General features: G+C 37.7%; 1 protein-coding gene and 1 long non-coding RNA gene across 4 annotated transcripts; one reads left to right on the top strand and one right to left on the bottom strand.

Annotated features, from left to right (window-relative positions):
- Positions 1 to 31,389: 31,389 nt before the first annotated feature.
- On the bottom strand, positions 31,390 to 72,073 carry LOC126930090 (uncharacterized). Its single transcript, XR_007717442.1, has 3 exons — positions 71,568 to 72,073; positions 45,095 to 45,258; positions 31,390 to 41,285 (listed from the first exon to the last, which is right to left on the bottom strand). It is a non-coding gene; the product is annotated as an uncharacterized LOC126930090 (long non-coding RNA).
- Positions 72,074 to 82,152: 10,079 nt separating this feature from the next.
- Positions 82,153 to 137,177, top strand: LMNTD1 (lamin tail domain containing 1). 3 transcript variants are annotated; one of them, XM_050746740.1, is made up of 9 exons: positions 82,153 to 82,245; positions 83,453 to 83,572; positions 84,649 to 84,878; positions 87,611 to 87,791; positions 101,151 to 101,337; positions 101,884 to 102,003; positions 108,024 to 108,241; positions 108,824 to 108,996; positions 128,366 to 128,714. In XM_050746740.1, the coding sequence occupies exons 2-9, from the start codon at positions 83,523 to 83,525 to the stop codon at positions 128,509 to 128,511; spliced, it is 1,305 nt and encodes a 434-aa protein (XP_050602697.1). In that variant the 5' UTR covers positions 82,153 to 82,245; positions 83,453 to 83,522; the 3' UTR covers positions 128,512 to 128,714. The 3 variants fall into 3 exon arrangements, with proteins under 3 accessions (XP_050602697.1, XP_050602696.1, XP_050602698.1); XM_050746739.1 differs by lacking the exon at positions 82,153 to 82,245 and adding an exon at positions 83,120 to 83,373; XM_050746741.1 differs by lacking the exons at positions 82,153 to 82,245; positions 101,884 to 102,003; positions 128,366 to 128,714 and adding exons at positions 83,121 to 83,373; positions 129,071 to 129,133; positions 136,550 to 137,177.
- The last annotated feature ends 7,002 nt before the right edge of the window (positions 137,178 to 144,179 follow it).

The following is a 144,179-nucleotide window of genomic DNA, read 5'->3' as shown; positions in this document are numbered from 1 at the left end:
AACTGAGAAGCAGTACTTTATTTTCTAATGGGTGATGTGGGCTGTTCATATAAATCCATACCATCAGGCTGTCTAGCTGTGGCTGGTGAGCTCTTTTTTCTACTTTAACAGCCAAGGTCATTGGTGTAGTCTTTATATTAATCCTTTAGCTTTAGCTTTGCTCTATATCACAGTTATGGAATGGGTACCTTTTCCTAGTTATCTGTTTCATAAATGAGCATTTCTGAAAATAAAGGAAACCTGTGAAAATCAGGAGAGTTTGATAGCTTTGTAGGCAATATTTGGATTAAGACTGATGGCAAACTTTAAGGATTATTTTAACTCAAAGATTTATGATTCTATGAGTTGACTACTTCTGAAAAGAACACTTATGTTTGAGAACAGTTCATCTTGCATCCCTATTGACAGTACAATGGCTGTGCCTTTTTCATATGTGAAAGGTGTTTTCAGTACATGTTGAAGATAAGAACAGTCAATGAGTATTGCTGGAGGTCCAATCCAAGTATAAGCCAAGTTTATGCCAAAGATAGGTTGGGCTCTGAGGCACACAGTCCCAGGAGGAAAGGATGATTAATACCTCTGTGCACACATCATACTCAAGGGATGATGAATTCTGAGCACCCAAGTCAGAACCAGGGAAGCTGGATTCTGCCATCAAGAGCAGGCCATGGAAGTCAGGTCCAAAGTTGGCTAGACCCTGGAATGCAGATGGGAGAGAGGAAGGAGGCAGGTGATATAAGAGGGTCTGCCACCATATCTGTAAGCAGGAAGGCATGTCCAGGGGTGTCTTTTTAGCATCTGTTGGCCATGGGTGTGGCACACAGGCAAGAGTGTGGGATGGTAGCAGATATCCAAAGTTATTGAAGAATGAAGCATTTCACTTGGGTGGACTTTCTAAATCCCAGAACAAAATTCTTTTAAATCCATACATTCAGCATTTTCAGGGATGCCTTTTGAGTGGATTTTTTTTTTTGAGACAGAGTCTCACTCTATCACCCAGGCTGGAGTGCAGTGGCACAATCTTGGCTCACTGCAATCTCCATCTCCTGGGTTCAAGCGATTCTCTCACCTCAGCCTCTGGAGTAGCTAGGATTACAGGTGCATGCCACCATGCCCAGCTAATTTTTGTATTTTCATAGTAGCGACAGGGTTTTACCATGTTGGCCAGGCTGGTCTCGAACTCCTGACCTCAAGTGATCCAACCACCTTGGCTTCCCAAAGTGCTGGGATTATAGGCGTGAGCCACCGAGCCCAACCCATCTCCTTTTTAAGCAGAGTTTATGAGTTTAATGTAAACTTTACTAGATGACCAGCCCTGACTGTGCTTTAAAATAGTAACACCTTCAGGTTTATTGAGCTCTGACAGGCTTCTTGCCCATACAGGAAATGATAGAGTTTTCTCAAACTGCCACATTAAAAAAAAATTCTTGTGTTATTTGTGTGTCTAATTTTTTTCCTCTGGCAGGCAGACAGCATTTCTTATTACATCTAACTCTTCTCAGTGTGCCCATCTCTATTAGAGCTTTTCACCTTCCCCCTTGTCTGCCAGCTTATTTCTGATTTATCTGTTTGGGGCTAGAAAAACAGATGTTTGGCTTGTTAAGATGTGATGTAAAATAAGAGAGGCCATCCTGGCAAAATGTCTTATGAATTCAGCACAGAAACTTTAGTGTGTGGACATTGGGCTTCAAACATCTATTTTACCTACTAAGGACCCTTTTGGCGCCTTTGTGTTTTGTTTTGTTTTGTTTTGTTTTCATAGTTGTGCTTCAGAGGGATCATCTCTGAATACGTGAGGTCAGAGTGTAATCTTAAATGTTGTTGGACACTATACATTTGCTGTCACATCTTTTGTAGGACTGTGACTGGCACAGAGTAAAGGCTTACTAAATATTCATTGTACAAATAATATAATGATGAATGAGGCAGAGTGTGCAGTTTCTGCTCTACTAAATTCAGCTACATACACAGTTTAGTAGAAGGCAGAAAATACGTAAGTGTTAAGGACAATGTGGATAAAAGTCAATGATGTTGATATTATTTTGCAGGGGGGTTCACAAACTCAAGGTCAAGGGCAACAGTGGCCAGTACAACTTTTCATTTTATGTTGGTGCCTGTGGGTCATGCACGAACTCTCCAGTTCACAGGCTGCACCGCTGCTTTGTTGTTTTATGCTTGGCTAAATCATACGGTGAAGTTAGCTGTTTGCTGTACCCTGAGGGTGTTTGGATTTTCAGGTCCCTGAGGGGTTAACAGAATCATTATTGAGTGTTTTATCATACAAGGCAATACCAGATGATGAGAAGCATATTCGAAACCCAAACTCCCGACTCCCCTCCAATCCCAAGCTTGTTCCTCTGCAGCCTTCCCCGGAGATGCCCCGTTCTCATGCCCAAAACCTTGGGGCTGTTCCCCTCTTTCTTTCATATCCATCATTTGCTCCATTAGCAAATCATACCATTTTTGAAAGGTATAGAATTTAAGTATTTCTCATTATCCCCATTGCTACTATCTTGATCCAACCCACTTGCCTGTGGCTCAGAATACTGCAGTAACTTTGATTGTTCTAACAGCAGCCAGGGCGATCCTCTTCCTATGCAGGCAATCACATCAGTTTTCCGTCCAGAACCCTCTGTTCCCATCTCATTCAGCATAAAAGTGCAAGTCCTCTCCATGGCCCACTTCTCTTCCCTGTCTCTGCTGACCATATTTATTAGTCTGTCGCCTGCCTCAAGAGTGTAATCTTCTTGACAGAGAGACTTTGATTATTCATTTTTATATCTCAAATGTGTAGAATAAGGCCGTGTTTTAGGGGCTTAATCAACATTTGTTTAAGGTACAAACAAATGAATAACTGAGAGGAAAAATAGGGACACAGAATTATTCATTTAAGAAACATGAGGAGGTGTTGGTCAAACGATACAAACTTTCAGATATAATAGAAACATGTTTTAGGGATCTAAGGCACAGCATGAATGGTGATGAATGCGTTTATTAATGTGATTGCGGTAATTATTGCACAATGTAAACATATATTATCATGCTATATACCTTGAATATATATAACCCTTATTTGTTAATCAAATATTTAAAATAAAATTTGTTTTAAAAGCTACATGGCTGGGTGCAGCGACTCACATCTGTAATCCCAGCACATTGGAAGGCTAAGGTGTAAGGATCGCTTGAGCCCAGGGGTTCATCGTTACAGTGAGCCATGATCACACCACTGCACTCCAGCCTGGGCGACAGAGCGAGACCCTGTTCTCTCTTTCTCTCTAAATAAAAAAAGTTACCCCCGCCAATGTATTAACATGTTAATAGATGTGGTTATTAGTTGACGTGTGTTAACTCTAAGCCAGGCACTGTTCCAGGCCCTTGGAATACTCCAGTGACCAAATCAGAAGAAACCCCCTTTTGTGAAGGTCAACAGGCAATGAATAGAGATGAAGACAGCAGATAAGGACAGTAGTTAGGAGCCCAATGTCTGATGTCAGTTCACCTGGGTTTGAATCTCTTTCCTGCCACTTACCAGACTATGTTCAACAAAGTTACTGAAGCCTTGGTTGCTTTGGTTTCTCTCCATCTGTAAAGTTGGGCTAACATACCTATTGCGAGGTGTTGGTGGGGATTATGATAGAACAATGGTAGAGCTCATAATAAAGCACTTGACATGTGGCAAGAATTCATAGATAGTGACATTAATAGAGTAAATGAAAATATGGAAGCTAAACAGTAGTGGCTATAGAGTGGAGTACAATCCACAGGAGGCTTTAGGAGAGAAGCAAGGACCCAATGCCTGAAGTTGCAGTGCTCAGTTTAGCACTTTCGAATTCAACCTAAGGAAAGAAAATCAGTTCATAGAAAAGAAAACTGGCCTTGCTCTGTGAGAAACTCATGTATATCTGGATCACAGATACATGGAAGAGTCACATAACAGCAGCAGAGTTTTTGATGTGGCAAGAAAAGCTAGAAAATGTACTTCCATCTTGTTGAAGAAAAGAAGCATTTATATTGAAAAGGTATAATTTACCACCTTTCTCATCCTTCAGAGAAACAACAAAAGAGAAAATAGAAATTTATTTTATCATTTTAAAATTATAAAAATTATATATTTAAAATACTTGTATTTTAAAAGTATATTTTATAATTTTGTAAGTTATAAAATTTGTTTTGCTAACTGTAAAAATTGGAAGTGAGAACAGAAATAAATGGAATTAGAAAATTTTGGAGTTCCATTAACATTAAAAAAGGACTTTTTTTAGTTGAAATGCACTTTGAAAAGATTGCATGGGGAATCACGATAGGCGTTGTTATTCCATCTAAAATGCAGTCACTTGTGGGAAAATATAGTTTCCTCTGGAAGAGCAGCTCTGTTGTAACTTAAACTGTGACAGTAGCTAGTCCCTTTTTGCTCTTTTACTGTAGTACACCCGAATTTAAAGCAGAGTTAAAAGAGAGTCTAAATTATGGAATAACATGGTCACATATGTATATATTGTGCATCTGAATATTTATAAAGCTAAGGCTTTTGGAGATACTAAGTTCAAAGGATTCCCTTGAAGGCCTGGACACAAACTCTGAGTTATTAAAGCCAGAATTTACATGTAGGATAAAAGTCTTACAACGAATGTTTCAAAAAAGGAGGAATTGGCAAATCTGTGATCAGTCTTGGTGAGAATTCTTTTGCATTAGTTATGCCCAAGACAGTTTGACCATCCATTTTGCCAAAACTAGTCCATCCCTGGGGGATGAGCAGGGAAGGGAGAGGCAGAGATGGCTGTGGGGGCTCCAGCCCCACCTGCCGTCCTGCCCACGGAGCACTGGGAATTGGCTTTGGGAAAATGGCAGAATAAGCACCTGCATCTTAGATCATTCTTTCCTGGATCACAGCCTGCCTACCATCAGCCAAGCTGCCCTGAGGAACAATCTGGAGATGGAAATATTCTCTTAAACTTCACAGAGCAAATGCAGACGAGAAAAGAGGGCCCAGGCCTCTCTCAACTGTCTTGTGAACTGATTACAAAAGGTAAATTTAGAAGTTTGTTTATGGTACATTTGACATGCACTGGAAAGAAGTGAAAAGGGCTACAATGTGTTTTAACTTTGTTGTATGTTTTGCATATGGAACTCTTACATTTTAAGTCAAATTGATAATCTTTTCCTTTAGGTTTTGCTTTTTGTGTTTTATTTGGAGTGGAAAGTTGGAAAACTAGTTAGCTATATATATATATATATATATATATATATATATATATATATAGTTGAAAAGCATGTATCCCTTACCCAGCAATTCTACTTCTACAGATATAGTCTAGAGAAACTCCTGTACAAGTACACAGGCAAACACATACAAAGATGCTCTTTGCAGTATTTTTTTAATAGTAAAGAAATTGAAAATGAACTAAATGTCACTGAATGGGGAAATGAGTAAATAAATTGAAGCAAATTATAGAATGCTTTTACAATGGCATGGCAAAGACTGTCAACCCATCACCAAACCTGTTTCCTATTTTGGGGTAAATTGTTTCACATTGATTAAGTCAGTTGATGAATTTCACTCATTCAGTGAAATTTAATGAATGGTTATTAGGTTTTAAGTACTGAGCCATGTACAATGGATAAGGCAAGAAGCTCATAGCCTAGCCATCTTCGTACTTTACTAGCCAAAATATGATGTTGAAGCTTATTAAGGCTTACCATTAATTAGATCATTTTAGCAGCTGGTTTGGTCTTAGAGTCAATTATTAAATTTTCAATATTCAAATTGATGTTAAATTATTTTACCAAGTATAGAGCAGATTCTTGTTTTCTGTTCAACGTTGGCTTCTCCGATTCCTACGTTCCCTTTCCTTTCCAGGCCTAGGTGTGCTAATGCCAGCCCCTCCCACAGTCTCATCACAAGGAGAAAGGAGAGTTATAAAGTCACTCCCACTAAGGTCTTTGTAGAGTCTTAACATGTTGCTCCAACCTAAAGAGCAATCTACATTTTAAGGAGAAAATTCTTAACCCAAAGCAATGGTATTGCAAGTATCACTAAGGGTACTGCAAGTATCAAATTCTTCTATCTGCCCCTTAAAATGCTTTTCTTTCACCTGAGTGAGTAGTTCTCACTTGCAGCTGCACAGTAGAATCACCTGGGGAATGATTCTAAGAAGACTGATGCCTGCACTCCAATCAAGAGCAATTAAATCAGAATTCCCAAGGGTATAGCCTGGCACTTGGAACTTTCCAAAAGCTCCCCTAGTGACTCTAATGGGCAGGCTTGGCTGAGATCAATTAAAATGTCCGTTGTAAGTAAAACCCCACACTTATCTGACACACACACAGCCACAGAGAGACAAATAGGAAGTTATAAAAGAAGTTTTTAAATTTTGGGGATAATAGAAAAAGTAGAGATTGGGGAAATAATTGAGAGAGGAGGCTCTGGGGTCAGATGAGTTGAGTTTGTGACAGCGCTGCACACACTGGCTGTGTGAGCTTGTACATCAACCCCTTTCCTGTACAATGGGGACAACAACGACACCTACCTCTCACAGGACCCTTATGAATATTAAATACGTAGAACAGGGCATCTTCATTACTGTTGTATCCTTCAAGTACTGCTTCTAATTTCACCTGCTCTGTCAAATCTCTTTTGCCTCACGCAAGAGGAATAAACCACTCCTTTCTCTGGCCTCACACACCTTCAATCAAGATTAATATTATTTACCTATGTATCACGTGGCATTGCAATTGGTAGAGTATCTTGTCTATCTTCCCATCATGATCATTTTCTGTTAAGCATGGTGAACTTTTGAAAGAAGATCATTTTATTATGTTAAGGAAATATCTATCAATTCTTACTGTTTTGAATGTTTTTCTTTGTCACCCCTTCCCCATTTTCACTTTCTAGAAAAGTAGAAACTGTCAGATGGGCTCTTATGCAAGCTCCTACCACCTCTACCTGCCACTTGCCTCTGTGTCAGTGTACCCTTCCTTCACTCTGTTACTGTGGATAAGTTGCCCATTCTCCTGCTAAAGGCCAACCCCTCCACTTGTCCAAGAGATCACATCCCCCTCTTGTCTACAGCAGGTATCTGCCTTACGGGTTTGACTGATGTCAGTGAAGTGTCTGGTTTTGGCAGCACCTCGGAACCAAGAGGCAGATAGTACCCAAGACTGCATAGGAACACTGGATCTCTGTAAAATTCACCTGTTACCTAGGCACTACCCACTAAAGTGAATACACAGAAATTCTGGGCCTATCAGGGCCTCAACATAAAGTTAACATTAACATTAAATACTATAGCTAATTAAAGTCAGTATTAGCAGTTGGGAAAGAGCAAGGCTGACTCAGAGCTTGTGAGTCTTACTAGCCATGTAAGTTGTTGAAAAAGTTATTTTACCTCTCTGAGCCTCCGTTTCCTCCTTTGTGAAATAAATTAGTCCTTATTTTAAACCAGCTATATTGAGTTACATAATGTAAATTATATTGAGGTATAATTTACACACAGTATACTTCATCCTTTTTAGTGTACAGTTCTGAGTTCTGATAATCCCATGTTCATGTAACTATCACTAGATTCAAGATATAGAACATTCCTGTCACTCCAAAGAATCACCTTGTGCCCCTTTGTAGTCAACTACAAGTCAACTTCACTGCCAGTTCCTGGGAAGCAGAAATCTGTTTTCTGTCCCTATAGTTTTGCTTTAGGGAAATCATAACATATGTGGCCTATTTGGAAATAATTATAGACTCATATGCAATTTAAGAAATAACTCAGAGAGATCCCCCTACACCGTTTACTCACTTTTCCCCAATGGTAACATCTCACAAAACGGCAGTACAATATCACAACCAGGTTACAAATATTGATCTGGTCAAGGAATAGAACATTTCCATCACCACCAGGATCCACTTCCCTTCTACTCTGCCCCCTCCTTAACCTCTGACAAACTTGAATCTTGTCTTCATTTCCATAATTTTGTCATTTCAAGAATGTTACGTAAGTGTAATCATACAGTATGTAACCTTTAGGGATTGGCTTTTTTTTACTCAACATAATTCTTTGGAGATTCATCCAGGTTGTTGTATGTGTCAATAGTTCATTCTTTTTTATTGTTGAGTTGTTGTAAAATAAGTTATTGCAAGGATTAAATGATACAGAGCTTAGCACAATGTCTGCGTAAATATTGACTATTTTTATTGATTCATCAAAGTTGTTTAAATATTTTTCTTAGAGACTCTTCCCCTACCACCCTGTCTAAAAATAGTCGGCTATGTTACCCTCTTTCTCTTATCCTGCTTTATTGATTTACTTCATAGGCCTTCTCACTATCTCACATTTTTGTGTGTGTGTGTGTGTGTGTGTGTGTGTGTGTGTGTGTGTGGGGTAAGGCGTAGTCTGTCTCCCCTACTAGAAGTAGACTTCATGAGGACAGGAACTTAATTGGTTCACCACTGGGTCTGGAATGGTGCCTGCTACTTGGTAGGCATTTAATAAATGTGTGTTGAATATATATGAGTGAATAATGATCTTCCATATATAACTTTAGGCAGAATCATGCTAAAATCACTGAAATAAAGAATAATTTACCTTTTAAAAATCTACCTTAGTTAACTCCAGTTTTAACAACTCCCACTGTTAATATTTTCTTATGACAACTCAATTTCTAACATTAATAATTTATGACACTAGGCCGGGCGCCATGGCTCACACCTCTAGTCCCAGCACTTTAGGAGGCCAAGGCAGGCAGATTGCTTGAACTCACGAGTTTGAGACCAGCCTGGGCAACATGTTGAAACCCCATCTCTACCAAAAATAGAAAAATTAGCTGGGTGTGGTGGCACACACCTGAGTCTCAGCTACTGAGAAGGCTGAGGCAGGAGGATCGCTTGAGTCTGGAAGGCGAAGGTTGCAGTGAGCCCAGATCATGGCACTGTACTGCAGCCTGGGCGACAAGAATAAAGAGTGACACCATGTCTCAAAAAAAAAAAAAAAAAAAAGTATATGGTTTTACTATATGGCTCTCTTCTGAATGTTGTCCAGAATCTTCGCATCCTTCTCTGGCTTGGAGTTCAGAACTGGAAAGGTGCTTCCAATTACTGCAAAGGGAACGGAATTATCTCACGCACTCTATTCTGCTTCTCCTATTTCTATATCCAGGAATTGTGCTCACGCGTTTTACTGCACCGTGTTGCTGACTCATGGTCAGCGTGTGACCCACAGTGACCTCATCTTCTGCATTCACCCATCTCCATCTCTTATCTGGTGAGCAAGAAGCTTGTTCTGCTACCCAAGTTTCTCCCTTTTAGCTGAGCCTCATTTTCTTTGGCCACTATTATGGGCTGGATTGTGCCCCCCCTGTACTTATCGGTTGACGTCCTTTCCCCCAGTACCTCAGAATGTTATGGTGATGCAGATAGGGTCTCAACAAAGGTAATTAATTAAAAACGAGGTCATTAGATTGGGCCCTAATCCAATATGACTAATGACCTTATAAGAAGAGGCGATTAGAACCCAGCCATCAACAGAGGGAAGATAGTATGAAAACAGGGAGAAGATGCCCATCCTTAAGCCAAGAAGAGCCTTAGAAGAAACAAACCAAACCTAACAATACCTTGGTCTTGGACTTGCAGCTTCCAGAAGTATGGGAAAATAAATTTCTGTTGTTTAAGTCACCCAGTCTGTGATACTTTGTTGTGGCAGCCTTAGCAAACCAATATAGCCACTTTCTCTATTTGCCAAGCATACTTTCAAGTCTGATTCTGTCTCCCAAGGTGCTAGACTCTACAATCTGCCAAGTCTATTCTACTGTAGTTAACCTCTGTTAACAGAAGAGGAACACTGTTCTCTTCTGGGTTTCTAAAAATTACCTTTAGGAGGAAAACACCCCAAAAGGAATGGGCACAAAGTCTATTGCAAGTGACAGTATCGTGGAGGGTAGATTAAACTCTAATCTTGAACTCAGTTCATGGATGACCACTCTGCAGGATGTGTGGAGAAGCAACTTCTCCAGATGTGCTGAGCTGGAGGTCAGCATTTAAGGTGTCACCCAGAGGCCTGGTAATTGAGGATTTGGGATGTAGGGAGCTCATCAAGGGAAAGTGTCTGTGCTCAGTACCAAGCACTGAGCTATAGAAATCCCCAGGGCTGGTGGAGGCAAGAGCAAGAGAAGTTGGAAATGGAGCAGAAGAGGCAATTGATGAGGCCAGAAGAGAACTAGAAAAGCTTCCTACGAAGCTTAACAAGAAATAGACAGAAAAAAGAGGACATCCCTCACCCCCTCTTCAATCAATCTCCCTATTCCCACTGGCCACTGATGACTTGCCTCGATCAACCCAATGGACACTTTTTTTTAGACTCTGTCTTTTTTTTTTTTTTAACCCACCAGCAACAATTTACATTAATAGTCATTCTCCTTCATTTTGGAAACCACTCTCTTCCTTTGTCCATGATACTCCTCTCTGCTTTTCCCCTTGTCCTTCTGTCTCCTCTCCCAATATTTCCCCCCATCTTCTCCCTTTGTTGCCCCTCAGCTGCCAGCTCTATTTAGGAATCTGCTTGAATCCCATTTCTAAAGGAGCCCCTTTAGACTCCATGCCCTCCTCCCACATCATCCATCTCTTTCGTAGGTGGGGTCCTGTGAAAAAAGTGAAAGTATTTCCAGATACTTTCTCTCTTTCCAATGTTTACTTTTCCTATGACCTGTTGACAGCAAGATTCTATTGATATTAAATATTTTTTCTAATAAGCTAATTTAATTTATGCATGTATTCAATCATCTGCTCATTCCCTTAACAAATATGCATAAGGTTTTATGTGCCAGACACTATTCAGAGCACTGCACTACAATGTTAATTATCAAATGAGGCTCATTTACATTTTGCCAGAAGCCTTCAATTCCTAGGTCCAAAGAAGTAAGTCATGATCATAGAGTTAACATTTTTGTTGTAGTTTACATAACGCTTTTTTGTAATTTATGCCATATAATGCTCATAACAACTGCAAGAAGTAGATTGGACAGGTATCATTTTAACCTCAGAAAACAAGGCCCAGTGATTCCCACTAAAAGATCTAGCTAAAAAAATGGTAGAGTCAAAACACACAGGTCTTTTGGCTCCTAAGCTAACCTTGATTTCGTTTCTACCCGTCACGTGTCAGAACCAGTAGTAAGAGTGCTTTAACGTCTAGAAGGAGAACAGGACTTGTGTGGTGTATTGGCTTTCTGTTGCTGCTATAACAAATTACCACCAACTTCATGCCTTAAAACAACACACATTTATTCTCTTAAAGGTTTTGGATATCAGAAGTCCAAAATGAGTGTCTCACTGTGTTGAAATCAAGGTGTCTTCAGGGCTGCACTTCCTCCAGAGCTTCCAGGGGACAATCCCTTTCACTGCATCCTCCCATCTTCTGGAAGCTGTCCTCATTCCATGGTTCATGACATCGCTCTTTCTTCTGCTGCTGCCATCATCCCATTGCCTTCCTCCTCTTCTAGCAGATCTCCTTCTGTCTGCCTATAAGAACACTTGAGACTGCCTCACAGGACCCACTCAGAGAATGCAGGATAATCACCTTACCTCAAGATCCTTAATCTACTCACATCTGAAAGTCACTTTTGCCATATAAAGTAACTTTCACAGGTTCCAGAAATTAAGACCTAGATGTCTTTGGGGCCATTATTCAACCTACCACATATGGTAGCCTTTAAACTCTAGACATGGGGGACATTAAAAAAATACATATATATATATACACACACACACACACACACACACACACACACACACACATATACACATATGAAGTCATTCCACCTCTAGACTCCTTTTTCTGTTTCCCTGCATTTAGATCAGTTCATCAGAGCTTCATTCATTCAGCCAAAAGACATCATGGAGATTCAGGCACCATGCTAGGTACTGGGCATACAACAAGCAGATAACAGTGGTGAAAGTAAAAATAAGATCTGATTAGAGTTTACGTTACCTGAGTGACTCAGCAAAGGTTTCCTAGACATAAAATTGCTTGACCTAAGCCTTGAATAGCAGTAGGAGTTTGTTAGGTAGATATCAAAAGAAAGAATTCTAGAAAAAGGGACAGAGATGGTCCAAAGCCTAGAAGTGTGAAATCCACAGTGAATTCCATCCAGGCTGTGAGCAGCGGTTCAGTGTTGTTGACAGTGTAGGGTGTGTGTGTGTGTGTGTGTGTGTGTGTGTGGGACCTTAGAGACTTCAGACAGAACTGGTTAGTTGTAGGAAATGATATACTTTTTTCAGGCTGTTCATTCATTTGTTTTAACAAGAAACATTTGAGTTACTCTAAAAATTTTTAATTTTGCTATCTCTCCATCTAAAGCCACAGTATTTTTCTTATTTCTTTAGTTGGCAGTGAAAAGAAAAGTGCTCTACCTCACTGAACACACACAAAAACCTTTGAATAGATAGAATTATGTTAAAGGCTAAGATGGAAAAACAAGCTTAATAAGCACTCTATCTCTGGATGGAAAATTTTTTTCTGTTTCATGAAGAAAATACTCCAATGGATAGAAGTTTACCCTTAAATTCCACCACACAGAATAAAGAAAAAGCAATCAAAGAGGATGTGTTAGGGATCAGAACTGGCGAGCAAAGGAAATCCAAATGTATAAAGAACCATTTAAATCAGACTGGCATAAAATGAGGTCCATTCTAATCTAACTTTTGAATGCATTGTTATTGCTTCCTAAGGAAATGGGATCAGCCTTATTTTCCAAGACCACTTGACTGGAAAAATAAAATCAAATAAATATTTTAGTAGTACTCATGGCTATGAGTGTGTGTGTGTGCGTGCATGCATGTGTGTGTATGTGTGTGTGTGTGTATGTATGTGTATGAGTAAGAGACAGGAGAGAAAAAGAGAGAAAGGGAGTCAATCCTTTACTTCTCAATCATATTTTGGAAGCATTCTCATGTTTTTGTTCTTTAAGGCAATATACTATAAATGTTCTGAAATGGAATACTGGAACACTGGAGTTAAACCATTATACCTGAGTAAAATGATGAGTGGGATTAAACTCAACCATCTGAATTCAGCTACATAGTCAAGGATTCCAGTGTGGACAAACTTCCTTCATCCTAGTCCCTCCTCATCACTGTATTCCTTATAGCCTGTGCTTGGGTGTCCCCATCCTAAACAAAACAATCCCTCCTAAAACCATCAAAACACCAAAAGCTTCCTTTGATCCTGTTAATCCTCTTCTTGCCTTGATTAGTAATGTTTTTAAAAATTATCTTTGTGATCTCCTTGCCCTCATGATCTAATCATATCATAACACCTAAACATGTGATTTCTGTCTCCAATACGCTACTAAAATTGCCCTTTAATAACATTTCTTCTTAATCAGCAAATGCGATAGCTTTGCTGCAATTTTTGTCCTCTTTGACTTCTCTGGTATTTGAGGTTAAACCTTTGTCCTTCCCTTGACGTCCTGCCCTGCTTTATACTGGTTCCCTTTGTTCTCTTCACTTTCCTTCTCTGCTTCTTTGACTCCTGTATGCCCCTAGAAATAGGTGTTACACAAGGGGTCTCTGCTCTCCTTAAAGACGTTACTTGAGAATCTCTCAACTCCACAGTTGTGACTGTTAAAGACAAGTGGCTTCCCAATTTTCCTTCAGTCTGAGCCTCTACTGTCCTCTCAAATTTCTTATGCCTAAACCAAACCCAACACCTTCTTCTGAAGCTAGCTGAGCCTTGAGACTTCCTTATATCTAATCAATGAGACCACTATTCTCCCAGTCCAAATTAATAACCTTGGAAGTTTCTGTCATTTCTTCTTAACCTCCAATTAGTGAGATGCCAAGCTCCATGGTGTCTCCTTTACCCCTTGGGTCCCCTCGACTTCAATCTATATGATAACCACTTCAATTCAGCCTCTCATTGCCTTTCTCCTGGACCACAATCCTAGTTTCCTAATCATCCCCTCATCTTCATTCTTCTCTTTCTTCAATCCATCCTTAACCCACTGCCAGCTATAAAAAGCATTCATAGCCTTGTGTTGTCCAATAAATTAAATCTAGATGAGGGTGTGGGGTCTGTTCCAAGATAGCTGAATAGGAATAGCTCTGGTCTGCAGCTCTCAGCGTGATCGATGCAGAAGACAGGTGATTTCTGCATTTCCAACTGAGGCACCTGGTTCATCTCACTGGGACTGGTCAGAAAGTGGGTACAGCCCACAGAGGGCAAGCTGAAGCAGGATGGGGCATCGCCTCACCCAGGAAGCTCAAGAGGTCAGGGGATTTCCCTTTTCTAGCCAAGGAAAGCATGACAGACTGGACCAGGAAAATCAGGACAATGCCACCTAGACATTGCACTTTTCCAACAGTCATAACAAACAGCACACCAGGAGATTATATAGCATGCCTGGCTCAGCAGGTCCCATGCCCACAGAGCCCTGCTCACTGCTAGTCCAAGATTGAACTGTGAGGCAGCAAGCCTGGCTGGGGAAGGGGCATCTGCCACTCCTGAGGCTTGAGTAGGTAAACAAAGTGGCCAGGAAGCTCGAACTGGGTGGGGCTCACTGCAGCTCAACTAGGCCTGCCTGCCTCTGTAGACTCCACCTCTGGGGGCAGGGCATAACTGAACAAAAGGCAGCAGAAACTTCTGCAGACTTAAACGTCCCTGTCTGACAGCTCTGAAGAGAGCAGTGGTTCTCCCAGTATGGTGTTTGAGCTCTGAGAACAGACAGACTGCCTTCTCAAGTGGGACTCTGATGCCAGTGTAGCCTAACTTGGAGACACCTCCCAGTAGAGGCTGACTGACACCTCATACAGCCGGGTGCCCCTCTGAGACGAAGCTTCCAGGGGAATGATCAGGCAGCAATATTTGCTGTTCTGCAATATTTGCTGTTCTGCAGCCTCCGGTGGTGATACCCAGGCAAACAGGGTCTGGAGTGGACCTCCAGCAGACCCCAACAGACTTGCAGCCAAGGGACCTGACTGTTAGAAGGAAAACTAACAGAAAGGAATAGCATCAACATCAACAAAAAGGACATCTACACCAAAATCCCATCTGTAGGTCACCAATATCAAAGAACAAAGGTAGATAAAACCACAAAGATGAAGAGAAACCAGAGCAGAAAAGCTGAAAATTCTGAAAGCCAGAGTGCCTCTTCTCCTCCAAAGGATTGCAGCTCCTCACCAGCAATGGAACAAAGCTGGATGGAGAATGACTTTGACGAGTTGACAGAAGTAGGCTTCAGAAGGCAGGTATTAACAAACTTCTCCTCGCTAAAGGAGGATGTTCGAACCCATTGCAAAGAAGTTAAAACCTTGAAAAAAGATTGGATGAATGACTAACTAGAATAAACAGTGTAGAGAAGAAATTAAATGACCCAATGGAGCTGAAAACCATGGCACGAGAACTACATGATGCATGCACAAGCTTCATTAGCCAATTCGATCAAGTGGAAGAAAGGGTATCAGTGATTGAAGATCAAATGAATGAAATGAAGCAAGAAGAGAAGTTTAGAGAAAAAAGACTGAGAAGAAATGAACAAAGCCTCCAAGAAATATGGGACTATGTGAAAAGAACAAATCTATGTTTGATTGGTGTACCTGAAAGTGACACGGAGAATGGAACCAAGCTGGAAAACACTCTTCAGGATATTATCCAGGAGAACTTCCTCAACGTAACAGAGCAGGGCATCATTCAAATTCATGAAATACAGAAAACACAACAAAGATACTCCTCAAGAAGAGCAACCCAAGACATGTAATTGTCAGATTCACCAAGGTTGAAATGAAGGAAAAAATGCTAAGGGCAGCCAGAGAAAGGTCGGGTTACACACAAAGGGAAGCCCATCAGACTAACAGTGGATCTCTTGGCAGAAACCCTACAAGCCAGAAGAGAGTGGGGGCCAATATTCAACATTCTTAGAGAAAAGGATTTTCAAGCCAGAATTTCATATCCAGCCAAACTAAGTTTCATAAGTGAAGGAGAAATAAAATCCTTTACAGAAAAGCAAATGCTGGGAGATTTGGTCACCACCAGGCCTGCCCTACAAGAGATCCTGAAAGAAGCACTAAACATGGAAAGGAACAACCAGTACCAGTCACTGCAAAAGCATGCCAAATTGTAAAGACTATCAATGCTATGAAGAAACTGCATCAACTAATGAGCAAAATAACCAGCTAACATCATAATGACAGGATCAAATTCACACATAACAATATTAACCTTAAATGTAAATGGGCTAAATGCCCCACTTAAAAGACAGACTGGCAAATTGGATAAAGAGTCAACACCCATCAGTTTGCTGTATTCAGGAGACCCATCTCACATGCAGAGACACATATAGGCTCAAAATAAAGGGATGGAGGAAGATCTACCAAGCAAATGGAAAGCCAAAAAAAGCAGCGGTTGCAATCCTAGTCTCTGATAAAACAGACTTTAAACCAACAGAGATCAAAAAAGACAAAGAAGGGCATTACATAATGGTTAAGGGATCAATTCAACAACAAGAGCTAACTATCCTAAATATATATGCACCCAATACAGGAGCACGCAGATTCATAAAGCAAGTCCTGAGAGACCCACAAAGAGACTTAGACTCCCACACAATAGTAATGGGAGACTTTAACACCTCACTGTCAATATTAGATCAACGAGACAGACGGTTAACAAGGATATCCAGGAATTGAACTCAGCTCTGCACCAAGCAGACCTAATAGACATCTACGGAACTTTCCACCCCAAATCAACAGAATATACATTCTTCTCAGCACCACATCAAACTTATTCCAAAACTGACCACATAGTTGGAAGTAAAGCACTCCTCAGCAAATGTAAAAGGACAGAAATCACAACAAACTGTCTGTCAGACCACAGTGCAATCAAATTAGAACTCAGAATTAAGAAACTCACTCAAAACCGCACAACTACATGGAAACTGAACAACCTGCTCCTGAATGACTACTGGGTAAATAATGAAATGAAGGCAGAAATAAAGATATTCTTTGAAACCAATGAGAACAAAGACACAACATACCAGAATCTCTGTGACACATTTAAAGCAGTGTGTAGAGGGAAATTTATAGCACTAAATGCCCACAGGAGAAAGCAGGAAAGATCTAAACTTGACACCCTAACATCACAATTAAAAGAACTAGAGGAGCCAGAGCAAACACATTCAAAAGCTAGCAGAAGGCAAGAAATAACTAAGATCAGAGCAGAACTGCAGGAGATAGAGACACACAAAAAAACCTTCCAAAAATCAATGAATCTAGGAGCTGGTTTTTGAAACAATCAACAAAGGTTATAGACTGCTAGCAAGATTAATAAAGAAGAAAAGAGAGAAGACTCAAATAGATGTAATAAAAATGATAAAGGGGATATCACCACCGACCCCACAGAAATACAAACTACCATCAGAGAATACTATAAACACCTCTATGCAAATAAACTAGAAAATCTAGAAGAAATGGATAAATTCCTGAACACATAGACCCTCCCAAGACTAAACCAGGAAGAAGTGGAATATCTGAATAGACCAATAACAGGCTCTGAAATTGAGGCAATAATTAATAGCCTACCAACCAAAAAGTCCAGGACCAGATGGATTCACAGCCGAATTCTACCAGAGGTACAAAGAGGAGCTGGTACCATTCCTTCTGAAATTATTCCAATCAACAGAAAAAGAGGGAATCCTCCCAAACTCATTTTATGAGGCGAGCATCATCCTGATACCAAAGCCTGGCAGCGATACGCAAAAAAAGAGAATTTTAGACCAATATCCCTGATGAACATCGATGGGAAAATCCTCTATAAAATACTGGCAAACCGAATCCAGCAGCACATCAAAAAGCATATCCACCAAGAGCAAGTTGCCTTCATCCCTGGAATACAAGGCTGGTTCAACATATGCAAATCAATAAACATAATCCATCACATAAACAGAACCAAAGCAAAAAACATATGATTATCTCAATAGATGAAAAAAGGGCCTTTGACAAAATTCAACAGCCCTTCATGCTAAAAACTCTCAATAAACTAGGTATTGATGGAACATATATCAAAATAATAAGAGCTATTTATAACAAACCCACAGCCAGTATCATACTGAATGGGCAAAAACTGGAAGATTTCCTTTTGAAAACTGGCACAAGACAGGGATGCCCTATCTCACCACTGCTATTCAACATAGTGTTGGAAGTTTGGGCCAGGGCAATCAGGCAAGAGAAAGAAATAAAGGGTATTCAATTAGGAGAAGAGGAAGTCAAATTGTCCCTGTGTGCAGATGACATGATTGTATATTTAGAAAACCCAATCATCTCAGCCCAAAAACTCCTTAAGCTGATAAAGAATTTCAGCAAAGTCTCAGGATAAAAAATCAATGTGCAAAAATCACCAGCATTCTTATACACCAATAACAGACAGACAGCCAAATCATGAGTGAACTCCCATTCACAATTGCTACAAAGAGAATGAAATACCTAGAAATCCAACTTACAAGGGTTGTGAAGGGCCTCTTCAAGGAGAACTACAAACCACTGCTTAATGAATTAAAAGAGGAAGAATCAATTTAGTGAAAATGGCCATAGTGCCCAAAGTAATTTATAGATTCAATGCCATCCCCATCAAGCTACCAATGACTTTGTTCACAGAATTGGAAAAAATGACTTTAAAGTTCATATGGAACCAAAAAAGAGCCTGCATTGCCAAGACAGTCCTAAGCAAAAAGAACAAAGCTGGAGGCATTATGCTACCGGACTTCAAACTATACTACAAGGCTACAGTAACCAAAACAGCATGGTACTGGTACCAAAACAGAGCTATAGACCAATGAAACAGAACAGGGGCCTCAGAAATAACACCACACATCTACAACCATCTGATCTTTGACAAACCTGACAAAAACAAATGGGGAAAGGATTCCCTATTTAATAACTGGTGCTGGGAAAAATGGCTACCCATATGTAGAAAGGTAAAACTGGATCCCTTCATTACACCTTACACAAAAATTAATTCAAGATGGATTAAAGACTTAAATGTTAGCCCTAAAACCATAAAAACCCTAGAAGAACAGCGAGGGAATACCATTCAGGACATAGGCATGGGCAAGGACTTCATGACTAAAACACCAAAAGCAATGGCAACAAAAGCCAAAATTGCCCAAGATGGCTGAATAGGAACAGCTCCAGCCTCCAGCTCCCAGCGTGAGTGACACAGAAGATGGGTGATTTCTGCATTTTCAACTGAGATACCCGGTTCATCTCACCGGGGCATGTCAGACAGTTGGCGCTAGTCTGTGGCTGCAGCCCGACCAGTGAGAGCTGAAGCAGGATGAGGCATTGCCTCACCTGGGAAGCACAAGGGGGAAGGGAATTCCTTTTCCTAGCCAAAGGAAATCGAGACACACAACCCCTGGAAAGTTGGGTAACTCCCACCCTAATACTGCACTTTACCAAGGGTCTTAGCAAACAGCACACTAGGAGACTATATCCCACACCTGGCCCAGAGGGTCCCATGCCCAGGGAGCCTCCCTCATTGCTAACACAGCAGTCTGAGATCTAACTGCAAAGCGGCAGTGAGGCTTGGGGAGGGGCGCCCGCCATTGCTGAGGCTTAAATAGGCAAACAAAGCCCCCGGAGAGCTCGAATTGGGTGGAGCCCACTACAGTTCAAGGAGGCCTGACTGCCTCTGTAGACTCCTGCTCTGGGGACAGGGCCTAGCTAAACAAAAAGCAGCAGAAGCCTCGGCAGAGGTAAATACCCCTGTCTGACAGCTTTGAAGAGAGCAGTGGATCTCCCAGCATGGAGGTTGAGATCTGAGAACGGACAGACTGCCTGCTCAAGTGGGTCCCTGACCCCTGAGTAGCCTAACTGGGAGACATCACCCACTAGGTGCAGACTGACACCTCACATCTCACATGGCGGGATACACCCCTGAGACGAAGCTTCCAGAGCAAGAATCAGACAGCAACACTTGCTGTTCAGCAATATTCTATCTTCTGCAGCCTTCGCTGCTGATACCCAGGAAAACAGGGTCTGGAGTGGACCTCAGGCAAACTCCAAAAGACCTGCAGCTGAGGGTCCTGACTGTTAGAAGGAAAACTAACAAATAGAAAGGACATCCACATCAAAACCCCATCAGTACATCACCATCATCAAAGACCAAAGGCAGATAAAACCACAAAGATGGGGAAAAAGCAGGGCAGAAAAGCTGGAAATTCAATAAATCAGAGCACATCTGCCCCTCCAAAGGAATGCAGTTCATCGCCAGCAATGGAACAAAGTTGAACGGAGAATGACTTTGATGAGTTGAGAGAAGAAGGCTTCAGTTGATCAAACTTCTCAGACCTAAAGGAGGAACTACATAACCAGCGTAAAGAAACTGAAAACCTTGAAAAAAGAATGGATGAATGGATAACTAGAATAATCAACACAGAGAAGACCTTAAAAGAACTCATAGAGATGAAAACCATAACGTGAGAACTACGTGACAAATGCACAAGCTTCAGTAACTGACTCAATCAACTGGAAGAAAGAGTATCAGCGATTGAAGATCGAATGAATGAAATGAAGTGAGAAGAGAAGTGTAGAGAAAAAAGAGAAAAAAGAAATGAACAAAGCCTCCAAGAAATATGGGATTATGTGAAAAGACCAAATCTACGTCTGATTGGTGTGCCTGAAAGTGATGGAGAAAATGGAACCAAGTTGGAAAATACTCTGCAGGATATCATCCAGGAGAACTTCCCCAACCTAGTAAGGCAGGCCAACATTCAAATTCAGGAAATACAGAGAACACAACAAAGATACTCCTCGAGAAGAGCAATTCCAAGACACATAATTGTCAGATTCACCAAAGTGGAAATGAAGGAAAAAATGTTAAGGGCAGCCAGAGAGAAAGGTCGGGTTACACACAAAGGGAAGCCCATCAGACTAACAGCAGATCTCTCGGCAGAAACTCTACAAGCCAGAAGACAGTGGGGGCCAATATTCAACATTCTTAAAGAAAAGAATTTTCAACCCAGAATTTCATATCCAGCCAAACTAAGTTTCATAAGTGAAAGAGAAATAAAATCCTTTACAGCCAAGCAAATGCTTAGAGATTTTGTCACCACTAGGCCTGCCCTACAAGAGATCCTGAAGGAAGCACTAAACATGGAAAGGAACAACACATACCAGCCACTGCAAAAACATGTCAAAATGTAAAGTCCATTGATGCTAGGAATAAACTGCATCAACTAGCAAGCAAAATAACCAGCTAATATCATAATGACAGGATCAGGTTCACACATAACAATATTAAACTTAAATGTAAATGGACTAAATGGTCCAATTAAAAGACACAGATGGGCAAATTGGATAAAGAGTCAAGACCCATCAGTTTGCTATATTCAGGAGACCCATTTCACATGCAGAGGCACATATAGGCTCAAAATAAAGCGATGGAGGAAGATCTACCAAGAAAATGGAAAACAAAAAAAAGCAGGGGTTGCAGTCTTAGTCTCTGATAAAACAGACTTTAAACCAACAAAGATCAAAAGAGACAAAGAAGGCCATTACATAATGGTAAAGCGATCAATTCATCAGGAAGAGCTAACTATCCTAAATATATATGCACCCAATACAGGAGCACCCAGATTCATAAAGCAACTCCTTAGAGACTTACAAAGAGACTTAGACTCCCATACAATAGTAATAGAGACTTTAACACCCGTCTGTCAACATTAAACAGATCAACGAGACAGAAAGTTAACAAGGATATCCAGGAATTGAACTCATCTCTGCACCAAGCAGACCTAATAGACATCTACAGAACTCTGCATCCCAGATCAATAGAATATACATTCTTCACAGTACCACATCACACTTACTCCAAAATTGACCACATAGTTGGATGTAAAGCACTCCTCAGCAAATGTAAAAGAACAGAAATTATAACAAACTGTCTCTCAGACCACAGTGAAATCAAACTAGAATTCAGGACTAAGAACTCAATAAAAACCACTCAACTACATGGAACAACCTGCTCCTGAATGACTACTGGGTACATAACGAAATGAAGGCAGAAATAAAGATGTTCTTTGAAACCAATAAAAACAAAGATACAACATACCAGAATCTCTGGGACACATTTAAAGCAGTGTGTAGAGGGAAATTTATAGCACTAAATGCCCACAGGAGAAAGCAAGAAGATCTAAAATTGACACCCTAACATCACAATTAAAAGAACTAGAGGAGCAAGAGCAAACACATTCAAAAGCTAGCAGAAGGCAAAAAATAACTAAGATCAGAGCAGAACTGAAGGAGATAGAGACACAAAAACTCTCCAAAAAATCAATGAATCCAGAGGCTGGTTTTTGGAAAAGATCAACAAAATTGATACACCACTAGCAAGATTAATAAAGAAGAAAAGAGAGAAGAATCAAATAGATGCAATAAAAAATGATAAAGGGGATATCACCACCGACCCCACAGACATACAAACCACCATCAGAGAATACTATAAACACCTCTATGCAAATAAACTAGAAAACCTAGAAGAAATGGGTAATTTCCTGGACACTTACACTCTCCCAAGACTAAACCAGGAAGAAGTTGAATACCTGAATACACCAATAGCAGGCTCTGAAATTGAGGCAATAATTAATAGCCTACCAACGAAAAAAAGTCCAGGACCAGAGGGATTCACAGCCGAATTTTACCAGAGGTACAAGGAGGAATTGGTACCATTCCTTCTGAAACTATTCCAATCAATAGAAAAAGAGGGAATCCTCCCTAACTCATTTTATGGGGCCAACATCATCCTGATACCAAAGCCTGACAGAGATACAACAAAAAAAGAGAATTTTAGACCAATATCCCTGATGAACATCGATGCAAAAATCCTCAATAAAATACTGGCAAACCGAATCCAGCAGCACATCAAAAAGCTTATCCACCATGATCAAGTGGGCTTCATCCCTGGGATACAAGGCTGGTTCAACATACGCAAATCAATGAATGTAATCCAGCATATAAACAGAACCAAAGACAAAAACCACATGATTATCTCAATAGAGGCAGAAAAGGCCTTTGACAAAATTCAACAGCCCTTCATGCTAAAAACTTTCAATAAATTCGGTATTGATGGAATGTATCTCAAAATAATAAGAGTTATTTATGGCAAATCCACAGCCAATATCATACTGAATGGGCAAAAACTGGAAGTATTCCCTTTGGAAAACTGGCACAAGACAAGGATGCCCTCTCTCGCCACTGCTATTCAACATAGTGTTGGAAGTTCTGGCTAGGGCAATCAAGCAAGAGAAAGAAATAAAGGGTATTCAGTTAGGAAAAGAGGAAGTCAAATTGTCACTGTTTGCAGATGACATGATTGTATATTTAGAAAACCCCATTGTCTCAGCCCAAAATCTCCTTAAGCTGATAAACAACTTCAGCAAAGTCTCAGGATACAAAATCAATGTGCAAAAATCACAAGCATTCTTATACACCAGTAACAGACAAACAGAGAGCCAAATCATGAATGAACTCCCATTCACAATAGCTTCAAAGAGAATAAAATACCTAGGAATCCAACTTACAAGGATGTAAAGGACCTCTTCAAGGAGAACTACAAACCACTGCTCAGTGAAATAAAAGAGGACACAAACAAATGGAAGAACATACCATGCTCATGGATAGGAAGAATCAATATTGTGAAAATGGCCATACTGCCCAAGGTAATTTACAGATTCAATGCCATCCCCATCAAGCTACCAATGAGTTTCTTCACAGAATTGGAAAAAACTGCTTTAAAGTTCATGTGGAACCAAAAAGGAGCCCAAAACAATCCTAAGCTAAAAGAACAAAGCTGGAGGCATCACGCTACCTGACTTCAAACTGTACTACAAGGCTACAGTAACCAAAACAGCATGGTACTGGTACCAAAACAGAGATATAGACCAATGGAACAGAACAGAACCCTCAGAAATAATACCACACATCTACAGCCATCTGATCTTTGACAAACCTGACAAAAACAAGAACTGGGGAAAGGATTCCCTATTTAATAGCTAGTGCTGGGAAAATTGGCTAGCCATAAGTAGAAAGCTGAAACTGGATCCTTTCCTTACTCCTTATATGAAAATTAATTCAAGATGGATTAGAGACTTAAATGTTAGACCTAAATCCATAAAAACCCTAGAAGAAAACCTAGGTAACACCATTCAGGACATAGGCATGGGCAAGGACTTCATGTCTAAAACACCAAAAGCAAAGGCAACAAAAGCCAAAATTGACAAATGGGATCTCATTAAACTAAAGAGCTTCTGCACAGCAAGAGAAATTACTGTCAGAATGAACAGGCAACCTACAGAATGGGAGAAGGTTTTTGCCATCTACTCATCTGACAAAGGGCTAATATCCAGAACCTATAAAGAACTCAATCAAATTTACAAGAAAAAAGCAAACAACCCCATCAAAAAGTGGGCAAAGGATATGAACAGACATTTCTCAAAAGAAGACATTCATACAGCCAACAGACATACGAAAAAATGCTCATCATCACTCGCCATCAGAGAAATGCAAATCAAAACCACAATGAGATACCATCTCACACCAGTTAAAATGGCAATCATTAAAAAGTCAGGAAACAACAGGTGCTGGAGAGGGTGTGGAGAAATAGGAACACTTTTACACTGTTGGTGGGACTGTAAACTAGTTCAATCATTGTGGAAAACAGTGTGACAATTCCTCAAGGATCTAGAACTAGAAATACCATTTGACCCAGCCATCCCATTACTAGGGATATACCCAAAGGATTATGTCATGCTGCTATAAAGACACATGCACATATATATTTATTGTGGCACTATTCACAATAGCAAATACTTGGAATCAACCCAAATGTCCATCAATGACAGACTGGATTAAGAGAATGTGGCACATATACACCATGGAATACTATGCAGCCATTAAAAGGATGATTTCGTGTCCTTTGTAGGGACATGGATGCAGCTGGAAACCATCATTCTCAGCAAACTATCACAAGAACAGAAAACCAAACACCGCATGTTCTCACTCATAGGTGGGAATTGAACAATGAGATCACTTGGACACAGGAAGGGGATCATCACACACTGGGTCCTATTGTGGGGAGTGGGGGGAAGGGACGGCATTAGGAGATATACCTAATGTAAATGCCAAGTTAATGGGTGCAGCACACCAACATGGCACATGTATACATATGTAACAAACCTGCACGTTGTGCACATGTACCCTAGAACTGAAAGTATGAAAAAAAAAAAAAAAAAGCCAAAATTGACAAATGGAATCTAATTAAACTAAAGAGCTTCTGCACAGCAAAAAAAACTACCATCAGAGTGAACTGGCAACCTACAGGATAGGAGAAAATTTTTACAATCTACCCATCTGACAAAGGGCTAATATCCAGAATCTTAAAGTACTTAAACAAATTTACAAGAAAAAATCAACCCCATCAAAAAGTGGGCAAAGGATATGAACAGACAGTTCTCAAAAGAAGACATTTATGCATCCAACAGACACATGAAAAAATTATCATCATCACTTGCCATCAGAGAAATGCAAATCAAAACCACAATGAGATACCATCTCACACCAGTTAGAATGGCGATCATTAAAAAGTCAGGAAACAACAGGTGCTGGAGAGGGTGTGGAGAAATAGGAATGCTTATACACTATTGGTGGGAGTGTAAAGTAGTTCAACCATTGTGGAAGACAGTGTGGCGATTCCTCAAGGATCTAGTACTAGAAATACCATTTGACCCAGTGATCCCATTACTGGGTATATACCCAAAGGATTATAAATCCTGCTACTATAAAGACACATGCATACGTATGTTTCTTGTGGCAGTATTCATAACAGCAAAGACTTGGAACCAACCCAAACGTCCATCAGTGATAGACTGGATTAAGAAAATATGGCACATATACACCATGGAATACTATGCAGCCATAAAAAAGGATGCGTTCATGTCCTTTGTAGTGACATGGATGAAACTGGAAACCATCCTTCTGAGCAAACTATCACAAGGACAGAAAACCAAACACTGCATCTTCTCACTTATAGGTGAGAATTGAACAGTGAGAGATACAGGGCAGGGAACATTACACACTGGGGCCTGTCATTGGGGTGGGGGGATGGGAGAGGGATAGCATTAGGAGAAATACCTAATATAAATGACGAGTTAATGGTTGCAGCAAACCAACACAGCACATGTATACATATATAACAAACCTGCATGTTGTGCACATGTACCCTAGAACTTAAAGTATAATTTTAAAAAAGGCAAAAAAAAAAAAAAAAAAAATCTAGATGAAGGTGGCCATAAACTTTGTCAGTTATACTACAATATCTAGAATAAAAAAGGTAGTAGACTGATCCACTGCACTTAATGTCACAGGACTGTGTCCAATGGAGGTATTTCCCTTAAAGAGGTATGTAAGAAACACTGAGTTTAATTAGAGTACAGTGATGAGAATGGGAAAGATCCATGATCATGTTATGTATAATGAGTGGTTAAATAAACAGAGACATTCTGCCCATAGGAACCATGGTTTTAAAAATGTTTAAAGCTGACTTCAATACTTGAGTAATTGTCCTTTGGAAGAGGACCTCTTTTGTCCCATGCAGCCGTAAGTGGTAGAATTTAAACAAAGAAGTGAAAGTTGTAAGAAAAAGGATTTTAAGTCAATATAATGCAAAAATAGAACTAAACAAAGTTGGGACAGGTACTCTCAAGAGGTAGCAGATTCTCTGTCACTAGAGGTGGCCATTTAAACTAGATGACTTTGTGGGAGTGTGATAGGGTTGATTCACAAATATGATTCTTTTCAGTCATGAAGTTCTTTTTGTTTGTTTGCTTGTTTGTTTGCATAGCTCTTTATTAGCCTGGCATGTAAGACTGATCCACTTGTCCAGCTTTCCCTCCCAATATTCGTATGTGTCCCTGGTATTTCTCGTATCTACAATTTCCCTGACTTGAAGTTTCCCGTTTTAAAATTTCATGCCATTTTTCAGCGGTCAAATCGTATGTCACTTTTTGAGAAAAATTTCCCTTCTCCCCACTTCAGATACCACCACAAATAGATAGGTTCCATTCCAAAACTGCAGACTTCATTTATGCATTTTAAGTCCCTTATTATTCTACCCTATGTTATTTGTGTATATTTATTATCTTACATACTAGCATGTCAGCTTCATGAGGATAGGAATTGTCTCTGTATTGTTAGATCCCCTATAAGACCTAGTATAACAGAATTTCTTTATTTTTTTCAACAAATCTTTTTCTTTAGAATGAAAATACTATACTAACCTCTTAGAGACCTTCCAACTTAAAAAAAGGTGTATTAATCTGGTCCTAGAACTTATTTCATAATTAATAATACAAAATACCTCCTCGTCCCCATATTGACTATGTGTACAAACAGTCAGATATACCAGTGTCAAACTGGTTCTGTAAGAAAGTGTTTAAAACCAGACTTCAAAAGGTAGATAACTCCCATGCTGATTGGTAGTAGGATTGCGCCTGTGAATAGCCACTGTACTCTGGCCTGGGCAACATAGTAAGATCCCATCTTATAAAAAGGGTAGATAACTATTTTTCAAACGCTTTTGCAACATTCCTATTGAGATACTCAGCACACATGTTCCTGATAGAATTTTGAATATTAAAGGAATTGTACATCTGGTTATATTCTTATGAAATTAACTGACACTAAATCAAGTGCTCCACAAAGTTGAAGATAGTATAATTAAGAACATCATCAATGAAGTAAGCAATGAACCCTGGCAAACTTTCACAAGGGGAACATCTTATTGTGATGTATCAGAAATTTTTACCACTCACCTCTACCATTTCTTCCTGAACTTTATAGTCTTACAGAACATTTCCATTGCTGCAGGTTTCTGTTTGGCAAATTGCTGCCAGTGCTCCAGATGTTTTTCAGTATGAATTTATAGAAACGTGCATTGTACAAAATTCAAAGGAAGGGCTGTTAGAATAGGTTAGATAAAACAAGAAGAAAACCAGAGCAACTGACATTGAAAAATAAGCATGAATTATTCATTTGTTTTAGCTGATTGTTTTTTTTTTCTCTCTCTCTCCTCTTCCCATCTGCCTTTAGTTCTCCACTGACTGAAATTAGCAGGGACTAAAAGTCGTATCACAAGTTGACATGCTTAACTGTAGCCTCCAGAAAAATCCAAATGTATTGGAGTCTAACGGCAGTTACATCAGATCAGAAGTAAGAGTTTTCACTCTTGGTGTTTCTTGAGAAGTAAACTTCTGGATCTTTTGACTGCCCGCAATTAAAAGCCCTTTAGAAAAATTCCCAGAGAAAGCTCTTTCATGTGGGTCTGAGGCAGTTGTGGACTTGCCAAGAAAAGGAAGTCCTATGACTTCCTGACCATGTCAGCACTTGGGGATTTAACAAAAAATCAATTATTTCCCACTAGGTACATTTTGGGCTTTCTGCTACTTTGCCCTTTTCTCATGTCCCCTTCCCTCTCCACCTAAACAGAAGAAAGTCAATACAATGTGATTGAAGAACAGTCAGCAGGAAGGTTGAGATTTTTTTTTCCTTTCTTTCTTTTTTCTTTGGGTGCATGCCCCCTAAAGAAATAAAAGAAAGAAAAGAAAAATTTAAGATTAACAAATTGCAACCAGAGTTATGCTGCCTAATTACAGGTCTGATTTCATGCTTTTCTGAGAGATTTATGAAGAGGCTAAAAGATATTAAATTATAGCCCAGTCAGTACCCCTTCTTTCTGGTACCATTAATTAATTAAGAAAAATTTCTAAATATTAAAAAAGCATGGCTAGACATAATCACATTTTCTGGCATTATAACCTAAAACATGGTTTATAACATTATAAAGTAGGCATTAAGACTTTTTGGTAGAAAAGTTATAATTAACAATAATTTATTGTACATTTCAAATAGCTAGAAGGAAATATTTGTAATATTTCCAACACAAAGAAATGATAAATGTTTAAGGTAATGGATTTACCAACTACCCTGATATAATCATTACACATACAGGTATCAAAATACTAAATGTACCTCCAAAATATGTACAACTATTATATATTGATTAAAAAGTAAATAAATAAATTAAATAAGTCAAAGAAAAGGATTAACTTATTTTGCAGCAATTGTGAAGCATAAGGTGATGGTTGCGTATTGATTTTCTTTCTTTATAAACTTGTATCTTGTGTTCCAAAAGCTTTGTTTTAGAATGGAATCTTCTCTGGGATTAAAAAAAAATTTTATTTTAATTTTTGTGGGTACATGGTAGGTACATATATTTGTGGGGTACATGAGATGATTTGATACAGGCATGCAATGCTTAAAAAACACATGTAAAATGGGGTATCCATCCCCATCGCCTCAAGCATTTATCCTCTGAGTTACAAACAATCCAAATATACTCTTTAAATTATTTTAAAATGTATAATGAAATTATTATTGACTATAGTCAACCTGTTGTGCCATCAAATATTAGGTCTTATTCATTCTTTCTAACTACCTTTTTGTTCACCCATTAACCATCCCTACCTCCCACAACCCCCACCATCCCACTACCCTTCCCAGCCTCTGGTAACTCTACTCTCTAACTTCTAAGATCAACTGTTTTGATTTTTAGATCTCACAAATAAGTGAGAACATGCAATATTTGTCTTTCTATGCTTGGCTTATTTCACTTAGCATAATGATCTCCAGTTCCATCCATGTTGTTGCAAATGACAGGATCTCATTCCTTTTATGGCTGAATAGTACTCTACTATGTATAGTACCACATTTTCTTTGTCCATTCATCTGTTTTTTTTTTTTTTTTTTTTTTTCTTTTTTTTTTTTGAGACGGAGTCTTGCTGTGTCGCCCAGGCTGGAGTGCAGTGGCGCAATCTCGGCTCACTGCAAGCTCCGCCTCCCGGGTTCACGCCATTCTCCTGCCTCAGCCTCCTGAGTAGCTGGGACCACAGGCGCCCGCCACTGCGCCCGGCTAATTTTTTCTATTTTTAGTAGAGACGGGGTTTCACCATGGTCTCGATCTCCTGACCTTGTGATCCGCCCGCCTCGGCCTCCCAAAGTGCTGGGATTACAGGCGTGAGCCACTGCGCCCGGCCCCATTCATCTGTTGATGGATACTTAGGTTGCTTCCAAATTTTGGCTATTGTGAACAGTGCTCCAACTTACATGGGAGTGCAGATATCTCTTTGATATACTGATTTCCTTTCTTTTGGGCATATACTCAGCAGTGGGATTGCTGGATCATATGGTAGCTCTATTTTTATTTTCTTGAGGAATAGCCAAACTGTTGTCCATAGTGGCTGTACTAATCTACATTCCCACCAAAAGTATACCAGGGTTCCCTTTTCTTCACATTCTCACCAGCATTTCTTATTGCCTGTCTTTTGGATAAAAGCCATTTTAACTGAGGTGAGAAGGTATTTCATTGTAGTTTTGGTTTGCATTTCTCTGATGATCAATGATGTTGAGCGTTTTTTCATATGCCTGTTTGCCATTTGTAGGTCTTCTTTTGAGGAATGTCTATTCAAATCTTTTGCCCATTTTTGATCAGATTATTAGACTTTTTCCTATAGAGTTGTTTGAGCTCCTTATATATTCTGGTTATTCATCTCTTGTCAGATGGACAGTTTGCAAATATTCTCTCCCATTCTGTGAGCCATCTCTTCACTTAGTTGATTGTTTCCTTTGCTGTGCAGAAGCTTTTTAACCTGATGTGATCGTATTTGTCCACTTCTGCTTTTGTTGACTGTGCTTCTGGGATATTACTCAAGAAATTTTTGCCCAGACCAATGTCCTGGAGAGTTTCCTCAATGTTTTCTTGTAGTAGTTTCATATTTTAAGATTATAGATTTAAGTCTAATTCATTTTGATTGTGCTTTTGTATATGGTGAGAGATAGGGATATAGTTTCATTATTCTGCATAGGAATATCCAGTTTTCCCAGCACAATTTATTGAAGAGACTGTCTTTTCCCCAGTGTATGTTCTTGGCACCTTTTTCAAAAATGAGTTCACTGTAGGTATGTGGATTTGTTTTTCAATTCTCTATCCTATTCCATTCATCTATGTGTCTGTTTTTATGTCAGTACCATCCTGTTTTGGTTACTATAGCTCTGTAGTATAATTTGAAGTCAGGTTACATGATTCCTCCAGTTTTGTTCTTTTTACTTTGCATAGTTTTGGCTATTCAGGGTCTTTTGTGGTTCCATATAAATTTTAGGGTTGTTTTTTCTATTTTTGTGTAGAATGTCATTGGTATTTTGATAGGGATTACACTGAATCCATAAATGGCTTTGGGTAGCATGGACATTTTAACTATATTTATTCTCCCAATCCATGAACATGGAATATGTTTCCACTTTTTGGTGTCCACTTCTATTTCTTTCATCAGTGTTTCATAGTTTTTGTTATAGCACTCTTTCACTTCTTCAGTTAATGTCTAGGTATTTAATTTTGATTTCTGGCTATTATAAACAGGATTTTTTAAAATTTCTTTTTCAGATTATTCACTGTTGGCATATGAAAATATTACTGATTTTTGTATGTTAATTTTGTATCCTACAACTTTATTGAATTTATTTAGCAGTTCTGATAGTTTTTTGGTGGCGTCTTTAGATTTTTCCAAATTTAAGATTATATCATCTGCAAACCAGGATAATTTGACTTCTTCCTTTCAAATTTGGATACCCTTCATTTCTTTCTCTTATCTGATTGCTCTAGTTAGGACTTCTTCCAGTACTACGTTAAATAACAGTGGTAAAATACTTGTTGTGTTCCAGATCTTAGAGGAAAGGCTTTTTTATTTTCCCCATTCAGAATGATAGCAGCTGTGGGTCTGTCGTATTTGGCTTTTATTATGTTTAGGTATGTCCCTTCTATACTCAGCTTTTTTAGGGTTTTTATCATGAGGGGATGTTGAATTTTATCAAATGTTTCCTGAGCATCATTGAAATGATCTTTTTTTTTTCCTTTCATTCTATTGATGTGATGTATCACATTGATTGATATGAAAATGTTGAACCATCCTTGTATCCTAGGGATAAATCCCACTTGGTCATGATGAGAGATCTTTTAAATGTGTTGTTGAAGTTGGTTTGCTGACATTTTGTTGAGGACTTTTGCATCAATATTTGTCAGAGATATTGGCCTGTAGTTTTCATTTTTTAATGTGTCTTTGCCTAGCGAAGACACAGTAGTAATTAATAATACTGGCCTCGTAGAATGAGTTTGGAAGTTTTCCCTCCTCCATTTTTCAGAATAGTTTGAGTAGGATTGGTATTAGTTCTTTAAGTTTTTGATAGAATTCATCAATGAAGCTGTTGGGTTCTGAGCTTTTCTTTACTGGGAGACATTTTTTTTTTAATGGCTTCAACCTTATTACTTGTTATTGATCTATTCAAGTTTTGGATTTCTTTCTGGCTCAATCCTGGAAGGTTACATATGTCCAGTAACTTGTCCATTTCTTCTAGATATTTCAATTTATTGGTATATAGTTGCTCATAGTAACTACTAATGATTTTTTTTTGTTTCTGCAGTATCAATGTTAATGTTTCCTTTTTCATCTCTGACTTAATTTATTTGGATCTTCTCTTTTTTTCTTAGTCTGGCTAAAGGCCTGTCAATTTTGTTTAACTTTTCAAAAAAACAACTTTTTGATTTATTAATTTTTTGTATTGTTTTCTTTTCAATTTCATTTGTTTCTGCTCTGATCTTTATTATTTCTTTTCTTGTACTAATTTTGGGTTTGGTTTGCTCTTACTTTTCTAGTTCTTTAAGATGCATCATTGGACTGGTTATTTGAAAATTTTCTTCTTTTTTTGATGTAGGCACTTATAGCTAAAAAAAATTCCCTCTTAGTGCTATATTCCATAGGTTTTTGTATATGTGTTTCTATTATTTGTTTCAAGAAATTTTTCAATTTTCTTTTTAATTTCTTCATTGACCCACTGGTCATTCAGGAGCATATTGCTTAATTTCTATGTTGTATTAGTCTGTTCTCATGCTGCTAATAAAGACATACCCGACACTGGATAATTTATAAAGGAAACATGTTTAATGGCCTCACATTTCCACATGGTTGGGGAGGCCTCACAATCATAGCAGAAGACAAAGGAATGGCAAAGGTTGTCTTACATGGTGGCAGGCAAGAGAGCATGTGTAGGGGAACTCCCTTTATAAAACCATCAGATCTCCTGAGATTTATTCATTATCACAAGAACAGTATGAGAAAAACCCACCTCCATGATTCAATTACTTCCCACCCAGTTCCTCCCACGACACGTGGGGATTATTACAATTCAAGGTGAGACTTGGGTGGGGACACACAGCCAAACCATATCACATGTATTTGTATAATTTCCAAAATTTCTCTTATCATTAATTTATAGTTTTATTCCATTGTGATCATAGAAGATGCTAGACATTGTTTCAATTTTTTTTGAAAGTTTTAAGATTTGTCTTGTGACTTAACATATGATCTATCCATGAGAATGATCCATATGCTGAAAAAAAGAATGTGTATTCTGCAGCCATTGGGTGAAAAGTTCTGTAAATATTTATTAGATCCTTTTGGTCTACAGTGTATATCAAGTCTGATATTTATTTGTCAATTTTATGTCTGGAAGTTCTGTCCAATGTTGAAAGTGGGGTGAAGTCTCCAGCTATTATTGTATTGGAGTCTCTCTCTCTATCTGTAATAACATTTGCTTTGTATATGTGGGTGCTTCAGTTTTGAGAGAATATATATTTTAAATTGTTATAAACTCTTGCTGAATTGATCACTTTATATAGTGACCTTCTTTGTCTCCTCTTATAGATTTTGTCATGAAATCTATTTTGTCTGATATAAATATAGCTCTGCCTGCTCTTCTCTTGGTTTCCATTGGCATGGAATGTCTTTTTCCATCCCTTCATTTTTAGTCTATGTGTGTTTTTATACGTGAAGTGTGTTTCAGCCACTCTGTGTCTTTTGATTGGAGAGTTTAGTCCATTTACATTCAATATTATTATTTATAACTAAGAACTGACTTCTGCCATTTTATGTGTTTTTTGGGTTTTTTTGTGGTCTTTTCGTGCTTTCTTTCCTTTCTGTCTTCCTTTTAATGAAGATTATTTTCTCTGGTGATATGATTTAGTTTCTTGCTTTTTATTTTTTGTGTATCCATTATCTGTGTTTTGAGATTATCATGAGGCTTGCACATGCTATCTTATAACCTATTATTTTAAGCTGATAACAACTTAACGCTGTTGTATAAACAACCTAACAAGTAAAAAGAAAACTAATAAAGACTCTGTGCCTTAACTATGTCCCCAATTTTTTCACATTTTGTTTTCTATTTACATTTATTGTACTGTCTATGTTTTGAAAAGTTGTAGTTATTATTTTGAATTGCTCCGTCCTTTAGTCCTTCTGTGTAAGAGTAGCTTAAACACCACTGTTACAGTGTTAAAATGTTCTGTGTTTTTCTGTATATTTGCTATTACCAATGAGTTTTGTATCTTCAGATGATTTCTTTTTGATCATCAAAATCCTTTCTTTCTATTGAAGTACTCCCTTTAGCATTTCTTGCAGGACAGATCTGGTGTTGAAATCCCTCAGCTTTTGATTGTCTGGAACAGCCTTTATTTCTCCTTCATGTTTGAGGAATATTTTTACTGGATATACTATTCTACTGTAAATGTGGCATAAAGGAATGCTGGATTTTGTTGAATGCTTTTACTGGGTCTATTGAGATGATCATGTATTTTTTTGTTTTTAATTATGTTTATGTGGTGTATCGTATTTACTGACTTGCAAATGTTAAACCATCCCTGTATCCCTGCTATGAAACCCCACTTGATTATGGTGGATTATCTTTTTGATATGTTGTTGGATTCGGTTAGCTAGTATTTTGTTAAGGATTTTGCATCTATATTTGTCAGGGATATTGGTCTGTAGTTTTATTTTTTGGTTATGTCCTTTCCTGGTTCTGTTATTAGGGTGATACTGCTTCATAGAATGATTTAGGGAGGATTCCCTCTTTTTCCATCTTGTGGAAGTGTCAATAGGATTGGTACCAATTCTTATTTGAATGTCTGGTAGAATTATGCTGGTCCAGGACCTTTTTTTGTGGGTAATTTTTAAATTACCATTTCAATCTCACGCTTGTTACTTGTCTGTTCAGGGTATCTAATTCTTCCAGATTGAAGCTAGGAGGGTTTTATCTGTCCAGAAAATTATCCATCTCCTCTAGGTTTTCTAGGTTTATGCATGTAAAGATATTCATAGTAACCTTGAATGATCTTTTGTATTTCTGTGGTGTCAGTTGTAATATCTCCCATTTCCTTTCTAATTGAGCTTATTTGGATTTTCTCTCTTCTTTTCTTGGTTAATCTTGCTAATGTTCTATCAATTTTTATTTTTCTTTTCAAAGAACCAGCTTTCTGTTTCATTTGTCTTTTGTATGTTTTTGTTGCTGTTGTTGTTTCAGTTTCATTTAGTTCTGCTCTGATCTGGGTTATTTCCTTTCTTCTGCTGGGTTTGGGTTTGGCTTGTTCTTGTTTCTGTAGTTCCTTGAGATGTGACCTTGGATTATCTGTGCTCTTTCAAACCTTTTGATGTAAGCATTTAGGGCTACGAACTTTCCTCTTAGCACTGCCTTTGCTGTGTCCCAGAGATTTTGATAGGTTGTGTCACAATTGTCATTCAGTTCAAATAATTTTTTAATTTCCATCTTTATTTCATTTTTGACCCAATGATCATTAAGGAACAGATTATTTAATTTCCATGTATTTGCATGGTTTTGAAGGTTCCATTTGGAGCTGATTTCCAGTTGTATTCCACTGTGGTCTGAGAGAGTGCTTGACACAATTTTAATTTTTTAAAATTTATTGAGGCTCATTTTGTGGCTTATCATATAGTCTATCTTGGAGAAAGTTTCATGTGCTTTTGGATAGAATGTATTTTCTGTGGTTGTTGGGTCAAATATTCTCTATACATCTGTTAAGTTCATTTTTTTCAGGGTGTAGTTTAAATCCATGGTTTTTTGTTGACTTTCTGTTTTGATGAGCTGTCTAGTACTGTCAGTGGAGTAGTGAATTCCCCCACTATTATTGTGTCACCGTCTATCTCATTTCCTAGGTCTCTTAGTAATTGTTTTATAAATTTGGGAGCTCCAGTTTTAGATGCATATATTTATTTAGGATTGTGATATTTTCCTGTTGGACAAGGCCTTTTATCATTATACAATGTCCCTGTTTGTCTTTTTTAACTGCTGCTGCTTTAAAGTTTGTTTTGTCTGATATAAGAATAGTACACCTGCTAGCTTTTGGTGCCCATTTGCATGGAATGCCTTTTTCTACCATTTTACCTTAAGTTTATGTACCTCCTTATGTGTTAGGTGAGTCTCTTGAAGGCAGCAGATAGTTGTTTGGTGAATTTTTATCCATTCTGCAATTATGAGTCTTTTAAGTGGAGCATTTAGGCCATTTACATTCAATGTTAGTATTGAGATGTGAGGTGCCATTCTATTCACCATGCTATTTGTTGTCTGTATGCCTTGTTTTTTTTTTTATTATTGTATTTTTGTTTTATAGGTCCTGCGACATTTATGCTTTAAAGATGTTCTGTTTGGACGTGTTTCCAAGATTTGTTTCAAGATTTAGAGCTTTTTTTAATCAGTTCTTGTAGTGTTGGTGTGGTAGTGGCAAATTCTGTCAACATTTGGTTGTCTGAAAAAGACTATGTTTCCTTCATATATGATCCTTAGTTTCACTGGATACAAAATTCTTGGCTGATAATTGTTTTGTTTGAGGAGGCTGAAGATAGGGCCCCAATCCCTTCTAGCTCATAGGGTTTCTGCTGAGAAATCTAATGTTAATTGGATAGGTTGTCCTTTATAGGATACCTGGTGCTTTTGCCTCACAGTTCTTAAGATTCTTCCCTTTATCTTAACTTTAGATAACTTGATGACAATGTGCGTAGGCAATTATCTTTTTGCAGTGAATTTCCCAGGTGTTCTTTGAGCTTCTTGTATTTGGATGTTTAGGTCCTAGCAAGGCTGAGGACGTTTTCCTTGATTATTCCCCAAGTATGTTTTCCAAACTTTTAGATTTCTCTTCTTCCTCAGGAACGCAAATTATTGTTAGGTTTGGTCGTTTAACATAATCCCAGACTTCTTGGAGGGTTTGTTCATATTTTCTTATTCTTTTTTCTTTGTCTTTGTTAGATTGGGTTAATTTAAAGACTTTGTCTTTGAGCTCTGAAGTTCTCTCTTTGGCTGTTCAATTCTATTTTAGAGACTTTCCAGAGCATTTTGCATTTCTATAAGTGTTGTCCATTGTTTCCTGACGTTTTGATTGTTTTTTGTTTATGCTATTTATTTCATCAAATATTTCTCCCTTCACTTCTTGTATCTTTCTTTTTTTTCCTTAGATTGGACTTTGCCTTTCTCTGGTGCCTCCCTGATTAACTTAATAACTAACCCGAATTCTTTTCCAGGTAAATCAGGAATTTCTTCTTGGTTTGGATCCATTGCTGGTGAGCTAGAGTAATTTTTAGGTGGTGTTAAACAACCTCATTTTGTCATATTACCAGAGTTGGTTTTCTGGTTCCTTCTCATTTGGGTAGGCTGTGTCTTTGCGAAGGTCTAGGGCTCAAGACTGTTCAGATTCTTTTGTCCCATGGGATGGTCCCTTGATGTAGTACTCTCCCCCTTTTCTTAGGGATGTGGCTTCCTGAGAGCTGATCTGTAGTGATTGTTATCTCTCTTCTGGATCTAGCCACCTAGCAAATCTACAAGGCTCCAGGCTGGTACTGGGAGTTGTCTGCACAAAGTCCTGTGATGTAAACCATCTGTGGATCTCTCAGCCATGGATGCCAGCACCTGTTCTGGTGGAGGTGGCAGGAGAGGAAAATGTACTCTGTGAGGGTCCATGGCTTTGGTTGCTTAATGTACTATTTTTCTGCTGGTTGGCCTCATGCCAGGATTGGAGCTTTCAGTAGAGCATTAGCTATAGTAGTATGGCGGTAGGTGGGGCCCTAGAACTCCCAGGAGTATATGCCCTTTGTCTTCAGTTACCAGGGTGGGTAGGGAAGGACCATTAGGTGGGGGCAGGGTGAGGCGTGTCTGAGCTCAGACTCTCCTTGGGTGGGTCTTGCTGCAGCTGCTGTGGGGGGTGGGGGTGAGATTCTCAGGTTAATGGAGTTATGTTCCTAGGAGGATTATAACTGCCTTTACTGTGTCATGCAGGTTGTCATGGAAGTGGGAGAAAGCTGGCAGTAACAGGCCTCACTAAGCTCCCATGCAACCCAAAGGGCTGGTCTCACTCCCACTGTGGCCCCACCCCTACAATGGCACCAAGTCTGTTTTCAGGCAGTGGGCGAGCAGGGCTGAGAACTTGCCCCAGGCTACCCACTTTGCAGCTGCAAAACCAAGTAGGATGTTTGTTCTTCCCAGGCCTGTGGAGTCTGCACACTGGATTCATATCCTTCCCTGAGTTCTGGCCAGGAGACTTCTCAATCAGTTCAAACTGTTACAAAGTTCAGCTAGAGGTCTCCTTCTCCCTGTGGCCTTTTTCCAGTGCCTCTGACTGCCCTCCACAAGGACCCCTGTGAGGCAGGGCAGAAATGGTTGCCAGGGTACCCAGTGAGTCCACAGGGCTTTTCCCACTGCTTCCTCTACCCTTGTATTTTGCTTGGCTCTCTAAATTGATTCAACTTAAGGTAAGGTCAGAATTTTCTGCCATAATCTATACCTTCAGGTTTCCTAGTGGGAGTGTGTGTTCCAGGGTAAATGATCTCCCTTTGCCACTTCCACAGTTTGGGCACTCACAGTATTTGGGGTGTGTCCCGAGTCCTGCAGGAGCAATCTGCTTCCTTCAGAGGGTCTGTGGGCTCTCTTGGCTTTCCTAATGTATGTCTGCAGTCATTCTGGAGCAATAGTTCACGATGCGAGCCTCCACATGCTGCTCTGTCCATTCAAGTGGGAGCTGCAGTCTAGTTCTGTCTCCTGTCCACCATGATCCTCTCCTTCTGATATCATGTTTTTCTGGATGATGTTGATCCTTGCAGATATTCTTCAGTGTCTGGGCACTGAAGACTTAGGTGTTCTTTGTAATCTTCTCACTCTAGGCTTGTTTGTACCTGTCCTTCTTGGGAAGGCTTTCTAGATATTTAAGAGAACTTAGGTGTTATAACCTAAGCTGTATCTGCTTTAGGAGACACCACAAGCTCAATAGTTCTGAGGTTCTTGCAGACTCATAGAGGTACTACTTTAATGGCCTTGGACAAGATCTGGAAGAATTATCTGGATTACCAAGCAGATTATTGTTCTCTTCCCTCACTTTCTCCCAAATAAATAGAGTTTCTCTCTCTCTCTCTCTCTCTCTCTCTCTCTCTCTCTCTCTGTTCTGAGCCATTAGGAGCTGGGGGTGATATGACAGAAGCACCCCTGTGGCCACTATCACTAGGAGTGTGCTGGGTCACACCTGAAGCCAGTACACAGCTGGGTCTTGCCTAAGGCTTGCTGTAACCACTCCCTGGCTATGCCCTATATTTGCTAAAGGCCCCAGAGCTTTATAAAAGCAGGTGGTAAGTCCAGCCAGGCCTGTGTCCTTCCCTTCATGGTGACAAGTTTCCCCAGGCCCTGGGCATGTCCAGAGGTGCCATCCAGGAGCCAGGGACTAGAATAAAAAATCTTAGAAGTCTATCCAGTGTTTTGTTGTATTGTTCTGCAGCTGAGCTGGCACTCAAACCACAAGACACAGTCCTTCCGCCTCTTCCACCCCCTTTCCAAAGGCAGAGGAGCCTCACCCTGTGGCCACCACCACCACAGGCCCACATGGAGTACTGCTGTTAAAGCCCAAGGGCTCTTCAGCCACCTTGTGGTGAATGCTGCCTTCCAGTGCAGTGCTAGTGGTGCTAGACACAGGGGTGCTTATGTCATACCACCCCCAGTTCCACGTGGCTCAGGACAGAGTGAGACACTCCATTCATTTGGGAAAAAGGAAGGGAAGAAAACAAGAATCTTTGCCTGGTAACCCCCTCTGGCCTAGGGCAGGTCCAGAAATGCCATCCAAGAGCCACGTCCTGAAATCTGGGACCCCAAGAGCCTGCTTGGTGCTCTACCCTGTTGTGACTGAGCTCTTACCTGGAGTACAAGACAAAGTCTCCTTTGCTCTCTTCCCTTCACTTTTCTCAAGTAGAAGGGGTCTCACTCTGTAGCCATTACAGCATGTGCTAAGTCTTACTGTAGCCAGCCAGTGTTAGAGTCTTACTCAAGGACCTCAACATAGTACCTGGGTATTGCTGCTGATTATTCAGGGCCCAAGGGCTCTTCAGTTAGCAAATGATGAATTTTTCCAGGGTTAGGTTCTTCCCTTCAATACAGCAGATTCTCTTCCGGTCCAGGGTCCTCCCTTTCCTAGAGCTAAGTCCCGGAAAGGGGGCCTCACAACTCTGACTGGTGCTCTATCCTGCTGTGGGCTGAGTTGCCTATCACAGCTCTATCCTGCTGTGACTGACATTCAAGATGCCAAAGTCTTCCATACTCTTCCCTCTCCTCTCCTCAAGCTGAGGCAAGGGGTCTCTTTTTAAGCCACAAGCTATGCAGCCTGGGGCTAAGGAAGGGGTGATGCCAACACTTCCTTAGACACCTGGCTGGTGTCTCAGTAGGTCACATGACCCCCTAGTCCACTGGCTCTGGGCCCAGTCTAGCACTAGGACTCACCTAGGAGTTGCAGTCTCTGTGGCCTAGACTGTCTTTCAAGTGTATTAAGGGCCTCAGAGTACTTTAGCCTGCAGTGGCAAGGTTTTTGGGAACTCAAGTTCGGACTGCTGAGATGGGAAATTCCTCTCTGGCTAGGGCTGCTTTAAATGCTCTCTCCATGGGTGGGCACCAATAGAGTTGGTCCTTTTTTTTCTGTTGTAATAAGGCAACACTGAATTCAATGCCTCACAAATGCTGTGATCTGCTTCTCTCACGCACGCTGAAACACTCTCCTCACCACACTGCTGCTGCCAGGAAGTGGGGGATGGTTGGTGTCGGTGATGAAAGACTGTTTTTCCTAGCTTTTCAGTGCCTCTTTCAGCAATATCAACTTAGAAGCAAGCACTGTGTGTACTCACCTGATTTTTGGTTCTTTCAGGTGCTTCTTTTGTGTATAGCATGTAGATAGTTGTTAAACTGGTGTCTTTGTAGGGGGCATGATTGGTGGAGACTTCTCTTCCACTGTCTTGCTCTGCCCCTTCTCTGAGATTGTAATTCCCACAAATGTGCCAACTCCCTGTACCTAGTAAACGGGGTGAGACAGGTGGTGGCTACTTCAAGCTCAGCCTTGGTGGATAATTCTTTTTCTGCAAATGCAGATACTCACAGAGTAACTGGTTCTAAGAGATCTACACAATGAATAATTAAGTTGCACCATCTACACTCTCTTCAGCCTACTTTGTAGACAAGAAAGCATTTTTATAGTTATTCTGTGGAGAATATTTGTACAATGAAGATTTTAAATCTTATCATCCCTTCCTGGAAATTTGGCTGGTCTGGAGCATCAAAACAATAATCAAATTCCTAATTTTTAATGTAAAAAATATAAGATGAAATAGATAACATATTGAGAAAAGTATATGTAAAGTATGTGTAATTTTAAAACAAGTAAAATGAGCAAACTCATACCTACCACACAGCTTAAGAAACAAAACAAATACAGAATTAACTACGTCTTGAAGTTACCTGTGTCTCCCTCCATCCCCAATCCCAGCCCCTATAAAAGGCAATCTCAGCCATTATCCTGAATTTTCTATTTATCAATTCCTTGCTTTCCTTTGCAGTTTTACCCTGTTGTGTGTATCCCTAACGTGCATATATATGTGTGCATATAATTTTGTAAGTTTTTAATTTTATGTAAAACATAATATTTTTTCCCAATGACTTTTCTTTAACATGTGTATGAGATTCATTCATGTAGGTGTGTGCAACTCTAATTAAGTTATTTCTGATTGTTATATACATAGACATTCTTTCTCCTATTGATGAACATTTGGGTTGTTTCCAGAACTTTGCTATAATAAATGATGTTGCTATGAACATCATTGTACATGTACCTTGGACAGTAATGGCTGGGTTATGGGTATCTATGTCTCCAGCTCTGTTAGATAATCCCTAGTTGTTTTCTAATTTGGCTTCTAGCAACGTAAGAGTTTCTGTTCCTCTACAGCCTTACTAAGATTTGATGTCATCTTATTGTGACTTTTAAAACATATTTTATGAGTATTAAATAGTACCCCATTGTGATTTTAATTTGAATTTCCCTGGCTACTAATAATGTTGAGCATGTTTCCTACATTTAATGCACATTGAGTTCTGATTTTTTTCCTATTTTCTTCTGAGTATTTGACTTTTACTTATTGATATATAGGCATTCCTCCCTTTTTAATTGTGAAATAATGTACAAAAATACATAAAACATCTATGTACAGTTTAATAAACAATTTAAAGGAAATATCTGTGTAAGGACAACCTAAGACAAGAAATAAATATTTCCAGGACCTTGGAAACCCCACATGTTTTGCTAATTCAGTCCCATCTTTTGCTCTAGAAGGAATCATTACCTTGATTTTTTTTTTGACAATCGCTTTTTTGATAGTTTTACTATGTATACATCCCTGAACAATATAGTTTAATGCGGTCCATTTTGAACTATATATTATTTTTATACTTTTGGTTTTTACTTCTTTACATCAATATTATACTTGTGAAACTTAGCATGATTTCATAACTCATCTTAAAGTGTCCAGAATTTGTGGTCCGTCTTATTTTAGCCCTACAGCTCAGCTTGGCCTATAACTCAGATTTACATGGGATTATCTGAGTTGAAATTTAAATAAACTTAAAACAAACTAATACTCATCTAATTCCACTTATGTCTTCCATTTTACTCCAATTTACAAATCTCTCCATGTTAATTCCAGATGAGTTGGGAGATTTGATTAAATTTCTAGTGAGTTGCTATGGTAGCAGATCTATTTTTGTTTTATTGCTACCTTATTCCTGAACATTTTCCATTTAGTATAATCAGTAATTAACTTTTATATACCCACACTTCACATTTACTATCTCTGAGCCATGGCCAGTTCTTTTATTTTCTTTTTTCCTTAATACCAGTAGCCTAACTATGTACCTTAGAAGAACTTCCGGTTCTTAGTATGAAACAACTAGATAAGTTATAAGTAAACAAATTTGCTGCCCAAGACCATGGTGCTTGGTAAATATTAATAATTAGAGCCCAAGGACATTGCCAATTATGTATAAGTGAGTTAATTTTTTAAAAAAATTTACTGATATTCACCTAGCTTTCTTGTTTCTGATCTTTCCTAAAATACCCTCTGAATTTAATTCATATTACTTCAGTTCAACAAACAATTATTGAGGGCCTAGGCAATATGCCCTCCCTTAACCATTAAAAAGGAAGAAAGAAGAAAAAAAATAGTGATTTCTTCTTCAATGGATTCATAGTCGATATAGTTGGATGCCCTCTCCAAATCTCTTGTTGGGATGTAATCCCCAGTGTTGAAGGTGGGGCCCGTTGGGAGGTGACTGGATCATGGGGGGCAGATTTCTCACGAGTGGTTTAGCACCATCCCGTTGGTGCTGTCCTCACAAGAGTGAGTGAGTTATCATGAGATCTGGTTGTTTAAAAATGTGTGGCACCCTCCCACCTCTCTCTTGCTCCTGCTCTCGCCATATGATATGCCTGCTCCTGCTTCCCTTTCTGCTGTGAGCAAAAGCTCCCTGAGGCCTCCCTGGAAGCTGAGCAGATATTGGCACCATGCTTCTTGCACAGCTTGCAGAACAGTGAGTCAATTAGACGTCTTTTCCTTACAAATTACCCAGCCTCCAGTATTTCTTTATAGTAATAATAGAACGAACTGACACAGAAAATAGTCCAGGAAGAAGACATATGTATAGACAACATAGGGTACAAGGGCAATAATAGAAGCAAGAACAGGTGAAAATCACATAGAGGCGAGAGAAATTCACTCTATTAGAGTTCTGTGTGTTAAGAAATGACATCACAGAAGAAGGAGCCATCCAAGATGGTTTTAAAAGATTGAATAGAAACTTTCCAGCCAAGAGAAACAGGATGGGCAAAAGCCAGCGCTTACAGTGGGTTAAGGGAACTACATGTGGTTCAATGCTGCTGGAGCTTTAATCACAAGGGGAAGCCTGAAGAGAGAGGAAGCCACAGGGAAGTCTTAAGTCAGGTCACAAAGGGCACGCTATGTGGTTTGTCAAGGAATTTGTGTTTTAGGAATATAACCTTCAAGATGTTGTGGAATTTAGATCACTAGCTGTACAGTCAGTGTTAGGATTGGCTTGACTGACAGTAACTCACTGCTTAAAAAAGCTAGTCCAGAGATCCAGTTCACCGTCATATGGGAGACTCAGTCCCTTCCTATATTGTTGCTTGCCATGTCAGTCCCAATCTAATGTCTAGGAGGGCAGTATCCACAGTCCATGCAGCAAGCTTAAGCAGGGACAGAGCAAAAGAGGGCAAAGCGTGCCTGCCAATGGTCTTTCCGAGAAGATCTTCAGAAAGTGCCGCATGACTTTTCAACCTACCTCCCATTGGCCAGCACTTAGTCACATGGTCACACCCAAAGGCAAGGTAAACTGGGAGGAGAAAAAATGAAAGTGGAGGACAACTGGCACTTTTTGCTACTAAGAACTAAGACATTGGAAGCAAGGGAGACCAATAAAAAGACTACTGCAATATTTCAGTGGGAGATAACAAGGGCTGCATGAAGGCAGCGTTGGTGAGAATGGAAAGGGAAGCAGGACCTGAGAGCTGTTTAGGCAGCAGAGTGGTTCAGAGTTGGTGATCTAGTGGATGGGGTGATGGCTTTCGGTTTTTGGCTTGAGTAGCTGAGCAGGTAGAGGTATCACCATGGGGAATTTTCATCATAAAACAAATGGAAGAGAAAAAAATATTAAAACAAGAAAAAAAATCAAAATAGTACTTTTACGGTATAAAGTCTACTGCCTTTGACACTACCCTTCCCCTAGTGCTTTACCTCCAAAGGTTTAGATAATCCTTACCAGCAGAAAGGGAGACACCAACATCCAAATGACATAGAACACTGGGCCTTTTCCTTCTCCTCAAGACAGTGAGATGGGAAAACTGAATTCCAGACTTAATTGTCACCAACGGCACCAATGACTGAGGGCAAGTGAGTTCATCCTCTGTGACTTAGTTTCTTCATCTGTAAAATATGAAAGTTGAACTAGCTAATGTTTGTGATCTCATTCAGTTATAGAATTCTTGGATTCACTAATCATACAAATCACCCATGCTAATCAACATCACAAAAAAATGAACCTTGTGTCACCCCAGCCATGCATAACTCACCAATGAAAAAAAGATAATTGAGGCAATAACTTAAAGGTCAGGTAAAACACAGTTTCCTAATTAGACATCACATCTTTTCAGTTGGCTGTTGGAAACCTAGTTTACTGTGGTCTGTTGGTATTAAACTTTGGCAAATTTACAAAGTTTTTTATTAAAGTGAAGAGGGTTTTGCCAATTGCATTTCAAAATTAACTTTAAAAGGTTTTACCTGGGGGGGAAAAGGATTACTTTTCCTATTATGTGCATAAGCCTACATGTGGTTGCTGAAAATATCTCCCTTGAGTTAAGAAGTTTTTTTCCTTTTGGTTGGTCAAGTACATAATGTTCCACCTACTACAAAGGATTAAAATGACCTGTTTCATCACAGAGTAAGGTAATCGCAGCGGCATGTGATTTTTGGCACAAAGAACACTTTGTAATTGCTAATTTCCTACATCTAAATTCAGCTGAAGGTTGCAGCCCAAGTCCATAGTATTTCACAAGTCTTAACAAGCAGAACCCAAGGATGCTGCCAGGTTTTTTAGACTGCCAATGAAACTGGAAGAGCAGAGAGTTTGCTGAGGGTGAGTCTTTATGAAAAAATGTTCAAATTCAAGACCCTGAATGTCTTACAGACACATGAAAGAGTCCATGGGACACAACTGTCAGACTCAGGTGTTTATTTTAGCCCCAGGCTCTCTTCTCATCTCCTCTGTGCTTTCTGCCAACTGGCAGCGGTCCTCAAGGTCAGACCCTTTATTAAAAAATCAGCAACTTAAATAAAAACCAGTAATGCTTTCAGCAAGTATCATCCGTTTTACTTGAGAGGTGTTTCAACTAGTATTTCTTTTGAGACAAAGAAAGTTCGAAAATATGATATAAATAAAATATTTTAGAACTCATCTCTAGGGCCAAATTTGTGTTTTTCAGCCAAAGAAAAATACTCCTTACTGAATAAGTATTAGACCTCAGTCTATGATGAAAATATACATTTTCCAGGTGGCCAAAAGAAAACAAATGCAAATAATACCATCATGATATAATCGACTTTGAAGCTACGATTTTATGTTCCTTAAGTCTCCAAATAAGTTTTAACCCTGTTGTATTTTAAAGGGAATCATTCTTTGCAGATGTCAAACCAGTTGTTAAAATGCGTTTCTTTACTATTTGGTAAAGCATTACATGTAGTCACGTTTGCAAGATGGGAAACTTGGAGTTCTGCAGTTCCGGACTAGAGCTGGTAACCTGGATTCTGCATACCTGATTAGGTCTATAAAATGTCCTCAAGCATATAAAATCTGTGCATTAGAAGTCAATTCTTGAAAGTCAAAACATCATACGGGACTTTTGCTGACCAAAAACCAAAGGTGTGTGTAGGAGCTGATGTGCCACAGCTTGAAGAGAACAGGTTCAGTGGTTACACTGAGCAGTGCTCAAGGCCAAGCTTGTCCCTTCTTAGTAAAACAACCTTGGGTCAACCAGTTAGCCTACCTCACAGTTAATTTTTGATTGTTTCAATTGTACTTTAAGTGAGAAAAATCGTAAATATATTGTATACATCATATATATTAATCACATATATTATTGATATATATAAATTGGCAGCTCAATTCCTCACGTTGCTCAGGTCTAAATCCCTGGAGTCATCTTGTCTTCTCTTTTCCTCTTACACTTCATATCTAAGCTGCCGGAAAATTCTGCCAGACTTGCTTTCAGACTATATCCAGAGTCCGAACACATCCCATCACTTCCATCAACACATTCTGGAGGCTGGTGCCATAGGCTCTCCCTGGATGATGGAAGCAGTCTCATCTTCTCTGGTCTCTCTGCTTCTTATTCTCTTAATTTCAACACAGAAGCCAAAGTAGTCCTTTAAAGACACAAGCCAGATCGTGACACTCGTTGACTCAAGGATCCTTGGCTTGTGATTTTCTTTCTCTCTCAGAGGAAAGTCAAAGTCCTCCCCCTGTACTGATAAGACCCTGAGGCTCTGGCCTCTCCATCGCTTCTGACTCATCTCTTATCACTACCTAAGCATGTCCCCATCACTCCCTTTGCTCCCTCTCCCAGCCTTGCTAGGCTCTTTGCCAGGTCCTATCTTAATAGATACTATAAAAATGATTATGTAAGTCAAATATAAATGATTTTTCATATAACTCTGCTTATAGAATATTGACAGTCTTATTTAAATACAAAATTTAGGTTGTCATATTTTTTAAAAAAATTTTCCAGATGTATGGTTTCATGAGAAGCCATCTGCAACTTCCAGAAACTTATTCAGAGCCCATGAAGTTTTAATGTTTCTGCACTTTGAGGTCTCCTATTGCATATTCCACTTTTCTCATGATCTAAGTGTTTTGTTTGGTTCTTTATAGGCTTCTGAGCAAGATCACCATTTGGAGACAGACTTATCTAAAGTGAGTTATAACTTTGTATGCAATTTACTGATTAGCAGGTATGAAAAATAACAGCTGATTTAATTTAATTATTACATCATAGGATGATAAGCTTGGAAGTCAGCTTTTCATAATATCCCCTGTCACGACTGTCCTCTGTTGACACAGATATATAGGCAGGGTTATTTGTGGCTGTAGAATATGTGAAGCAGACAGTACTTGGAAGTGAAGGGAAGAAACCACACCAAGATCTTGCCTGGAATTCTTCTTGTGTTCACTCTGGCATCCTAGTTAGATCTTGAAAATTCATATGGAGTTACCGTATAATCTTCCTCTTCCTCAGTGAAGAAACATTTCAGACCTGTTGGCTGTGGGGCCGATGAGACCAGGTTTTGTCCCTCCACATGGATGAGGATAAGATAGAAGTGGAGGAATAAAGGAAGTCAGGTGTAAATAAAAGTAAATATAGCCAAGTCCTGCATAATGATCTTTCGATCAATGACGGACTTCAAATATGACAGTGGTCCCATAACATTATATTACATTCTGACTGTAGTCTTTCTATGTTTAGATACACAAATACTTAGATCGTGTTACAGTTGCCTGCAGTATTCAGCACAGTAACATGCTATACAGGTTTGTAGCCTGGGGCAATAGCCTATCCTATATAGACTGGCTGTGTGGTAGGCCATCCCATCTAGGTTTGCATAAGTACACTCTGTGGTGTTTGCACAACCAAAATCACCCAATGATGCATCTCTCAGAACTAGAACATACACCCATCATTAACACCCATTTCATTAATTTAACTCTTCAAAAACACATTTTTGTCAGTTTTAGTGAATTTTATTTAATCCTCACTTGAAACATAATTTAAATTCTGTGATTTGGGGGTGCTCAACTTCTTGTCTCAGAATCACTTTTCCTAATCCTAATAGGTTCAAAGTTATCAGCAAAAGAGATGCCTTCATTGAAAATGAATCCAGATGTTTTAAACACAGATGCTTTGGAGATAAAATAACAGTAGCTCCTGTTTGACAAAGCACTGCCCAGGGCCTTTAGTTTATCCATAGTACATAACCCTGGCCATGTGACCATTTCTCAGCAGCACAGTCAGCACTGACTCATAATAACAGACATGCAGTCCATTGTGATGTCTTATGTACACTGCTACAGGATGCTTCCAGGAAATATATGCCTTATCTGCCTTTTCTTCCTCTCTTTTGATTGGAGAGATTGCTGTTCAGAATAGAAAGCTTCTCTACTAACTTACATTAGTTCCAAGTAGGCTAAAAAGCTTACTGTTCATGGGGGATTATATGCCATGTCCTTAAACACATGGTCTTACTTGTTTTCATAACAACCCGGTAAGGGAAGTATCCATTTCTCCGTTTTGAAAAAGAAGAAATAGATCTCAGAGAGGTTAAATAGCTTACCAAAGTCTCATAGGTTTAAGAGATTGCTCTCGATTCAATTTCAGGTTTGTCTGATTTCAAAGTCCAGGCTTTTCCCACCCAGGTTCAAAGAAGAAAAGTCATGAAATTACCCAAACTAGAGGTTACTATATCTGACCTCTGAACTTACCAAATCCATAGTGTAGCTTCGATCATTAAACAGGTTGATGATAATTTTGGTACAGATCAGGCAAATTTCATAATTATTTAGATAAAAGTAATTCTGTTTTAGAAAGAATGACTATAAAGACTGATTGTCTACATTTTGTTCATTTTATAAAATATATAAGGGGCACAACTATATGAGGATATTATACCAGTCCCTGGAAATAGGATGAATAAAGCACAGCCCTTGCCCTTAATCTCATGCCATCATGGTAAAGATAGATTTGAAATAATGCCAGCAATCGGGGTGTTATTCATACTATTTCATACTTGTGCTGAACAAGTACCCACTAATCAGAATGGAGACTGGCTATATACAGCTAGTATGGATGGCCACAGTGCAAATGATTGCATATCAGCTTTGCCTTAAGAATGTAATCAGTACCAAAATAGAGATACATGAAAACATTGACGGAAAGGTGGATGGAAGCAGGGGCCACTGGGGGTCGTGAAAAACTACAAAATAGAGATGATGCCTGATCTGAACCTAGACAGATAAGTGGGAGTTTTCCACTGGACAAAAGAGGACATGGCATTCTAGGCAGAGGACACAACTAAATCAAACAAAGCCTGGGTGGCATAGGGAAGTGACTAGTAGCCTGCTGTGGTTAGATCACAGGGCTTGCTGAAAATAGTGGCAGATGATAATGAAATTTATCTTAGGCCCGATCATGAAGGGTCTTAGCAAATCTAATAAGTTTTTACTTTCTTCTCTGGGTATCAGAGAACCCAAACAATTACATCTATGCTTGAGATAATTTGGGGGGTACTATACAGAATGCACTGGCAGGGGAACACCAATCAGAGGCTCCTTGGGTAGTTCAGGAAAGATGCGATTGGAGTCTATACCGGTATTGTTGAAAAGAGAAGGGGATGGATGCAAGAGGCATTTGATAATATGCAATGGTTGGTTGAGTATATTGAGAGAGGGAAAGGAAGAATCCAGAATGAGTCCAAAGCTCCCGGTTTGAGCAATTCAGTTGAGATAGTGCAGGCAGATGGAGATAACATCTCCAGGATGTTTGGAAAGTGAGCAGGATAATAAGCTTGGTTTGGGGCATAGTGTGTCATACAGAACACCTAGACAGAGAAGTCAGAGCCAATTCGTAATATTATAGATGACTGATAGCACATACCCTGTTTAATTAAATTAGTCGATGCCTTGTATAGTCATCTTTTGGTATCCATGGGGGATTGGTTCCAGGATCTTCTGCAGATGCCAGAATCCTTAAATGCTAAAGTCCCTGATATAAAATGGTGTAATATTTGCATATAGCCTACACATACCACCTGTATACTTTAAAATATCTCTAGATTATTGTAACACCTAATGCAATGTAAATGCTATATATATAGCTGTTATACTGTGTTGTTTAGGGAATAATAGTAAGAAAAAAGTCTGTACATGTTCAGTACAGATGCAACCATTCATTTAAAAAATATGTATATTTTTGATCTGCTGTTGGGTGAATCCACAGATGCAAAATGCACAGAAATAGAGGACTGACTGTGTATATTTATACTTACTTGACAGATAACTCATAGCCTAAAAGGAGAAACTTGAAAACTAACATATGTAATTACTCCTCCTTTAGGAGAAGTTAGGTTGAAAATAACATGTATTAGGTTAGTGCTTTGTCTGAGCAAACTGCTATCTTTTTCCACCATGTTTTCACTTGTCTAAGAACAGAATCAGGATGCTGAACAGATCTTCCTAAATTAGATCAGCTTTATTTGGTTAGATGGTTTGGGTCAATTTATAGATTGCACATCATATTTTATAAATATCAACATGTATTTTAAAACTTAATTTGGCTTATTTGGATTTTATTGTACTGTTAAGGCCAAAGTTAGATTTTGACTGCTTTTATAGGTGAGTTTTACAGGCTGCACATAAAAATTCAATGCTGACTCGGCAAATGGCAACTGTGGGAATTGCCAAGTTTTGGTTCATAGTCTGAATCTGCACTAGTCTACACAGTGGTAGTGAATCTCCTTATCAAGGAGCAGTATAGTATTAAATAAATCCCTTATTTACAAAGTTTTGTATTAAACTAATTCACATACATATGTCATACATTGTGTGACTGTATCCCAAATCACATTGAAATCATATTTTATTTTTATTTGATTACTTGCTCCTACAAGGATCCCAGGAAAAAAAGCTACAGAGTTCAGTAATTTGTTTTTGGCACATTTTCACCTACTGGTGCCACTATTTTTCCAACCTACAGCCCTTAAACTAGATCTACTTACCCAGTAACCCTCACTGCAGTATTTCATCCACGTACACAGATCACCTTTGCTCCTCCTCCCTGGGTGTCATTTAAATTCATATTTAGGGTAAATGCTACATTTTAGGGATTTCAGTTTATTCACATTAGTGTAAACATGATTGGACAATCTTCCTAAAGTGTGTGTGTGTGTGTGTGCGCGCATGCACATGTGCACCCCTTAACACAGAATGTCTTCTTAGATGAATGAGCTGCTTCCTGTTGTCTTCTGCAAAATGGGAGAAAGGAGGACAAATAAGCACATGGACAACTAGGCAGGTGAACAAGGGAAGAAGACTGTCCATGGAGTGAAGTCAAGGTGCTAGTAGGTAGGAGGATTCAGTCCAGTGGAATTAGAGAAACCCATTCTCACCACCTGCTACCAACCCCATGTATGCTCCCACCATGGGCATGATAGGACAGGGCAGTGGGACCAGCCCAGACCCTGATACCTCACATGCTCAGAATCTATTTACTGAACTTAGAAAATAGGGATGGGCAATATCATACTGAATGGGCAAAAACTGGAAGCATTCTCTTTGAAAACTGTCACAAGACAGGGATGCCCTCTCTCACCACTCCTATTCAACATAGTGTTGGAAGTTCTGGCCAGGACAATCAAGCAGGAGAAAGAAATAAAGGATATTCAATTAGGAAAAGAGGAAGTCAAATTGTCCCTGTTTGCAGATGACATGATTGTATATTTAGAAAATCCCATTGTCTCAGCCCAAAATCTCCTTAAGCTGATAAGCAACTTCAGCAAAGTCTCAGGATACAAAACCAATGTGCAAAAATCACAAGCTCTCCTATATACCAATAACAGACAAATAGCCAAATCATGAGTGAACTCCCATTCACAACTGCTTCAAAAAGAATAAAATACCTAGGAATACAACTTACCAGGGATGTGAAGGACCTCTTCAAGGAGAACTACAAACCACTGCTCAATGAAATAAAAGAGGACAAAAACAAATGGAAGAATATTCCATGCTCATGGATAGGAAGAACCAATATCGTGAAAATGGCCATACGGCCCAAGGTAATTTATAGATTCAATGCCATCTCCATTAAGCTACCAATAACTTTCTTCACAGATTGGAAAAAACGACTTTAAAGTTCATGTGGAACCAAAAAAGAGCCCGCATTGCCAAGACAATCCCAAGCAAAAAGAACAAAGCTGGAGGCATCACGCTACCTGACTTCAAACTATACTACAAGGCTACAGTAACCAAAACAGCATGGTACCGGTACCAAAACAGAGATATAGACCAATGGAACAGAACAGAGCCCTCAGAAACAATACCAGACATCTAAAATCATCTGACCTTTGACAAACCTGACAAAAACAAGAAATGGGGAAAGGATTCCCTATTTAATAAATGGTGCTGGGAAAACTGGTTAGCCATATGTAGAAAGCTGAAACTGGATCCCTTCCTTATACCTTATACAAAAATTAATTCAAGATGCATTAAAGACTTAAATGTTAGACCTAAAACCATAAAAACTCTAGAAGAAAACCTAGGCAATACCATTCAGGACATAGGCATGGGCAAGGACTTCATGACTAAAACACCAAAAGCAATGGCAACAAAAGCCAAAATTGACAAATGGGATCCAATTAAACTAGAGTTTCTGCACAGCAAAAGAAACTACCATCAGAGTGAACAGGCAACCTACAGAATGGGAGAAAAGTTTTACAATCTACCCATCTGACAAAGGGCTAATATCCAGAATCTACAAAGAACTTAAACACATTTATAAGAAAAATCAAACAACCCCATCAAAAAGTGGGCAAAGGATATGAACAGACATTTTTCAAAAGAAGACATTTATGCATCCAACAGACACATGAAAAAATGCTCATCATCACTTGCCATCAGAGAAATGCAAATCAAAACCACAATGAGATACCATCTCACACCAGTTAGAATGGCAATCATTAAAAAATCAGGAAACAACAGGTGCTGGAGAGGATGTGGAGAAATAGGAACACTGGTACACTGTTGGTGGGACTGTAAACTAGTTTAACCATTGTGGAAGACAGTGTGGTGATTCCTCAAGGATCTAGAACTAGAAATACCATTTGACCCAGCCATCCCATTACTGGGTATATACCCAAAGGATTATAAATTGTGCTGCTATAAAGACACATGTACACATATGTTTATTGTGGCAATATTCACAATAGCAAAGACTTGGAATCAACCCAGATGTCCATCAATGATAGACTGGATTAAGAAAATGTGATATATATACACCATGGAAAACTATGCAGCCATAAAAAAGGATGAGTTCATGTCCTTTGTAGGGACATGGGTGAAACTGGAAACCATCATTCTCAGAAAACTATTGCAAGGGCAGAAAACCAAACACCACATGTTCTCACTCATAAGTGGGAATTGAACAATGAGAACACTTGGACACAGAGTGGGGAACATCACACACCGGGCCTGTTGTGGGATGGGGGGAGGGGGGAGGTATAGCATTAGGAGATATACCTAATGTAAATGATGAGTTAATGGCTGCAGCACACTAACATGGCACATGTATACATATGTAACAAACCTGCACATTGTGCACATGTACCCTAGAACTGAAAGTATAATAATTAAAAAAAAAATAGGGCTGGGGTTCTTGCCTCACTGGTTGCTGGAAGAGAGTCAATCGGCCTGGTCAAAATGTCAAAGAAGCAGAGGTTTGTTTCTATTTTGTATCTTTCCCATTGAGCTATTTGCAGACCTTTTTTGTCCTTCCTTAATGGAAGCAACATATAGCATTAATTCTAAGATGACGTTTTTTCACAATTTAGCACCACTGACATTGGAATGCATGATACAATCAATGGCATTTTATGGCATTGCTGTTGCCCTGGATTGAATTTCTTATGGAAGCATTTATTTCCAACAGTTAACTAGGGACACTATCAGTTGGAGACCGCTTCAAATTAAATTCTCTTCTAGAGGTTTTTCATCATACTGATAGTGTGTATTCAGACCTCATGCTTATGTGACTAATGGCTTGGGGTTCAAAATCTCAGAGGAGATTTTTATTTTCTCCCTCCTCCCAATGCAAAGGTTGAGAAATACAAATCCCTTGGGGCACAGGGGCATCCCAGCTTCGTGCCAGACTTTCCTATTTGACTCCCTATTTGGGGGCTTTTTTCTTGGTCATTGATAGAATAATGATGGTGCATCTTATAGTCAAAAGAATGGAAGAAATTCAATATAAGAAGTGAAGAAGTTCACCAGGGACAAAAAGCCTTGCCAGTTTGTTACTTTTGAGCAGCGGCAATGCCTTCTTCAGGTCTTTGCCTGTTTTTAGAGCCTGCCAACACCTCTCAAAAAGCCAGGTAATCACCCTCCAGATGAATGATTCACTATGTAATTTGTAAGTATAATGGGATTTGTTAATTTGTAATTTCATCAAGATGTAATTTGTGAGTAAAGATTGTACCAAAGCTATAATTACCACTGTGGTGATATTGTTCCTTCTTTTTGCAAATACTTACAAGGTGTCTATTCTGTGCACTGGAGAAGGAACAAGGATGCTCAATAAATGATCTGTGACCGCAGGGAGCTTAGGACCCTTATGTAATTATGATTACATAAGGCATACACAAAAACAACAGTAATGAAATATAGAAAGTGATGACGCCGGGGGATGGAATAGCAAGTGTGCCCCATGGATATTCAGGAGAGAGGAATTATTTCTGGTTTGGGGAGAATCAGAAAACATTTTATGAAAGAGATGAGTGATAATCATATTAACATTAATAACAATAATTATATTTCAAGTGCCTTACTCACATTATTTAATCCTTCATGACATAGGTATTCATTTCATTTTACAGGTTTAGAAAACCGGCTTTGAAAACTGAATACATAGAAACAGTGTGGGAAAAATGTTGTTATCCATGAGAACAGTTAGAATAAAGGCCTGGATGGGGGAGGGCAAGGAGCACTGGCAGACACCACACAGATTAATTTGGTTAGAGGATGAGCTGGGTCAAGGCAAGTAACAAGAGAGAGAAAAATGAATATTTTGTTTGAGCTAGGTAATGGAGGAACAGATGGGAGTTGTCATGGAGATGGAATAAAATAAGGTGGCAAAGGGTTTGTTCCAGAGATGCAAAGAAGAAAGTTTGTCAAAGATAAGGAAGTGATTTAGAGATTGGGTGTCTGGGAAAAAGTGGTATGAGGAGAAGAACTAGTAAACACAAGAGAATATGGAACATTGAGTTCTTTCCCAAAGAGCTGAATTATAAATGTCCTGATACTGACGGTGCTAGTTGAGAAAAGGCTTGAGGGGAGAGCCAAGCAAGGTCTGAGTAATAACCAACAGTGGTAGGTTTATAAAAGTTCTGAACATCAAGGATAGAGTCTCCAGGGCGAGGCAAACTTTTAGGCAGGTCCCATGATGTTCTGAAAATGATCCTCATAGCATGAGACATGGAGACTCATGTGGTAGGTGAAGATTAACTCATCAGGGAAGATTTTCAGGGCCTGAAGAAAAAAGTAAAACTTCAAAAGCAAGCCACAAGGAAAAGGATTGATTTAGGCTAAGAAGTCAGTTTTATCCTCCCCATTACAAGTTGCCAATTTTCTAGGTAACAAGGATACTCCCAACTCTACTCCTAGTGAACTGGCAAAAAACATAATAGGCATCATGGACCTGGGCAAAAGGACCAGCTAAACCCCCTTCTGGGCATGATTTTGCAGTTTTTTCATCTTTCCCTGACATGTTATGTTATTAGTCAACTTAGGGCTCTGTGCGTTTCAGAGTGCTCAGACCTTAAGCAGGGGGAATTTAAAAGACTGCATTATTTCTAGATCCTCTTTGTTCATAGGGAAAGTAGCTGACATCTCCTGCCAGCCTGAATTCTCATTAATTCTAGGACTGGGCTGGGCTCTGCTACCTCTAGTGAGGTACCTAATAACTAGAGACAGCTGAGAAGGGTTGGAAAAATCTGGAACTTGCAGTAGGCAATTGGAATTGCCAGGCTAGAGCTTAGGAGCAATGTACAATCAGAGATTTTAGAGTCAAAAAGAGGTAATGGTTGAAGATAAGAAAAGGAGTGAAGTTACTGAAATAGGAAAGGAAAACAAACAGAGAAAAGGCCAAGGACTGGCCAGATGGATTCTCTGAATTTGGAGGAAGACAGGAGGTCGGGGAGTTGGACGAGAATTTAGAGGAGAAAAACAAGAAAGAGTGATATACACAAACAGAGGAGAAAGTGCAAACAGAAGAGGGATCAATCATGTCAGTGCTGCAGAAAGGAGACTGAGGATTAAAGCCATTAGATGGATCTACTAGGAGGACACTGTGACCCTGAGAGCAGGCGTGACTTATCTGCAAGGGAAGAAAGCATAGCACAATGGGAAATGCGAGTGAGCAGTAAGGAAATAAAGCAGTATACCTGTTTTTTTCCTAAAGTTATCTGGCAGCAGGAAGGAAGGGAGGGAGGAAGGGAGGAAATATGCTAGTACAGTAGCTCTGGGGGCTTTTTGCTTTTTGTTTTGATTTTCAGGTCTTTGTTCTAAGTCTGCAACCTCTAATTTTCCGTTGTCTTACTGCCTCTACTTCATGTCACATGGTGTTATTGTTAGTACTCTCAACTCTCTCCTTTTTTCATTCCTTCCCCTCCTCCCCAGTGTAACCCTGCAGGTTTCAATGTTGTGAGTTTGGACTGTTTGCTGACTGGTATTATCTGTATATGGTCTTCATTTGGCTAGTGACACTATGAAAATGATGGATTTCTGTACACACATAGGTTTCCCCCAACAGGATTTTAATTTATGTTGATGCTTTGGAAATAATATAAAAAACATTCTTGTATGCTATCAAATCATTTAAATCATCTTACAAATAGATACAACTTAGCCATTTGCATCAAATAAAATTAAATCACAATACGCTGAATATAATGGAAGGGGAAATACTTTTTCATTTTAGCGCTAAAGGACCTTTCCCATAATGTTCAAATGATTAAAGTTAATAAGATGGATGATTAAATAATAGATATAAATTTTTGAGTACCTAATTTATGTCATATTCTTATAACAATGCTCTTTTTATCTGCATTTTACAGAAGAAGTGATTGAAACCTAGGAAGTTATTTTACATAAGTTCTCATAGCAAATCAATGGAGGATCCCTAACTTGTATTCAAAGGTATCTGGCTCCAAAACCTAGAGGAGGAACCTCTGGTCTCCATTCATGCCACCTCCAGCTTTCCTACCTTTATAGAAATCTGCTTGGTTGAACTGGGTGTGGTGGCTCATGTCTGTAATCCCAGCACTTTGGGAGGCTGAGGCAGGTGGATCAACTTGAGGACAGGAGTTCGAGACCAGCCTGGCTAACACAGTGAAACCCCTTCTCTACTAAAAATACAAAAAATTAGCTGGGTGTGGTGGTGGTCACCTGTAATCCCAACTACTTGGGAGGCTGAGGCACAAGAATTGCTTGCACCTGGGAGGCAGAGATTGCAGTAAGCTGTGATTGCACCACTGCACTCCAGCCTGAGCAACAGAGCAAGACTCTGTCTCTAAATAAATGAATATTTTTTGAAAAGGCTGGGCTTGGTGGCTCATGCCTGTAATCCCAGCACTTTGGGAGGCCAAGGAGGGTGGATCACGAGGTCAGGAGACTGAGACCATCCTGGCTAACACGGTGAAATCCTATCTTTACTAAAAATATAAAACATTAGCCGGATGTGGTGGCGGGTGCCTGTAGTCTCAGCTAGTCAGGAGGCTGAGGCAGGAGAATGGCGTGAACCTGGGAGGCAGAGCTTGCAGTGAGCCGAGATCGCACCACTGCACTCCAGCCTGGGTGACAGAGCGAGACTCCATCTCAAAAAGAAAAAAAAAAAAAAAAACAAATAAATAAATAAATAAATAAATAAATAAATAAATAAAAATATTTTTTGAGAAAAGAAATCCCCATGGTGACTGAAGCTAAAAATCATTCAGATCTTTTATTTTTCAGGAATGTCATTTACCTTAATTTCCTAAATAACTAAATTTATTTTTCATTTGCTGAGGTAATTTGTTTCCTATCCTAAGGGGCCAATTTTAAAACTGGTCTACTCAGAACTAGTTATAGAATTTACAGGACCCCTTGTTAAAAGCTATTAAGGATTTTAAGGCAGCAGCAACAGATCATTAAACCAAGCATGGGGCTCTGCTGAGCACTGAGCCACCCATGACTGCACAGGTCGCAGGCCCGTAAAGCGGGCCCTGGGTATACTTTTAAACATGATTTGTTAAGGCTGCTCAGCATTTACTCCATCCTATCTATTCCTAATAACAGCAGAATGAATTTTACTCCTACTGAACTAATGAAGAGGACCTTTCCCTAATATGGAAATGATTGCTTGTAGTATTAATGCACTGCAGAGTCTTTTAAAGAGATTGTCTCTAGAGTCACCAGCCGAAGAATGGAATGGGCTAGCAAAAGTTTCTTTTAGTATCCTATAATTCATCTAATTATTGATCCACTAGGAACAAATACATGGTTACATAATGCATACTGGGAATGCATTCAACTCCTAGGCCTGGTGTTCAAGGCTCTCCACAGTCTGGTCTTCCCTGTCTCTGTGGTTGTAGTTGGCACTCCCCACCCATGCCATCTCTTGCCTCAGCCAATTAGTTCATCTTTGCTGTATCTGCTTATACTTTCTGTCCCTGCATTTTGATGCATACCAGAAAAGTACATACAACACTGCCTAGCCACTGCATACACTTAGTATGTGTATTTGTTGATTGAATTCATGCATAAAGAAATAAATCAACAAATGCATTCCTTCCTGTTCTCTACCTTTCAAAATTCTGTGCAATCTTTGAGGCCCATTCATATGTCACCTCTTCTATGATGTCTTCCTAACTACAACAGTCAAAGTAATTGCTTCCCTGAGTTATTTGAGCTTTTGAAAAAACTATTCCTTTGCTTCTTATCACATTCTGTCATGCACTATATTTATTTTTTTATTCACTGATACTATAGTTTCATCTAAATAATAAATTCCAGAAGACCAAGGAACATGCCTGAAACATGTTTATATATTATAGAGTATCTGTTCAATTGCCTTATAAATGATGGTGCTCAGTATTTTGCAGGGAATGGTATAACATAATGATTGAGAATGCAGCCTCTGAAGTCAGACAAAACTGAACTCTGGTCTTGATTCTGCCACTTTATAGCTGTGTGGCTTTGGGCAATTATCTGACTCCTAAAGGCATCAATTGCCTCATTTGTGAAAGGCAGACAATAATACATCATATATTAGGCTGTTCTTGCATTGCTATAAATAAATATCAGAGACTGGGTAATTTATTAATAAAAGAGGTTGAATTGGTTCGCGGTTTTGCAGGCTGCACAGAAAGCATGGTACCAGTATCTGCTTCTGGTGAGGGCCTCAGGTAACTTACAATCGTGGTGGAAGGCAAAGCAGGAGCAGGCATCTCACATGGCGAGAGTGGGAGCAAGAAAGCAAGGGAAGGTGTGCTATACACTTTTAAACAACCAGATATCATGTGAACTAACTGAATGAGAACTTATCACCAAGGAGATGGTGCTAAACCAATCATGAGCGATCTGTCCTTGTGATCCAGTCACCTTCTACCAGGCCCCACGTCTAGCACTAGGGCGGGGACAAATATCCAAACCATATCATTCTGCCCGTGAACTCCCAAATTTCATGTCCATCTCACATTGCAAAACACAATAATTTCTTCCCAACAGTCCCCCAAAGTCTTAACTCATTCCAACAAGTTTAAAGTCCTAAGTCTTATCTGAGACTTGTCTCCTTTGACCTATGAGCCTACAAAATTGAAACAAGTTATTTACTTTCCAGATACAATGGTGGTACAGGCATTGGGTAAACATTCCCATTCCCAAAGGGAAAAGTTGGCCAAAAGAAAGTGCCAATAGCCCCATGCAAGTCTGAAACCCAGCAGGGCAGTCATTAAGCTTTAAAGCTCCAAAATAATCTCCTTTGACTCCATGTCCTCCATCCAGGGCACAAGGGCACACGGTATAAAGGGTGGACTCCCTGGGCAACGCTGCCTCCATGGCTTTGCAGGGTGCAGCCCCTGCAGCTGCCTTCATGGGTTGGAGTTGAGTGCTTGTGGTTTTTCTAGGCACAGAGTGCAAGCTGCAAGTAGCTCTACCATTCTGGGGTCTAGAGGGCATCAGCCCCCTTCCCACAGCTCCACTAGGCAGTGCTTCAATGGGAACGCTGTGTCAGGGCTCCAACCTCACATTTCCCTTGGTGTTGCCCTAATAGAGGTTATTGTGGAAGCTCCTCCCATGTGGCAGGCTTCTAACTGAGTTAGGGGTTAGGCAGAAGTCTAGGAAGCTTTCTGATACATCCTCTGAAATCTAGGTGGAAGTTGCCAAGCCTCCTTTACTTTTGGATTCTGTGCACCTGCAGGCTTAACATCATATGGAAGCTGCCAAGGCATATAGTTTGTGCCCTCTGGAGCAGTGGTCCAAGCTGTATCTGGGGCACTTTGAGCCATGGCTGAAGCTGAAGCTGCAGAAATGAGGGGAGCAGCATCCCCAGGTGATGGAGGGCTTTAGCATTCCAAGCCTGGCCCATTAAACCAGTCTTTCCTCTAGGTCTCTGGGCCTGTGATAGGAAGTGCTGCCTCATAGGTCTCTGAAATGCCTTCCAGGCCTTTTCCCTATTGTTTTCACTGTCAGGACCTGGCTATCTTTTAGTCATACAAATCTCTTTAGCAAGTTGTTGTTCTGCAGTCCATCTTGTATTCTTCCCCTGAAAATGGGCTTTTCTTTTCTGCCACATGGCTAGGCTGTGAATTTTCCAAACTTCTAGGCTCTGCTTCTTATTAAAATATATGTTCCAATTTTAAGTCATTTCTTTGCTCTCACATCTGAAAGTAGGATGTTAGAAGCAGCCAGGCAACATATTGACTGTTTTGCTACTTAGAAATTTCTTCCAATAGATACTCTAAGTCATCACTCTTAAGTTCAAACTTCCACGGATCCCTAGGGCATGGACATCATGCAGTCAAGTTCGTTGCTAAGGCATAACAAAGGTGACCTTTGCTCCTGATAAGTCCCTCATTTCCGTCTGAGACCTTCTCAGCCTGGACTTTACTGTCCATATCACTATCAGCATTTTGGTTACAACCATTTAAGTGGTCTCTAAGAAGTTACAAACTTTCCTTCATCTTTCTGTCTTCTGAGCCCTCCAAACCCCTTTAACCTCTGCCCATTACCCAGTTCCACAGTTGCTTCTACATTTTCAGGTATCTTTATAGAAACACCCCACTTCTCAGTACCCATTTTCTGTATTAGACCACTCTTATATTGCTATAAAGAAATACTTAAGACTGGGTAGTTTATAAATAAAAGAGGTTTAAATTGGCTCACAATTCTGCAGCCTGTACAGGAAGCATGGTGCTGGCATCTGCTTCTGGTGAGGGCTTCAGGGAACATACAATCATAGTGGAAGGTGATACAGAGTCAGCATGTCACATAGTGAGAGTGGAAGCAAGATGGCAAGGGAGAAGGTGCCACACTCTTTTAAACTACTGGATCTCATGTGAACTAACTAAGCAAGAACTAACTTATCGCCAAGGGGATGCTGCTAAACCATTCATGAGGGACAAATCCCCATGATCCCATCACCTCCCACTAGGCCCCTCCTCCAGCACTGGGGATTACAATTCAACACATTTGGAGGGGACAAATATCCAAGCCATGTCACATCATTATAAGGATAAAATGAGATAATATATGTAGAGTATTTAACCCATATAGCAATCACAGTAAATAATAGCCACATAGTAGTGGTGGTAATAGTATTTATTCACCATTGAGTATGGTTGACTCTGAATTGTAGAAGCATTTACTCAGAAAACTAAGGAGAAACAAAAGTAAACAGTACAACAATAAACACTATGAATAATAGAACAGCTGAAGAAAATTACAAAAAAATAAACATGTCTAAGTTGTCTATCTTCTACTTAGACTACTCCATATCTGACCAAGGGCTCTTAGAGTTCAGATTCCTAACAATGCATGAATTTTCTTACTCCATCTCAGATGTCTGGTCTTTCACATCTTTCTCACACACGTGGTCTCAAACAACACAGTGTCATTTCAGACACTATGTTACCCACCCTGGTGCTCTCTTTTCTGTGCCTAGTGAAAGTTAGAGGTGCTCTGCACTTACGAAAGACATAACTCAAACCTCAGGGCCTTAGTATCCTTAGAATTCTCCCAATTTCTTCCTTTCTCTGATTTGCACGTAGGGGAGATGTTTCTATTTACCAACCTAAATTTGTTTACACCTCAAATTGCCAAGAGAATAATTAAAACAGCTTCATTTAGTAAATAGCATCATGGAATTCTCAAGAATAATTAAAGTCCGCCTTTGGTGAACTGTACCCTTCATTGACACCCATTGCTATCATCAAACAATAATAGGATTGTTCTTCAACAGTGAGCAACCCTAACAGCAAATCCTACTTCAAATTTGTTATATGCGTAGTCACCAGGGAGGAAGAAAAGACAGGGTTGAGGCCTCTCCCTTGCCTGTGTTTTCACACTGGCCTTGGTTGGGCTCAACATAGTCTTATATTTGTGCCTAAAGCCATTGATAGAGCTCATGCTGGCAGGAATGTAAGCTGGTACAACCACTATGGAAAACAGTGTGGAGATTTCTTAAAGAACTAAAAGTAGAACTAGTATTTGATCTAGCAATCCCACTACTGGGTATCTACCCAGAGGAAAAGAAGTCGTTATACAAACAAGATACTTGCACATGCGCATTTATAGCAGTGCAATTGGCAGTTGCAAAAATGTGGAGCCAACCCAAATGGCCATCAATCAACAAGTGGATAAAGAAACCGTGAAATATATATATACACACACACACACATATGTATATATGTATACACACATGTATATTATTTTATATGTAATATACATATGAGTATATGATTATATGCATAATCATATATATGTGTGTGTGTGTATATATATATATATAAAATGTATGATGGAATACTAGTCAGCCATAAAAAGGAATGAATTAATACTAACGGCATTCACAGTGACCTGGATGAGATTAGAGACTATTATTCTAAGTGAAGTAACTCAGGAATGGAAAAACCAAACATCATATATTCTCACTCATAAGTGGGAGCTAAGCTATGAGGATGCAAAGGCATAAGAATGACACAATGGACTTTGAGGACTCAGGGGAAAAGGGTGGAAAGAGGGTGAGGGATAAAAGACTACAAACTGGGTTCAGTGTATACTGTTCAGATGATGCGTGCACTAAAAATTCACAAATAACCACTAAAGAACTTATAGAACTAAACATCATCTGTTCCCCAATAACCTATGGAAAAAATCCTTAAAAATACACAAAAAATAGCAGAGACATTCTTAGCCATGGAACAGAACTTAATAGCTTCCTCTTGTCTTCCTGTTATATGAGAAGTATGATCTATTTTAAGTCATTGTACTTGGGTTATAAATGAAATCAAGTACCAATGCATTTACATATTTTTTTCTCCTGATTTCTAGTAGATGAGTAATCCCACCCACCTTTCCTCTGTTGATTTTGAAATTGTACATTCATTTTTTTATTCTTTAATTGTTAGTCTTCAATTTTTAGAGAACAATTCACTTAACAATGGGCTAAAACTAGTCAACATCTATACTTTTCTAAATAAACAATAAACTAGAGTGATTTTGTCTAAAAAATAAATAAAATAAAATAAAATGAACTAAATAAGGCACCAGGGACCAATCCTGGAGAAACAGAGATATATGACTTTTCAGACAAAGAATTCAAAATGCTGTGTTGAGGAAACTCAAAGAAATTCAAGATAACACAGAAGTAATTTAGAATTCTATCAGATAAACTTAACAAATATATTGAAATAATTAAAAATCAAGCAGAAATTCCACAGCTGAAAAATGCAACTGGCGTACTGAACAATGGATTGGAGTCTTCCAACAGCAGAATTGATCAGTCAGAAGAAAGAATTAGTGATCTTGGAGCCAAGCTATTTGAAAATACACTGTCAGAAGAGACAGAAGAAAAAAAGAATAAACAACAATGAAGTACATTTATAGGAACTAGAAAATAGACTTGAAAGAGCAATTCTAAGAGTTATTGGCCTCAAAGAGGAGGTAGAGAAAGAGATAGGGGTAGAAAGTTTATTCAAAGGGATAATTAAACAGGACTTCCAAAACCTAGAGAAAGATAGCAATATGCAAGTACAAGAAGGTTATAGAACACCAAGCAGATTTAACTCAAAGAAGACTACCTCAAGGTATTTAATAATCAAACTCCCAAAGGTCAAGGACAAAGAAAGAATCCTAAAAGCAGTAAGAGAAAAGAACCTACAATGGAGCTCCAATATATCTGGCAGCAGACTTTTCAGTGTAAACCTTACAGGCCAGGATAGAGTGGCATAACATATTTAAAATGCTGAAGAGAAAAACAACAAAAAAAATGTTTATACTAGAATAGTTTATCCAGCAAAAATATTCTTCAAACATGAAGGAGAAATAAAGACTTTTTCAGACAATCAGAAGCTGAGGGATTTCAACACCAGATCTGTCCTACAACATATGCTAAAAGGAGAACTTCAATCAGAAAGAAATTGTTGAGCAAAAAGAAGTCATCTGAAGATACAAAACTCACTGGTAATAGTAAATGCACAGAAAAACACAGAACTTTATAACACCGTAACAGTGGTGTTTAAGCTACTCTTACTTAGAAGGACTAAAGGATGAACCAATCCAAAATAATAACTATAACAACTTTTCGTGACACAGACAGTACAATAAGATATAAACAGAAACAAGAAAATGTGAAAAAGTTGGGGATGAAGTTAAGGCACAGAGTCTTTATTAGTTGTCTTTTTGCTTGTTAGGTTGTTTATACAATAGCGTTAAGTTGTTATCATCTTAAAATAATAGGTTATAAGATAGTATTTGCAAGCCTCATGATAACCTCAAAACAAGAAAACAGATAATGGATACACAAAAAATAAAAAGCAAGAAACTAAATCATATCACCAGAGAAAATAATCTTCACTAAAAGGAAGACAGAAAGAAAAGGAAGAAGAAAGAGAAGACCACATACATACACACACACACACACACACACACACACACACAAACACACACACATGCAAAACCACATAAAATGGCAGAAGTCAGTTCTTAGTTATAAATAATAATATTGAATGCAAATGGACTAAACTCTTGAATCAAAAGACATAGAGTGGCTGAAACACACTTCATGTATAAAAACATACATAGACTAAAAATAAAGGGATGGAAAAAGAGATTCCATGCCAATGGAAACCAAGAGAAGAGCAGGAAGAGCTATACTTATCTCAGAAAAAATAGATTTCAAGACAAAATCTATAAGAAGAGACAAAGAAGGTCACTATATAATGATAAAGGGGTCAATTCAGCAAGAGGTTATAACAGTTTAAAATATATATGTGCCCAACACTGAAGCACCCAGATATATAAAGCAATATTATCAGAGATAAAGAGAGAGATAGACTCCAATACAATAATAGCTGGAGACTTCACCCCACTTTCAACAGTGGACAGAACTTCCAGACATAAAATCAACAAATAAACATCAGACTTAATATACACCATAGACCAGAAGGATCTAATAAATATTTACAGAACATTTCACCCAATGGCTGCACAATACACATTCTTTTCCTCAGCACATGGATCATTCTCAAGGATAGATCATATGTTGAGTCACAAAACAAATCTTAAAACATTAAAAAAATTGAAATAATGTCTAGCATCTTTTCTGATCACAACAGAATAAAACTATAAATCAAGCTGGGCATGGTGGCTCACACATGTAATCCCAGCACTTTGGGAGGCTAAGGCAGGTGGATCACAAGGTCAGAAGTTCTAGATCAGCCTGGCCAACAGGGTGAAACCCTATCTCTGCTAAAAATACATAAATTAGTTGGGCATGGTGGTAGGCACCTGTAATCCCAGTTACTTGGGAGGCTGAGGTAGGAGAATTTCTTGAACCTGGAAGGCAGAGGTTGCAGTGAGCCAAGATTGTGCCACTGCCCTCCAGCCTGGGTGACAGAGCAAGACGCTTTCTCAAAAAGAAAAAACAAAACAAAACAAAACACTATAAGTCAATGACTAGAGAAATTTTGGGAATTACACAAATACACATGATATTGTTAGGCTCTGTGTCCCCACACAAATCTCAGCTTGAATTGTAATAATCTCCACGTGTTGTGGGAGGGACTCAGTGGGAAGTAGTTGAATCATGGAGGTGGGTTTTTCCCATGCTGTTCTTGTGATAGTGAATAAGTCTCATGAGATCTGATGGTTTTATAAAGGGAGTTCCCCTGCACATGCTCTCTTGCCTGCCACCATGTAAGACAACCTTTGCCATTCCTTCATCTTCTGCTATGATTGTGAGGCCTCCCCAGCCATGTGGAAATGTGAGGCCATTAAACATCTTTCCTTTATAAATTACCCAGTGTCAGGTATGTCTTTATTAGCAGCATGAGAACAGACTAATACAACATAGAAATTAAACAATATGCTCCTGAATGTCCAGTGGGTCAACAAAGAAATTAAAAAGAAAATTGAAAAAATTCTTGAAACAAACAATGGAAACACATATACCAAAACCTATGGAATATAGCAAAAGCAGCACTAAGAGGGAATTTTTTAGCTACAAGTGCCTACATCAAAAAAAAGAAAAATTTCAAGTAAGAGTTCTGATGATGCATCTTAACTAGAAAAGTAAGAGCAAACCAAATCCAAAATTAGTAGAAGAAATAATAAAGATCAGAGCAGAAACAAATGAAATTGAAATGAAAACAACACAAAAGATCAATAAAACAAAAAGTTGGTTTTTTGAAAAGTTAAATGAAATTGACAAACCTTTAGCCAGACTAAGAATAAAAGAGAAGATCCAAATAAATAAAGTTGGAGATGAAAAGGAGACATTACAGCTTATACTGATCTTTCTCACTCTTAATCGGTGTTTCCCTCATAGGTTAAAATTTTACTTATTTTAACCAGGGTTCCTAGGGGGCGCTAGTGTTCCATAAGCTAGAGAATCAATATTTGGCCTTTATGTTGAATAATGACTGCCTTTATCCTGTTTGCAGAGGGAATAAAAGCTAATGAATAGAATTTCTCAATTCAAATTGTTCTCCAATAATGTTTTATAGGCTTTGGCTCCAGACTACTTTTCTGCTAGAGATTGCCCATATGTGACAGAAGAAAATGAAACTGCAAATTTATATCAATAGGAAACCTCAAAATTAACCATTTACTCTTGGTTCAACCACTTGTTGGGTGTTATTTTATTTCAAGACACTTGGGCTCATGGTTGTGATTTCATAAGGTAGATTAAAAGTGTATAGGTGAAATAAAAAATGTATTGGGTTTATATTTTTTTAAAAAACTACTATAGAGACTATAGTGTTCTGCAAATAAGAGCAAATGTTATGAATCTCTGTCTCTTGAACAAGTCTGAGGTGTCCTGACTTGACTTGGAAAAATAAGTGCTACATTCCTCTAAAGAGTATTGTTGGGGTCCGTGCCGGGGGTGGTGGAGAATGAAAGAACACACAAAAGACAAAGACACACAGAGAACATGGCGGCCGCGCTCAGAGCCTCCGCCTCATTTTATTTATACTCCATAAACCCCACGTCAGCAGAAAGAATGCAATGCAAAACAAACTTTCTTTTCCCACATGTAACCTTCTACTCAGTTCCTTGTTTCTATGCTCTTCCTTATCTGCCCACCTTCTTGGCACCTACGGGAGTTCATTAAAAGTTCAATTGGAGATACTGTCCTTGAGCCCTATCTATTCTCAGCATACTGTTTTCAAAGGCCCCTGCATTTCCCCCTTTTTGTTTTTGTTTTGCCTCAATCCTAAAAAGATAGCCCATATTTGTTCCTGTGTTTTCTTTTGTTTTTGGAGGCGACGGAGGGAGCATCGAATCACCAAAAGAAGTAGACCCAATCCAAGTGCCCAAAGCAATATACTTCCAGAGACTGTAGAAATCCATGTTTTCATCTGGGTCCATGGGTTAAAGGCAGCAAGGCGCTGACCCAGCTCTGCAGGGTTACGGTTCCAGACAACACATGTAATTGTTGTCGAAATGCTTCGGAAATGTTCTGAATGAGCTCTTGGATGTCCAAACTAATATTTTTATGTCCTCCTAATAATTTTCGGATTACAGTCCAATTTTGAGAGATGTTAAAAGGTACAGGCGTTACACAAAATTGAGTGGAGTTCCAATCACATTGTAATGTCATCCGAGTACTGAGTACAGTGAGCTGATCTCCAAGCCATGTCAATGCTTGCTCCATGTTGTCCAATCTTTCAGCAAGTTGAGAGTCAATGTTTCGTTGTTGAAGCCATAACCGGTGAGATTGTTCGTGCCATTGCTGCATAAATTCAGCATTTTGTATGCTTTGATGAAGAGCAAGTCCTGCTATGGTCGCAGTGGAGGCGATGGCAACAAGACTCACCACCGAGGCAATTATAAGTCCAAGGGCATGGCGGGTTCGCTGAAGAGAAGTCCAAATATAAGTTTCAAGAGGTGATGCCCCCCATGGTCACGTAAGGTTAACGGGTAGCCAAATTTCCTTATGAGCCCTGAGGATATAAATATCCCCAGTAAAGTTGTGCCACCAGGAATGATTGAGGCAAGACAAAAATGTACACGTATCTGTACAATTAACAATCCCCGTATCATTATCCCATGTCAAATTCCCTGCTAATAATAGGTAGGGCTTACGGACACAAGCAATAATATATCAGGAGGTATTTCGATATAACTGAATATGAAAGGAGTTAGTTGGGTTAGAAAGATTAAGGGACATATTCCTCACAAAAGTGCTAATGGCATCGCCTGCAGCTAACAACTTCCAAAGATGACTCTGTACTTCAGGCCTCCTTCACGCCATACCAAGGTTTCATTACTGTTAGCGGCAATACTTTTATTTACCCAGTGTCATTTCAAAGGTATGTGACTAAATTTTATTTGAAAATCACTGTGCACACTCCAATCAGTTATTTACATTCCATTGTATTCTAATAAAATCCGGGGTTTAGTTACCCGACATTGTTGCCACTCCAGCACCTCAATATTAGGAGAAACCTCTGGAATAGGACAAAAAGGTAAAGAACTAGGAATAGTTTCATTACTATATACAGTATGATTATACTGAAAGCTTCTAGTTACAATAATAACAGTATTAGCAGCCACATGCCTATGATTATGGTGAACAGCCCAGGCTTCATGCGATTTTCGGAGATAATGAGAACTATTTCCCATACATATTGGAAGTCCTTCCACTCCAAATTGATATGTGTTGTTTATAATTCCCGTTTCCCGTTCTATATTGTCCTTGTCTATATAGGGGGACAGCATCCAAGTAGTGTCATTGGTGAAAACCTTAATTTCCGCCTCCCCTCAGGCGACTCCCTGATACAAGGGCGGAAAGGGAATATAAGTCCAATATTCATACAAAGCCTCACTAAGAGAAATAAGTCCCCCACCGAGGCACATCTAACAAAGGAAGAAATGCATGCTGAATCCAGTTTTCTTTTCAACAGGGTTTCAATCGTCTTGTAGGAAACCACTCAGGTCCGCTCCCTGTAAGGACAAGAGCATAGCCCCGTCCCTATTTTAGAATTTGCCCTTGAACATACTTACCTTCTTCATTAGGATACCAAACCTTTAAATTGTCAGCGGGGACTATCACCAAGGGAGGTGAGGAAAGATGGGTTACGACAGCGGAGTCTTGCAATTGTCTCCATTGATTCAAAAAAATTAAGGTAAAAAGAACCTTCAAAATCTGGTTTCTGGGGGGCTCATTTCCCCCTTTTTGTTTTGTTTTAATAATTGAGTTTTTAAAGTTAAATTTGCACGCTCAATGATGGCTTGACCTTGACTGTTGCCCGGGATACCGATGATATGTTGAATATTGTATTGCTGTAAGAAAACTTGTAATTTACGAGAGACATAGGCAGGGGCATTATTAGTTTTAAGTATAAGAGGAATGCCCATGATGGCGAAACAAGCTAAGAGATGTGTAATAACAGAATCAGCTTTCTCAGATGGCAACGGAGTGGCCCATTGAAAATGAGAAAAGGTATCAATGGTATGATGAACATACTTTAATTGTCTAAAAGAAGGGACATCTCATGGATTAACCCCAGAATGGAAGGATGGAATGCTCAAAGGAGCACAGGAAGGACAAGCTCGAATAAGAGAACGAGCTTGTTTATAAGTTAAATGAAACCGTCGTTGAAGGCCAGAACTATTAGTGTGATGTAGAGTATATTTTTGTTCTGCAGCATGTAGGTGGCCTATTAAAAGTGAATCAATCTGAGTATTACCATGAACTAATGGTCCAGGAAGTTGAGAATGAGAACGAAGATGAGTGATGAATAAAGGAGCTCGACGTTGGCTCAAAGTAGAAGATAACAAGGAAAAGAGTTTTTGAAGAGAAGAAGTAGCACAAAGAGGTAAAGTGGCCTGAGAAATATAAGAAGTAACATAAACAGCATATTGAGAATCACTAACAATGTTACAACCAGTAGTAGGGAAATCAAGTAAGATCATCAGAACAGCAAACAATTCTCCCTGTTGCACCGAGGGATAAGGATAAACTGTAACTCGAGATTGATGAACACTCCAATATCCAGCCTTATCATTGCTACTAGCATCAGTAAAAAAGGTAGGACCTTGAACAGGAAATACAGAAATTGGTGAGAAAGGCAACACAGAATGTTGCCTAAAAAATGAAAAGATCGGAGACTTAGGATATTGGGTAGAAAATTGTCCAACAAAAGAAGCGCAAGCAACTTACCAAGAATCAGAAGTTGCAAGAAGATAAGTGATCTGACTATGAGTGAATTGAGAGATAATTAAGGAAGGATCTCCTCCCCAAAGTTGTCGACAGTGATGCCGTCCTTTGATGATCAGTTCAGCTAAACGATCGATATAAGTAGCCAAGCGTTTAGATATTTTATTGGACAAAAAGATCCATTTTAGTGGTCGATTAGTTTGATGAATCATTCCTGTGGGAGAAGGTAAAGTATGAAATAAACAAAAGGAAGGGCCTTTTGAAGTTGCTCTTCAACAAGCTGGAGTTCCTGTAAAGCCAAAGGAGTTAAATGGCATGAGTTGTCCAAGTGACTGTCTCCTTCTAGAATAGAAAAAAGATGTTATAACTGATATGTTGGTATTCTTAAAACAGGACGCATCCAATTAATGTCTCCTGGAAGCTTTTGAAAATCATGTAATGTTTTTAAATGATCACGTCGAATTTGAATTTTTTTGGGGTCGAATATTTTGTGCCCCCAACCTAAATATTGAATAGGAAAATCCAGTTAAATTTTTTCTGTGGCAATATTAAGTGAGTAGAAAGAAAGCTGAGTTTGTAATGATACAAAAGCATCTTGCTGCTTTTCTCTGGTGGGTGCAGCAAGAAGAATGTCATCCATATAATGATATAAAAGAGCAGAAGGATGACGCTTTTGAACAGGATCCAAGGCCCTATGGACAAATTCTTGACACAAGGTAGGGCTATTTAACATACCTTGAGGTAAAACTTTCCATTGATATCGAGAAAGTGGCTAAAAATTATTAAAACAGGGACAGAGAAGATCCATACAATGATAAATTAACACAGTTGGAAACTGATTGTTTACAGGATTTAAAGTCCTATGTACAAATTTTTGACATATAGTAGGGCTATTAAGTATACCCTGGGGAAGAAGCTTCTGCTGATATTTTTGAATAGGTTGTCCATTATTATATTTAGGAATAATAAAGGCAAACTTTTTACAATCTTGAGGTTGTAATGGAATAGAGAAAAAACAATTTTTGAGATCTATGACCATTAATTTTTAACTTTGTGGGATAAGGGCAGGATTAGGAAGACCAGGCTGTAACCTTTCCTTAGGTTGAATGTAAACATTTATAGTTTTAAGACAAGACAGAGACGGGAATTCCATGCAGAAGTACGTGGCTTTAGATTCCTCTCGGCCATTTGTTTTTTGACTTACTCTTTTAAAGTCCTAAGTATTTCTTTAGATAATGGCCACTGTTTCACCTAAAGAGGAGTGGTCGTTTTACACTTTAATTATAAAACTTGAGGCTGGTGAACAGTGGCTATGAGTTTAAAGGATTGTAGCCCATTTTGAACATCATATTTTTGGCAGCTGAGGAAATATGAAGAATGTTTAAAAAAGCACCAAATTGTTATGAAAGATTTTGTCCCCAAAGATTAATATTGATAGGAATAATATAAAAAAAAAACTTGACCTTGTTGACCTTTAGGACTGACAGAGGTTAAAGGTTCTACGTCTTGATAAACCACAGAAGCAGCACCCAAGCCAGTGAGTATGACTGAAACTTGTCTTTTTTCCCATTGTATAGGCCACTAATTTAAACAAACAATAGACATATTCACCCCCATATCAATTAACCCTTTAAAAACTATTCCATTAATATGCAATGAACATAAGGGCTTTTGATTAGAAACTAAAGTTTCCCAAAAAACAGTTTTTTCTGTGCTACCAAACCCTCCCTATTGAGAATACGTTCCCCTGCCTCTAGGCGTATAAATTGTGAAACTTGTACCATAATAAGAATTTTATTAGTAACATCAAGATCAATGATTTCTGGAATCATCATTAACTTCCGTATAGCACTGTTGTTTTGACCTAACAAAAGTCCTACATGTCCTTTTGGCAAAGGGTCACACACTCTAATAGCTAATTTATATACTCCTCTATTAGGAGACAAGGTATAAGGTTGAGTAATAACTAAGTCAGCAGCGGCGCTCTACTTAGTTGCCGCATAAAGCTGAGAAACTGGGGTAAGGTGTGGGATCCTTAAGGAGGACTTGAATTTATTCATTGATGTTGTAGGTCATTGCTCACTGGGTATTGTAGTAGACTTGTATTGTAATTGTTGGGGCCCCAAGCCTGTGGGCCCCGGCTCCTGTTTCCCAGGAGAGGAGACAGTAAATTTCCACTTTTATCAGTTTTGGAACGACATTTATTTGTCCAATGTTGACCTTTACCACAACATTTGTACACCTCTGAAGGCAGCTTTCTGCCTTGAGGGATAAAAGTGTTCAATTTTTATGACATTCTTTTTTTTTTTTTTTTTTGAAATGTCTAGGTTTACCACACTGCAAACAAACACCTTGTTTGTTATTTCCTTTTAAGGCTTTAGACAAAGCTCCAGCAAATAATTGAGCATTATAAATAGCCCCTCCAACACTAACACAAGTTTTAATATATTTATCTAAATTGGCCCCATTGGCCTTTAATGATTTTAACAATTTTTAACAGTCAGCATAAGCATTTTTAAAAGACAATGTTTGTAACAAAATTTTTGAAGCAAGGCCTGCACCCACAATTTTGAAGACAGCATCCTGAAGACGGGCTACGAAATCTGGATATGGTTCATTTGTGCCCTGTAAAATCTTCACAGAGGAAAGGGAAGATTTTCCTGTTATCTCTACCTTATTTCAGACCCTTAAAAACAAAGTCTTGATTTGAGTAAAGGCAACATCATCTAGACCAGCCTGAGCATTAAGAGTAGCATACTGGCCCGTGCCTGTGAGTTATTCCTCAGTGGGTCCAGGGGGATCACACATAACATTTTTCCTAGCCTGTACATGTGCCTTGTTCATTTACCAGCTGTGCAATTGTAACCACTGAGAACGATCAAGAAAAGCCTTCCCTCAAAGTCTTCCAGTCTATAGGAATTATCAAATTTTCTGATGAAAAAACATCAAGAAGACCAAGGATAAAAGGAGATTGAGATCCATAGTTAGAAATGGCAGCTTTCATTTCTTTTAAAAATTTAATTTGTAAGGCATTAAATTGGACATTATTGCCACCATTTGAAAACTGAGCATTAGGAGCAAAAGAAGCACAAATAATTGGAAACAGATCCAGCTCCTTAAAATTATTTTTTTAATTAAAAGTGTATATAATATATAATAATACTCATATCCCCAAATATAAAGAATCCCAACATATTAATAGGAAAAGGTAAATAACCCAACCAAAAGTAGCAGAACAAAGAAATGACAATATACCTATATGTCTAACATCATTACTCACTAGGAAATATGTATATTAATACCAAATTGAGAATCATTACATACACAATACAATGTTTAAAATTTAAAAACACAGAAAATATCAAGAGGTAGTTAATGTGTTAAGCAACTCGAATACTCAACTTCTGTTTGGAGTGTAAATTGGTGGAACCTATGCACCCCTATAACATAACAATTTCCTAGCTGGGGTTATTAATACTATATTAATATTAATAGTTAATATTAATGTGCTTATTTATTGACTATTGAAATACTCATAATATTTTAACAAACAATAAGATATACATATACACTGGTTTTGACATATTAAACAGGTGTTTACTATAAATTTATAGTATGTCTGATGTGAACAGGGCTTCAACTTTGCCAAACAAAGGTAAAGATAAGGAAGCCGGGGGGTTGGAGGCTCTGGAAAATCCTCTTTTAACAGGGCAGAAGGAAAAGAAACAGGGAAAGCTCGCAAAAGTGAATTAGAAGAATATATCTGTAATATTTGTTGAAGCATTTCCATAATACTCTGCATGTCAGAATTTCCCTTAGAAGAAGGAAGAGCTGGCTTTTTCTCTTCTCCCCCTTTTGCTACACCCCCATCTTCTGTTATCCTGGCACAAATGGGCTCCATTTCAGATTTATTTTTTTTCCAAATCCTCAGATACCGTTCCTCCTGTGGCTACATTACCACACTCTGAATCAGTCTCAAGTAACTCTAATGTCTGAGTGATAGAGTTACACAAGGTCCACAATCTTAGAGGCATAATATCTCCTAACTGGAGAGCTCTAAGCAGAGCTTTTACTACCTGTAACCATTCTCTCCGATTCAGCTGCACTTTAGTCTGCTACTGAAACCAGTAACAATGTTGTTCAACATGGGCAAACAATCGCTTCAAAGTCTTTTTCTTTTACTTCCACTCCTATAGACAGCAACAGTCCTTGAAGCAGCCGTAAATATTCTGAGGCCAGAGAGATGGAATTCCCCATAATGAAAGTTTAAGAAGGTTCCCCTTAACAATATCCAGGCCTTACCCGCCCCTAGGGGGTTCCCCTTCTTGTTCTCCCCTACTCACCCGTGCTGACCCTGCTCGCTGCGCCACTTGTTGGGGTCCGTGCCGGGGGTGGTGGAGAATGAAAGAACACACAAAAGACAAAGACACACAGAGAACATGGCGGCCGTGCTCAGAGCCTCCGCCTCACTTTATTTATACTTCAAAAACCCCACGTCAGCAGAAAGAATGCAATGCAAAACAAACTTTCTTTTCCCACATGTAACCTTCCACTCAGTTCCTTGTTTCTAAGCTCTTCCTTATCTGCCCGCCCTCTTGGTGCCTACGGGAGTTCATTAAAAGTTCAATTGGAGATACTGTCCTTGAGCCCTATTTACAGACAAAGGCTACCCCTAAAATACTAGTAATATGTCAAGTTATTAGACAGTTGTTTTGAACTATTGCTAAAATTAGTATGTCTGAGGATTCAAACCAGTGTTTGAGACTCAGCCTAGAAATGCAGATCTAAGACCTTAGTATTGTTTTTCAACAGGGTTTTGTGATTGGGAAGCCCCATGAAGATTACTTTGAATAAACTGTCTGAAACTTGAAACTTCCAGTACATGTCCTCTAGCCTCTCTTTAAATACCCCTAGTAGGACCTTAATGTGACTCTAACTTCAAGGTAAAATAATAGCATCTGTGTCTGAGGCTATTATCACACGTGGATCTGTGTAAAAGAAATGAATTGACTGAGTACCTTTTTGGACTAGCAAAGGGCTTTATAATAGGAATTTATACTATTTTTATGTGGGTGTAAATATGAAATTGAATTCCTACAATTGCATTCCAAACTCTTTTAATCTTAGATAATGGTACCAAAACAGAGATATAAACCAATGGAACAGAACAGAGTCCTCAGAAATAATACCACACATCTACAGCCATTTGATCTTTGACAAACCTGAGAGAAACAAGAAATGGGGAAAGGATTCCCTATTTAATAAATGGTGCTGGGAAAATTGGCTAGCCATAAGTAGAAAGCTGAAACTGGATCCTTTCCTTACTCCTTATACGAAAATTAATTCAAGATGGATTAGAGACTTAAATGTTAGACCTAATACCATAAAAATCCTAGAGGAAAACCTAGGTAGTACCATTCAGGACATAGGCATTGGCAAAGATTCATGTCTAAAACACCAAAAGCAACAGCAGCAAAAGCCAAAATTGACAAATGGGATCTCATTAAACTAAAGAGCTTCTGCACAGCAAAAGACACTACCATCAGAGTGAACAGGCAACCTACAGAATGGGAGAAAATTTTTGCAATCTACTCATCTGACAAAGGGCTAATATCCAGAACCTACAAAGAACTCCAACAAATTTACAAGAAAAAAAAAAAAAAACCCCATCAAAAAGTGGGCAAAGGATATGAACAGACATTTCTCAAAAGAAGACATTCATACAGCCAACAGACACATGAAAAAATGCTCATCATCACTGGCCATCAGAGAAATGCAAATCAAAACCACAGTGAGATACCATCTCACACCAGTTAGAATGGCAATCATTAAAAAGTCAGGAAACAACAGGTGCTGGAGAGGATGTGGAGAAATAGGAACACTTATACACTGTTGGTGGGATTGTAAACTAGTTCAACCATTATGGAAAACAGTATGGCGATTCCTCAAGGATCTAGAACTAGATGTACCATATGACCCAGCCATCCCATTACTGGGTATATACCCAAAGGATTATAAATTATGCTGCTATAAAGACACATGCACACGTATGTTTATTGCAGCACTATTCACAATAGCAAAGACTTGGAATCAACCCAAATGTCCATCAGTGACAGATTGGATTAAGAAAATGTGGCACATATACACCATGGAATACTATGCAGCCATAAAAAAGGATGAGTTTGAGTCCTTTGTAGGGACTTGGATGCAGCTGGAATCCATCATTCTTAGCAAACTATCACAAGAACAGAAAACCAAACACCGCATGTTCTCACTCATAGGTGGGAACTGAACAATGAGATCACTCGGACTCAGGAAGGGGAACATCACACACTGGGGCCTATCATGGGGAGGGGGGAGGGGGGAGGGATTGCATTGGGAGTTATACCTGATGTAAATGACGAGTTGATGGGTGCAGCACAGCAACATGGCACAAGTATACATATGTAACAAACCTGCACGTTATGCACATGTACCCTACAACTTAAAGTATAATAATAATAAATAAATTTAAAAAAAATAAATAAAAAATAAAATAAAATTGTAATTCTGAACTGATGATTACTCAACTACATATTACCCATGGCCTGAGAAAGGAAGAAAATTATCTTTATATATGCTGCCTTCATTCACGCAAGACATTTTATTTGTATTACCAATTTAATAAAATCTCTTGCTGTGCAAATCTTCTCCACATGTGGAGGCAGAGAACTAAAACATATAAAGCCAGTTCTTTGTGTTCTTCAACTCTTTAAAAATTGTGTATATGTAATATTTTGTCTGTTTTTTAAATTTAAGAATATGGGATTTTGCCACTTTTAATTTTTTCTTAAGGTAGAAATCTCACAACATGAAACAAAGATACAACATACCAGAATCTCTGGGACACATTTAAAGCAGTGTGTAGAGGGAACTTTATAGCACTAAATGCCCACAAGAGAAAGCAGGAAAGATCTAATATTGACACCCTAACATCACAATTAAAAGAACTAGAGAAGCAAGAGCAAACACATTCAAAAGCTAGCAGAAGGCAAGAAATAAGTAAGATCAGAGCAGAACTGAAGGAGATAGAGACACAAAAAAATCCTTCAAAAATCAATGAATCCAGGAGCTGGTTTTTGGAAAAGATCAACAAAATTGATAGACCACTAGAAAGACTGATAAAAAAGAAAAGAGACAAGAATCAAATAGACGCAATAAAAATGATAAAGGGGATATCACCATCGACCCCACAGAAATACAAACTACCATCACAGAATGCTATAAACACCTCTGTGCAAATAAACTAGAAAACCTAAAATAAGTAGATAAATTCCTGGAACCTAGAAGAAATGGATAAATTATTGGACACATACACTCTCCCAAGACTAAACCAGGAAGAAGTTGAATCCCTGAATAGACCAATAACAGGCTCTGAAATTGAGGCAATAATTAATAGCCTGCCAACCAAAAAAAGTCCAGGACCAGATGGATTCACAGTCGAATTCTACCAGAGGTACAAGGAGGAGCTGGTACCATTCCTTCTGAAACTATTCTAATCAATAGAAAAAGAGGGAATCCTCCCTAACTCATTTCATGAGGCCAACATCATCCTGGTACCAAAGCCTGGCAGAGACACACAAAAAAAGACATTTTTAGGCCAATATCCCTGATGAACATCGATGCCAAAATCCTCAATAAAATACTGGCAAACCGAATCCAGCAGCACATCAAAAAGCTCATCCACTAAGATCAAGTGGGCTTCATCCCTGGGATGCAAGGCTGGTTCAACATATAAAAATCAATAAACGTAATCCAGCATATAACAGAACCAAAGACTAAAACCACGTGATTATCTCAATAGATGCAGAAAAGGCCTCTGACAAAATTCAACAGCCCTTCATGCTAAAAACTCTCAATAAATGCGGTATTGATGGAACGTATCTCAAAATAAGAGCTGTTTATGGCAAACCCGCAACCAATATCATACTAAATGGGCAAAAACTGGAAGCATTCCCCTTGAAAACTGGCACAAGACAGGGATGCCTTCTCTCACCACTCCTATTCAACACAGTGTTGGAAGTTCTGGCCAGGGCAATCAGGCTAGAGAAAGAAATAAAGGGTATTCAATTAGGAAAAGAGGAAGTGAAATTGTCACTGTTTGCAGATGACATGATTGTATATTTAGAAAACCCCATCATCTCAGACCAAAATCTCCTTAAGCTGATAAGCACCTTCAGCAAAGTCTCTGGACACAAAATCAATGTGCAAACATCGCAAGCATTCTTATTCACCGATAACAGACAAACAAAGAGCCAAATCATCGGTGAACTCCCATTCACAATTGCTTCAAAGAGAACAAAATACCTAAGAATCCAACTTATAAGGGATGTGAAGGACCTCTTCAAGGAGAACTACAAACCACTGCTCAACGAAATAAAAGAGGACACAAACAAATGGAAGAACATTCCATGCTCATGCATAGGAAGAATCAATATCGTGAAAATGACCATACTGCCCAAGGTAATTTATAGATTCAATGCCATCCCCATCAAGCTAACAATGACTTTCTTCACAGAATTGGAAAAAACTGCTTTAAAGTTCATATGGAACCAAAAAAGAACCCTCATTGCCAAGATAATCCTAAGCCGAAAGAACAAAGCTGGAGGCATCATGCTACCTGACTTTACGCTACAAGGCTACAGTAACAAAAACAGCATGGTACTGGTACCAAAACAGAGATATAGACCAATGGAACAGAACAGAACTCTCAGAAATAATACCACACATCTACAACCATCTGATCTTTGACAAACCTAACAAAAACAAGAAACGGGGAAAGGATTTCCTATTTAATAAATGGTGCTGGGAAAACTGGCTAGCCACATGTAGGAAGCTGAAAATGGATCCCTTCCTCACACCTTATACAAAAATTAATTTGAGATGGATTAAAGACTTAAATGTTAGACCTAAAACCATAAAAACCCTAGAAGGAAACCGAGGCAATATCATTCAGGACGTAGGCATGGGCAAGGACTTCATGACTAAAACACCAAAAGCAATGGCAACAAAAGCCAAAATTGACAAATGGGATCTAATTAAACTAAAGAGCTTCTGCACAGCAAAAGAAACTACCATCAGAGTGAACAGGCAACCTACCGAGTAGGAGAAAAGTTTTGCAATCTACTCATCTGACAAAGGACTACTATCCAGAATCTACAAAGAATTTAAACAAATTTACAAGAAAAAATCAAACAACCCTATCAAAAAGTGGGCAAAGGATATGAACAGACACTTCTCAAAAGAAGACATTTATGCAGCCAACAGACACATGAAAAAATGCTCATCATCACCTGGCATCACAGAAATGCAAATCAAAACCACAATGAGATACCATCTCACACCAGTTAGAATGACGATCATTAAAAAGTCAGGAAACAGATGCTGGAGAGGATGTGGAGAAATAAGAACACTTTTACACGATTGATGGCAGTGTAAAGTAGTTCAACCATTATGGAAGACAGTGTGGCAATTCCTCAAGGATCTAGAACTAGAAATACCATTTGACCCAGTGATCCCATTACTGGGTATATACCCAAAGGATTATAAATCCTGCTACTATAAAGACACATGCAAATGTATGTTTCTTGTGGCAGTATTCATAACAGCGAAGACTTGGAACCAATCCAAATGTCCATCAATGATAGACTGGATTAAGAAAATGTGGCACATATACACCATGGAATACTATGCAGCCATAAAAAAGGATTGGTTCATGTCCTTTGTAGGGACATGGATGAAGCTGGAAACCATCATTCTCAGCAAACTATCGCAAGAACAGAAAACCAAACACCGCATGTTCTCACTCATAGGTGGGAACTAAGCAATGAGAACACTTGGACACAGCGTGGGGAACATCACACACTGGGGCCTGTTGTGGGGTGCGGGAAGGTGGAAGGGATAGCATTAGGAGATACACCTAATGTGAATGACGACTTAATGGGTGCAGCACAACAACATGGCACATGTGTACATATGTAACGAACCTGCACGTGGTGCACATGTACCCTAGAACTTAAAGTATAATTAAAAAATAATAATAGAAAGAAAAATGTCTGGTATGGGGAATGAATATTGAAGCACTCACAAATTTAAAGCCTTCAGAAGTTTTTCTCAGCTGACAGAATTTTATTTGTCCAAAAGATGCTGGAAAATACGAGCAGGCTCTCTGATAAAACCAATGAGGTCGGCCGGGCGCGGTGGCTCAAGCCTGTAATCCCAGCACTTTGGGAGGCCGAGACGGGCGGATCACGAGGTCAGGAGATCGAGACCATCCTGGCTAACACGGTGAAACCCCGTCTCTACTACAAAATACAAAAAAACTAGCCGGGCGTGGTGGCGGGCGCCTGTAGTCCCAGCTACTCGGGAGGCTGAGGCAGGAGAATGGCGTGAACCCGGGAGGCGGAGCTTGCAGTGAGCTGAGATCCGGCCACTGCACTCCAGCCTGGGCGACAGAGCGAGACTCCGTCTCAAAAAAAAAAAAAAAAAAAAAAAACCAATGAGGTCATAATGACTTTATGCTAATATATGCAGTTCAAGTAGAGAAAGTTTTAATAGCTAGAAAACCATCCAGACTGGTACAGGTAGGGAGACTGGGAGAGTGACAAGAAATGACAAGCCCATTTTTAATTCTTTACTAAAAGTAAGTCAAAATTTATAAATCTTCTGATGCTGTATTTACATAATTGGCCCGTAATGTTCATAAGGAATTTTGCTACATCTCTGAGATGGAAGAAATGCAGTCAAACGTTTACTTTCCTTTAACTTACCTTATGTGTTATACGTCTTGACTTTTTCTTTTCGACTTTTTAAAACAGTTACTTTATTATCTTTAAAAATCATTTTCGAATCTATGTTAGAAGATATTTTAGTATTATTTCTGAAAGCAGGCATTATTCATGTTACCTAGCCAGTTTTTAAGAAATAGTAGAATCTTATTAACTATTTTTAATAAACTCAATCATCCAGTAATCATCATTTATATATCTTATTAGTGTATATAATCATGTACTTTCATATTTGTTAATTTTATTGTCATACTATCATTATCATGAAACATTAAGTGTGAGTGTTTTACACAGAGTAGAAACTGAATTAAGTGATTTCTTCTAAATCATACTGCTGGCAAAACTAGGCGAAGAATTTAGGTGTTCCGGTTTTGATTTTACTATTTCTACCAATAGGCTTCTTTTTGCATTGAAGTTTTATGGTTTCTATTCTTGCTGCCTAGCTGTTTCCATGTGCTCGAAGTATTTGTCAAGAAAGAGAGAGAAGGAAAAAAAAAAAAAGAAGAAAAGAGTTGTGATTAATTTCCCCAGTATGTACATACTGGCCTTGACTCTTAAAAATACAAAACAAGATATCAATAATTTTGGTGGCAAAGTCTGGTAGAAGATACAGCTCTCCTAAGAGCAAATTACTTTATTTAATGTCTGCAAACTGCAAAGAAGGTACAGCATCAACATAGTAATTGTTCAGAAACTGGAACTTGGTTACTATGGAGACATTACCTCATAGTTCTAAGAGGCAGTGTTGGCCAGATGCAACAATTGTAGTCATAAAGGTCTCTTTGCAAAGTTACTGCCCTGTCTCTCAAGCTGCTTCCAGTGAACGCTACACACCTTCACCATGGTTTGTCTGATATCCTTAGCCAAGATCAGGATTGGCTATGTTGGTACTTACATATCCTCATGAGAATTCTGGTTCTGGTGCTAGTTTGGTAAAGAAATTATTAAACCTGGTTGATGCTTGAAGGTAGTTGGATTAACAGGTGAGGTCACTTTGGAAAGAAAAATCTGCCTTGAACCTCAGCGATATTCATCATCTGATGTTATGATCTGCTTTCCTAGGAAAGAAAAGAGACTTCTCTTCTAGTCAAGATGAAAGATACATGAGACATTCAGGAAGCTCTGGAGGCAAATGCAGAATAAAGTCTATGAACAGGAAGATAAGATGGAGAAACAAGAACAGTGAGCCTGCATAGATGCGACAAAAGCAGAGTTAGAGCTGAGTTATAGAGGAGGAATGATGGCATGCTTGACCGCTTTTGTTTTAATACCTTATGAACCAGTTAGAATTAGAATACATCTCACAAATTTTCTAGAAATAAAGGACTGTAGCATGCAACTAGTTCCACAACTACTGTTTTATAAGGTTCTAGTCCTTGAGAAGTATAAAAATCCACCTGGACAGATCTCCACAGTATAAGACCTAGCTGAGATTCCAAAGTTCCCATTTAATATGTTAAGGCAATTTACAGAAATAGTTTCTTTCTAGAACTATTTTACAGAACTGTAAAATAATTGTACTGAAGCTTATGAACCTTGTTCAAATGATTGTGCACTAGTTAACAAATGCTTTTATAGTTATAAAAAAGGAAATCTTTGTTCATGGTAAGATTCACTTAGTACGTACTAAAAATAGTACGTGAAAATGATCTTCTTTCTCTCTCTTTTATGTCATTCCCTCCAATACACATACACACACACAAACATGTACAGTTTATTTGAAGGCAGACATTCACTAAACAATCTTAATATAGAAAAGGTAGTTAAGCAGCAACAGGAATTAAAGGAAAAGCATAAAGGAAACAATGATATATTAAACCAGAATTATAATCATGATTTTATGGTAATGGAAATGGGAAATATGATAAATGATCAAAGTGGAGGTATAAATGGCTTATAAAGTCTCAACTTAGAGTAAAAAACTACATTTAAAAGCCTGGAAGGAGATGGTAAAATGTCTTGTTGGTGGTATTGTAATGATTAGTATTATCTTTTTTCTACTTACACATTTTCAGAACCATCTACAATAGAAATTTGTTAATTTTCAAATATTTTAAAGCATATAATAAATTGATAATAAAGTGTTTTATTTAGATTGTTAGAACTAGAAATACAAGATGTTATTATGCTTGTGTTGGATGCATATTACCTTTGAAAAGCAGAATTCTGGGTAATAATGATAGCCCGTGCTTCTTTTATTAACAGCCAGTTTTACTTTCTTATTTATTTGTTTTGTTTATTATATTTTTTGTACACAGAAGAGAAGACAAACTTGGAACTCCCCCAGTATATTCTTTAGTACATTTTTCCCCAAAGATGGTGGGTTCAGTTGCCACAACACTGCCATTGTCATCTTCATTATCCAGTGGAATGCCTCTTGGTTACCATCTGTCTAGTCCTCAGATTAGTGGAGTAACTATATCAACAACTGGACAATTGACTTCTAAAGCTACTGCAGGTAGCTGTTCCCGAATGGAAAACAGTTTGGGTAAGCAAAATATGAACCCCATATTTTTAGAGTACTTTTAAAGCACATATTTCAATACATTGCATATATGACTCTCAGCCAGAATGATGTTTTATTATTAGTCCCCCAAAATGCTAACTTCTTAGCATCATATGAAAAGTAACTTAACTATGGTCATCACTGATCCTAGAACTGGGGTGTTAAATTCAGGCCACATACATGCATGTGCCAAATATATCATCCTTATAATTAAGATATCTTGAGTTATCATGATGGTTCATGGGTTGACTGCTAACATACATTAGAATTGCTAGAGATTAAAAATTCCAATGTATAGCATTAACTGCCCTTTCTCTGAACACTGCCAGAAGGATTAAGCCATATCTTGTGTACTTTGTGCCTTTAGGAGATGTATGGCTTAAGTAAGGAATAGACAGATAGATGAGACAAAGCTGTAACATAAAGTAGGTATAAAATAATGGAGAGAAAGTGGTAAAACAATAAGGAGAACTTGAAGGAGAGGAAAATGAAAACAGTACTATGATCAGAAAAAGTAAAGTTTTGACTGTTATCAACAATGTGCTCAGCAATACCCATGCTCTAGGGTGTTTGTTTCTCACCATGATTAGGGAACTTTGAGGGTATGTTTTTGTGGTTTACTGAAAATGCTATCATCCTTTAAAACACAGGACCTACTGTTTTTCTACAATGTTAGGCATCAGGTAGAGTACTTAACATCTCAGCATCTCATTTTCCACCACTGCAAAACGGAGATTAAAATAGAAATGTCACAGGGCTATCCTAAGGATTAAATTTTATGAAAATTACCTAGCACATAATAAATACTCAATAAACATTAGTTGTTCATCTGAACATACCTGTAATCACCTTCTTTTAAAATAGACCAGATTTGGAGTTTGTGTTTCAATTGCCAATCAACTAACAAGTTTCAAAACTGGTAGCACAAATAGTCCAGTGACTATCTGATGCCTCCATTATCCTCTACCATTCTGTACTCATTTACAGTCTGGCTGCCCCTCATCTATATTTCATTTTGTTTCTGATATTTTAAAAAAATCTTTGATGTGGGTTATATAGGGTTTTTTTCTCCTGCCATTATGGTCATATTCCCTATGTTTCATTTTTTGTATGACAAGTATAAAATTTCCCAAGAAACCTCCTAAGTTTACACTGACCTTTAGGATGACCAAAACCCACATACTGAAAATGTAAATACAAATTTTAGATCTGGGAAGAAAAGATTTTCTGTCATTCATCATTATATCATCATGGCATATGTTCTATATTTGGGTTAAACTTTGGCCCCTTGCAATGGGGCAAAAAAATGAAATACAGTGGCTTCCCCTTACAGTATGGGAGCTGAATTGGGATGTAGTCTTCTCCTTCCATTACTGTAGATTCCACTTCTCTAGATAGATGTCTAGGTTCACTGAGATTTGTTGCACTTGGTTCATTGCCATCTTTTGTTCTAGACAAAATAACAACTGGGACCAAAGTTAATGTGTCTTCTTTTCTCTTGAAATAGCAAGGCCTTTATTTCTCGAGATGACCTGTTAAGAAAGATGCTGTATATTATCCTTTCCCAAAGGAATTTAAGGATTAAGGAAGTACTCAACTGAGAATGAATTAATGTAATTCCAAATGTTTCTTTTTTTCTCAACAAAATACTTTGAGGAATCTTCTTTAAGAACGATGATTTCATTCCTTTATATCTTTCACCTTGTTTTGGTTTTGCTAAAGATGTAACATTCAAACTCTAGATTGTCTTAATCCTTTGAGGATTTTGGACCGAGAGTCACATTAACCAAAACTCTGTACTGTAATAATAGCTATCATTTATTAGCAGATAAATATTAAATATTATGCTAGACACCTACATGATCTCCAGCTCTCTTATCTCCTTACACAATGGAGTGATATCTTTATTTTATGTTCAGGAAAATGGAAACATGGAAAATTTACATCACTTGGCTTAGTAAATGGCAGAACTAAAATATAATGACAAGTCTGTCTAAATGCAAGATTCATTGTTCTTTCCACTTCATCACGATGCATCTTTGTAGTATAACTCTCTTTGCGGATGTATTATTAGATTTGTCCAGAATGGCTCTTTATGTTTAAAATTATGAAACCTATTTTGTATTTGAATCAAAGTAGTGAGGATTTAAAAGAGCAAACTTCTAATAGGACACTAGAATCTGATTAAGCATTACTTTATCTTTCTAATAAAGTATTTTAATTAAATAGAGGAAGTTTATGTCTTTACCTGACAAAAGTACTAACCATTGTAGGAAAGGATTCACATGAAGTTTTAATTTATGGGTGGCCATTTGGAAATTTTAGCATACATGAAGTAGAATAAGGCTATATTTATATGTAACATATCTAAATTTGACAGAATCAAATGTTTTTCCTGTTTAAAAATTGATGATGCTTCTAGTACAACTAAATAATCAGTTAAATAGTCATTATACTAATGATATAATTTATTGTTTAAGATAACTGAAATAATCTCTAGGAATTGAAGATGTCACTATAAATATCCACTTACTGATTACTTTATGGATTTTTGTTTAAGGCTTCTAACTATTCTTATTAACTGTGATAGTGATATTAAAATGTAAAAATATAATTTTGTAGAAGCAGAGAATAAAGATAATGGCTTTGGGTCCTTTTAATGTCATTTTATTTACTTCTCTCCTGGTTACTTATTTCTTTGGTTTATTTGAAAGATGCCGGCCCCTTCTTGGTTCCAAAGAAACAGGATGAATCACCCATGATTGGGGATGGAGAAGATTATTTCCTTTCTCTGTTTGGTGATTCAAAGAAACTTATAGCACACTCAAAGCACACTCAGAAAACTTTAAAATACTTTTCTATGATTCTTGAAGAAGTTGGCCAATTTACCGCCAGGTACGTATTTTATTTGAACTACTTAATTTCTTCTGTCAGGGTAGGACCAATAAGTCAGCAGAAAATAAAGTTCTAATCTGTAGTTATATGCATTATTTTATCTAAACAATACTCAGTTCATTGAAATGTAACTGTTTCATCTTCTGAGCAATTAAAATAAATTGATAAAATGGTCTAAAGAACCAAACAAAAAATGTGAATTCTTCAAAGATGCCAGAGTAAACAGTGCTAAGTAATCTTTACTAATAGGGTCAACTCAATTATTCAAGACACTTTTTTATTGTTGTCAAATTATTTAGATGGATCTAATATATATATTTTCTTCTAGTAGCTCTTGAGTTCAAGGCAGAAGGAGAAAGATAAATTTTTACTTCATTGATCCATTTTTATGACTGTTAGTATCTATGCAAAAAGAAATTGATCAAGAAGAAAGTTGATATTAGGACTAAAATAAAAGAGTTATGATCTATTCATTTATATTAATATAACACTGCCTTATTTATTACGTGAACAATATGAATTTGAAATGCTAGTAATAAGCATATGTTGATAGAAGTCATTAGACGGCTAAAAGATATCAGAGTTGAGGGTCAGATATGAAGGAAATTTTCTCTCCCTTTATGCCATGTTTCCTAAAATCAATCACCCATGCCCTATTACAATTTAACAGTGGAGAATACCTAAGCATTTGCTCTACTATCTAAAAACACCTCATCAGATCCTTCATTCAGTACCTACTATGTTAAAATTATGGGCAGTTTAGGACAAAATAAAATGTTTAAAGCTTCTGTTAAAATGCAATCCTATTAAAAATGGTGGTGTAGAAGCAAGCTGTTTTCAGTCCCTATCCAGCCACCCCAGAAAACAAAAACAAATATACAGTGCCAAGATTATCATTATCATCAGCAGTACCTCAGAACTCAAATATGAGGATGAGAGAATTCCTGAGGCCACAGAGAAGTGAAAAACACTCATATAATAATTAAGCTCTCCAGAGGTCAAGGACAAAGAGAAGAGCCTAAAAGCTGCAAGAGAAAAGAATATGTCTAGCAACAGACTTCTCAGTGGAAACCAGGTAGGTCAGGAGGGAATGAGACAATGTTTTTAATGTGTTAAAACCGTGCTATCCAAGAATAGTGTATCCAACCAAGCCATATTTCAAATATGAAGAGATAAAATCTTTCCCAAACAAAAGCTAAAAGAATTCACCACCACCAGGCCTAGCTTATAAGAAATGCTAACGAGAGTTCTTCAATCTGAAAGAAAAAAACACTAATGTTCAAAAAGAAAACACTTGAAAGTATAAAATCTCTGGTAAAATTAAGCACATGGAAAAACCCAGAATTGTAATTGTGGTATACAATCCACTCATTACTCTAGTGTGAATCCCAAAAGACAAATCTATCAAAAACAGTAATAGCTATAGCAATCTGCTAAAAGATAGGCAGTATAAAAATATGTAAATGGAGAAAAGTAACAGTCAAAATATAGAAGGATGGCATTCTAATCTAGAGATTTTTTGTTTCTATTCTTTCTATTCTTTCCTTCGTGCTTTAAGTGTTCATCTCTTTAACTTGTCATAGCTGTAAGATGTTTTTTGTAAACCTCGTGTAACCACAATGCAAAAACCTATAATAGATTCACAAAAAATAAAAAGCAATGAGTTAAAATATACTACCAAAGAAAATTACTTAACCACAAAAGAATATAGTAATAAAGGACAAAAGGAAGAGACGAGTTATAAAACAACCCCAAAACAAGAAATAAGTTCTTCTTATCAATAATAATACTGAATGTAAATGGACTCGATTCTCAAATTAAAAGGCATAGAGTGGCTTAGGGATAAGGAAACAAAATCCAGCTGTATGCTGCCTACAAGAAGCCCACTTCACCTACAAAGCACACAGACTGAAAGTGAAGGGATGGAAAAACATATTCCATTCAACTGGAAACAAAAAAAAGAGTAGGCGTAGCTATACTCATATCAGATAAAATAGACTACAAATCAATGACTATAAAAAGAGACAAATAAGGTCACTATATAATGATAAAGGGGTCAATTCAGCAAGAAGGTATAATAATTATAAATATCTGTGCACCCAACACCAAAGCTCCCAAGTATATAAAGCAAACATGAATAGATTTAAACAGAGATATAGACTGCAGTACAGTAGTAGGGCACTTTAACATCGTATTTTCAGTAATGGACAGATGAACCAGACAAATCACAAAGAAACGTCAGAGTTAAATTGCACACTAGACCAATTAGGCCTGACATGTGCAGAACATTTCACCCAATTGCCTCAGAATATACATTCTTTCATCAGCACATGGAACATTTTCCTGAATAGACTCTCTCTTAAGCCACAAAACAAATATCAAAAAAGTAAAAATTACGTCATGTACTTTTGTGACCACATTCAAGTAATTATGTCAAGTACTTTTGTGACTAGAAATCAATAAGAGGAACCTAGGAAAATACACAAACACATGGAAATTAAGAAACATGCTTCAGAGCAACCGATGGATCAGTGAGGAAATTGAGAAGAAAACTTAAAAATGTCTTGAAACAAATGGAAATGGAAACACAACGTATCAAAATCTCTGGGATACAAAAAAAAGCAGTACTAAAAGGGAAGTTTATAGCAATAAATACCTGTATTGAAAAAGTAGAAAAGCTTCAAGTAAACAATCTAACAATGCATCTCAAGGAACTAGGAAAGCAAGAAAAAAACAAACTGAAAATTAGTAGAAGAAAACAAACAATAAAGATCAGAGAAAAATAAATGAAATTGAGACTAAAAAAAAATAGATCAACAAACAAAAAGTTGGTTTTTTCCATGATGTTGAATCGTATCAAATACTTTTTACATATCTAGTGAGATGATCATATAGTTTTCCTTTTTTAATGTTAAACACCCCTGTACTTTTACAATAAACATTTGGTCATGTTTATGTTTTAATATACTGTTTGAATTCCATTTGTTAAAATAATGTTTCAAATTTTTGCCTCAATGTTTGTAAAGATTATTGGTCTGTAGTTTTCTTTTCCTGTAATGTCCTTGTCTCTTTTGGTATCAGGGTATGTCCACTCTTTATGAAATGAGATGGGATATAGTTTCTTCTTTATCCTTTTCTAGAAGAGATTGTGTAGAAGTAATTTTTTTTCATAAATGTCTTATAGAACTTATTGGCGAAGCCGTCTGGGCCTAGAATTTCTTTGTGGTAAAGTTTTAAAACTATAAATTGTTTTAAAATAGATATTAGGTTATTTTAATTATTTCTTCTTGAATAAGCTTGGGTAGTTTGTGTCTTTCAAGAATTTGTCCATTTTTATCTAAGTTGTCAATTTCTTTTGCATAATGTCATTTATAATATTCTCTTATTATCCTGTATAGTCTTTATACAGGATAATCTTTATAACTGTAGAATCTTTATTGGTATCACCTTTCTCATTTCTCATATGGTCATCTGTGTCTTCTCTTTTCCCTGATCAGTATCACTGGAGATTTAGTTTTATTGAGCTCAAAGAATATGTGTTTGGTTATATTTGTTTCCCCTATTTTTTGTTTTTTATTTAATTGATTTTCATTTTGGGCTACATTCCCTTTCTTCTACTTTGGGCTTTATTTGATTTTTTTTCTCCCCTAATTTTTTAAGGTGAAATTTGAGGTCATTGATTTGACACCTTCTTCTCTTCTGATACTACAGGTATTTGGTATTACAAATTTTCCTCTAGGTACAGCTTAGTGGCATCCCACAAATTTTAATATGTTGTATTTTTATTTTCATTCAGTTCAAAATACTTTCTAATTTTCATTTTCTTTTTGATCCTTGGGTAATTGAAAAGTGTGTTATTTAGTTTCAAAGTGTTTTACAGATTTTTCAGTTCCAGTGGTTTTCCAGGTATCTTCTTGTTATTGATTTCTAATTAAATTCCATTGTGGTCAAAGAACTTACTTTGTATAACTTGAATCCTTTTATATTTACTGAGACTTATTTTATAGCCAGGATATTAATTATTCTGGTAAATGTTCTAGGTGCACTTGAAAAGAATATATGTTCTGCTGTTGTCTAGTAGAGTGTTTCACGTCAACCATGTCATGTTGGTTGATAGTGTTGTCTACTGTGTTTTTGCTGATTTTTTGACTACTTGTATCAATTACTGAGAGAGAGGTATTAGTATCTACTAAAGTTGTGGATTTGTTGATTTCTCCCTTGCAATTCAATCACTTTTGTTTCATGTATTCTAAAGCTTTGTTATTAGATGTAGAAACGGAAACATTTAGGAATGTTATATTCTTCTGATGAATTGATCCTTGTATCATTATGAAATGACTTTCTTTATCCTGGCAATATTCTTTGTTCCGAAATATATTTTGTCTGATGTTAAGATAGCCACAGGAGCCTTCTTTTTACTGGTGTTAGCATGGTATATATTTTTCCATACTTTAACTTTTGAACTATTTGTGTCTTTATATTTAGAGTGCATGTCTTGTAGGTAGCATATAGTTGAGACTTGCCCTTTTAGCCAATCTGAAAAATGTCTTTTCATTGGGGCATTTAAACTATTTACATTTAAGGTTATCATTACTGTGATTAGGTTAAGTCTACCATCTTGTTATTTGTTTTCTCTTTGTCACAGTTTTTCTCATTTCTTCAATATTTTCAAGATCTTGCTCTACTACCTTTTGTCTAAGTTGTTTCTAATAAATTTTCTGTCATTCTTATATTTGCTCCTCTGCACAAATATGTCTCTTTTTTCCCCCTCATTCTGCTTTTAAGATGTTCTCATTATCATTGTTTTTGGGAGATTTGATTATGATGTGCCTGGTGTAAATTTCTTCACATTTCCTATGCTTGGGGTTGTTACACTTTTTTGATTAGCATATTTATAGATTTTGAATTTTAAAATTCAAAGTGGAAAATTTTTTTACCATTATTTCTTCAATATATTTTGCCCCCGCTTCCTCTCTCCTTTTAAGGGACTCCAATTTCACATATATTAGGCCACTTGAAGTTGTACCATAGTTTACTAATGCTCTGTTATTTTTTATCTTTCTATGTACTTTTTCCTCTGATCGTTTCTTTTTGGATAGTATCTATCATTATGTTTTCCTATTCACTGGTCTTTTCACCTACAATGACTACTATTATGTTAATCCTATCCTGTGTATTTTTAAATCTCAGTCATGTCTCTACATTTTCAACGTACAAACACAGTTATAAGGATGTTTCCTTTTCTACTGTTTCTAACATCTGTGTCAGTTCTGCATCATTTTTGATTGATTTTTCTCCTTGTTATGGGTTGTATTTTTCAATTTATTTGCATGCCTGGTAATTTTTTATTGTATGCCAGAAATTGTGGATTTTACCTTGTTTGGGGGCTAGAATATTTTTGTATTTCTATGAATTTTCATTTCTTGAGTTTTTTTCTGGGATCCACTTAAGTTACTTGGAAATAGTTTAAGGCTTTAAGGACTAGCTTTTATAGCTTGTTAGGTGGAAACAAAGCAATATCTTCACTTTGTTATTATTCTCCACTACTGAGGCAAAAGTCTCCTTAGTACTGTATGCAAGGTCCCATTAATTGTGAGGTTTTTCAGTCTGGATGGTGGGAACTTCCTTACACTGTGAGAGCTTCAAGTACTGTTCCTTCTAATCTTTTCAAAATGGTCTTTTTCTACAGCCTTGGGGCATTTACTCAAATACATGTGCTGATCAATCTTCTGCTAAATACTCAAAGGGGACCGTGTGAAAATCGCCAGTGCTCTTTTTGCAGCTTCCCGTGTTTGATACTCCACTTGTGACCTCCAGCCACCTTGGTCTCTCCAGGCTCTCAGCTCCATCTCCTCAAGTCAGAGAGGATGCACCTTCCATGATGCAGCCTGGAAATTTTCTCGAGAAATAATCTGGGAAAAATTTAAGTCTCACTACCTTTCTCTTCTGTCTCTCAAGTATCACTATTCTTTGTTGACCAGTATCAAATATCTTCAAAAATACTGTTTCATATATTTTTCCAGATTTTTAGTTGTTTCAGATGGAAGGTCAAAGTCATTTCTTGTAGCTTCATCTAGGCTGGAAACAGAAGCTGATTCTCAATTCGGTTGTTTTCAATCAAAGCTGTTGTTTCTTTCCTACTACCACCCACTATCTGTAGGGATTTGTTTAATATCTGCCAGCAGAAGAAGAAAAAAAGGAGTTGTAGGCAAACAGGAAACAAAGTAGAGACATTATTAGGATTTTCACTAGTTACACATGCTCTCTGACCCTATATCCAAGACCTTACCTTGGCTTCAAGTTTACTTCTAAATGTCTCAGGTGTGATCAAAGTATATTAAGAAGGCTAACTTCTCATTCATCTTCCATCTCAACCCCCAAGAAATTCTGCATCCTACATGTCTATAGTCAAAATGATAGTAAGCTCTGAATTCAGATGGGCCTCACTGAGATGGTGATAAACACACGAATGGTTCTGGTTTAAAACAATTTTGAGGCTGCAAATATCCTCATCTTCCCATAGGATTCTTATTCAGACTAATCCCCATTTATTTTTCCCTTGGATGATTTAGAACCTTGTAGTAGTGATGTACAAATTTACATCTCCATTACATTAAGGATCTACCATCAAAACTTGTAGGCATCAGGGTTCTTATAGTCCCAATGAACTGAATTAAGTTCCCTGAGTCTTTCTAAGTTTGTCCTTTAAAACTTTAAGGACTCTTAAATGCTGTATCCCCTAATCAGCCCATATGCCCCCAACTAAAAACACCTATATGGGAAATGTTAGGTATATACAGGTTGGAAGAACTGGAACTTCAAAGATAATTTTAGCAAACTGCAGAATATCAGAAACTTAAAAGCAGACAAATAGCATGGAGCTATCAAGGAGAGCCCAACAAATAGGTAAATTAGTGCTTAAATAATGGAAAGTAATTTTGTTTAAAAAGTGACCCAGCCATGTTTCTCCCCAATCTCTTTATAAATAAACACTGTGCAAAGGCTACTGATGGTGATTGCAACATCACTCTCCACTCTCAGCCAATCACAAATTATATGTAGAGGTCTCAAGTCACTTTCCTACTAAAGGTAAATGGGAAGGCTGGCAAGGAAGAGAAAAAGATAACTACTAAAGATTGTGTGACAGCAGATTAACAGCCTGCCTCTGGGAATTTCCATGCATTGATCTTATATCAAAAAGGAGGCAAATAAAGGGCTCTGATATGGACAATGTTGTTTTTTCCTTCAGACAAGAACATTTATTCTATGTATTCTATGTATATGCATAAAATAAAAATTTAAGGTTAATGAATAAGCACTTTGCTTGTATGATGAAGGATTTTTGAAAAGCAACTGTAAATATCCAGCTATATGTATAATAACAAAGGAATAGCTGAGCTATTCCAGGGTCTTACCTGTTTAAAAACAAAAGTCAAATTAGTGCTCATCTTCCCAGGCAGAAAAAGCAAGTCTGAAAAACAAAAGGATGCTCTCTCAAAAAATAAAAGCAACCTGCAGAGAATTTAGTAACAGTAAGATGAGGATGACACAATGGTGTTCCAGGGATGTCAAAGAGTAAAATGTTACACCCAAAATTTGGCAAGAACCATAATGATAATGCAAAAGAAAAAGAAGAAGAAATTTTGACGTAAATTGTTCAAAAGTGAGCCTCTATACAAAAGGCATTCTCATACAATGCAGGTGAGACCAGTATTTTGAAGGGAATTTGATAGTGTATATCGAGAGATTTCATAGAAGGTTACACCCATTATTTTCATAATTCCTCCTCTGAGACACAAAATCCAGAGTGATAGCCTGACATTTAGATCCACTTTTCTCCTGAAAACAGTGGCCAATTTTGACAGCCGTAACTAACAGGCTGAGAAGTTAGAAGTTGTTCTCAAGATTCATAGGACTGGGTGAATAAAAGTTGGCATTTAGGGCCTATAAAAAACAATGGAGGGTCACTTGAGGCTTTCAGTTGGAAATTCAAGGAAAGACGAAGAGTAAGTCTATATGCAAAACAGACCAGTACAGTGTCAAATTATTTCACATTTAATTTAAAGTGATTTGTTCCCAACTTAGATGCCTACCAGAAGCAAAAGTAAATCTTGAGTGAAAAAATATTATACAGAACCTTAAATTATCTCTGCAGTTTTTTCTCTGTAATACTAGGCACTAAACAAAAACCAAACAAACAAAAAAAACATATACAAAAGATAAGAGTTGACCAAACACCAAGATTAAAAATGGACACCAGAAACAGGCCTAGAAGGTCCAGACATTGTAGTCATCTGACCAGGATTTCAAACTAGCAATGACTAAAATATTCAAGTAATTAAATGACAAGATAAAAAATTTAACATAAACCTGGGAACTAAAAGGATCATAAACAAGTTCTTGAAGTAAAAAAAAAAAAAAAATCCAATAACGGAAATTATTATTTCAGTAGGTGGGTTTAAAATTACACTTAATATAACAGAAGAGAAAATTGCTGAACTGGAATATTCTCAGAAGTAAATATCTAGACTGAATCACAGATAGCAAGGTTATAAACAAGCATAAGAGACAAATAAGGCAATATTTTGTTTTAATCTACTTCTAATTAAAGGCACTGAAGGAGAAGAAAGATTGAGGTAGAATGGTATTGATGGAAATACAGGAGAGAATTTTCCCAGACTAATGAAAGACATCAAGCCAAATATTCAAGAAGTACTACCAACGTCCAACAGGATAAAAGACAGAAAACAAGCCAGCAAACAAACCTAGATACATTGTTTAAAAAAAAAAATTTTAAAAAAAACTTTTTAAAACAGAAGATGCAAAAAAAAGTCTTAAAGTCAACCAGAGAAAAAGGGCATTTGCCCTCAAAGAAATAACCAAAATATTGGCTAGCAGTTGGTTTATCAACAGAAAAATAGAATAACGAGACACTAGACTAAATATCCAATGAGGACATTGGAACTGAAACTGTAGGCCAACTGGGCAACATTTCTGACAAACTGACTCTAAAATCACAAGAAATATATATTAGTGTTCTATTGCTGCCATAATAAATTATCACCAACTTAGTGACTTAAAATAACATGAATAGCACCCACTTATTAACACATAGTTCCCTAGGTCATAAGTCTGGGTTGTCTCAGCTGATTTCTTAGAGTTTTACAAGGTCAAAATAAAGATGTCAAACCGGCTCTTATCTGGACACTGAAATAAATCTGCTTCCAAGCTCTTTGAGGTTGTTGGCCAAATTCAATTCTTTGCAGTGATAGTACTTCCTTACTAACTGTCAGCATGCAGTCACCCTTAGCTTCAAAAGGCTTCTCCCCAGTCCTTGCAGATGAGAACCAGCAACGGTGCATCAAATCCTTCTTGTATTTGGAGTCTCTCTGACTTCCCTCCCACTGCAGCTCTCTTCTGCTTCCAGCTGGAGTAAATTCTCTAATTTTAAGGGTTCATTGATTAGATTAATTCCACCTAAATAACCTAGGCTAATCTCCCTATGTTAACATCCATAGCTTTAGTTATATCTGCAAAGTTCTTTTTGCCATCTAACATAACATACCTACAGGATCCAGAGATTAGAGATAGACATCTTTGGGCAGCTATTTTGCTTACCACAAAGGGTTAAAGTCTAAAAAGAGTTAACACAATATTGGAAAAGAAAATGAGAGGGGACTTGTCCAAACAAAATCAAGACTTCGTCTAAAACAATACAAATTAAACCCATTTGGCATAGACACAGGATGAACAGCTAGATCAACGGAACAGCTAGGAAGTCTTATAATATTCAGAAACTTGCTGTTTGACTAAGCTGACGTTACAAATCAGCAGGGAGATGATGGACAATCTAATAAACCCAAGTAGGAAAATTAGCTCCTTATATGAAATACACTCTCACACACATATATACAGACAAATAAAGCTGTTCAAAGCAAATTATTGAAACATTTAAAAGAAAATATGACATAAGAGCAGGGAAAGTTTTCTTATATAGGACACAAAAAGCAGAAACTACAAAGAAAAAGATTGATAAATTTTATTACAGTAAAAATTTTAGAAATATAAACTGTACCATAAGAAACATTACAGATGAAGCATTTTTAAAGTCTCTTCTTGCAGAAAATATGTGCATATAATTAAATACTATGCTATGAATACCACAAATCAATTATAAAAATGTAAATTCAGAAAAGTGAATGAAATGATATGAACAGGTAATTCATTGAAGGAGGAAACTGAGTGGCCAATAAGCAGCTTGTGTAACTGCACTATAATCAGAGAAAAACAAATTTAAATGCAATGAGATTCCATTTTGTACCTATGATAGGAAAAAAAATAAGAAGGCTGAAAATTTGAAGTGTTTATAAGGATATGAGAAACAAGAAGAGGAAATAGTATGTGTGTGCATGGTGAGTGAAGCCTACAGCAGCATGAATTATGCTCTTGCAAGGAATTCTTTATGGTTGCAGTTTAAGCATAAGGTAGGAAGTAAGGAAAAGGGGGTTAAAGAAGCTGACAGATAAGGTAGGGCTTTGTTTGAGTGCTGTGATGTTTGTGTTTTCTATAGAAGGAAATGGTAAGATATTGAAGGATTTCCAGGAGGGAAGCAGAAATAGGTTTGGATTGTACAAAGATTGCTCTGGAAGCAAAGTGGAGAATGTTTAGAAGGGGGTAAGCCTGAAGACAATAGTTAGGATGTTGATCCAATGTCTCACGGAGATGACGAGAACGTGATAAAGGCAGCAGTCACAGGGATGGAGAGAAGATGTAAACAGATGCCACTAAAGAGGAAGAATCAGCAGAACCCGGTCACGAATAAGGAATGAAGGATAAGAAACTAGGACAGTAATGGAAGTTTCAGGCTTGGCCAACAGGGTAAATGATGTAATTCACTGGAATAGTTTTCTAGTTGGGAGAGTAAATTTACAACAGGCCAACGTGTTGGGTTCAGAGGTACCTTTTGGGACCTTGTGGTCAGTTGTTTCTGTGGATCTAAAGCTCAGTAGGAAGGTCTAGGCAAGAGATTTAGTTTTAGTAGTCATGAGTGTATTAATGGTTAGTAAACACTGTTCATGGATAACATCACCTATAAGGATAAATGGGGGAAATAAAAGAGGGCTAAGAACAGAATCCCAGGGATCAACATCTGGGAGATACGTGAAGGGCCTGGGTGAAATCTGGAAAAGGGGCTGAAAAGTAACAAGACTCTTAGAGGCAAAACAGTCGACTTCAAGAAACAAAGACAACAGTTTCCAAAAAGAGGGCATGTCCGGCAGAGGCCAATACTGAGGAGACATGAAGATATAGACTAACAGTTGCCACTCAATTTACTGATTGTGAAGGGCACTGGTCATCTGGGTCTTTGGCAGTGGTAGGTGGTTGTGAAGTAAATAAGAGGTGATTAATTAGTGACATAGCCTTTTCCAAAAGCTAGGTTGTGATGGCAGTAGGAATTGTAAGCTGGAGAAGGATTTTTCTCTTTTTTCTTTGTTAAGGTGGTAGCCCCTCAAGGATATATACCTATTTGGGGGAAATAGGTAGTCCAGAGGGATAAGTTGGTGTTAAAGGAGAAAGGAAGGACAATGAAGGGACTGAGTTGCTGAAGCATCAGGAGGAGTTGGTGATTAGAGGGCTTCACTGCAGATGGGAGAGTGGGCCTCTTCCACGGAAATGGGGTGGGCTACAGAGAAAAAGTGGGCTCGGCTATAGGAGAGCCTGTTTCTAAGTAGGAAGCAGGGAAATGCACTAGTTTCTCTGATTGTCATGTTTTCTTAGTGAGATAATTTTCCAAGAGTGAGAATAGAGATATGGGGCAGGGATCTGAACATTGTTGAAGGATAGCAGAAGTTGCTGACTTGGTTCATGAAGATGACAACTTGCTGTCAATCAGCAAGGGCCCAGGTGTAGTTGGAGACCACTAAGATTTTGGTAGCAGCTATCTTTGTGTGTGCGTTTTCTAGCAGAGTTCAACCACCATGGTGTGTACAGAATTTAAACAACCTGAATGGTTAGGTCAAACTTATTTGAGATTTTACTTGTTGAGTGACACAGAAGGACAAGGGTTAACATTTATTGAGTGACCTCGGAAATGGGAATTAATGTCTCTAAACCTCAGTTTCTCTATCTATAAAATAGGGCTAAAAATACTACCTGTCTGAGTTGTTTTAAGAATTAAATGAGATAATACAGTGTTCCTCACATTTTTTTAATGTGACCTTCAATAAGAAATATGTAGAAGTATTTCAGTGAGAAATATGTATGTTATTGTGAAAATTATATGAGTTATCATGAGTCCATAAGGCCTTCAACAAAATACTTGGGGAATTATGTATTTCCAAATTCAGAATTTTGACAATTTTAGGAAAGGAAATTTTAGAACACATATTATGTAAACACCCTGTCAGGGATTACAGAAGTATCAAAAATCTAACATTAATCTTTTCACATAAAAATATATAAATATTCACACAAACCATGAACAAAGACTGTAAATAGCCTCACCTCCGTTTTGGACCAGGCATTTCTTCAAACCTGTTTTGAAAAAATTTTTTTTTGGTTTTTCAGAGCTTTTTGGATTTTGGAACTGTGGATGAGAAATTGTGGAGAATTATATAGAGAGATAGATAAATAAATAGAAACATAGACGTAGATATACATATAGAGATATTAGATAGTGTTTTTAGGTGCCTGATGTATAAGTAGTATTGTTATTATTATTGGTACGGATGTATCTTATTTTTAAGATGGGAGTCCTCGCTTACCAAAGTGATTTTTGACCTACTAATAAGTTGTGACTCACAATCTGAAAAACGATGATATATAATGATATGTAAATGATTAGCCTGGTCCCTGGATCATACATAGTAAGCTCTCAAGGCAAGTGAAAAGGTGAAAAATACCATCTTATGTTTATTTAAAGTTTTTGCCTTTCAAAAATCTTTTAATCACAGTTGCTATTTATCTTCAGTCACTTTATCAGAAATAAAGTAAATGATTTGTCTCTTGATCTACTTTTGAGAGTTTCATGTCTCAGTGATTTTATCCTGAACAGTAGGAAATTTAAACTATTATAATTCACAACTTCCTGTGGCTTTTATACCTTGACACCTAAAATACTTTTTAGGTTTTCTTTATTTTAAGTGAAACGGATTATTTTATTGCACAGATAAAGAAATAGAACTAAAAACTCAAGCCATTTGTCTGAGGTTACAAAATATACTACTTCTATATAGAACTTGGCCAATAGAATATACAGTTTAAGAACAACTTTCAAGTACTTTATTATTCACTTCTTAAAGTGAGTCAAAAACACTCCTATCTGAAGGCACCTTACAATCTTTGTGTTTTATTTTCTAGTTCTCTTGGAGACATTGAAATAGCTGAAGTGAATGTCAAGGGTTTGTTCGTGAAGCTCATTAACTCTTCCCTTGACAAAGAAATGGCAATTGGAGATCATATTCTCCAGCAAAATGTGAATGGACAAACCATTTCTTTGTACCGATTCCTTCCAAACATTGTAATGCAGGCCAGTTCCACAGTAACAGTGAGTATAAGAGTATAAATACTGTACATTAGAATCGTACAGGACAAACTTGTTGACACTGTCAGTCTGTGGCTCAGCACTGTCTCGTTATCACTCTATCTGGATCTGTACATAAGACGTGATTTTGTTGTTGTTGGTTAATTACCGCACTTTGTCCATCTTCTGGATGTAAATTAATACCCACAGTTAAATTTCCACAGCTGTCTTCAATTTTGTGTACAATATCTTTTGTTTTTATAATTTAACTATTAAAATGAAATTCTTAATTTCCTGAAACCAAGTAAATATAAACCTGAAAAGACAAGCAAAGAGATTGCTTAGAGAACAGGTAATTAGCTGACATAGGAGGGTTCCTCTCTTTCTCGATTTTTCCTTTAATCCCTGTAGAGTAGCTATTTGGTGTTGCATAGCTTGACATTGTATATGATATAGTCATTACATTTTAAAACCTCATCTGTTCAGAAAGAATGTGTTGCAGTAACCCTATGGCATTTACAAAATTGTGTTCAACTCCAGTGGCATTTGTCATTAACAATTTTATTACAGGTGTGGGCAGCAGCATCTGAAGCAAAGCATCAACCTCCATCAGATTTTCTTTGGAAGGAACAAGACAAGTTTAGAACAAGTCCCGATTGTATAACAATCCTGTGCAAACCGAACGGTCAAGTTAGTTTCTGGTTCTTAACAATCGTTTTTTAAAAATATTGTGCTTATTGGGCATATCTGTATTTTTTATTCTTTTCATTTTATACTATGTGTCTAAGTGCATAAATGTCAGTAAAATTGACTTTATGCCTAAAAGATTATTTTATTGTCAGTTTCTTATAAATTTATAATTTTTTTTTAATTTCAATAGTTTTGGGGGAACGTGGTGTTTGGTTACATGAATAGCCATGTTGTCAAATGGGAGAGCACTCATTAGTTCTTAAGTGGTGGTATTCCATGGTATGTATATACCACATTTTCTTTATCCACTTGTTGCTTGATGGGCCTTTGGGCTAGTTTTTCATAGAATGGAGAGTTATCCTTATGTTTCCCATCCTCTTAGCTCACTCGATTATTCTTTTTATCCTTAAAGCTTGGATAGAACCATCACTAAATGCCACAACACATCAGGCAAGTCCACAGCATTCTCTTCCCAGTGTCAAAGGGCCCCAGAGTGTCTTACAATTTGGCAAAAATAATTTTGATATCTCATATTCCTAAGAAGCCTCTTCAACTTTCAAAGTCGAGGGAAGACTTTATTTATGATATTTAGCCTGAAGAGTGGGATAAGGAAGGTACTCGATACGGGTCTTTTCTATTTATTTTTTCATTTCTCAAATATTTATTGAGACCCTTCTCTATTTTAGAGCTATGCTAAGTACTGGGAATATAACAGATTAAGATATAGTATCTGCACTCAGGGAACTAATATTCTAATGAGAGAGCCTACAATATTAATTTGAAATGACTATACTTTACTCCTTATAAAATTAAGGGTATTAGCACTAGCTTTGTGTAATTTGTTCCCAGTATTTGACAATTTTATATTTTCACTCAACCTTTCTCTTGGTATAATATTGGCATAAATATATACCCATGGACACACCATTAAGGTTCAAAGGTATTCCTTTTTGCAACAACAAAAATGTTAATCCTTTTTCAAAATGATTTTTAGATCATTTTTGAATACCTGTGTTTTTTTCTTACCCTCAGTCTAACTTACTATGTCCTATAACTACTGACCCACAAAATATGTTAACCAGAACCTATCTCTGAGTTTCTTTTTTGCTGCATTATAATCTATGTTGAGATTGACTTTCCCTTTGAAATAGACTTGGCTAATTTCTTAAGAACCATTTACTGTCTTTCTGCGGGAACAGTTGTTAGATGAGGAGAGCACCCATTAGATATAACTTAGCAGCCTTCACCCACTCAGCTTTAGATCTCCTTGTGGGCTGGAACTGAATTTTATAATACTTCTCTGATGGGGAAAGTAAGGCTACACAATCTAAGTTATTTACTTATTTTCACTGATGGGGAAAATAAGGATACACAATGTGAATTATTTACTCAGCCTCATAAGAAATCATTACTAAAACCCAGTCTAGGATTAAGGCATTCTTATCTCAGAACTTTCATCATAGTTATCCACTCTGTAAGCCAGTTTGTGGTTTCTACTTTGTATGTGTGTTGCTCCAGGCACTGAGCGTTGAATCAGGCAGACCAGGTCCCTGAGCTCCTGGAATGCAGATTTTAATAAGTTTTCATTTCTTGCAACTGAATTAGGCTTTGTACTTAGACTGTTCCTTTTACCCAGTGATTTGAATGACTTTGCACATATAGAATCAGACCATTTCTGTGGGGTGATGTAAGCACAAGTAACTGTGCCTGCTAATGAAAGACTGAACCTGATTGATTGATCTGTATGGAAAATATTTAAATATATTTTGTATCTGTCAGGAATGGCACTAGGTGCTAGAAAAGGGAACATAAGTATTGCACACTTCTTGTCCTCAAGAAATTCACAGTCTACTAGTAGAAATTGATATGTAATAATAAATAATTGCAATACAGTGAAACAATGCTTTAATAAAGTACGGGCAGCCCGGGTCAGAAATATCAACTCTGTAAAGGAGAGCATAAGAAAAAGCATTCAGAGGAAGAGCCATGTGTTGTGAATCTGTAGTGGAGAGGAGTTTGCCCTCCTAACCTGAATCATGGCGATCTTGCCCCTTTTCACCTCTTGAACTCTCCTCTCTCCATGCTTCTCCATGCACTCTGCTCTAGCCACACTGGCCTTCTCGTACTACTTTTACCTTCCAGTGCTTGACTGCTCCTTCATGCCACAGAGCCTCTGCGCATGCTCTTGCCTCTCAATAGACTCTCTTTCCTCCCTTTTTACCTATTAAATCCTACCTGCCCTTCAGAACTCAGCTCAAGTGTTTTTTATTTTTTTTCCCTGGGTCACATCCCATTGGAAATTCTACCTCATGGTAAAGCCATATGCATTATTTAATTCAACTAGAAAATATTTCCCCTAAATAGGTGGAAATGTGACTTTAAAATCAGCTTGAAACCCTATTGTAAGTATAGAGTTCTTTTTCTAATAAATTCATTTTCCTTCTCACTTTAATAGCACTGGATATTACTATCTGCAACCGCCAGGTAAATTTTCCTTAAAAAAGACAATTTACTGCCTTCCCATAGACATGCTGAAACACAGACTCAAAGTATCATCATGACCCTGGAATTGCTTTCTATTTGTATGTAGAAAATAATCCATATCTTGTGGAAAAAGTCACAAAGCCTGTAATCTACTGTCTACAATAATAACCAGCTATACAAGTCAGAATAGACCCCGTTTCTGGACTTGAATAATATTTTGTATTTGTAAGATGGGGCAAAGAGAAGTTATATTATGGGTCATTTTTAAAAGGAAGCCTAGGCTGGCGCAGTGTCTCACGCCTGTAATCCCAGCACTTTGGGAGGCCGAGGTGGGCGGATCACAAGGTCAGGAGTTTGATGCCAGCCTGGCCAACATGGTGAAACCCCGTCTCTAGTAAAAATACAAACATTAGCCAGGCGTGGTGGTGTCCGCCTATAGTCCCAGCTACTCAGGAGGCTGAGGCAGGAGAATTGCTTGAACCTGGGAGGTGGAGGTTGCAGTGAGCCAAGATTGTACCACTGCATTCCAGCCTGGGTGACAGAGCAAGACTCTGTCTTGAAAAAAGCAAAAATAAAAATAAATTTAAAAAATTAAAAGGAAGCTAAAATAAAGTAGATCTTAGACTACTTCTTGAGTCATCTTGTCACTAACATGGCAACAGTTAATATTCGATACAGCTACAAATCTTATGGCTTAATGTAAATGTGGCTTTTAGTTTTGCTTTGCCATGTATTATTCTACTTTCTCATCTGTAAAGTAAGAGATTGTATAATATAATCACTAAGATTCCATGAGTCTATGGACTTTTAAAGCAGGGATAGGTTTTTTTTCACCAGTCACATTGTTGTCCCATTGGGATTTGGAGCCTCTAAATTACATGTCAAATAATTAATAAATTTCTTACGTTTATCAATGCCTGGTACTTTCCCAATACATTGTTTTGCATTAGAGATCCAGATGTGGAACACACCAGTCCTATACAATAGGAACTCATTGAAGGGCTGTTTATATATGCCTTATTTCATTTGATTCTCAGTACTGTTTCAGTATTTTGGGGAAAAAACGGGGCTTGGAAAGTTAAATGGCTTGCTTAAGGTCACATGGTAAGTAATGTGATAGAACTAAAATAAAACCATATCTTCTAACTCTCAAGAATTTTTCTATTGCACTAAAAATAGTTTGCAAGGTTCATGTGGCCAACATTCTAGAGCTGAGGCTAAATTTTATCACATTATCATTGTCATCCAAGATTTTCTTAAGTTCCTACAGTACAGGGAAACCTAAAATATTGCCTTGTCTAGGAAAGGCACACATCTCATTTAGGGAGATCACACTAAAAAGATCATGAACATATTTTCAAAATATAATGTGTTTGAGCTACTAAAAATGGAGGATTCCCAACTAATGATCTGTAGCAAAAGTCCATTTATTTGCTGTAATCTATGAAAAGAAACTTTTTAAAAAAGAATTCATCTTTCTTTCTCTGCTGGAAGCTTAGCCTAGCTGAACTGGTCTTGTGTTGTCTTTATGTCTACGTTATTTGTCAAGCCAGGCAGAGGGATGTTCAGTGGTTACAGTGTGAAGTCCAAACCTCTAATTTGGTAAACTAAAAACAGATCACTAGAACAAGTAGAATGTTACGGCACGTTTTTCGTGTTGAATAGAAATATAACTGTTAATCTCTATAAAGGATTTTCCTGAATAATTTTTGCAACATGTATGTTGTGCGCATGTCACATATTCAGGAAATCCAAACAAACTCCAGCTTCAGGGCTCGTGGGTCTTCTTAATACTCTCACCTAGGATTCTAACCTGGAGAATGTGTTTTCTTGTCCATGTCTCTAGCTCTACTGTCCATTTTGCCATCTCCAATTAGACACACCCACACACACAGTGTCTTAAATGTTTAAAATCTTAACTTATTAATATTACCATTACTTTTTGCACAGTTCTTCAGAGTTATGAAATTCGGTAGCTGGATGAATTTTACAACACTTCAGTAAAGCAGTTCCCACTACAGCCCTCTCAGTTTTACATATGAAGTCACAGTTCAAGTTAGAAAGTAACCTACCTATCTGAGGTTATGCTGCTTGTAATTTTCAGAACAGGAAACTAAGGCCAAGATGCCTTACTCTATGTCCTCATCATGTAGTTCCCTAAGCCACACACATAGGTAAATAGCATTATATAGTTCAATTTTTAAATTCTGTTGTACCGTATTTTACATGGTAAGTAAAAAACAATTCAAAATGGATAAGAGACCTAATCATAAGACCTGAAACCAAAATACTGCTGGGAAAGAACGCAGGGGAAAAACTCCTTGATGTGGTCCTTTGCGATGATTTCTTGGTATCACACGGAAGCTCAGGCTACAAAAACAAAAATAAATAAAAGGGGGTATGGAATATGTCAAACTAAAAAGCTTCTGCACAGCAAAGGAAACAATTAACAAAATAAAATAACAACCTACCGACTGGGAAAAAAATGTTTGCAAACCTCATATCTGAGAAAGAGCTAATATTCAAAATTTATGAGGAACTCGTACAACTCAATGGCAGAAAAGCAAATAACCTGATTTAGAAAACAGGCAAAAGACCTGAACAGACATTTCTCCAAAGACATTTAAAAAATATGGCCAACAGATACATTAAAAGGTGCTCAACATCGCTAAGCATCAAATAAAAGCAAATTAAAATTGCTTTGAGCTATCACTTCACACTTCATAAGGATGGCTATTCCAAAAAGACAAGTGATATAATAACAAACGTTGGTGAGAGTATGGAGAAAAGGGAACCCCAGTACATGGTTGGCAGGAATGTAGATTGGTGCAACCTTTATGGAAAACAATATGGAAGTCCCTAAAGAAATTAAAAGTAGGGCTACCATACAACCCAGCGATCCCTCTTCTGGGTACATACCCAAAAAAGATGAAATCACCACCTTGGAAAGGTATCTACACAGCCATCTTCATTGCAGCATTATTCACAATAGCCAAGATATGGAAACAACCTAAGTGTCTGTCAACAGACAAATGGATAAAGAAAATGTAGCCATACACAATGGAATATTATTCAACCTTAAAAAAGAACATGGAGGGACCTGGAGGACATTATGCTGAGTGAAATAAGTCAGACACAGAAAGAAAAATGTTGCGTGATCTCACTTACATGTGGAATTTTTTAAAAGGTCAAACATACAGAGAAAGAATAAAACTGGTTCACAGGGATGGGAGAAGGGGAGGAAATAGGGAGATGTAGGTCAAAGGATACAAAGTAGCAGAGATTTGTAGGATGAGGAAGTCTAGGGATCTAGTGTACGACATAAGGACTATAGTTAATAAAATTGTATTGGGGATTTTTGTTAAATAAGTAGATTTTAGCTGCTCTTGTCATAAAAATGTAACTACGTAAGACAATAAATACCTTAATTTGCTCCACCATAGTACCCATTTTAATATATATGTGTATATATCTCATAACAGCATGTTGTAAACCTCAAATATACATAGTTGACATTAATAAATCATTTTCATTAGGCCATTGCCTGGTACACCCCTATCCACTGGAAGCAAGCATGGGAAAAATTAGATACTGACATTGAATTTAACAGATGTTCAGTAGTATCTCCAACATTCCGGAAGCATGTGTTTCAGTGGACTGCATCTACAACTACAATAACTAAAGAAAAACAAGATCAACCTAAGGAAGATATCTCAAATTATCAGGTGGAACAAGCTCAAGTTTTTCTTAAGAGGTAAGGGTTGTTTGGTTTGTTTGTTTTAATGGGTCCTTCCCACAATTAGTAACTGAGCATGTGGGAATGACTGGATGACAAATGGATGTGTGATGTATAAATTAAATCAATAGTGATTTTTGGAAACTACTATTTTGAATAGAACTCATCGGGAAAACATAAAAACAGAAAGAGCAAGTGAATACTCATGGGGCAATGGAGGCTGGAGATCTTAACTAGATAGTATTGAGATGCCTCTGGCCATTTCACTTTTCATGGGCACTGTTATAAGAAGCAAGGTTGCTGCAGAGAGGGGAAGAGGTGAGGTATCCCCAAGTCTTTAGAGGTGCTTAGGTGGAGGGAGAGGTGCATCATCCAGGAATTTTATCTTGGATCAAGAGCTGCCTGTGGACAGAGGTGCAGAATATATTATTCATTTGTAGGCAAATGCTTCTGAAGTTATAATAAAAGTTCTGCCCACAAAGTTTAAAAAGTCGTATTCTCTTGGTCTTGAAATATGCTTTCACTTTAATTGTGCCTTCAACACTAATGCCACAGCATAAAATGACTTCTGAGTTCCATTTAGGCTTTTTTCTTTTACAGAGAGAAGGAAATCCCACCAACCGTTTTCCCCAATCGCAGCCCTTGGTGCCAGAATCCCTATGTCTCTGCACATCCTTACTGTCCTCTGATTGAACCACGCAATACATCCACTGCTGGAGGCAACTTGGATAGACAGCCCAGGTCTCGGTCAACCAGACCTAATCGAGCCTCAGGTCAGTTAAAAGAGTACTTGTTCCAGTGGAGTGTGCGTGTGTGTGCATGCACATGTGTTAACTAGTGGGTTAAGTGGTTAAAATTTGCTGAGTGTTAAAGATGATTCATATTCTCAAGAACAGATGGCTCTTAAAGGAAGTATTAAACCATTCACCTACATTTCCCCTAGGACAGTGTCTTTCACTGTGCTAGATAAATATCTGTCCTTGATAAATATCTGTTGAATGAATCAATGAATCAAAAGAACAGAGTGGCCAGCAAGAGTATGTATGATTCTTGAAGTTCAATGAAAAATACTTTTGTTTTTTCATTAGGCAGCAAAAACTGATCTTACAAGTTACTCTGTGTTGAAAAAATTTCATCTTTTCCAAACACACTCTTACGTTAATCCCCAATTCTTTCTCCGTCAGAAGTTTCTTAGGTCTTCTAAATAAAGCTTTTAGAGTTAGTATGATTAACACAGGCTCTGTAAATGGATTTTAGGAAGTCCCTGCACTTCCTACATTTGGCACAAAATTGTGTGTCTATATGATTTTTTCTGAGGAGAGGGTCCATGAAGTTCACCAGATGTCCACAAGTATTTAACAAGAACTGGAGTAGAAGAACATAAAGTCAAGAAGGAACCAGACCCTAAACTATTGGAGAAAGCCTGTTTAATACACCAGCAATATTCTGGTGAAGGTGTAATGATTCACAAACTTTGACTTAGGAAAGAAGAACTTGTTTTTTTAAAAAAATGAAATCTTAAGCAGGATCCCAATATATAAAATGCATAGGTGAGGAGGATGTAGCAATTTCCACTGCTCGTGACCCCCTTATTCTTCCTTTTCTCTTTGCCTGTGATCTTCAAGACACCACCAAATCACAAGACTCTCCATGAAACAATATGACAACCATTGTGTTAATATGCTAGCACATCATTGGGAAGTAGCACCCCCAAAATACTACCTTTCAGTAGTGGAATGATGGAAATTTTGTAAATTATTGAATATATTTCTTTTTCATAAAATTGTGTACCATGTAGCTCTATGCCTGAGTTTCCTCATCTGTAAAGATATGGGTCTGAAATTGAAGGCCTTTTTGGCAATAAACTTTGAGCATGTGTGTGAGTTTTAGATATAGATATATTAGATAGATGTAAAGAACTTTAGCCCTTTATAATCTTTAGTACTTTATGACTTAAATTTGAAGCTCTCAAGAAATACATTAATTTATGTTTTTCTTTAATTAATGATAACCTTCACTCTTTCACTTATTCTGAACAACTTATTTTCCAAAGAAATTTGATTTCAGAATTTTTGAGGCACTTTTCTATAATATAATGGTGGCAACTCATCTTGATTATTCAATAACATTTGCTATTCAACACAAAACACTTTACTGTATGTGCATATTTTGTAGCAGTATATTCAAAGATAGTTGCTTTGATACCTCTACAGTCTTTGTACATCGTTATATATAACTTTTTTATTTTTCCATTCACTAAATTTTCAGTATGAACAGATATACATCAGAATTATATGATTTTTCTTTTATTTCTACCGCAAAAGATGGCCACAAAGGAAAGATGTTATGAATGATTGGTTGCTGATTGATTGAATCAACTAATCCCTGAATTACCGGTTCATCTCCTTGAAAGTATATGTAACATGATTCTTCAAGGGAAAGTTACATGGTTTGTTATTTTTAATTTGCCTGCTACTGGAAAATTTGTCACCATTAGCACACACTTAATAGCTGGCAAAGAAAAGAAAATAGACAAAATAAAAAATAATTATACTTGGAAGTTGTTCAATCCTCCTCCATTTACCCTACAATAATAAATAGGCTAGTTTGCTGAGTTACAGAAGAATCTTAGAAAGAAATCTATCTTCTATCTGAAAATTGTCACCTTGTTTTAAACTGTGTCTCTCAAGTATGCTACAGAGGAGCCTAGAGACTAACAAATAGGATAATTTTAAAGAAACATCTACACACCGTACTTCCAACTTATGCTAAACACATTTTGTTTTTAAAAACATGTTAAAATACAGCAAGTATAACGTTAAAAGCACCTATATATTAATCATGCAGAATGAATGCATGTTAACATTTTGTTCTATTGTTTCACATTACTAAAAAGAAAAATTCACAAATTTGAAGTTCCCTTTAATTGTATTTGCAGTTCTGATCTGATATTGGAATAAATCATTCTGGTTCTCATTTTGTACTTTGTTTACATGCATATGGATCCATAGATATATATATATATTTAAAATAATTTGTGTGTTTTTAATTTGCATAAATGGCATCATGCTAAGTATGCCTGCTCTTTCTGACTTCCTATAATTTGGGAGATTTAACTATAGTAACATAGATAGACCTAATTCAGTCACCTTAGTTATTATGTAGTATTTCATTATACAAATTTACTGTATCTTGTTTTTTCCCCATTAATATTTTTCTCATCAACAATGTAGATTAAAAATTTTTTAATTTTTTTAAATTTTCTTTTTTACTTCAGAAAAATTTGCCAAGTCTTTGAATGCATCCAAGAAAATGTTATATCTGTGGCCATGATTATCCTTGTGCCTGTCTACTTGCGCATACATACAAAGGTTCCTTTGGGGTTCATACCTAAACTTTTTAAATCTTCTAAAATTCCTACATGTACTTATGCAGTTGTATAGTACCTGTATCTTCAACTTCATTAGATTTTGCTAAACTGCTCTAGGAAGAATTTTGCTAATTTATACTCCCACCAACATAGTAAAATATTTCCCATTCCCCTTATTCTCACCTAACTTTGTATTGCCAGAATCTTAAATTATGTTCCAATCTGATGGACATTAACTACTAATTCATTATCTTAATGTGAAGTTCTTCTTTAATAGTGATGTTGTGCATATTTTCATATGTAAAAAAATAAAAAATCTTTCCCTATCTCATAATAAAAAAATTACGTGCTTACATTTATTAATTTTGGGGGGTATCCATTCCCTCAATCATTTATCCTCTGAGTTACAAACAATCCAGTTATACCCTTCAAGTTAGTTTAAAATGTACAATTAAGTTATTATTGACTGTAGTCACCCTATTGTACTGTCAAATAGTAGGTCTTATTCATTCTTTCTTTATTTTTTTGTATCCATTAACCATCCTTACCTCCCTACAACCCAAGTCCCCCACTACCCTTCCCAGCCTCTGGCAACCATCCTTCTACTCTCTATGTCCATCAGTTCAATTGTTTTACTTTTTAGATCCTACAAATAAGTGAGAACATTGTGTGTTTATATTTATCTCTGATAGTTTTTCCAATTTGCTTTTTGTGTATGTCTTTAATATATTTGAAGTTGTTTTTATGTATGGTATGAAATAGTGACCTCAGATTTCTTCCATATGGAAAACGATTTGTCTCAACACCAGAGAGTGTGTCCATCGTGTGCACACTGATTTCTAATACCACCTTCCTCCTATGCTTGGGTCTGGGTCTGTGCTCTCTAGAGTGTTCTATTGATCTATCGCTGTGTCAATAACACTGTTCCCGTTGTTATTTGTCTATAATCATTCTTTTGCTCTCTTCTTGCTCTTCCCTGTCAGTGTCATTTGGCTTTCCTTAAACTTTTTACTCCTCTTTACAAGAAACATTTTTACCAAGTTTTACATAGAAAAACCATCTTGTTGGTAGTTTGATTAAAATGGTAAGAAATTTAAAGGTCATGTTTAGAGAAAGTTGATACCTTTATGATACTGAGTCCATGGTACATGAAATCAACTGTCAATTCATTCAGATTTCTTTCATGGCTTTCATTGATACTTTGTCATTTTTTTCCCATAAAATTCTTGTACTTTTTTGCTAGATTTCTGACCCAGGCAGGTATATTGATTTGTTGTTATTGTTGCTACTGCTTTTGAAAATGCTATCTTTTTCTATAACATTTTTTTCACTCTTTTAAAGAAGAGGAAAATTATCTTTGTATATTGCTCATGTTTCAACACATTTTCTGAACTTTTCAGTTTTAATAGCTTGTAGTCTTGTGGGGTTTTTTTGTTGTTGTTTCTTTGTTTGTTTTTGAGACAGAGTCTTGCTCTTTCACCCTGGCTGGAGTGCAGTGGCACGGTATCAGCTCACTGCAACCTCCATTTCCCTAGTTCAAGTGATTCTCGTACCTCAGCCTCCCGAGTAGCTGAAATTACAGGTGTGCGCCACTACACCCAGCTAATTTTTCTATTTTTAGTAGAGACGGGTTCGCCATGTTGGCCAGGCTGGTCTCAAATTCCTGACCTCAAGTGATCTGCCCTCCTTGGCCTTCCCAAGTGCTGGGATTACAGGCATGAGCCACCGTGCTTGGCCACATTGGTTGTTTTATCCCCCTCTGTATTGTACAAATGTGTACAAATGACATCTTTTCTTTCCAATACTTGTAAATTTATATCATGTTCTTGCATTATTGCATTGACAATAATGTGAGATAGTTCCAATGAGCATGGCCAACTTTGTCTTATTCATATTTTTAATCGGGATGCATCTAAAGTGACGTCATTTAGTGGAAGGTTTGCTGAAAGTCACCACTGAGCATTCATTTTGCTGAGAATTTGTTCCTGTGGGAATTAACATAAATTTGGGGGAATGTTCTGAATTCTACAATGTGTGGGGTTAGGAATTTTATTCAATATAATGAAGGTCAAATGCACAGGGCCTCTAGCTAACTTTGTGGCTATGGATTATTAGAGGATTAAGTATGATATGACACTCATCCTGCCCCTCGGTGTTCACAACAAACTAAAATGCCAGAAACCACTCATGGGTAATAAATATTTCTGGTGATTTGGGAGTCATGACCAGAGGTTTCATTAAAGCTCCCTCCCTACACACAAAAAAATAGTGAGTAGATTCTCTTTAAGAGTTCTTTCAACTGGCCCCAATAGGGGTTACCCTTGGCTCCTCATGCCATGCACTACCAAAGCTCTTGCCATAATTGCCCTCTCTGTCTCTTTCAGAAGAGTTCCCACTCCCATAGCTTTAGGAGTCACCATACCTTCTACCAAAAGCCTGGTAAGGTATCCTCCCCCTATCCTAAGAGGAATCTGATAGCAGATGTCAAGAGGAAACATTTTTCACCTCCTTATAAATTCCACTATTATTTTGACTTCACAAATAAGAATTTAATAAGTGGTGGACCTAGAAAATTTTCCACCTTTGAACCTTTTATTAATGTTATAAAATACAGAAAGAACAAAAAAGACACTTCTCAACCCACTTCCCCAAGTAAAAAATACTAATATGTTGTCATATTTGCACTAATTATTTTTAAAATAAGCATTATATGTCAAACAAAAGTCTCCCAGATTTCTTTTTCTAGTCCTAGTCCTATTCCCCTCCTTTGCTCCCTGAAGCAACATCCATGAACTAGGGATATTTTTTCTTTTTGCTATTGTCTTGTTTGTTTTTCATTGCTTAACTCAAATCTAACTTCAAATTCAAACATTTTTCCACTATCAACTGTTGAAGCTCAAAAACTCATCTGTAGCTGCAAATATGTATTTCAAACCTACATAACCAAAGCAAATGTTGCAAAAGACCATATTGATTTTTCTAAGTATGACAGATTCTGATATTTCGTACTCTTTTATTTCATTTTAAAATACTTGCCATGACCTTCTAAATTTATTTCATAACCAATAGAGAGGGCAAGATTTGCTGTTTAAGAAACATTGCTTTAGAAATATTTACGAAAAGACAAGAGCAATGGAAAAGGCTCAGAGGAGATAGCATTGGAACTAAGGTATTGAAGGTTGAATAGGAGTTATTCAGGTTGAAAAGAGTGTGGGCAAAGCATTCTGAGTAGAGGAAACGGTACATATTAAAAGTACAAGGAGGCAAGAGTAAACTTTGGGTTCAGTGAACAGTGAGAAATTGTATCCGACTGAAATGTAAGTAGAAATTGAGGTGTTAGCCCAGAAAGTTTGGTAAGGACTAGATGTTAGAGGTATGTGTACACCACTATGTTAGAGTTTCGACTGTATTATGAAAATACTGAGAAGGCACCAATTGGATTTTAAATAGGTGCCCCATATAGTTAGATCTGTGTTTGAAAGAGAACTTGAAAAGCAATGTGAAAAATGGAGTAGGAAAGATTCCAAACTCTTTATCTCCAGCCCAACATTCTATTCTGAACCTTTGATTTATGAGGCTAATTGCTTATAATCTCAGCTGGATGCTCTACAAGTATCTCATTCCCAGAATGTTCAAAACAACTCATCATTGTCTTTCCCTCAAAGTCTGTCATTCCACTGATTTTCCTTATATAAGTGAATGCCATTCAGAAACCTGAGGTATCCTGATGGTCTTTCTCTACTCCTTTTCCTTCCTCAGCTCCCAAGTATAATCAGTTCTTGTTTATGTATCCTAAACATTTCTTCTCTTACTTAAAAATCTTCATTTTCTCCCTATTGTCCTCATGGTGGAGTCCAAACCCATAAAATTGTTTAAGTATCTTTGAGCCTGGGCTGGCCTATCTGATCACACATTCGCCTTCTTGCATTCTATGCTTTAGTCATCTTGAAGTTCTTCCAGTTCTTCAAACACACCGTGACTACCTCCAGGCCTTCACACATTCTCTCACCCCTCCTCTTCTCATGGATAATTCTTTTTCATCCTTAAAGTTTCTACTTATATGTCACTGCCTCCAAAGAACCCATCTCTGGTCCCCACCAAATGAGTTTTTTGCTCCTAATATGTGTACTTAGTAATATCTTATACTCATCAAGCGAAGCGTTTGTTGCACTGTATTGTAAATTACCTTTTATCTCTGGACTATAAGTGTTAAATTGCTTTTATTTTGCTCATCTTTTTGTCACTTGCACCAAACTCAGTGCATGACATATAGGAAGGAGTTAATATGTGTATACTGAAGGACAGACTGAGAAAAAGACACTGAAGATTTTTAAATGGCATCTCATAGAGTTAGAATGGTATTTCAATGAGAATTTTGGAAGCAATATAAAAAATAAAGTGGAGTATAAAATATCCCCAAATCTAGAAAAAAAAAAAGCAGTAAGGAAGAAGCAAAGGATAAGAAAAGAAAGGAACAACAAAAAAAAAGATTAGAGAGAAAGACCAAGCACAAGTAAGTCTAGTAGAGTTGTAATTTGAGTCCCAAAAGGAGATGATGGAGAGGTTGAGACAGAACAATATTTAAATAAATAATGGAAAAAATTCTCAAAAACTGATACAAAGACATCAAGCCACAGAATTAAGAACAATAATAAATCCCAAGCAGCATAAATACAAAGGAAACCACATCTATGTACATCATAATAAAAGTTGAGAAAACCAAATATGGCAGTCATAAGATAATAGAATGAGAGCCTCAACATGCTAGCGGAACTTCTAATCCTGAGTTCTATATTAAGGAAAAATACACCTGAGGGGGTGAAGGTAAAATAAGGACATTTTCTGACAAACAAAAACTGGAAGGATTCATTAATGCCAAATCCATAGTAAGGAAATATCAATGGAAATACTTCAGATAGAAAGAAAATTATCCCACATGAACATGCAGACCTATAGGGAGAAGTAAAAAAAAAAAAATGGAAACAATAAAAACATGAACAAACATAAATGTTTACTGTACAAAACAATACTGACGTTGTCTTACAGGGTTTTACATTTAGATAGAATTTAAATACATGACGGCTGTATAGTTTCCTAGGGAGGGCTACCTTCACAAAGCACCACAAACTTGATGTCTTAAAATAAATTTATTATCTCACAATACTGAGGCAGAAATCCAAAAGCAAGGTGTTGGCAAGGCCATGCTCACTTTGAAGACTTTAGAAAATTATCTTTCCTTGCATCTTCTTAATTTCTAGTCATTGCCGGCATTCCTTGATACTCCTTGGCTTATTGATCCATTGCTATAATTTCTGCCTCTGTCTTCATATGGCCTTACTTCCTGTGTGTCCGTGTCCAATTTCTCTCTTCTTTATAAGAACATCAGTCATTGGGTTAAGGCCTATACTAATCCACCACGACCTCATCTTAACCTTATTACATCTCCAAATACCCTATGTCCAAATAAAGTCACGTTCGCAGGTTCCAAGGGTTAGGACTTCAACATATCTTTCAGGGAAACAATTCAATCCATTACAACAGAAATAGGAGAAAAGTTGGGAGAGGACTAAATGGAGTTAAAGTACTCTAAATTTTCTATTTTATCCAATAAGTTGTAAAAATAGCAACTCATATTAGACTTTAATAAATCAAAAATACATGTTGTAATATAGGATGGAAACTAAAAGAATAGTATAAGAATGTCGGCCTGGCACAGTGGCTCATGCTGGTAATCCCAGCACTCTGGGAGGTCAAGGCAGGCAGATCACCTGAGGTCAGGAGTTTGAGACCAGCCTGGCAATGTGGTGAAATCCCCTCTCTACTAAAAATACAAAAATTAGCTGAGCATGGTGGTGTGCACCTGTAATCCCAGCTACTCTGGAGGCTGAGGCATGAGAATCGCTTGAACCCAGGAGGCGGAGGTTGCAGTGAGCCGAGATCGCGCCATTGCACTCCAGCCTGGGCAAGAAGAGTGAAACTCTGTCTCAAAGAACAAAAAGATATGTCATACTTTCATTATCATTCAGTTAAAAATATATATTTTCCAACGTAATATCTTCTTTGATACAAGGGATATTTGGGGAAAATATATCACCAAGAAATTGGGTTTATTTCAGGAATGCAAAGCTGATTATAAAGAGGAAAATTATATAATCATCTCAAAGTAAAAGCATTTGATAAAATATTCACTCCATACCCACAAGAGAACATTAGAATATTAGGACTAGAAAGAATTTTCTTTTTTTTCTTTTTATTTATTTATTATATTATACTTTATGTTCTAGGGTACATGTACACAACGTGCAGGTTTGTTACATATGTATACATGTGCCATGTTGGTGTGCTGCAACCATTAACTCGTAATTTACATTAGGTATATCTCCTAATGCTATCCCTCCCCCAGCCCCCAACCCCACAACAGGCCCGGTGTGTGATGTTCCCCTTCCTGTTTCCAAGCGTTCTCATTGTTCAATTCTCACCTATGAGTGAGAACATGTGGTGTTTGGTTTTCTGTTCTTGCGATAGTTTGCTGAGAATGATGGTTTCCAGCTGCATCCATGTCCCTACAAAGGACATGAACTCATCCTTTCTATGGCTGCATAGTATTCCATGGTGTATATGTGCCACATTTTCTTAATCCAGTCTATCACTGAGGGACATTTGGGTTGGTTCCAAGTCTTTGCTGTTGTGAATAGTGCTGCAATAAACATATGTGTGCATGTGTCTTTAGAGCAGCAATTTGTAATCCTTTGAGTATATACCCAGTAATGGGATTGGTGGATCAAATGGTATTTCTAGTTCTAGATCCTTGAGGAATTACCACATGGTCTTCCACAATGGTTGAACTAGTTTACATTCCCACAAACAGTGTAAAAGCATTCCTATTTCTCCACATCCTCTCCAGCACCTGTTGTTTCCTTTTTAATGATCACCATTCTAACTGGTGTGAGATGGTATCTCATTGTGGTTTTGATTTGCATTTCTCTGATAGCTAGTGATGATAAGCATTTTTTCATGTGTCTGTTGGATGCATAAATGTCTTCTTTTGAGAAGTGTCTGTTCATATCCTTTGCCCACTTTGTGATGGGGTTGTTTGATTTTTTCTTATAAATTTGTTTGAGTTCTTTGTAGGTTCTGGATATTAGCCCTTTGTCAGATGAGTAGATTGCAAAAATGTTCTCCCATTCTGTAGGTTGTCTGTTCATTCTGATGGTAGTTTCTTTTGCTGTGCAGAAGCTCTTTAGTTTAATTAGATCCCATTTGTCAATTTTGGCTTTTGTTGCCATTGCTTTTGGTGTTTTAGACATGAAGTCCTTGCCCATGCCTATGTCCTGAATGGTATTGGCTAGGTTTTCTTCTAGGGTTTTTATGGTTTTAGGTCTAACATTTAAGTCTTTAATCCATCTTGAATTAATTTTTGTCTAAGGTGTAAGGAAGGGATCCAGTTTCAGCTTTCTACATATGGCTAGTCAGTTTTCCCAGCACCAGTTATTAAATAGAGAATCCTTTCCCCATTTCTTGTTTTTGCCAGGTTTTTCAAAGATCAGATGGTGGTAGATGTGTGGTATTATTTCTGAGACCTCTGTTCTGTTCCATTGGTCTATATCTCTGTTTTGGTACCAGTACCATGCTGTTTTTGTTACTGTAGCCTTGTAGTATAGTTTGAAGTCACGTAGTGTGATGCCTCCAGCTTTGTTCTTTTGGCTTAGGATTGTCTTGGCAATGCGGGCTCGTTTTTGGTGCCATATGAACTTTAATGTAATTTTTTCCAATTCTGTGAAGAAAGTCATAGGTAGCTTAATGGGGATGGCATTGAATGTATAAATTACCTTGGGCAGTATGGCCATTTTCACGATATTGATTCTTCCTATCCATGAGCATGGAATGTTCATCCATTTGTTTGTGTCCTCTTTTATTTCATTGAGCAGTGGTTTGTAGTCCTCATTGAAGAGGTCCTTCACATCCCTTGTAACTTGGATTCCTAGGTATTTTATTCTCTTTGAAACAATTGTGAATGGGAGTTAACTCATGATTTGGCTCTCTGTTTGTCTGTTATTGGTGTATAAGAATGCTTGTGATTTTTGCACATTGATTTTGTATCTTGAGACTGCTGCAGTTGCTTATCAGCTTAAGGAGATTTTGTTTTGAGATGATGGGTTTTCTAAATATACAATCCTGTCATCTACAAACAGTGACAATTTGACTTCCTCTTTTCCTAATTGAATACCCTTTATTTCTTTGTCTAGCCTGATTGCCCTGGCCAGAACTTCCAACACTATGTTGAATAGGAGTGGTGAGAGAAGGCATCCCTGTCTTGTGCCAGTTTTCAAAGGGTATGCTTCCAGTTTTTGCCCATTTAGTATAATATTGGCTGTGGGTTTGTCATAAATAGCTCTTATTATTTTGAGATACATTCCATCAATACCGAATTTATTGAGAGTTTTTAGCATGAAGGGCTGTTGAATTTTGTCAAAGGCCTTTTCTGCATCTATTGAGATAATCACGTAGTTTTAGTCTTTGGTTCTGTTTATATGTTGGATTACGTTTATTGATTTGCATATGTTGAACCAGCCTTGTATCCCAAGGATGAAGCCCACTTGATCATGGTGGATAAGCTTGCTGATGTGCTGCTGGATTCGTATTGCCAGTATTTTATTGAGGATTTTTGCATCGATGTTCATCAGGGACATTGGTCTAAAAATCTCTTTTTGTGTGTGTCTCTGCCAGGCTCTGGTATCAGGATGATGTTGGCCTCATAAAATGAGTTAGGGAGGATTCCCTCTTTTTCTATTGATTGGAATAGTTTCAGAAGGAGTGGTACCAGCTCCTCCTTGTACCTCTAGTAGAATTCGACTGTGAATCCGTCTGGTCTTGGACTTTTTTTGGTTGGTAGGCTATTAATTATTGCCTCAATTTCAGAGCCTGCTATTGGTGTATTCAGGGATTCAACTTCTTCCTGGTTTAGTCTTGGGAGAGTGTATGTGTCCAGGAATTTATCCATTTCTTCTAGTCTTTCTAGTTTATTTGCATAGAGGTGTTTATAGTATTCTCTGATGGTAGTTTGTATTTGTGTGGGGTCGATGGTGATATCCCCTTTATCATTTTTTATTGCATCTATTTGATTCTTCTCTCTTTTCTTATTTATTAGTCTTGATAGTGGTCTATCAATTTTGTTGATCTTTTCCAAAAAATCAGCTCCTGGATTCATTGATTTTTTGAAGGGTTTTTTGTGCCTCTATCTCCTTCAGTTCTGCTCTGATCTTCGTTATTTCTTGCCTTCTGCTAACTTTTGAATGTGTTTCCTCTTGCTTCTCTAGTTCTTTTAATTGTTATGTTAGGGTGTCAATTTTAGATCTTTCCAGCTTGCTCTTGTGGGCATTTAGTGCTATAAAGTTCCCTCTACACACTGCTTTAAATGTGTCCCAGAGATTCTGGTATGTTGTATCTTTGTTCTCATTGGTTTCAAAGAACATCTTTATTCTGCCTTCATTTTGTTAGGTACCCACTAGTCATTCAGGAGCAGGTTGTTCAGTTTCCATGTAGTTGTGTGGCTTTGAGTGAGTTTCTTAATCCTGAGTTCTAGTTTGATTGCACTATGGTCTGAAAGACAGTTTGTTGTAATTTCTGTCCTTTTACATTTGCTGAAGAGTGCTTTACTTCCAACTATGTGGTCAATTTTGGAATAAGTGCAATGTGTTGCTGTGAAGAATGTATATTCTGTTGATTTGGGGTGGAGAGTTCTGTAGATTTCTATTAAGTCCGCTTGGTGCAGAGTTCAGTTCAATTCCTGGATATCATTGTTAACTTTCTGTCTCATTGATCTGTCTAATGTTGACAGTGGGGTGTTAAAGTCTCCCATTACTATTGTGTGGGAGTCTAATTCTCTTTGTAAGTCTCTTAGGACTTCCTTTATGAATCTGGGTGCTCCTGTATTGGGTGCATATATATTTAGGATAGTTAGCTCTTCTTGTTGAATTGATCCCTTTACCATTATGTAATGGCCTTCTTAGTCTCTTGATCTTTGTTGGTTTAAAGTCTGTTGTATCAGAGACTAGGATGCAACCCCTGCCTTTTTTTTGTTTTCCATTTGCTTGGTAGATCTTCTTCCATCCCTTTATTTTGAGCCTACATGTGTCTCTGCATGTGAGATGGGTCTCCTGAATATAGCAAACTGATGGGTCTTAACTCTTTATCTGATTTGCCAGTCTGTGTCTTTTAATTGGAACATTTAACCCATTTACATTTAAGGTTAATATTGTTATGTGTGAACTCGATCCTGTCATGTTAGCTGGTTATTTTGCTTGTTAGTTGATGCAGTTTCTTCCTAGCATTGACGGTCTTTACAATTTGGCATGTTTTTGCAGTGGCTGGTACCAGTTGTTCCTTTTCATGTTTAGTGCTTCCTTCAGGAGCTCTTGTAGGGCAGACCTGGTGGTGACAGCATTTGCTTGTCTGTAAAGGATTTTATTTCTCCTTCACTGATGAAACTTAGTTTGGCTGGATATGAAATTCTGGGTTGAAAATTCTTTTCTTTAAGAATGTTGAATATTGGCCCCCACTCTCTTCTGGCTTGTAGAGTTTCTGCCGAGAGATCCGCTGTTAGTCTGATGGGCTTCCCTTTGTGGGTAATCCGACCTTTCTCTCTGGCTGCCCTTAACATTTTCTCCTTCATTTCTACTTTGGTGAATCTAACAATTATGTGTCTTAGAGTTGCTCTTCTCAAGGAGTATCTTTGTGGCGTTCTCTGTATTTCCTGAATTTGAATGTTGGCCTGCCTTGCTAGGTTGGGGAAGTTCTCCTGGATAATATCCTGCAGAGTATTTTCCAACTTGGTTCTATTCTCCCCGTCACTTTCAGGTACACCAATCAGACGTAGGTTTTGTTTTTTCACACAGTCCCATATTTCTTGGAGGCTTTATTCATTTCTTTTTACTCTTTTTTCTCTACACTTCTCTTCTCGCTTCATTTCATTCATTTGATCTTCAATCGCTGATACTCTTTCTTCCAGTTGATCGAGTCAGTTACTGAAGCTTGTGCATTTGTCACATAGTTCTCGTGTTATGGTTTTCATCTCTATCAGTTCTTTTAAGGTCTTCTCTGCATTGATTATTCTAGTTATCCATTCATCCATTCTTTTTTCAATGTTTTTAGTTTCTTTGCTCTGGGTTTGTACTTCCTCCTTTAGCTTGGAGAAGTTTGATTGTCTGAAGCCTTCTTCTCTCAACCCATCAAAGTCATTCTCCATCCAGCTTTGTTCTGTTGCTGGCGAGGAGCTGTGTTCCTTTGGAGGGAGAGAGGTGCTCTGATTTTTAGAATTTTCAGCTTTTCTGCACTGCTTTTTCCCCATCTTTGTGGTTTTATCTACCTTTGGTCTTTGATGATGGTGATGTACAGATGGGGTTTTGGTGTGGATGTCCTTTCTGTTAGTTTTCCTTCTAACAGTCAGGACCCTCAGCTGCAGGTCTGTTGGAGTTTGCTTGAGGTCCACTCCAGACCCTGTTTGCCAGGGTATCAGCAGCAGAGGCTGCAGAAGAGTGAATATTGCTGAACAGCAAATGTTGCTGTCTGATCATTCCTCAGGAAGCTTCGTCTCAGAAGTGTACCTGACCATGTGAGGTGTGAGGTGTCAGTTTGCCCCTAGTCGGGGATGTCTCCCAGTTAGGCTACTCAGGGGTCAGGGACCCACTTGAGCAGGCAGTCTGTCCATTCTCAGATCTCAAACTCCATGCTGGGAGAACCACTGCTCTCTTCAAAGCTGTCAGACAGGGACATTTACATCTGCAGAGGTTTCTGCTGCCTTTTGTTTAGCTATGCCCTATCCCCAGAGGTGGAGTCTACAGAGGCAGGCAGGCGTCCTTGAGCTGCGGTGGGCTCCACCCAGTTCGAGAATCCTGGCTGCTTTGTTTACCTACTTAAGTCTCAGCAATGGCGGGCACCCCTCCCCTAGCTTCGCTGCCGCCTTGCTTTTAGATCTCAGACTACTGTGCTAGCAATGAGGGAGGCTCTATGGGCATGGGACCCTCTGAGCCAGGCATGGGATATAATTTCTTGGTGTGCCGTTTGCTAAGACCCTTGGTAAAGTACAGTATTAGGGTGGGAGTGACCCAATTTTCCAGGTGTTTTGTGTCATGGTTTCCCTTGGCTAGGAAAGGGAATTCCCTTCCCCCTTGCACTTCCTGGGTGAGGGGATGGCTCTCCCTGCTTCGGCTCTCGCTCGTTGGGCTACACCCACTGTCCTTCACCCACTGTCCAACACTGCCCAGTGAGATGAACCCAGTACCTCAGTTGGAAATGCAGAAATCACCCATCTTCTGTGTCAAGCTCTCAGCTTGAGGCTGCAGCTGTTCCTATTTGGCCATCTTGGCACCACCTCCGAAGAATTTTCTTAATCTGACAAATGATATTTGCAAAACTCCTAAATCAAGCAATATCATACTTAATGGTGAAGTAGGTGCAGTGGTGGAAGTTTTTTCCTTGAAGTGCTGAGCAAAACAAGAATTTTCTTTATGATGACTTCTATTCAACATTGTACTAGAAGTCTGTGTGAAATAAGGCAAGAAAAATGAATATACACATACTAATTATCCCATAAACCAGCAATTTCATTCCCAAGAACTATATATATGTAACAAATATATACATATGTGCACCAAAATATACATACAATAATGATCTGAGTGACTGTATTTGTAGTAGCCAAGAACTAGAAGCAATCTAGGTGTTCATCAATTATTTAATGGACAAGTAAATTATAATATGTTCATACAATCCCACAGGCAATGAAAATGACCTACTGCTACATGCAATAATATCAGTGAATCTCATAAGTGTACTATTGAACAAGAAATGTCAGACAAAAAGGAATGTATATTGAATGATTTTGTGTATATAAAATTCAAAAACATACAATATTGAACCATAGTGTCAAAGGTCAGAATAATAGTTATCTTTGGGAGAAGAAAGAAGTAATATTTAGAGGTTACCAAAAATGCTTCTAGAACACTGACATGTTCCATTTCTTGATCCAAGTGGTGTTTACTTGTATGTTTTACTGGTTTCACCATATGCTGTAAATTATGATTTGTGAACTTTCCTTCATGTATATTATACTTAAATAAATTTTATTTTAAAAAACATAAAAAGCAATAAAAATCGGTAAGGGAAGAAAGCATGTTTCCATTAATGAGCATGGACAGCTTATACACTGACAAGGAAGGACAAAGAAAATCTAAAAAAAACTACATTGATGAACTCAAAATGAATATTAGTAACATGAAGCTTATTCAGTGCAAGAGAAAAACAGTCTTAACCATTAATAAGCCTAAACCCATCATTATGTTGCAGTGTCTTGGGAATTAATTTTAATATAGTTTGTCATAGCTCAGTCATTTCCAGAAATACCTCATAGCAGAGAAAGCTAATTGCAGCCCTTAAAATATTCTTCCTTTATACACAAGATTCACAGGTCCAGGGAAATCTAGACACATGGCCCCCAATAATAAGGCCTGTTTTTTCTCAGCCTCTGCTGCAAATAATAGGATTATGTGTCAACATCCTGTATGATGGAATGTGAAAAGAAATTGTGTCTACAACATCTGGATCATGCCCCAGGAGTGTGTGCTCCCCTGTGCCTTCTCTACAGCATGACCATGGGGCTAGAGCTGCCATATTTCAACTGAGAGATGAAGCCATGAGCTGAGGATGGAAGAGCCACCCAAAGTGCCCTGTTCTGGCACATCTCCAGACTGTTAAATGAGAGATAAATACTTTTGTTTAAGCCATTTTTAAGTTGGATCTTTGTATCTGAGGCAGATGGCCCATTTTTTAACCAGTAGCCAATTAAGAGAAACTAAATCAGCTACTGGTTAAAAAGAAAAAAAAAAAAATCACAGCCAGAGCAGACATTTTTTAAGATAATTAGGTGAATTTGAATACAGAATGAATATTAGACATTGATTCATTGTTCTTTTCTTAGGTGTGTTAATTGTGTTGTGGTTATATTGGTTGTTCTTAGGAGATTCATACTGAAATCTTACTCTCTAATGGTCTGGTCATGTAGGCATATATGATAGATAAAAGATAATATGTCTGGGCATGGTAGCTCACACCTGTAATCCCAGCACTTTGGGAGGCCGAGGTGGGTGCATCACTTAAGGTCAGGAGTTAGAGACCAGCCTGGCCAACATGGTGAAACCCTGTTTCTACTAAAAATACAAAATTAGCAAGGTATGGTGGACCATGCCTGTAATCCCAGCTACTCGGGAGGCACAAGAATTGCTTGAACCCGGGAGGTGGAGATTACAGTGAGCCAAGATTGCGCCATTGCACTCCAGCCTGGGCAACAACAGCAAAACTCCATTTCAAAAAATAAATAAATAAGATAATGCAAATATGGCAAATATTAATGATTAAATCTGGGTGATAAGTATACAAATTTGGTTGTATTATTCATTGACATTTTCTGTGTGTTTAAATTTTTCACAACAAAAATTTGAAATAGTAAAATAAATAAGACAGATCTTTTTGATAGAATCTAGTATGTACCAGGAGCTGTTAGAGCACAAAGGCAAGGCCCTGAGTACAGCACGGAGTCATCAGAATAAAGGCTAACGGCTCTTTAACACAGCAGACAGGTTTGCACTGTGTTGCCATTATTCATCCTATACCTAGAGAGAATGTGCTTTCTTCTTGCTCAGATTAGCTTGTAGATTATTGACAACTTTGCCAGTGTTGTTCTGTAATTCAGGTTAAATGACAGAAACTAGTCTGAAAATAGTATTTTGCATTGTTTTGAGTTGATAGTGGGAGCATGTTCAGTTTAATGCACTTTATTTGTTCATGGTTAAATGTGCTTTGCCTATCTTCTGCGATCCATCTCGTACACTGCAGTGGAATTCATCTTAATTGTGTACTCTGCACGTGCTACTGTCTTCTATGCAAATATTATCATAGTAATAATAATGATGATGTTTCTTTGTTTCTGAGTGTGGCAAAGCCACACTGTGAAAAACTAACTGCTAGAAAATAAATATAAGCAAACACAAATAACCTTATGCAGGAATGAAACACTTAAAATCTCATCAATGTGAGATCCCTATTAAGATCGCATCTATAGAATTTTACTTAAGCTGGACTGTGGGCTCGTTATAATTTAATAGATCTGACTTATCTGTCTTCGGATCAGAGTATCTTTTTCCCATAGGAAACTGCCTCCAATACAAGTTTGAGATTTTTGAGTTTTTCTTTATATATTCCTCAGATTAGTATCCGTTCTATTTATTGATGTTTGCCTGTATTGCATGGTTTAAATTTGTCAGACTAAGAATTTGGAATAACATCACGTTTCTGTGAATAGGCAGAATATTAGTCAATATTATATACATATAAACATATATGGCTAAATTAGTCAATGACATTGCTAGAAATTACATGAGTTACTGTATTTAAAAAGTTAAATGAAAAAATCTGACTATCCAGAGGGATAGAAAAAACTAATTACTATATTGGACCACTTATCATCAGACTGAGTAGAAAACAATAATTTGAAGGAACATTGCAAAATACTAAGGAGTCCTGTCCATATTCTATTATCAAATAATTGTACCAAAAATTAGAAACTTTTATATGAAGGAAATTTTTGATACCTCATATATTCAAAAGTAGTAATTTTTCCCTTCTCTTGCTTACTTTCAGAAAATTTAGATTAAAAAGTCATCATATTTCTGCAGGACTTTTTAAAAAAAGAACAGACAAGTAAGAACAATTTATGTGCTTCTTCTTACAGTTGAAACAAAGGTTTCTTTAATGGCTGAATAATGAACTCCAAAGTATTAGTCTTAGTAACAGAATAATTAGGCAACATTATGACCAGATATTTTATTTCAAAACATTTCAATATTACAAAACAAATGTTTTAATTTGTCCTTTAGTTATGAAAGATTGTAACCTTCTTTACAGAAATAGATATCTATTTCTTTACACAAGTAAAAAATATGATTTCAGAAATTCAGGGGATTCAGATTAAAGTTACTAGGTGCTAAATGCTTGAGGCTCAAAAAGAAAAAGAAAAACAAAGTTGCCATTACCCACTGACATGGAAACAGACAGACACCACTACTACTGACAGTCCTGTCATTCAATTTCAAAAACTTATAGATGGGAATGTTCTACAATGATTGTAGCTCTAAAATATAGAGTACACCATTTCTTAAGGATAAACTTTCAAGGTACAATTGAAAACCTTTGTTCTCAGATTAGTCAGTCTGAAAGGACATACATAAAATATTTACAAGGTCTATTTGGTGCCAACAAACTGCTCTAGAAGATTAGCCAGAGTCTTCTTACATCTAAGCCACTGCTTGTAGTAAGGAAAATATCTTAGAAGCCTATTTATATTAGAACATATAAACTTACTATTTAGCAAGTTTATACTGTGATGTGCCAAACAGCATCCTGTTTCTTTAGATTCAGAATCCTATTTATGGCTAAGAAAATCACCGTGATAACCAGAAACACTCTTGATTTTTGTTAATCATCCTTGCAGATCACATTTTCACTTCCAGCTTTGGATATTGTTTCTCTGTAATAAAATACTAGCAATTTAACTTGATAATTCTTCTGAGCTTGCATAGAAAAAGAAAAGCTTAGGTATGACTGAGAAGATTTTCCTGTTTATTTTTTTTTTTGTTTCTTGTTTTTTGTTTTTTTCCAAAGGAGCTCATCATCGTCTATACCTAGGATGTTATTTTGTTTTCTTGCCTTTTGTTTTACAGGAATGAAAATAACACTCGTCTTTGGTCTAGAAGTAATTTGTACTTGGTATCATTCAATTCAACACTATTTCAGTTTAATACACTTGCTTCGTTCCTGGAAATTATGTTTAAACAAAGTGACTTTCAATTCCTGCTTAAGTACATGAGAGTGAGGAAGGCCACCATATCTGTCACCTCATTCATCACCAGACTGGAGTTGACTGACATAGCAGGCAAAGCATCATCCCCTTCTGTCACATCCCTCCTGATGCAGCCGAACGCTGGACCTCCCTCCCCTAGCTACTTTGTCATTATGGCAGTTCTACATATAGAAAGCATTTGAGAAATTTTACAGGCTGGTAAAATTATTCTGCAAATCTCCATTTTAAAAAATATATCTTCCAGATGGATATTTTTTGTCTCAAAGTTTTGACTAATTATGTCCTGAAATATATGGTTCCTTTTAAAATGATTCATTAGAAATTTGAACTTCATAAGAATCAAATAATACTTTTCAGGTGGTTTTTAAACCACTTGGTTTGAGTCTCCACTAAATACTATCCTTAAGCCACAGATTTCTTCTTCAAGTGAAAGAAAATCCTTTTGTTGTTAGCTTATTCCAGGATTTGTTTTAACATGAAAAATCAATATTTGGAATACTGGACTGAACTCTTGCCCCTCCCTACCTATCCTCTCTCCTTTTTTTTTTTTTTTTTTAATTTTCAGGGACTAAGAAAAAGAAGACATCTGAGTCACAAAAGCAATAAGCATTCAACTCAACCTTTAAAGGTAAGTGACAGTATTGCAAATTTGCTTTCTCAACAGAAAAATAATATGACTAAAGTAATTGGCAGAAATGTCTTTGAAAGTCATCAGAACATGGGTTGTCCTTATAAATTCCATAGTCACTAATTTTCTGTTAAATATTTTAACAGAGCCATCAGTTTTTGTCTTCACGTTGAATGATAAGCTTTCTAAGAATGGGAAATTGGAAATGTCACATTACTTTTTGCCCCATATCCTCAATTTATCCTTGGTGATGGATAAGTAATGAGCCCTTGAACTCCAGAGTCACTTCAAACACTCAAAAAAACAACTCTGCAACTACACCAGTACATTTTAATTCCTATGAGCAAGAGAGTATTAATTACATCACAGAAATCATTCTGGCTAATGAGACTGCAGCTATTCTCACTTGCTAAATGATATTGTATCATTTAAAGAGCCAATTCCTATGTTGCCTCATCTCTTTTTCATGATGATGTCAACTAAGTAATTGATGAATATCTCAACAAAGTTGGTGTTCTGTCTTTTAAGTGGCTGAGTTTAAATGTTTCCCTAAATAGCTAATGACAAGGTGGTGTTTTGATGAAGATTCCTTTTGTTTGATGTCTTTCTCTAGTTCACATTCTTTGCTGCCCTGGTTCACTGCTGGTCTATTTATATGTTTTCTTGTTTGTTTTTTCTGCCTAGGCTTTCTATTCATTCCTTGACTTAAGATGAAAACTATAGCCACCTGAACCCTAACTTGTTGGTATTCTGGGCTCTTCTGGTAGAAATGACTTAATTTTACTACTCCATACAGCCTGCTGGCTCTCTGGGTTTCTCCAGCTCCCCTCATGTATGCACAAGCCTTTCAGGTTCCATCTGATTGCTCAGCTGTCCAGTTTCTTTCATCCTGTCTCTCCCTAGATTTTCCCTAAGTGTCATCTTCTATTTTTCTGAAAGTCAACTACTCTTTGACAAGCCCACTCTCTCCATTCCTATAGCATCATATTCTTGAACTGCCAACTTCCTAAAAATGTGATAGCCACAACTTCTCTATTCAAAGCCTCCTTCACAGACACTTCTAGGACATTGGGACTGACAAGGGACTTATCCAACCATTTTCCTTTAGGGTAAAGGAAACTGCAGTCTGAAGAGGTGAGTTACCAAAATTAACCAGTAATTGACCACAAAGCCAGAACTAATCCCAAGGTATTTTAATGGCAGAGAATTGTATTCCAGGGAGCCAAGAATTCAGACTTGGCTCCTAGTAATATAGTTCTTGTTCCCAGAGATCCTGAGTTATGTCTACCTGGTGATCGATTTCCTTCAGTTGCCATAAGCTTTAGTAGTGTGCAACTGAAATGCAAAGAATGAGGTCTGAAATCTGCCTAGGCATTTAGCAACAACACTTCAATAATTTGATTGCACTTCACTCTCTGTAGCCAGAGAGAATTCTACTGAATTTGCATATGAGTTGGAAAAGGGACATTTTATTGTATACAAAAAAAATGAATTTTGCTTTTGTTTGGTTGGAAAGAATGTTCTGAATCATCCCATTGGATATTAAATAACATAATTTGGCAGAGGTTTTCAGCCTTTGTTGATCTTCCTCCGTTATTATTTTGCTTAACTACCATGATAAAAGACTTGTTCATTGATCCTCTCTGTGGCATATTCTTTGGTAGCTTTGATTTTTTAAAAAAATCTACCCACCCTGTTTTGAAAAGTTCTGGGCCTCCTAAGATGCCTTACTTCTGTTTTCTCAGAGCTCCCACCCCCATCTGGTGGTATCTTCAGGGTGGATCATTAATGTGCCCTTCACTGTGCCCTTCTGAAGCCTTACTGGGAGCAAAATTTTACTTATTCAGTTTAACTGTTCATGAGTGGATGACTTATCTATTGCAATCAGCTCCTGAGTCGGACTTGTCAGTTTGTGGAAAATTGTTCAGAGATGAAGCAATTGTTTGTTTGGTTCTTACTGGTATTCGTGAGCATCCTTGGCAACTTGTAATGCCGTACATTTGGATAGCATTTCATGGCTGGCCGGGTGTGGTGGTCACGCCTGTAATCCCAGCACTTTGGGAGGCCGAGGCAGGCGGATCACAAAGTCAGGAGATCAAGACCATCCTGGCTAACACAGTGAAACCCCATCTCTACATAAAATACAAAAAAATTAGCCGGGTGTGGTGGTGGACGCCTGTAGTCACAGCTACTCAGGAGACCTAGGCAGGAGAATGGCATGAACCTGGGAGGCGGAGCTTGCAGTGAGCCGACATCACGCCACTGCACTCCAGCCTGGGCGACAGAGCAAGACTCCATCTCAAAAAAAAAAAAAAAGCAAGTATTTCATGGCTTTACATCATGTCACTTGAGCCTTTGAGGAAGGCAGGGCTGATACTATCTCCAGTTTATAGCAAAAGAATCTTTAGCTATAGAGAGATTAAGTGACTCGTCCAAAGTCACTTAGATAGTAAGTGGCAAAGTTAAGACTAGAATCGCAACCTGATTCCACTCTGCTAATTAACCTTTAAGATTGTCTTTGTCTTTTTTCCCCACTCAAATTTGTCTGAAAGAAAGAGACACTGCACATTTAGAAGCAGGACCAGAGAAACATTTTCATTCACAAAAGGAGGAGTGGGCTACCACTGTTCCAAACTGCAAGAAAGATTTAGGTTCTAGTTCTAAAATTGCTAATTTAACAGAATGCCAATTACAGAGACAAACAAGCAAATGAAAGTTTGATCTCATGGCTGGGCACAGTGGCTCACACCTGTAAACCCAGCACTTTGGGAGGCGGAGGCAGGTGGATCACTTGAGGTCAGGAGCTCAAAACCAGCCTGGCCAACATGGTGAAACCCCGTCTCTACTAAAAATACAAAAATTAGCCGGGCATGGTTGCACATTCCTGTAGTTCCAGCTACTCGAGAGGCTGAGGCAAGAGAAATGCTTGAACCCGGGAGGCAGAGGCTGCAGTGAGCTGAGATAGCGCCACTGCGCTCCAGCCTGGCCAACAGAGTAAGCCTCTGTCTCAAAACAACAACAAAAAACAAACAAACAAAAACAAGTTCAATCTTGAGTTTACTTGACCACTAATCACATTTCTATGCAACAACTGATCAAAAGCATGCAGTGTGCTCAGAGTCAGGTTCTCAAATACTCTCCTTGCTCAGTACCTTACAAAGAATGTGTGGGCATTCTGTTGTGTGACTAATGAACAGTGTCTGTGGGCGATGCCACAAAACAGAACTTTTCGCAAGTTAGAGAATTCTGGAAAGGCCAGGTAATTTTCCTATGTGGCTGCCACCTGTCGTGTGAACTTTTAGACTTGCTAGGAAACACTGAGGATTCTCAAAAAAATTATTAAAATGGAAGAAAGAGCAGGGGAACAGATGGCTCTTGTTACAGATCACCAGAACTGTCCTCAAGAGTATGCAATTGCTTAGGACCCATAGAAAGCACCAAGGTTGCAAATACAGCGTATAAACTCACAACCAGTAAACATTTTTACACATAGGAGGCATTCCTAATAAAAGTGCTGCTGATGGAGTCTTTCCATGAACTGAGCTATGTTCACGTATCTCTTACTGTCCTCAGTGGTCTAAACTGGACCGTCCAAACTTGGGATATCCTTCTAGCCCTCCAAGGAGTGTTCCTTGGGACCTGAAAAGAAGCTTTTATAACAGTTTCTCATGGGGCCACTTTTTGTGAGTGGGGAGTTGGTAACTAACAGCCGGGAGAGAGGGACTAATACTTAATGCTCTTTCATGTGAAACCCGCCCTAAAGGAGTTGTAAAAGTCTAATAGTTACGTTTTCTGATATCAGTGTTTTCTATCTCGACTTTGTGGCATATTCCTTCAATCTCTGCATTGATAATATGTCTCTCCTCTCAGCCCCAAACTGATCTATCAATTTCCAAAATGTTTCAGTCAGTTGAAATTTCATGAGTTTTTTTTTCCCCCCCACAACCTACTTCTTTCAAAGAAGTGTGGTGTGCACTTCTTGTTAGTTACCCTGTTCTTGTTTTCCCAGCTTTACCTTTATGGTGTCATGGCCCAGTTGTATGGAAGAGTAAAAAGACCTGCAATCCAGGCTCCCTGCCGTGCTGGTCAAAGACATTCCATAACTTAAAGAAAATCAAATGCCTGAGCAAACATAGCGGGTTCCACTTTCGTAGAGGAGGCATAGAACACAAACATCTCAGGCTGTAAGCCCTCCTGCTAAGACTCCTACAGAAAATTCAAGCCTGCTGTACACAGGAAAACAAAGCTTGCTTTTTTTTTTTTTCTATTACACTTTAAGTATGTTACCTGGTTTCTTTCAAGTCTGGGGCATACCTGAAATATTTAAAGGAAAAGATAATTAGGTACTACTCGAGTACCACCAAGAAGAAAACGAAGGGTGTGAAAATGGGTCAGTAAACTGGCTGCCTCAAAACCATTTTGATCTGCATATTCAAGACCAGAAGTAAACAGTATCCATGCCCAGATAATGAAATATAATAGCTCAGCTGCTTGGGCATCAAAGAGCCCTGAACATCATAAATCACCATTAAACTGTAAACTAAACAAGTGCACATTACAGAGTTGAGTTCACAGGGGGAAAAAAAAAAGAATAATCCTTTCACCTTGGAAAAAGTTGAGTTCTCATAAAAATAATTTCCTCCCATGGCTGGGCACTGTGGCTCATGCCTGTAACCCCAACACTTTGGGAGGCCAAGGTGGGAGTCCAAGACCAGCCTGGGAAACATAGTGAAACTCTGTCACTACAAAAAAAATGTAAAAACAGCTGGGTGTGTTGGCACATGCCTGTGGTCCCACTTACTTGAGAGGCTGAGGCTAGAGGATCATTTGAGGCCAAGAGGTTAAGGCTGCAGTGAGCTAGGATCATGCCACTGCACTCCAGCCTGGGCAGCAGAGCCAGACCCTGTCTGAAAAGACAACAAAAAAGTTCTTTCCTGCTGTTACTGTCGTGCATCTGTGAGTATGATCAAGACCTGATGACTCTGGGTCTTCATTTAAGGTTAATATGAATGGAAAGACTCTGAACACCTCTACTTCATATTGCGATAACAACTGAAGCGTGCTTCCAGTCAGAATTACATTTCACCATGCATTGCCACTTATTTTTTTGCTCAGGACAATAATATCCAAGTCTAGAGAAAATGAAGATGCCTAGCATGTTGCAACCAACCTTCATCACACAGGAGAGGAAGCCAGCAGCAAGCAAGCAAGAAAATAGTTTCTCTTAGAAAAAAATAATAATAATAATTCCTTTGGACTTTACTGTCACCATTTCTGAAAGAAAAAGCTAGAGTTAGTGGACAAGTTAAAGGATTTGTTTTCTAAGCCGTTGAGAAAAAAACACTGGTCAAAAGCAAAACCAGCACAGTCTTTATTTTGTTCACATGAAGTGCCCTTGTGACTTCAGTCTTTTATACTCCACCCAACTATCAGGTCTACAACTTCCACAGTTTCTGCACATGCATTTTCCAAAAGCATATGTGTCAGGAATTATAAGTCTTGGAGTCTGTCTGATTCTCTACAGTTGGAATCTGTCTCCTTGAAGTATGGGGTTAATTCAGATTCCTAATGAAATAATAAGTTAAATTTCTACGGAGTAACCAGCTGGGAGTTTTTAAACCTGCCTACACATCTAAAATTTGCCAAAAGAGTCTCACCTTTCAGCTTGTGATACTTACTATGTGCAAAATCCCATGGACACAAACAGGAAATGACAAAGGAACAAAAATATTTGAATTAAATAATATAATGGAGCTACCTTTTAAAAATGCCATCCTCAGTCCCTATAGCTATCTTATTCTATACCTATCAACAGTCTAAACGTTTAAAAAATGAAATATGCCCATTATTAATGTTGACCCTATTTGTAGTGAGAAGGTATGATTGCTTCAGATTCTGTGACAATATCCTGTCTATACCTTGTAGCTCTATTTAAATTGATTTATGTATCTTTATATAGCATATACAGGACAATATGGTGCATACTTTCTTGGAGTTTGAGGAGAAAGAGAAAAGTGAGAATTTTTCCCCAATATCTTCTTTTAAAAGATTAACAGTAAAATAACCCAAAAATTTTATCAGTGGTGACCATGAAGAGAAACTCATTGAGTTTTGTTGGTTTATTACACCCAAGCACCAAGAGCTAAAAATATATTTTTTAAAATATGCCAAGGGATTCAAACATATTTTGTTTTGTTTTGTTTTTGTTTTTTTGAGATGAAGTCTCACTCTGTTGCCCAGGCTGGAGTGCCATGGTGTGATCTCCACTCACTGCAGCCTCCGCCTCCCAGGTTCAAGTGATTCTCCTGCCTCAGCCTCCCGAGCAACTGGGATTACAGGCGTCCGCCACCCTGATCGGCTAATTTTTGTATTTTTAGTAGCGACGAGGTTTCACCATGTTAGCCAGGCTGGTCTGCTATTCCCGACCTCAGGTGATCTGCCCGCCTTGGACCCCAAAAGCGCTGGGATTACAGGCATGAGCCACCATGCCCTGCCCAAACATAAGCTTTTGTTGCAGGACTTTTCCTTGGTTTAGCTAAAGATAGGGTTCTTGTCTGTTCCACAGCCATGAAAATTTAGGCTCGCAGACGGTTAAAGGGTGAGTAAAGCAGGGTTTTATTGGATGAAAAGGGGGTTAAATGGGGGAAACTGGGATCCTCTGCAAGGCCACAGTCCCCTGCTAGAGTGCTTCCCGCCAGGCGTTGGAATACCAGGTTCCACACAGGAAGAGGCGGGACCCGTCTCTTCGCTGCAAAGGGCCGAACCCAAGGCTCCGCCTCAGTGGCAGGCTGGTTGGAGTTTCTCCAGGGAACCCCTCCCACCTGGCCGTCTCACTTTTATACTAGTGTTCATAGAATATTATTCACAAAAGCCCAAAAATAGAAACAACAAGTGTCCATCGACAGGTGAATGGATTTTAAAAAGCTGGTGTATAATACAATGAAATGTTATTCAGTTATAAAAAAAAAAAAATGAAGTTCTAATACATGCTACAACGTGGATAAACTTGGAAACATGATGTTAAATGAGATAAGCCATACATAAAAGGATAAATATTATGTAATTTCACTTATCTGAATAAAAAATGTATAGAGATGGAAAGTATAACAGAGTTTACTAGGGCTGGGCTGGGAAGGGGAGAACGAAAGCTATTATTTAATGGGTACAGAGTCTCTGTTGGAGATGATGAAAAATGTTCAGGAAATGGATAGAGGTGATGGCTACACAACATTGTGAATATACTTCATGCCACTGAATTGTGCATTAAAAAGGTTAAAATGGTTTACAAAGTACTTCTAATAAAATATAACTAGTATTTCCAAGATGGAAAAAAATAATATTCTAGTCTCAAGCATCTGAGAAGATATCCATTGCTCAACAAAACAACTTTACATATACTTTCTGGTTATATTTCAGCATAAATATTTTCTTGTTGCTGGGCCACACCGTTCACATTATTTCCTCATTTTTGGACACTCCGGAGCAGACTTGTACATTTTCAGAAAACTGTCAATAACACTTTTTGCCACTTCGCACCATTAAGTGTTATCTTTGAATCATGTGTTGGCCAAATCGTGTAGACTGTTCTGTTTTTTTCATGGTTACCATAGAAACTGTGCAGTCATAATGTTTTGAAGAGACTCGCAGGAAATTTAAGAGTGCACAATAAAAGTTAACTTATTTCATGGTTTAAAATTTCTTCCAGCTGTCTCCATTTGTGATGATTATCATGTTCACATTGGGAGTATAAACATACAACCAAAAGGGCTCTGGTGACTATGGCCAATAAGCCATCTCACCCCTCACAGACTTCCCTCCCAACCTCTTTCCCTCAAAGATTTGTAATAGGAACACGTGAAACAAGTGGTATGTAAGGTTCAGGTGTTTTCAATTATTTCCCTCCTATGAACAGAGGTTTCCTGGATCCAAAACATGTTTCAGCTCAAAGGGTTTTCCTTATTTTTGAAGATGGTATCATCTCAGGAAAATTTCATCTACATATCTCTGATTCACCAATGCTTCATTAAGAAAGCATCTCCTCGGAGCTCTTCTACACAATTATTTCCTCCATGAGTGGCCAAAAATGTGGTACATTTAAGTATGTCTTTTGTAAAGTGTGCTCTTAGAAAGTATATAACCTTTGCCCTTGCAAGAAAGAGAGAAATGAATGCTCAGCACTGGGATTTGTGGTAGATTCCTTGTCAGTTACATCACCACAGAGCATTCCAGCACAATGCCTCCACTATCTTCCTGCTCAGGGACTGTCACTCTCCCTCTAGTATGGCATAGGTGAGGGAAGATAGACTCATCTCTGATGGTATAAATAATTAACTGCCTAAATGTTGTTGGTCATGCAAGACAATTCAGGGATTATAAAGAAAGAATGTGTTTCTGCAGCATTTTATTTTCCTAAGTTTCTACGAATAAAAAGCTAAAAGATTGATTTTTAGGTTTCAACAGCCTTAGATAGCAATGGGCTTTATCTTATGGTTTCAGAAATTTGCCACTTCATCAATGCCCTCTGCAAGTTAGCAGCAGCACTCTGTTTATAAATATCTTGCGGAATTGTGAGCATTACTTCATTAACATTTGAATGAGCAGCATTAATAATATTCATTTTAGGGAAACAAATTCATCTACAGATGGATGAACTAGATGAATACAATGAAAAATAAATCCAAAACTTTACCTACTGCTTTATACTCCCAAATGGATAAACATTTTAAACTATCCTGCCTCCACACACTCACACACACATGCACACACTTTATGATTTTGGCAGGAAATAGTAAAAGAAAATATGAAATGGTAAGCACTGGTCCTATGATAATGTTTTTGATTAATTACCAGTGAGCTTTGAAGAGAAATCCAAATTTTCAGATAAGTATCAGGGCTAGAGTTCTTTTAGAGGGCAAACTTTTGCTATTCTTGGCCCTTACTCCAGTGTCTAAGTAGAGGAAACATTAGCATTTAACCAATCTAAGTTTTACATTCGTAATAACAATACAACTTTGCAGCAGCTGTTGCTCAAAGAGTACAAAGCTTCAGTTAAACAGGATGAATAAGTTCTGGAAATCTATTTTACAGCCTGGTGACAGTTAATAATAATGTATTGTAGACTTGAAGTTGCTTAAAGAGTAGATCGTGTTATGTTTTCGCCATAAAACAAATGTTAAGTATGTAAGCATAAATATTATTTTGATTAAATTAATCATTTCACAATATATACATACCTCAAAATACCATGTTGTACACTGTAAATGTATACTAGTTTTATTTTTCAATCCTATCTTAATGAAGCTGGGGGGAAACAACTAATATGACTTTGTGCTTAGGCAATATAGATGGTTACCACTCAATTATCTATGATTATGAAAGTACTCACTTAAAATATATCTATATAGATTTAGTCATAATCATATTCTTTGGAATACATTATAGTGACAAACCAGAGACAAGTAGAAATTTTGTTTTATTTTTGAGGTTTTGCTTTCCTAAACTTTTACTTTTCGTAGGCTAAAGATAGTTTCACTATATTCAATGCCATAAGATTATCAGCCTGTTATTTAAATTTTACAGCAATATGAAAAAATGTAAAACTTTTGGAATTGTTTGAGAACAGTATTATTCTGTCCTAAATAAGTTACATATGTATCTGGATTGTGGTCCTGAAAATGAGGGGAAAGCTTCTCTAAATAAGAAGTCAATATGATTACGAAGTTACCAAATTTTACCTTAATATCAACAGATTGCAGAGGTCAGTAATAAAACTCTTTTCTACCTTCTATCTGCATAGCACATTGTATTTTATACTAGTCAATGAATAGAGTTCAGACAGAAGGAGCAATGTCGTCACCAGGAGCATAACTACCACAAGAAATGGTTTTCAAGTTTATGTCTTATGCCTCCTACTAATGGAGAAAACAGGAAGCCTCCTGGATAGGTTGGGGTGGGAAAGGAATCTACTTCCAAGACTCCCCATTCACATGGTTGGCAAAGTGGTCCTGACAGCACATTCCTATCCACAACGTCCTCTCCTTAAGGCAGCTTGGGCTTCCTCACACCTGGTCCCTAGGTTCCAAGGGTGAGTGGCCTAAGAAACAGGAAGTGGGAGCTGCCTATTTCTTAGGGTATGGATGCAGAAACCAACAGCATCCCTCAGACATGTTCTATTAGTCAAGCAGTTACAGAGCCTAGGTTCAAAGGGAGGGAAAATAGACCTCACCTCTCTGTAGAAGGCCTGGCAAAGGATTGTGTGCCATTTAAAACCCATTATTATTTGTAAATTGCCAACCAATTACACACTATCAACTTGATCTTGCCTTTCTAAATGCACTGGGAATGGGAATGTCTGCCCCAATCACTGACAATAAAATATATTCCAAGTCCACCCCAAATTCAGTTGGTGGACCCATTGAATCCTGATGTTTCAAAGAATCAGAACAGGGAAGCAACTATGGCCTTTTATGTTTTGGGTGGGTATATAGTGAATTTAATTGAAATAAGGAGAATCTGTTTGAATATTTCTCTGAAGCAACAATTGGTTCTACAGATTATAAATTAACTCTTAATTCCTTGCACCACCTTTCCAGGGCTCCTCCACATCTTTCCCTCTTCCTTTAGTCACTAAAATCCACTAGGATTAGCTGGAGATATACTGTGATGGGCTTGTAGTTTTGTTTAGTTTTTACCTTTCGAGCTTATTTTTCCCTGTTATGCATTGTAATCACCAGATATTTTTTGAGCATCTATTATACACTAAGCATGAAAATAATGTGTAAGAATAACACATTGTTCATGCCTTTAAGGAAGTCATAGACCAGTGGGAAAGACACTTGTAACCAAATATTTAAAGAATCATAGAAGTACTATAACAAAACTAAATACAAGACCCTGAGGGTTCTTTGAAGAAAAATAATTGCAGATAGGTGCCAAGGAGCTGATTTTAAGAGAAAGGCTAGATGTTTCAGGCTAATGGAGAAAAGGAAGGCTGATCAGGACATGCAGCAAATACATGGAACACACTGGGCAGCTTTAAGGAATGGTCATTTATATTGGTACATTTAGAATATGGAATAAAAGAAGGAACAAGGAGATGAGTCCAGAAAGGTAGATTGAGTTACATCTTGAGCTTTGTATTCCGGGGCCAAGTGGGAAGAGAAAGAGTAATCCTAGCTTCTCCTTTGGAATCTAGCAGCATGTAGGATGGTAAGACATGAAGACAGAATTTGTTCCACTATAAAATAGTGGTTATTTTTCTAAGAAACCTCAACTTTTTCAGTCTTGCTTTTTATGACTTGCTTTCAAAAAAAGGTTTAATAAAAAATATGGATCATAGCATTTCTAGCTTACATGTATAGATATAAAACCTAAAACTTATTGATCAAATACAGTGACGACATCTAGCTTTGGCTTCAGAGTAAATGTCTTCCTTTGCTATCAGCATAGGCTTCTTAAAATTCTTCTCTCCTTCATCATCTACTATCAGAATGAACAAAGCATAAAGTATTCAAGGCAGCCATGGTTTGTATGACAGATTTTTTCCCCTAAAAATTCAGTGTTAAGCCAATATCAATCTACACAGTGCAATTCATGATCCCTAATTAATAAATTACATATTGTTCCATCTCCACTATGAAAATATGCTATAGGGAAATTGACATGTGCAAGGAGCTGTCTTAGGAAGTTAAGAAGGACATCCTTTAAGAGTATGAACTTAAATTGAAAAGTTGGGTTGAATTATTATGCTAAGCCTATGCTATAACATCTTCAGGTAAAAACTTGACAGAAGATGGGGAGATATTCTAGTCTTAAGACTTTTGAAAAAATGTGTTCATAAGATTGACTGATATGCTCTTCTAAACTTGTCCTACTGGTTTTGCCAAAATGCTGCACCATTTAGTTCACATTACTGTTCAAGATCCCACAATGACTGTTACTCTCCCATACTTTGAAATCTAAAGTAAACTCATGTTTGCGAAGTTTTCTGTTGATTTCTGGATGTATATCTCTCCTTTCTGTATTTATTTGTGCAATCACTGCCTCAATTAGCACCTTATTTTATGTAAATTATCAACTCCCTAAATGTTCCCAAGGACTCCAGCTTGCTAAAGTTACCTTATCCTTTTAAAAGGCCAACAAAAAATTGCCTTGTAATGCCCCCACAATGGGAAACCTATTGTCTCTCCTAATAACTCTGAGGAATGTTGGTTGTTTAGGGGTTACCCTCCCCTGGTCACTAATGGCCTCCTGGTGAATTCTCCATGGTCTTTCCTTGTGTTGCCTCCTGTGCATGCTGTTCTTTCCCAGCAGCACATCACCATCAGGCTGGCACTACCCCAAATCCTCCAGCACCAAACTACCTTCTACACAAGACTGTATGTGTCCAGCCCACATTGCCTTGGGGCAATAGATAGAATTTATGTTACTTGGTCTATAACCCAGCAAATAACTTAGAACTGAATGTTTATTGTCTCTGAAGTCTTTTGGGCATTCCCATATCTAGCAATTTCTCAAGGACTTTCTCCCCATATAGGCACGTTACGTTGCTCCATCAACCTTCCTTTCTCGTCTAATTTCCTTAGCTTCATAGTTCAGTTCTAGCTCCTCCCCACAGACCCTCTGTAGACTTTCCTGTTACTTCTCTTACAGAAAGTTTCTCTTTCAAGCTTCTTTGGTTAAATAAGGTTAGACTTGTTCCAAAAGAAACACATTTCAGATATAACGTCTGCTGCATACTGCATTATACCCATTGCCCCACTCTCTTGATCAACATTTGATTCTCTCCGTACAAAATGCTAAGTTTCCTTTGGTAATTATTTTACAGAAAAAGGGGGAAAAATGATCAAGCACCTACGTGGTAATCAGCCACTGAACTAGATACTTTTAACTAGTTCTCATTTCATCCTCAGGCGGCACTGGACCCCAGCACCAGTAGCCAGCTAGAGCACATCTGTAGCTGCTCCATCTCTATCTGGCAAGAGCCGTATGGTTTGCCTCAGTCAGTTGTTGATTTCACTTTCATAAAGGGATGCCACTTTGCCTTTTGTCACCCTGGAGTTGTGTTTGTCAAAGACTAGTCCCTACAGCAGTTGCAATGCATTAGGTGGGAGTTTGTTAGAACTCCAACATCTTAGAACCCACCCGGACCTACCAAATTAGAATCCACATTTTAACTCTCTCCCTGGGTGGTTAGTGTGCACATCAGATTTAGAGAAGCACGAATCTCCACCTATTACTATGTTCACAGTGTCTTTATAGATTCTTTTGATTAACGTTTGTATTCAATTAGGATTGCTGGCTCAGCATTAGAGGACATTGATGACCCTATATTTCCAGAAGAAAAAGCAAAATAACTGTGCAAAAATAAAGGAAAGGCTTTAGTTCTGAATTTAAACTATTTGCAAAAACCTAAAAACTGATTTTCATGTTTTTAGTCCCCTTCCGCACCTCTGTAAAATGGGGTTTCCTTTTTCCATACCTTAAATGTAAGAATGTAAGAGCTTCACTTCTAACTTTCATAAAATGATCCATTCCACCTAGATAATAGATTTACTACTCTTGCTCTTTGGCAACTAAAGAGTATATACCTTCTTCAGATTTGTAATTGCCAAGTGTTTCAGAAATGAGGCCCCTGAAAAAGGGTATTATAGTGTAAACTTCACTTAATGTCAGAAAAATGTTATGGTCAATAGACCGTCTTTGAACTTCCCAGGTGTAGTTTTACTAGTTCTTTTGCAACTAGCAAAAAACCACTATGAATATCTGTCATTTTCCATAGTTTCTTTGCTAGCTGAGGGTTCGTTTGTTTGCTTATTTCTTGCTAACTTTTTAAACAGGAGGGATTAGAGAAAAGTAAGGGATAGTGTTACAGAATAATACATTACACATTATAGGCTTATCCAAAGCCTTCAGATACCGAACAAATTGTGGGGTGGAGAAGCAGGGACTTAAAAAGGGTATTTGCTGAACCAGTTTTTATTTAAAGTCAAATAGTTTAAAAAGAAACTAAGCCTTCTGGTTTCCTTTAGATTTTTATCAATACCATTTTTACAGTTTCTCTTTGGCATCAAAATAAATCTAATATATTACTTCAAGTGAAACCAATAAATTTATAGCCACAACATAAAGATTTTGGAAGTTCTTTCAAATACTTGAAATCAGTACATACAATCCTTATATCCTGAATCCTCATTCACCTTTTTATTTATCAATAATTTCATCAGGTTTTCTTCTGTAATTTCATTTCTTTTGCAATTTCATTACAAGCATGTTTCTTCATAACTACTTAAAATGGCTATTGGGTCAATTATCTCATAATATACTCACCCATTCACCTATGGGATATTTAAATTCCTTACCAAATGTTTCTCATTACAAACACTGCTGGGCTAGGTACAGTGGCTCACACCTGTTTTCCCAGCACTTTGGAAGGCTGAGGCCAGAGGTTCGTTTGAGCTCAGGAGTTCAAGACCAGCCTGGGCAACATAGTGAGACCCTGTCTCTCAAAACAGCAAGAAAACAAAAAACAACAATGCTTCAATAAGCATATTCATGCAAATTATTTTTCTATGTAAATACTTTTTTAAAAAATAAAAATAATTTAGAAAGAAGTTGACTTTAATTGAAAACTCTAATTGGATAAAGTATATTTTCTAAATATGTCTCTTTCATTCTCAACTCTCAACATTTTTTTTAATTTTCAAAAGAAAAACACAAAAGTTAACTATCCAGGTGACTTAAATACACTTACTTTTTTCTCAATGATCTGTCAAGTTTGAGGTTAATTGCTTTTTGGCTGAACTTTGTTTAAATAGACATAACCAATAAAGGCTAGTTAGCAAGTTAAAGCTCTTGGTCCTCTGTCATATTTAGCTCTTCAGACTATTTATGTCCAAGTGTTTTAACCAAGGAGTTAAATGGTTTGATTTCACTTTCATACATTCTTTGGGGTTATTACGCAAGGAACTTAAGGTTTAACCATCAACCATGCCTTTTTTTCTTTTTTTGTTTTTTTTTTTTTTTTTTTTTTTTTTTTTTTTTTTGA

This window comes from Macaca thibetana, chromosome 11, assembly GCF_024542745.1.
Source record: "Macaca thibetana thibetana isolate TM-01 chromosome 11, ASM2454274v1, whole genome shotgun sequence".
Taxonomy (NCBI): domain Eukaryota; kingdom Metazoa; phylum Chordata; class Mammalia; order Primates; family Cercopithecidae; genus Macaca; species Macaca thibetana.
Note: the sequence above shows the minus strand (reverse complement) of the source record. Positions and strands in the feature narration are given on the sequence as shown.

Coding starts and splice junctions, on each gene's coding strand:
- LMNTD1 (XM_050746740.1), top strand. CDS start 83,523: ATGCAGAATAAAGTCTATGAACAGGAAGATAAGATGGAGAAACAAGAA. Junction 87,792..101,150: donor GTTGGCCAATTTACCGCCAG/GTACGTATTTTA, acceptor TTTATTTTCTAG/TTCTCTTGGAGACATTGAAA. Junction 101,338..101,883: donor AGGCCAGTTCCACAGTAACA/GTGAGTATAAGA, acceptor ATTTTATTACAG/GTGTGGGCAGCAGCATCTGA.